At 41.5% G+C, this 144,179-nt stretch overlaps 2 protein-coding genes across 2 annotated transcripts in view; one reads left to right on the top strand and one right to left on the bottom strand.

Annotated features, from left to right (window-relative positions):
- LOC121859369 overlaps positions 1-17,533 on the top strand; it is a 532,182-nt gene extending 514,649 nt beyond the window's left edge. The window contains exons 94-97 of the mRNA XM_042356146.1: positions 6,424-6,575; positions 7,920-8,170; positions 8,760-8,915; positions 16,861-17,533. Of these exons, the coding sequence (XP_042212080.1) occupies positions 6,424-6,575; positions 7,920-8,170; positions 8,760-8,915; positions 16,861-17,093 (792 nt within the window). The 3' untranslated portion in view covers positions 17,094-17,533. The remainder of the gene's footprint in view (positions 1-6,423; positions 6,576-7,919; positions 8,171-8,759; positions 8,916-16,860) is intronic.
- A 25,380-nt stretch (positions 17,534-42,913) lies between these two features.
- On the bottom strand, positions 42,914-134,889 carry LOC121859638 (probable G-protein coupled receptor 158). Its single transcript, XM_042356572.1, has 8 exons — positions 134,828-134,889; positions 129,772-129,903; positions 101,353-101,588; positions 100,623-100,885; positions 76,217-76,375; positions 75,198-75,323; positions 51,221-51,244; positions 42,914-45,510 (listed from the first exon to the last, which is right to left on the bottom strand). The coding sequence occupies exons 1-8, from the start codon at positions 134,887-134,889 to the stop codon at positions 45,328-45,330; spliced, it is 1,185 nt and encodes a 394-aa protein (XP_042212506.1). The 3' UTR covers positions 42,914-45,327.
- Between the last annotated feature and the right edge of the window lie 9,290 nt (positions 134,890-144,179).

The following is a 144,179-nucleotide window of genomic DNA, read 5'->3' as shown; positions in this document are numbered from 1 at the left end:
GAGAGAGATTTAGGAGTAATGATAAGTAGGAACCTTAAGCCAAGTAAACAATGTGTTTTTGCTCGTAACAAGGCTAATAAAGTACTTGGGTTCATACAAAGGAGTGTTAGTTACAAGACTAGCGAGGTCATCCTAAAACTGTATCTTGCTCTTGTGAGACCACACCTGGATTACGCAGTTCAGTTCTGGTCACCGTATTACAGAATGGATATAGAATCCTTGGAAAGAATTCAGAGGAGAATGACAAGACTAATCCCGGGCATTAGGAACCTTGAGTATAGAGACAGGTTAAAGCATCTTAATTTGCACTCCCTTGAGAGACGTAGAGCGAGGGGCGACCTGATAGAGGTGTATAAGTGGAAGGCAGGGCTAAACAAAGGGGACATTACAAAGGTACTCAAACTATCCAACCAGGAGCGAACTCGTAACAATGGTTTTAAATTAGACAAATTTAGATTTAGGCGTGAAATAGGTAAACACTGGTTTGGAAACAGAGTAGTGGATGAATGGAACAAGTTACCAAATATCATCATTAACTCGAATACGCTGAATTGCTTCAAACATAGGTTGGATGCTCATATGAGCAATTGGGGTTGGGTGTAAACGGGACTGCCCAGTATGGGCCAATAGGCCCGCTGCAGTTTCCTCCATTCTTATGTTATGTTATTCAGTGGTCCCTAATAGTAGTGAAAAGGTTCTAGAACAATGTCACCATCTACATTAACATACTGATACAGATGAACTTTCATTAATCAAGGTGTTAACCTCCTGGACAATAGCTCTATAAGATGGGTTAGTTGTCATAAGACAATGCAAAATTAAACGTACAACCCTCATGTGGTAAAGCGTAATGTAAACCCTCAAAAATGAACTATAGAAACTTATTATTTATTAGGTAAACAAGGTAAATATGTAGGTGATAGTTATTGCAGTATTAAAGGTCAACTCCTACACTTAAAGTATCACTGTAACACAAGAATTTTAGGTAGCCACTAAAAATTTTCTTCTTCATGTTGTACTAGAAGTCTAAACTTCTTGCATAATAATACAGACAAGTCCTGTACCTACCTGTGGGGTTTTTTCGTAGATGGTAATAGTTTAACTAATTGTAATCAATAACCAGGGCCGGCCCCAGCTTCAGAGTGGCCCTGTGCAAGATAATGGTTGGGGCCCATTTCTTAGACAAGCTTTCCAGGGCTTCCATCATGTCCAGTACCTCACCCACACATATTCTTAATTATCTATGAGAACATGTGCACACCCGCAATTATATTATACAGGAGTACCCCAATAACCGACATATATAGGGACCGGGAAAAGTTGTTGCTTAGTGAATCAACGGTTATCGAATCAATTAATCCCATAAGAACATAACAAATTCGGAGGAATAGGGACCGGCCACCCTTGATGTATATCTGTACTGAACACTGTCAACTAAGAAAATAAAGCAGACGTATAAAGCAAGCATAATAAACCTTAAATAAGCAATGTAAAGCATAAATCGAGACAGTTATTTACTTGTGTTGCGGATGGTAGAGACGGTCAAGGGTGGTTCATCACCACTGGGGTGTTTAGACATGATTGAGTAACACACTAAATCTGAAATAACGAAAAATACGAAGTCAGAAACACATAGTAAGTGTGAACAAGAACAAAGATGGCGGGAATGAGTCGGAGACAGTGCACAGAGGCCGCTGGTGGCAAAAAATTGCACCACGGTCATGTAGAAAGTCTTCTATCCACGCTCGGACATTTCTCTGAATTCCGTACCCTTCCAGTTTGATTTTCAGCCTTTCGTGGGGTACACTGTCGAAAGCCTTGGCAAAATCTTGGTATATATTGTCGATATTACCACCCCGTTCCAGAATATGGGTCCAAATATCCAATACCTTGAGCAACTGTGTTAAGCAGGAGCGCCCCGGCATAAAACCGTGTTGGCAATCCTTTACATGGTTGTTTCGTAGTAGATGTTCCATCGCGGCTTCTCTGATAATACTTTCAAGTACTTTACATATGCTGTTCAGGCTCACCGGTCTATAGTTGTTCGTGGAATGACGATCGCCCTTCTTGAAGATAGGACTCACATGATTAATTTTCCAATCACTGGGGATCCTTTGTTCATCCAGGCATTTACAGAACAGCATCTTCAGGGGCTCGGCAAGCTCGTTGCACAACTCTCTTAACACTCTGGGATGCACCATGTCAGGGCCAGGACTATTATGGACCTTTAGCTTTGACAGTTTATATCTAACACCCTCTTCTGTGAACACAAAGTGGGTCAGTGCTGTGTCGAACCATCTGTCCTCAAACGCAGGAAGGTTAATCGCATCCTCTCTTGTGATCACCGAGGAAAAGAAGCTGTTTAATGCCCCAGCTTTATCCTGGTCAGAATCTGCGTAACTACCATGTTCAAGCCTCAGGTCTGATACTCCTACTCGCATTTTTATTTTCGACTTTGCCTAGCGGTAAAATGCCTTTGGGTTTGACTTGACCTCACTTGCAGCCAGCCTCTGGAACTCCTTTTCAGCCTTTCTACACTCTGCCTTTGCTTGGTTTCTGGCTCTTGCATACAACCACCGCATGGTTCATGTGTAGGGATCCCCTCGTATTCCCAGAGGCACTGGGTTTGGTCTTGGGTATGTATTTATCGATCAAATGGGTCACTTTACTAGTTATGATATTCAGCGTAGTGTCTGCGTTCTTGTGCCTTAATGAGTCGGGCCATTCCCTCATCCCATTGTAATTTCCCTTGTAATATTTGCACCTTGGTCTGGCCTTATCTTGAATTAGGTAACAGGTAAATCTGAATGACAACACTATATGGCGACTGGTGCCAACTAGGGCAAGGTGTTCCAGTTTGGCCACCATATCCTCCTCGTTTGTTATGATAAGGTCTAGTGGCTTGGGTGTTTGACCCCCTCTGTAATGTGTTGGGTCTCTAACATGTTGCAACAGAAAATTATGTGGGAGTTTCTACAAAAAGAGTAGCAGGGTTATTCAAATAATTTCGGGTGAACTCGTTTCTCCAGTCGATGTCGCCATAGTTAAAGTCCCCCATGAGAAGGAGGTGGCTAGGGTTGATCATCGCCGCATTGTCTATTAAGGATCTTAAGTTCCTTTGATTTAGTGGGCCACAGTTTGGGGACCTGTAGATACACCTGATAATAAGTAAGTCCCCTTCCTCTTGGAATCTTCAAAAACATCCTCTCCCTGTACCCTCGCCTGTCTGGCTCTAAGGTCTTCCCTAGCATAGATAACCATACCCCTCTTGCAATTTTTTTGAGAAAGGTTTGTAAATGAGTCATATCCAGCAATACTGAACTTAAATTCTCCTGTTCTTGTACAACAGTTCTACAACTCCTACTATATCGGGTTGGTGTACCTTCAGTAGTGTTTCAAACTCCTCTCTCTTATCAAGGAACGTGTCAGTATTAGTGTATATGACATTCAAGCCAGAATTTGTTCTCGGTAACGTCTCTGCTCTTAGTAGCAACTCCACTCCCCCTCCATTCTCAGAAGCTGCAGCATTTGCTAAGGGTGTGGTTAGAAATGCCATTTTTTGCACGGTGCTCGCCTTCTCCCGGCTGATAGGCGGAGCTGGTGCCACCTCCCGGGTGGGGGTGTAGAGCGGGTGGAGGGTGCGCTGCTGCCCCCTGGCTCTGTGTTGGCACACTTGCTTCCACTACCCTCCCCCTGATTATAACCCATGTACACCCGTCCTTTTTCCTCCTTGACTCCTCCCTCTTCTGCTTCAAGCCCTCTGCATTACCGTGCGATCTGGGTGAACGAGTACACTCCGAAATGCCTCGCTCCTTGCTTAGTTTTTTGCCTGACGAATAACCTCCCATTTCTCCTCCTTACTCACTAGTGTGATCCTGAGGGGGTCAGGCTTATCCCCTGCTTTTGTCCCAGCCTCCTCATATCCTGAGGGGTTGATGGCATCATCAGAACTTCCTACAAATATTCCTAAACTGCATCTTATCGTGTGCTTTCCTACTCTCATTTCCCTCCGCCTGGCTCTCAGGGACTCCAAAAACTATTACATTGTTTCTGCTCTGGAAACGTTCCCATTGTTCCTTCTCTCTCCTAACAGTAGGTCTGCTAATTTTCATTTCTTCGACATATATCCTCTGAGTCCCTAGCTGCTGTAGAACCTGTTCTGAACTCGCATTACTCTCCGCCACCCCCGTGGCCCTGCTAATGCCTCAGCATAACTCCTCTTAGCAACCACCTCCATTCTATCAGCTACTTCCTCAGTCTTAACAAGGATCTCTTTCCCGACTTGTCCTAGTTTGGTAACCAGCAAGGCTCCAGCTTCATCTATTTTCGTCCTTCGGGCCTCGTTCCCCTATGGCTTGCAGTCGCCTCTTTCACCTTGATTATGCAGTCAGGGCAATACCAGCACCAGCGTTCATTCTTTACGGCAGCTTGCATCGTCCTAAACATTGCATTGGTCAGGCCTGTACCATCTACATCCGTCGCCCCCCTGCAGTGATCACATCTCATACCCCTCATGGTTGTTGCAGTTGTGCGGTGGGGGAGGTGCAGACTGTGTATATATCTACACCTATTTAATAAAAAACAGTACTTAGCTGCCCTCTACTGGTTTTAACCTCCTCTGTTGCCTTTAGAGTTGTCTTCTGTTTTTTTGTTTTGTTTTTCAGTTCACTTCGGCGATTTGTCGGTATCTACAGTATGTGCTATTTCTATATACTCGTACACTGCATTTTGCTATGCATAACGGATTTTATACGCCCACTCAATCCTTTCGAAACATAGAAAAAAACTTTCTTTGGGGCTGTAATAGAATGCCTTTTAGGATAGCCAAGCTTGTTGATTTTTATTACTATATTTTATTTTAACTATTATATCCTTATACTTTCTTTTCCAGTTCTCATCAACGATAATATCTCTTTGTTCTATCACTGTGTACACTGTAATTCCCTGTGAATGGTGTATTATAGGCACAGTTTTAGTCCTTGAGAAAGCAGACAAACAAAATAAAATTAAAAGTCTCTTTTGGCACCTATAACACGACTTGGTCTCTGCTGGCAGTGGTGCCTTACCAGCTTGCTTGCTAGTTTGTATTCACTTTAAGTTATTTACAACCTCTTCTGCAGTCACTGATGGCACTATGAACTGATTTAACTAAAAGCACAGTACTACACTCTCTGGTTAGCCTGTATCACAGCCGTGACCACAACTCCGTAAAAGAAAAAAATGTTTTGTTATATGGCAATGATTTTGTGGTTGTAGGCCTACTGACCTGGGCTGTACCTCCAACTCGGTGGAAATTGAGTTTAAAAACTACAATCGCGTATAGCATTAAAAATCCTTCATCGATTTACACTTTCACATCACTAAGACGATCTTGATGTTCTTATGTAATCACTGTCCAATTTCTGCCGCTCAACAACGAAGGCCTGAATGCCGAACACGCTTTGTTACAGAGACACAACACTACCCGACCCGCAATGCTTATTTAAGGTTTATTATGTGCTAACATTTTTGTCTGCTTTATTTTCTTTCTTGACAGTGTGAACTATATATATATATATATATATATATATATATATATATATATATATATATATATATATATATATATATATATATATATATATGTATATATATATATATATAAAGGTAGATGGGAGTTTTTGGAGGGTGGCCGGTCCCGAACCCTTTGAATTTGTTATGTTCTTATGGGATTAATTGCTTTGATAATCGTTGCTTCACTAAGCAACAACTTTTCCCAGTCCCTGCATCGATTATTGTGGAACTTCTGAATGTGGATTTTTTTGGCAAAAAAATTTGTGAAAATCTTGGCTCATATGTCTTTGTTCTTTGAATATTTCTTTTTATTTATTTTAAGTATGTGATCCACAAGTGTTTCTTCTCCTTAAAGCAAGAATCTTAGACTGTGGACCAAGGCACAGCACCTCTACAGTACAACAATTAATTTGTTTTGTATTGTCACACACCATACACCCATATACATTTATTCTGTTCTTGAGGTTTTCATTATTCCTATTAATCTACTCCATGCATAGTGCGGTAGGAAACAAAAATAATTGACCCTGTTGAAAGTAGATGAAAATTTTTATCTTTTTGTTGACTTTATCTCTGTATCAATCAGAGTACCATCCTCATATCGAAGGGTTGGTGACCATATTCCTTTACCCTAAACGTTCTTGGGCTGTTTTTACCAATCCCCAAGGTTTTGTATCTCTTTGGGAATGCAGTTTTTAATTTATTTCATCCATCCCAGTCTCTGCCTTCCTACCCTAAATTTTGCCCATTAATAATTTTGTTATTAATCTCTCATTCCTAATTATATGACCAAAGTAACTCTGTACAGTATACAGTACTGAAAATTATCAGGGTAAACATATTATTCTTTTCTATGAATATACATTACAGGCTGGAGAAAGTGTTCATGATCCAGATGATAACTGTGCCACCATCAGCTGTGTGGCTGGTGCAGATGGCAATGTCACACGTCGTGAGAGAGAGACCACTTGTGACACAAACTGTGAATTAGGCTCAACCTATGTTCAACCATTACCTTTTAGGTAAGTGTAATTCAACTGAGAATGAATATTTTTGCTGAGGTGTTACTCAAGTGAAGACGACACAAGTTTGGTAAATATTTTATGTTGAATAAACTACCAGTGAAAGATTTTCTCATCTGTAAGTTTCAAGTTGCATATACAGTACAATACAATGTGCACTGATGAAAAAACTCTTTCTTAATTTCTAAAATAATATCTTACAATATATTGTTGATAGATTTTAAAGCCAAACAGCTGTGAGAATATTTGAAAGTTCATGAATTTTTTAACTGCATGTAAATATTAAGAAATAAATTAAATTCTAAAAAATACAGTGTGATGGTTGTGGTATAACACAGTGTGATGGTTGTGGTATAACACAGTGTGATGGTTGTGGTATAACACAGTGTGATGGTTGTGGTATAACACAGTGTGATGGTTGTGGTATAACACAGTGTGATGGTTGTGGTATAACACAGTGTGATGGTTGTGGTATAACACAGTGTGATGGTTGTGGTATAACACAATGTGATGGTTGTGGTATAACACAGTGTGATGGTTGTGGTATAACACAGTGTGATGGTTGTGGTATAACACAGTGTGATGGTTGTGGTATAACACAGTGTGATGGTTGTACTGTAAGTGTTTTATCGTAGACTGAAATTTATTTATTTATTTTTGTTTTTTACTGAGATTAGCCCACCAGGACACTGACCCACATCAGGGATTGGGGGCGAAAATATAATAATAATAATAATAATAATAATAATAATAATAATAAGCTATAAACAAATTAATAAAAATATAATAAAATACTACTACTGCTACTACTACTAATAATAATTTTTTATATTATATTTAAAATTATGAATAATAATAATAATAATAATAATAATAAGACCATAAATAAATACAAAGATAAAGAAAAGATCAAGATTGAAAAACGATATACAGTATGTATGTTGTGTTGTCAGAGTAAGAGAAACAACTGAGACCCTGCAGTTGTGTGTAAATGAGGCAGAATGTCTGATCAGCAACCTGAGACTTGGTCACAAATTTTGTGATGCCATATGGCAGCAGTGTCTACCATTAGACAACACATTATGCTTCCAATACCTCCCTGTTTGATAGTTGCCTACTGTAGACAATTAGTATTTTATTCTTGATAAACAGTATTTTTATTCACATATACTGTATAGTTATATTTGATTAATGCAAAGTAACATAATTAATTAGAAGACAACATTACAGCATATAAAGTGCATTATATTGTTCAGAGATATAAGCTGAAGGCTATGGGCATTGGTGAAGTATATAGGTGGTCACTTATGTGAAAGTTAATAGCCTTTATTGTTTTTATAACAGCACTGATTGTTGTGGTAAGTGCATCAAGACACACTGTGTTGACGATGGCACGTCATACTCCATCGGTGAACGTTGGGAAAGTGAAGGAGATGTGTGTTATGAATACAGCTGTGAGACCCGTAATGATGTCATGACTACTGTTGCTGTCAAGAAAGAGTGTCCATACTTTGACCCTGAGTGTCCCGAGGAGGAAATATATATAGATGAGTTGCGTTGTTGTAAACTATGCAATATCACAAGACAAGAAAAAAGTAAGTGGCCATCCACCTGTCTGTGTGTTACTCAATGTAATAATTTCAATACATCACTGGGTGTGAGAAGCACTTCATCAGGGTAACGTCAGCTAGCAGACACTTAAGCTGGGCATCTCTTGTTAATAAATATAGGCATAAATGTTAATATATTAATTTACAGGTATTATTAGTAGTAAGGTTATGTAACTAGTTGATAATGTTGTCACAGACGACATTTCATCTCCTTCAGGTTTTCGCTTGTCATGTTTGTATTATCTCTTGCTGTACAGTATAATTTAAAACCTTGAAGTGTTAAGCGTTCAGTTTTTTCCATAGATGAATGTGAGTTAAAGCACTATATTAACTAAACATTTTGCTTTTATTTCTTTATTTTATATTTCATATTTTGTATTATAAATACCATATTCATGCTACTACACACTCGTGGTCCCTCAGAAGGCTGAAACACTAAAACTTAGTGATAATGGGTTCATAGAAATGTAGACAATAGTGAACTGCATTTCTAATTAAAAAAAAAGATTTTCCAATAATGTTTTCAAGTGTTTTTTTAACTGATGCCTAAAATACGCTATATTTTACAACCCAGGAGACTGCAAGCCAAAGGCCATGCCTCTTGAAGAAACTATTGGTATCTTCCAAATATCTACACGACATGTGGGAACATGTAAAAATCCCGCTCCTGTACCTGACTTCAAGCAGTGCTCTGGACACTGTGACTCCTACACCCTTTTCCAGGGCCAAGGTAAAGAATTTTGCTTTGTGGTATACAGTCCCTTTCAGCTTCCATTGACATATGCCAATAGCTTGTCATTTAAATGTGTATTTTTTTTACCAAACGCGGGGTTAAGTTCCTGGAAAACCCCGTGAATGGTAAATCCACGGTTGGCAAGACTAAAGGCTTATGGGAAATAGGGGGTTAGGTTCAATGGCCGCCTATGACACTCATCAAAGTTTCTTGTTCCCTCACAAAACAATACCTGCATTGTACATCTCATTAAATTTGAGACAAATATAAGGAAATAAAAACTGAGCGGAATACAGAAACAATTTGGATAGAATTAAGCGATGGTAGGGAAAAATTAATCACAGGAGTAATATATAGACCTCCCAATCTTGATAGAGTCAATGAGCGACTTATCTGGGATGAAATGCACAGGGCTTCCATACACAACAAAGTCTGTATAGTAGGCGACTTTAACCTTGGCCAAATAGATTGGACTGACCCTACGGGTAACTCAGAATCAGAGGATTTTCTCGAGACGATTCAGGACTGTTTCCTAAGTCAACATATAACCGAACCCACACGGGGTAATAATATACTCGATTTAGTTCTGTCGTACAGAGAAAACCTCATTAGCAATGTCGAGGTAGGGAACGAACTTGCAAACAGCGATCACAAAGAAATTCGATTCCAGTTAGATTTTCAGGGCAGACGTAAGGAAAATTCCACTAAAGTACCAGATTTCAGAAGGGCAAACTTTGACAGTTTAAAGAGGCAGCTGAGAGAGGGGGTGTCGCGCTTGGCCGTGAACGTGACAGATGACTCCGACCTGATAACGACATCTGAGACTGCCAAGTTCCACGTCAATTTAAATAATGAGTTACTTAATGCACAGAGGCAGAACATACCATACAAAAAATTCAGATCAGACAACAATGACCCTAAATGGATAAATAATTATTTAAAGAACATCATTGGCCAAAGGAAGGCTATAGGTAGAAGGATAAAGCGTGGCGAAATTTACCTCCAGGATTATTATAAGATATTGGCGAGTAGAGTTAAAACCGAGATAAGGAAAGCCAAGAGGGATAATGAGGTAAGGATAGCAAGGGAGGCGAAGACAAACCCCAAAGGATTCTACCATATGTATCAGACTAAAACACGAGGAAAGATTGGACCAATACGGTCAGATACCGGCGAGCTCACTGATAACGACGGAGAAATGAGCAATAATTTGAATAAATATTTTTCAACAGTTTTCACCACCGAAAATTTAAACATAATACCCGAGGCACCGACTCTATTCAGAGATAGTGAAGAAAACAAATTAAGCGAGATAGTAATGACTAGTAACGATGTTAGTAATCAAATAGACAAACCAAATCCTAATAGGTCACCTGGTCCCGATGAGATATTTGCCAGAGTATTAAAGGAATGTAAGGAAGAGCTTAGTATGCCCTTAGCAAAGTTGTTTCACATGTCCTTAAAAACAGGTGTAGTACCAGAATCCTGGAGGATAGGGAATGTAATACCGATTTTCAAGAAGGGGGATAGATCACTATCCTCTAACTACTGCCCAATCAGTCTAACATCAATAGTAGGCAAATTACTGGAAGCAATCCTTTCAAACTCTATTCGAAATCACCTGGAGAAGCACCGATTGATCAATGATTCCAAGCATGGCTTCACAAGCGGACGTTCTTGTCTAACTAATCTATTAACATTCTTTTCATCAGTTTTCGAATCCGTGGACGAGGGGCACAATTATGATGTGGTATATCTCGACTTTAGCAAAGCCTACGACAGAGTCCCCCACGAAAGACTAATTAGAAAGGTAGAAGCTCATGGCATCAAAGGTAACATCCTTAAATGGATTATGGTGCGGTTACTGGACAGGAAACAGCAAGTGAGCATTAACGGCACTAAGTCCCATTGGAGCAACGTCACGAGTGGAGTTCCCCAAGGCTCAGTACTTGGACCATTATTATTTATTATATACATAAACGACATAGATATCGGCATAGACAGCAACATAAGTAAATTTGCTGATGGCACTAAAATAGGACGTGTTATTAAATCTGACGAGGACTCAGCAAAACTACAGGAAGATCTAAACAAATTTTTCGAATGGTCTGAAAAATGGCAGATGAAATTCAACGTGGGCAAATGTAAAGTACTCAGTATAGGAGATATAAACAGGGAAACCAGATACCAGATGAACAACGATGCCATAGAGAAATCCGACTGCGAGAGAGATTTAGGAGTAATGATAAGTAGGAACCTTAAGCCAAGTAAACAATGTGTTTTTGCTCGTAACATGGCTAATAAAGTACTTGGGTTCATATGTTGAGCAGCATATAAGATCAGCGGAGGTCATCCAAATCAGAGCCTTGTAGACCACACCTGGATTATGCAGTCTGTTCTACTGCTGGGGAATACAGAATGGACATAGAACGCTGGAAGAATTCAGAGGAGAATGACAAGATTAACCTGGGGCATTAGGGAACCTGAGACAGAGACAGGTTAAAGTATCTTAATTTGCACCCCTCGAGAGACGGTAGAGGAGGGGCTATCTGATAGAGGCAAAAATAGTGGAAGTCAGGGGCTAAACAAAGGGACATTACAAAGACACTCAAACTATCCAATCCAGGAGCGAACTTTCGTAACAATGGTTTGAATTAGACAACTAGATTTAGGCGAAACAGGGTAAACACTGGTTTTGGGAAACAGTGATGAGTGGTCAAGTTACCAACATCATCATTAACTCGAATACTCAATAGCTTCTTCAAACATGGGTTGATGCTTATATGATTGATTTTGATTGATTGTTGTTTTTGCAGTGGCTACTTTTATTGTGCACCCCTACACTCATCCTGTGAGCGGTAGCGCAAAAAGGATTGCCAGAGTAGGGCTTAAGGTATGGTCATAATAATTAACCCCCTGTTGTCAGGATATTATAGCACCGAAAAGTTGCATACAGTATTTCATTTACATTTATTTGTTTAGTTTATACATAAAGGGTAAATTTATTCACAAATGCGTGAGAATGAAAGTGGAGGGTATGTTCATTCTTACACTTTGTTATTCAGATTACGGGAGGCATTCGCTACTGCGTATTTGGTTTCACATGAGAACTGATATAGTTACTGAGTGCAAAAAGTGGATGGTATAATCTTACACATAAGTCGGCTATTCACAATAGAGATGAAGTGTTGTTATTTCACACACAGTGTGTTTTGGACCTGTTCCAAAGGTTTTATCTTCAAGCGCCAGTCGAGATTTGAAATAAGGTAAAATAAGTACAAAGGTTGTCAACACTTAACATTAGTTTTGTTTACATCTGCTTGAGGAACATACTGCCAAAGGTACTTATATTCTAACCTTAATCTAGCGGTTACAACATCTTGTAATCTAGTGATCTTGTTACTTGCTCCATATACATGTTTCACTTGATACATCTCATCATGGTAACCTATGGATCGACTAGTGCCTGTTTGCACTTGTCTACTTGCGTCAAACTCATCAATAAGTTCTTTCCTAATTACAGTTTTAAGGGTTCTTTTGACAGACCCAAATTGTATTCAACGGTGTCTTTGTTAGACGCGAGTTTGGCGAGGGCATCAACTCTGTCATGTTTTATGAGGCCTATGTGAGAGGGGATCCACAACAGTTTGACCCTGACACCCCGGTCAACAAGGCACGCATATTTGTGTCTGGCTTCAGAGACAAGATCGTGACAACCTGAGTCGAGGGTACCAAGGGCAAGTAGTGAGGATAGAGAGTCAGTGATGATGAGACTGTCAGTAACAGTGGTTTCAATGAATGAACGTATGAATCAGGTATTCATTTACCTCCACGGCGGGTCCCACTGACACTACACTCTCGCTACGTGCTATCAACTTTCTTTTCTAGAGACATTATATTCCTCACCTTTATCACTAACACCCAGTGTACGCTTGGGCGATAGTTAAAGGCAAAATAAATGTTATTACAATAGAAAATGTAATAAACATCCAGTGTACGGAGCGCTAAAATATGTCTGCCTAGTACGAGATCACAACACTGAGAAAGTGTGGTTCAACCAGTGGCGGAAAGCTGGACACTGCGCGGATGAATATATTAGAACACGGAGGGAACATGATGGCACGCTAAACCGCCGATTCCCAAAATTCATTGCTACAGTTGATAGAATCTCTGGATACCCTAAATCTGCAGATAGAAAATCTGCTGTTTGCAAGGGACTGCTGTATATACTGAACATAATACTAGATATTTACGTATACTTTGCAGTAACATAAGAATTACAGCAACTTTATGAATCTGTCATATGTCCAGGTATGAATTACTATATATGTAATCTCCCGATTTGAGGGATTTTTGAGTATTGAGAAAAATTTTCTTATCCCAGAAAAAATAGCACATAGCCAGATTTTTTCCAGGTACTGGTGAACATTTCCATGTCTAAATTATACATCTTGCATGGAGAGACTTAACTGCAGTCAGACAGACACAGAGATGTATTTATTTATGCAACCACTACTATACATGTACAATATAATGTAAATAAACTGCTGTATACACTATACTGTACTCACCAGCAGATGCTGTGGTCTTGAGCTTATGATACAGGCAGGTGAAATGGTGATATGATGATACTGGATGTCCTGTTCTGTACCATCTACTGTGGCAGCTGGTGCGAACTGTCACCCTCCTCTCCCTCCATGAAGGAGAGAGGTACTTCAGGAGTGACACGGGGGATTTCCATTAAGAAAGAAGTACTGGATTGTAATGATGGACAGGATGATGACATATGTGTTGATGGTGGTGGTAAAGGTGGTAGATGTGCCATCTCTGAAGTTGAGGGCTGTGGGCTGGGGCCAGAAACACTATCACCACTGGTACTAGGCAAACTGCCCAAGGAGACACCACTAGGACACCTGGGGACTGAAGTGGGGGGACCTTGGGGAAGTAGTCCTAAATCTGTTGTTATTTCATCTTGATCCTCTTTTGCAGTTTATCAATAGCAATTGCTATCATCTCCCGAAGGCTCTGGTAAATGGGTGCTCAGGTGCACCCTCCACCTACAACCACTCACCCACTTCCTCCTCGGTCACAGCAGTGTCTCCACTGTCACAGAAAATAGTGTGAACTTCTTCCACTTTGAAGCCCTCAAACTCTGCATCCTCCTGTAACACAGTTTCTACAGCAGCACCACTAACACCATTCAGGAGCCTCTTCCACTCATTCCTCAGTGTCGTCTCCGTAATCTTTTCCTTGGTTGCCTTGAGGTTGAACACTGCATCCCAGATGTTATTCAGGATCGTGGTCCCCTTTGTGTTTTCCTCCCACTCTGGCACTTTTACTTACGTTTACCCTCGTCACCACTGATCGGCTCATTAGCCGCTGGGCGGTCAGTCACATCTCTGTTACACACTGTTGTCAAGTATTGGATCCAGAATGTATTTGTACTTGCATCAGTGTTGGTCAAATCTGGTCTTGAATGAGCTCACACTCGGTGCCATCACAAAACTTTCAGCCTTTCAGGGGATACTCTTTCTGTTAAAACCCTTGGTCAGGTGTACTCTCACTCCTGCAGTCTTCCCTCGAAGACAAAGCTCCATGTTGTCCATCACAGAGTCACAACTATGGCTAATCCTGCGTGCTCCTGTCCACGTGACGTTTCCTGCTGCTTGTTTGATCTTAGCATGCTTTTAAATTGTGACCACAGTAGAAGCAGATTGACCAAGATTTTTCCCAACCTTGGTAGTGCCATCACCATGTCCATGATGCTTAATTACCTACAGCTTTGTTTCAAGAGTCACAGCCTTTCGTGGTTTCTTTGGTGTAGTACGGGTAGCCGAAGATTCAGCAGAATGCTTGAATGCCATAACAAATGTAGTAACGAAAGGATGGCATGGATAAAGAGAGATCCCTTTACACGCGCACACACACAACGAATGGCGAAAGGAAAGACGTGGGCTTGTGGGAGATGCGGGAAGGGGTATGCTCAGTGAGTAAGAAAACATCTTTGTGCAACTCTCCTCAAGAGAACCGCACCAACTGACTACTGGTGCGTGAAATTTGAAGTTTTCTCGTTTCTCGAAATAGTGGTGTCAATTTAGGAAATTCGCATCATACACATTAGTATGTTGACGAACACCTGTAATTAATTCTAGTAAATTGGTTGATTATGGTTTTGTGGAGTTTGTGACACTTGCTCCATTCATTTCACTGCTCCTGGTGCTTCACATCATTAACATACACTCTCAGATAACAGTCCTCAATCCTTCCATATCCATCACATCATGTAAATGTACATATAAAATCAGTAAGATACTATTTACATAGTTTGTAAACATTAGCCAGAATCCCTCTTAACCGTACGTCTCCAATAGCTGGAATTGAAATTTGCACAGAATTTTGCGGAAATCCAGGTTTGCGAACGATTTTCCAAGGGGCGCATTTTCTGGAACATTTTGAGAACATTTTCTGGGTATAGTACCTGGAAATTTCTGGGGATGGGGGATTTTTTCTGGGTCTGAGAGATGAAATAATGTGACATTATGGAAAATTCTCAGAAAATTCCAGTACTACCCAGAAAAATTCCAGGGAAGAGAGATTTTTTGTTCTGGATTTGGGAGATCATGTACTGTAATATGCAATTTCCAGAAATTCCGAGAAAATTTTTCCGGTACACAGGCTACCCGGAAAATTCCGGAGATGAGGGATTTTTTTCTGGGTTTGAGAGAGTTGTCTTGTTACTGGGAAATTTCTCATTCCCGGAAGTGCCAGCTAACAGAGATATCACTGTAATTGTGTATGGTATGTACTGCACTTTAAATGGTCAGCATAATTGTGGCTATTCTTTTTATTTTTTATTCACATCACATCTTATCTTTGTGGTCAGCCATCAGGACAAATGATAAGATTTAGACCAAAATATCTTAAGTGTAATTATCTGTTCAAAAATGTTTCAATTGTAAGTTATATAGGTTTAGAAATGAAAATAATGCACATACTGTACAGGGTATTGAATTCTTATTTTACTCTTCAAGAAAAACAAAAACAAACATTTAAACTCTGTTATTATTCTTCCATTTACATTGAAGTGTTTGACTCTGTGCCATATTGATATGTCTTGGAAGAGAAGCAGGTGATCACTTATCAAGAATACAATATTGTTTACTGTGCGGGACAAGTAGGTGTGTATATATGACAATATTCTGCACTAGTGCACTACAGTTATTGTATACTGAAATTTTATTTAAATATTTTATATATTTTAAAGTGAGATTCTGTTGTATTTAATTAATAAGAAAGCCATGGTCTGGGTTATCCTAGGGGGCTGTCGTACTCAGCATTATCATTTTATAGGGTCTTGTAATATAGCCCTTATTATTGCATAAGTATTGTATGAATACTTTGTTCAATTTATACCTCGTACAAAGTATGTCATGACAGCTATATTATGTTCAGGTACTGTTCAGGAAGTACTGAACAGTAGAGTACTCACAACAATCACTTATACCTGTAACTGGTTCATACAAATAAATAAGTTAATTCACTCTTATAGGAAACTGAGAGTTTTACCAGCAGAAATAATGACGATTGATTGTTAGACAGATAATAAGGACACTAATTGTCATATGCTAACAATTTGTGTTTCAATGCCAAATTGCATCTTATTTGTCGTATTGGGAACTGTACAATGCTAACTTTTGCATCTAGTGTTTTATTGCTGATTGATGATGAATTATAAGTTTCTTCAACGAGCATCACTGTTTCAAAATTATTTTGTAAAATTTATAACAGTCAAATGAATTAAGATTTTCTTGATATATTGTGATTTACTTTTGTACAGCGTTCAGTTTTTCATTTGGGCACAATGTTATTTTTGGCTTAGTCTATATGGACATATTTTTGTTTGGTTAATTGTTTATATAAACATATGTCTCTTTATTTTCAGGTCGCCAGGCATCTCATGTTCCTACATGTTTCTGCTGTAAACCTTCAAGATTTGAAAAGATACGGGTCCAGTTACGGTGTGACTCAGGGGTGACATTCAGTCCTGCGTATAACAATATTGCGGAGTGTGAGTGCCTCAAGTGTAATGATGGTATGCCTGAGTACATGGGTGATGCACCAATCCTTGATGATATTGAATTTTTTGCCATGACAGATGAACCTCTAAAACAGTAACACAGAGTTGATTGTGAAAAGCTAACCAAACATGACTTTAATTTGTTGATGACCCAAGCTGGATGAGGATATGCAGTGGTTCTACACACATTATTGTAAGCTCTTAGCAGCAGCAGCAGCACCAGCAGCTCATTTCATTTAATATTGATTCATTTCAGGTAGAAGCATAGTCATATTTTCTGAACTCATCCACCACTTTATTATTAAATAGCAAGTTCAATAAAGAGTTTATAATAATGTTAAAGGAACTGTACCTGGCTCAATAGACTTCTGAAGACGACTGACCTCCATGGACTATCTCTCACCCTGTAAATAGCCACATTTACTCATATTAAATGCAAGCAACAGAAAATACAAAAAAAGCTTGAGCAATGAAAAAAGTACAAAAATATTTCAACACAAATTTAGTGTTATTGTATCAATAAAAGGAACATGACTGATGCTGAATATTTCTATCCCAATATAACTAACTGTGTACACATTATTGAGCAGTATACTGGTGCCCAAAATTGGAAGTTGTATACTCTATACCCAGTACATCATGCAGTATTTTGATATATAGGGCTAATTTCTCAAAGCAACACATTGATTATTTTACAGTAAATGGTAATTACAGTACTTGCGTTCGGTTCTTCAGTGAGAGCGATGGTGGTAGCTACAACTTTACACGAGTTTTATACCATTTAATATGAACAAATATACAGTATTGCACAGTTGTAAAAACATTTACCGGGTAAATATTTACACTGCAATATCAATCTTATAAATTATCACATATTGTATATCATATACTGTACTGTATCTATAACACTTGCACTGTACTGTATATAGTGTAATTATATGTTTTTGTTTTAATTATGAAGAAGACTAACATCTTGAGGTTAATGTAATGATGTGCTTTCATAACCTGTGTTGTCTTGGAGCCAGGCAGGGTGGTGGGTGTTGTTCACTATGGATGCGGGTGATGACTGCCTGTCATGTTAAAGCTCAGCACCAAGCTGAGTCTTTCATGCTTTTTAGGATATGATCATGTGAAAATGGTTGTCATCATACAGAACGTTTCTTTTGGAAACACTTTAATTCTTAAGTTTTTAGATATCATAAAGGAACTTTGAGGAATGAAGAAAATGTTTTCAAATAAAATGCATGTATAAACAGCTCAAGAAAAATATGTTACTGTACCGGCTACCATAATAATGCTCTCATCAATCTGGCAATTCAAGTACAGTATCATATGTTTTCTATACAACAAAGACTTGCAGAGTAGTTCCTAAAGTTAGATGTGGAAGATAAAAACATATGCTTGTATATTTCAAATTGTCTGTTAGCAAATACAGTTGCAAAAATGGCTAATAACTGCAACTTTAAATCTGGTAGAGGGAAATGGAGGAAAAAAGAGATGTGCAGGAGTTGAGTTGCCCAGGGAGAGACCTGATAAGTCTTGCAGGAGACTAGTGCCAGGCCGCTGGTATCACCCCTTGAGAGCGTCTCGTAGAGCTGCGATTTTTTGTCATCTGGAGGGGTTAGTGATGAATTCTGAAACTTGCGTGGCGACTTCTGTCGGCAAGGAACAGACCAGGGCGACGTACTTCTGTTCGTCAGTGTTTAAATTGAAGACTGGAAGAGAGATCCGTTTCTCGTTCATCCTGTGTGAATGCGTCACTCCTTGGGTTATGAGGGCCTGGGCTGCCACCATTTTATAAGGGCCTGTGTGTCAGTAATAATTCCTTTTACTCTCATACTTAGTACCATTGGTAGCGTGACGAGAGGAGGCTCGTGGGTATATGTAATGATAATATCAAGTAATAGGGAAGAAATAACGGTAAATACTGTAGGTAAATAATAGACACAATATACAAATACAAAATTTATTTAAACATTAATATGGATGTAGGAGAAAGAATATATATGTACCAACAGACGAAATCTGGTACTATGCCCTCAGGCTCAACATACTCACACCACTACTGGGTAGACATACTCAATAACACTCCCAACCCTACTGGGTGGACATACTCAATAACACATAACTCTTATAGTCACTTAGCACCATAAAGACCCGGGGCAACTGCCACTACAACACTCGGTCGTCAGGAGTGATACTCAAGCAGCCGCCATGTGGTCCTGCCACCATGTGGTACTTTCCGACGAACTCTGAAGACCCCAGTGGATTAACCCCACCACACAATTAGCCCTACTGAGGTAGACACTCATCCACCAATGATGGGGGCTGGTAGTTGTGTGTGGCTTGGTGATTCGGGGTCACCTCGCAGGCCGAGCGTTAGTGCCAGACGAGCCAGCTATGGGGGCCATAGGTAGTCTGAAGTGTCTGACGGCCGGGTCTCACGAAGGTAACTGATCCTACGGGACCTCGGATATGTCCCCAGACATAGTGGATACAACATCCCCTCTACAGACACGGCCTACGCTGCGTTAGGGACCTGTATGGGTGAAGGGACGAGCACTTACTAACAGTGACAACGACATCACATTTCAGGGGACGTTAAAGACGTAAATATGACTTCACTCAGAGCATATCAACTACGTTACTGTAACACTTGCACAATCAACTATTAATTGGGTCAAATCACTTAAAGAAGGGCGAATTACAACACAGAGTGGAATGGCCTACCTGTATGGGTGAAGGGACGAGCACTTACTAACGGTTGAAATGCCCGCGGCACCCTCACTCAGAATGGGCCAGGGAGTCCACCTACTTCTATTTCGATGAATTAATTTACTGTACACTCTGACATTGAAACTGAGACTATGAACTCAGTTTCATTCCCTATTATTATCCTCACTAACAATGCTCTGACTGAGCTATCAAAAGCAAAATTAAATTGATTACAAAGGGTTGGATGGCAACAGGTCCCAACATACAGAGTCTGCTACGAAATCCGCGGATTATATTCACAGTTCCCTCTAGACAAAGACTGCCTATCGATGACGTCATCAAGGAAACAGAGAAAACGGGGGACGTTTCCACTGGGGGACTCGGAAGGTTTTGTGGACGTTTGAGCGTAATATGAATCCTTAAGGTTTTCAGGTTAGCCGTCATCACGATCATGACAGGGCCACTAATTGTAGCAGAGTGTATGTGGCCAGTAGTCAAAGTTCTCTTTCTTACTTGTCAATTTTCTCTTTTTTAGGCACACATACTGTACACATGTACAGTCAGAACCCATAATCTCTGACCCACTAGGTTGAGCGGGAGGTGAGGCTAGGGTGGTGTTTCTGGTCGGCGGCTCATTGCAATGGTCCCATGGCCAGACACAGGTTGAACAGGCTAGGCGATAGTTCAACAAAAGTATACAGGCGAGGCGATAGTTCAACAAAAGTATGCAGGAGAGTTCCAGTTGGGCACTGCGGACAGAGCCAGGGTAGCCAGTAAGTCTCCATAAGAATATTCGATGTTAATGATATTGGTATTGAAAATGATACTGATCATGTTAATGATGTAGGTGTAAGAAAATCCTCTTTTTAGTCAGTTGTTCATTACCATTTCAGCATTAACATTAATGTCTTAATAAAATAATAAACCAAAGTTACACAAACTGAAACAACAATAATTTATATTTCAACAAGTAATATTGACAACTCATATGTCCTTTAAAACTGATGTTAGGAGTAGTATCACAATCAGTGTGGTGATGAATGCGGTGGTGTTTGTGATGATGGTGCTTCTCTGTGTGGTGAGTGTGATGATGGTGCTTCTCTGTGTGGCGAGTTTGATGATGGTACTTCACTGTGTAGTGAGTGTGATGATGGTGCTTCTGTATGTGGTGAGTGTGATGATGGTGCTTCTCTTTGATATATCTCATGTCTTATGGAGCCTATGTATCACATAGGCTTTTGTATAGAGACATTATTAACAACTAATTACAAGAATTTATTAACTTTATTAGACAATACTTTTAAAACAGTATAAAAATGTTCATGTGTTTCTGTGTGAGTCACTTCATGAAACTCTCTAATTATTTCCTTGCTGGCCATAGAATAATGATGAACCACTGTTGTGTATCACATCATTACCTTGTCCCCTTGGCAAGTTATATCCATGTGTTGTCAAAAAATTTAAACACGTCATGACAGGATATTTCTACCATACATCACCTTCTCTCCTATTCCCTTCCCCCTGTACTTTTTTCTCAGCCACCCGTGTGTGTGTGTGTGTATGTCTGTGCGTGCGTGTGTGTGTGTGTGTCCGCCAAATAGGGATAATGGGATAATCTTTTTTCATTGTTATGACAATGTAAATTAATTTGCATAAAAAAATGCTGTTTCATAATAAGACGTCGTTTATAATCATAATATATTCAAATTATATATACCTAAAGCAGGTTACTTTATGTTTCGTTACATTTTGTTACATATCATTATGTTACGGACGTTACGTTATGTTACGTTTTGTATGAAGCTATTTATTTATTACAAGTAAAAAATCATTAATATTATAATGGATTGTCGGCCATTAATTTGGTAAAACTTTTGTATTGACCAATACATGATGCCTTAATGAGGCGTAAGACATTAGTGCTGATTATTATAGAACATTCCGTTCTTACTGTAAGGCTGCTTTAGTTCTCTGACGCTGTTGTACACAACCGACTTGGATGTTCCCACGGGTGTAGAGGTGAACCAATAGCCTCCAGGGTGCTGGCACGCCGAACAACATTGATGGTCATTAAAATTTTGATTACATAGGCCGAGAGATAATTACGAAATACTACTATCATGTATTGGCAAGGGCAGCCCAGAACCTTCAGGAACTCTGCCGAGTGGGTCCCATAGGCCACCCTTCTTGGCCAATCTCCTTCGGTACAGAGGCAGCTGAGGGTCTTCAGGACTCCGCCGAGCGGGCCAGAACAGCCGCCCTCACGCCCCCAAGGAGTGATGCTAGCGAAGGTCTCGCTGGACCCCCGTGTAAGGTTTGAGACTTTTCCTCTATTTCTCTCTAAGACTGAGAGAGGCAACACTGGCTAGTAACGCTAAGAGTATCTACTGTCATATCTTGATATATTTATTATTTATTCTAATGTAGCTTCCACAACCCACCAAGACTTTGGTGTTTGTTTTTGCAAGTGAAGGAGATATGGTGAGTCAACCTGAGACGCTAGTCAGCCGGTGCACGAGTTTCGACTTACGACCACAAGTAACCACAACTTATATGAAGTATACAGGTATACAGTCCTCAGTAACTTTTGCCAGATTCTTCACTTTGTGGTATAAACAATACAGTATTAACCTTATTTACCACTGCTTAGAGGTGTGATGTTTGATGTTTCATAGTTTAGTATTTATAGACAGGCAGCCTAATGAGGTGATGGCCTTCACGGCCAGCAGGAGTTGTACTGACAGCCCAACGATGTGTTCAGTGTATCAGAGAACTGTGTATGTTAATTAAAGCATGAGACTTGGCCTGCTGCTGTACTATGACAACATTATGTCGTGTGGGACATCACCAGAGTACTCCTGTGTTGGCCTAAGCAGACATATTCTAAAACTGCTGCTATATCCTTTTAGCACCAGCCAGTGGACATGTTTGTTGTCCATTAGACATAATTTATAACTGATTTACTTCACGTTTGTGGGAGCAGCAAAAGTAACATTATATTTAAAGTAAAGGGGAGGTATGACCTGAACGACTGGTGACGAGTATTCAAGGGTATATGATGCTGTGTGTTCGTGCGTGCATTGACACACTGTGAGCTGCCGACCAGTTAGGACCCCAGGTCTCACCTACCGCTCGACCTGAGTGGGCCAGTAATTATGGTTTCTGACTGTACATAAAGGAGATCTTGCACTCAGGATGGAGGAGAGAAAGGAAACTCACAATAACGTTCTCTTTACGTATATTGTATGTACTGTACAGTGCAGTAAGATGCTGGGGAGTTGTTGTGTTGTAGAGAAGCTTGATGAGAGAAGGTCTTGTTGGTTTGAGAGCGTGGAGTTGTCTGCCCTTCAGTAAGTCAGTCAGAACACGGAGATAAGAGAACCGTGACTCTGAAGAGAACATGAAGATGAAGGGCAAGGTAAGGTTAAGAAGTGGGAAGTACCGTGGAAGAATAATAGCAGGTGGGCTTTCCACCTTGTGGAGGCTGGTTTGTAGCTTAACCAGTGACAGACGTCCCGCAGTCCACCAGGGGCAAGGGAGGGTTAGATAAGCTAAGCTAAGCTAGTGTAAAATGTGATCCCAGGGAATGTGCTGTCTTAGGGTTTATTGGAGGGACCCTTAGGGCCCTTGTGTTACTGAAGGGATGTTCCTCATCCTTAGTGATTGGGGGGTCCTACCAGGTCCTTGTGTGAACTGGCAGGATAGTCCCCATCTTTACGGTCATATAGTGGTGTTATTCTTTCGTGTATAATGGTTCCGGGCTGATTGTGTTAATGTTGATGCTTCATGGCCACCAGCTGTGTGATATATTGTTGTTTGCCTGTAATAGTTCCTATAAAATAGGGTCCTGTGTTCGGTGTAGTTTGTCCCATACCGCTTTTGCTTGTTTGTGTGTTCTTATGTTAATTGTGTCTATGTTATGTTCTATGTGCATGTCCCGTATTTTTTGTCTGTATGGCGGCCTATGTTTTGCTGCTCTTCTTAGTGCTGTATTTTGGACTGCTTGCAGCTTGAGTTTGTTTGTTTAGCTATTGTGTTAAGTGGAATTTGTGGGCATTCAAGGTGCGGTCTGACGAGTGATTCGTATTGATGTAGTTCTTGTGTTTCTCTGCCATACAATTATGTCCCATCTCCTTTGTTTAAGATATTGTTTCTCATTTTTGTTCATTCAGCGAACAAATCCCTTAGCGATTCGTTTTTTCAGGAACACTTCCTGATTACTAAACAACGCATCCCTGCATATCTTAAATATCAATCAAATCAAATTAACAGAACCGAAAGAACAAGAACCCAAATTCTGAACACATTGGAGTAAAATAGTTCAAATCACTCATGAAGAAAACCTGAACTTCAGTATGAACACCGAGTGACAAGTGACCAATCACATGAACTCACACAATCCACACCTTGTAACAGAGTCCCACTACAGACAAACATACTCGACGATCTATCCCCACTGATCAAACCATTTATAGCAGACGACATACACAGAACAATAAACAGTTTCAAGAACAAGGCTCCAGTGTAAGGGCGCGTGTTTTCCAACACCTACACCACCCTTATCTTACTTACTTCTCTTGTCTTTAGTTCCTACTCTTACTCAGGCCTTTCACTTATTCTTTTGGTAGCATGGACATTCCTTTGGTAGCATGGTCATTCTTTTGGTAGCATGGACGAGGGTCTAGGCACATGGGTATGGTAATTCTGGTATCAAGCCACTTGGACGGAAATAAAGGAAAAATACAGTAGATATAGTCATGAAATTCTACCAACCAACTAATCAGAGACTAATAATGTTAAACATAGAACAAGATGATAATTAAATGGTTTAAAAATATCCTCAATACGGTCTGCAATGTTAATTGCAAATTATTCCTGCATTTTTTAATGTTTAATGTAAACTGTAATAATAATAAGGATAAGAATACAATGACAATGGTTGTTATTTCAAGAGTAAAAAAGTATTTTAAAGAAAAGTCATCCACAAATTTCAGAAATATATTAATACTTAATGTCCATTATGTATGCAGAGTGTAAAATAAAACATAAATAAACAATAATTAAGGCATACAGTATTTTATAATTTCTCCAAGGCATATTTTCAGAGAATTCCAGAAAGTGCATTTTTTCTTGTCTACGAGTAATTTGGGTATTTTACGGAAAGTCTCCACATTTTTGTGTTCCGAGTCTGGGAACCAATTCCGAGGCTAGCTTATGTAGCAAATTCTAAAATCTTCCCTAGAACTGGAAAAATTCCGTATCAATCATGATACCAAGATTTGTTTCTTCAGTATTGGTGAAAGGTCAACTGTATCTCCACCTGTAAGTTAAAATAAATTCATTCATATTGTGTTAGTTAAATTTGCGAATTCTGAAACATCTTTATTTGGAGGGTTAATATTTATAAGTTTCCAACATCTAATTTGGGGATTTTACGGAAAGTCTCCACAGTTTTCTGTTCGAGTCTGGGAACCATTCCGAGGATACCTTAGGTAGCTCAGATTTGTTTGGTTTGATATGCAACACACACTCAAAAAAATTATCCCTTTTTTGGGAGAAATTCGTAGAACAAAAATTATAAGCCCTTTAAAATGTTAATGATCTACATCAAAATGTTAACCTAACCTACCTAACTTAACCTAACTGGAAACTGACTTAAATATCATAAAATAAAGTTTACTGTCTTTCATATTTTAAAGGTTGAATTGAGGACAAATTCACTTTAGGTTAATTTCTGGTTGCAGTTAATTAGTCAAGTCTAATATATTTCTGTTTTCATCATTAGAATGTATATCACATTTATTGAAGATTCATAATTTCATTATCTTTGAATATCCAAGAATTGTAATAAAAAAACAATTAATGGTAAAGGGAGTCATACCTGTGATTACTTTCTACAATTATTACATCTAGCTATAATTGAGTGGAGCAGCAAAAAGAGTTAGGTAAGATACAAGGAGCTTAAAGATGAAATTGTATTACAGTCTCTCCTCGGCTTACGACGGTGTTCCGTCCCGACGACCAGGTCGTAATACCTGAAATATTGTTATTAAATATTATCATCAATGACTTCTTTTGGTATTAAACAATACAATTTAGTGCTAATTTTTTCCTCTTACATAAAGTAGCTTTAGTGTATAGGGTGAAACATCTATCATGAAGTGATTGTCATTTGAACTTTACAGAGTCTGAATTTGTAAAAAACAAAACTAATGTTTTTGATCTACTCATAATCAATTTGGTAAAATGAATGTTTAGGTCATCCACCTATTTGGCATTTGAAAAAAACATAATTTCAACGTCACCAAACCTAACCTAACCCAACTAATCTAACGTAACCTAACTTAACTGGTAAAAATCGGTCAACTTAAAATCATTAAATTCGCTGGATGGCCAAAAGATAATAATATCATCAATTCCATTTACTTTAGAAGGACTTATTCATTTTTGTTGAAATAATGGACATACAAAGCCAATATATCTACATTTGATTCTACCACTGTGAATGGCAAAGTTAATTAATATCACCACTTCAACTGTTGGCCCAAACAAGTCGTAAAGTAGTTCTTTCTTTTAGGAATAAAAAAATAAAACATGACTTTAGGTCACTGAATTTATCTTACTAGTAGCAAATTGTGGTTAAACTGATACACAAATGAAACATGCCTGGGAGTACCTGGCACTAGTTACTTGGCATATTTGGACTTATTAAAATATGATATCTAGGCTCATAAGTAATTATACTAAGGAAATAATTATTTTGGTAGTGCTGGACGGTTATTAATTACGCGCATTACGAAAATTGGGTTGATATTAATTCTCATAAAGAACATAAGAACATAAGAACATAAGAAAATAAGGAGTCTGCAATAGGCCAGTTGGCCTGTGCATGGCAGCTCCTGTCGAGAGTTACTACCACTCTCAATCATCCATGAATCTATCTAGCCTCCTTTTGAAACTTTCCAGAGTTCCCGCACTTACTACAAAGTTGCTAAGCTTGTTCCACCCGTCCACCACCCTATTTGTGAACCAGTTTCTTCCTATCTCCCTCCTAAACCTAAACTTATCCAACTTGAATCCGTTGCTCCGAGTCCTATCCTGCTCGGATATTATAAGAACTTTATCTATATCCCCTTTATTGATTCCTTTCACCCACTTAAATACTTCTATCACATCTCCCCGTACTCTTCGTCTTTCTAGGGAATGCAAGTTAAGTTTCTTTAACCTATCCTGATATGGAAGGTTTCTAAGTCCCGGAATCATTTTTGTTATTCTTCGCTGCACCGACTCTAGTGAACTTATATCCATTCTATAATAGGGGCACCAGAACTGAACCGCATAATCGAGGTGCGGCCTGACTAGCGCAAGATATAGTTGCAATACGACCTCTGCACTCTTGTTACTTACACTTCTAGATATAAAACCCAATACTCTGTTTGCCTTATTTCGAACATTAACGCACTGTTTTCTAGGCCGTAGGTCCGGGCTTACAAGTACCCCTAGGTCTCTTTCACAAGTCGACTTCTCTAGGTTGATGTTGTTAAGGCTGTATACATTATAAGTATTTGTTCTTCCAATATTAAGTACGCTGCACTTGCTGGTGTTGAATTTCATTTGCCATTTTTCAGACCACCCTGCAGTTTATTTAGATCCTCCTGTAATGCATTTGCATCCTGCCCTGAATTAATTTGCCGCCCTATTTTGGTGTCATCCGCAAACTTGCTTATGTCACTGCTGATCCCAGTATCTAAATCGTTTATGTAGATTGTGAACAAGAGTGGGCCTAGTACTGACCCCTGGGGAACCCCACTGGTTACACGGCCCCACTCAGATTTAACACCATCTACGCTGACCCTCTGCGTTCTATCGGTGAGCCATGATTTTATCCAATTTAAAACTTTCCCCTCGATACCAGGAGCCTTAATTTTTCTCAGAAGCCTCTGATGCGGTACTCTGTCAAATGCTTTGCTAAAGTCAAAGTAAATAACATCGTAATTTTCGTCATTATCTACTACCTCGAAGACTTTCCTAAAAAACGCTAGCAGATTTGTTAGACAAGATTTTCCCTTTGTAAACCCATGTTGAGAGTCGTAGATTAATTTGCTTTTCTCTAGATGCGATCGGATGCTATCTGCTATAATTGATTCAAGAAATTTCCCCACTACTGACGTCAAACTGATCGGTCGGTAACTTGACGCTGATGCTCTGTCTCCCTTTTTGTATATGGGTACTACATTTGCCTGTTTCCACAACTCTGGCACAACTCCAGTGTCTAATGATTTTGTAAATAAGTTTACGAGGGGTCATTCTGCATCCCAGAGGAAGCTGTTCTCACCACTCTTCAAATAGACCACTTGCGACTTTTTTTTAGTTTAATTTGATTTCAATACATTACTACACATAAATTAGTTGTATTAATTATCTTAAAGGCTTACCTTTTATGATGGTTAGGCGAATTTGGAGGATATAAACGGCGATGAGACAAGTAGAGGCTGCCGGCATTTTTCATACAGAAACATGGACCGCTTTTAAAAAGAACAATACAATTCTGCATGTGCTGTTCTATATGGAGTATATCGTATAATAAATATTATTCCTTTGCAGATTTATACATTTTATGTGCATCCAAATCAATTTTCTTTCTTTTGGTTTCAAAAATAGTTCCATCTTAGTGATCATCGGGCGGGGTGGTGGGTGGGTGGGGGTACGTGTATCACGAAATTCTCCCACGTTCCAATAACGAATCGTACATATTTTTTTTAGCCAAAAACGCTTCTTGCACAACAACCATGGGAGTACTATAGCATGGTATACACTGTAGTGGCTCCTCTCCCATACAACTTCCAACTGAGCTCCGGCCGCGCGCCTACCAGCCAATCAGCGTACAGCCATGAACATGAACATGAAATGCTATTGACAGGGGGGAAGGAGGTTCAGGGGAAGAATAAAGGGAGGATTGAAGTGAATTTTAGGAGGAGAGAATAGGTGCAGTGGCTAAACACCGCTTGCGTGAGGGAGTATAAGTTGGAGGCAGCAGCAACTCGCCCGGACGCGGCTAGGAGGCGGCAGGACAGAGTCAGGCTAGCGTCAGGTCAAGCGTCAGGTGCGTGTTGGGTTGGGCCATGGATTCTCAGTGCTTGGTCGGCTAGATTGTGTATGTTGTTTTCTTGTGTTGAGGAAATGTCTTGGTCTTCTGTCTTGGTATTCTTCTTAGCTTGATGTAGATTTTCTTCTAACTCTCCTCCTCTTCTTGCTCTCTTGAAGTGTCCATTCATTCGTGTTTGGGTCTTGTTGTTCGTCTTCCTCGTGTCTTATGTCCTCATAGGTGTGGAAGAAGTCGGAGACGGTGAGGTTGACCATGTGGGCTTCAGCTCCACGGGCCTCGTGGTGTTCTTGATTCTGTGTGGCGGGTGTCTTTTCTTGAGTTTTCTTTTCTTGGGTTTTCTTTTCTTGTTTTTTCTTTTCTGCTGGTTTTTTCTTGTCTTGGGAGCGTACAGCAAGGAGGGCCTCTTTGTAGCTCAGTTTCTTGTCGAGTCGAGCCTTGGCTATCCTGCATTCCTCCTTCCATTTCGGGCAGGTCTGATCGGCGGAGGATTGTGGGCCGCCACAGGCAGCGCATTTTTTTACTGTGTTGGGGCAGACCGTGTAGCGGTGTCCGGGGCTGCCGCACAGGGAGCAGGTGTCCTCCTGCGCCTCACACTTGTTGACAGTGTGTCCGTAGTGCTGGCATTTGTAACAGCGTTTCGGTCTGCAGTAGGGCTTGACTGGCACAGTTACCCACGCCAGTTGAGCCTCCTTGGGTAAGGTTGTATGGTGTCCGATGACACCATACACAACTTGGAGTTGCCCCTTGAGGAGCTCACTCAGCTCTGCTTGGTCCACGTGGGCAATTTCGGTGTGGGAGATTACACCCAGCTTCAGGTTGTCCCACTTGTAGGCAATCATTTTAAATGGAATGCCGTTGATGTCTGGGATCTCCTCGAGCTGTACGGGCATACCCTTCTCGGCGAAGGTGATCTTGATGTCACCATGGAGCTTCAGTCGTTCCACCTTGGTGACCCCCATGATCTCATTAGTTTCAAAGAACTTCTTGAGAACTAGGAGGTTTAATTTCTTGGGGCAGGTCGGCGTATCCGGACGTATCCGCGCCACGTTATCAAACTAGTAACCGTTCATGGTGAAAGAGGGTTAGAGAGTGATTTGTGTTCAGTTCAAGTTTAGAAGCTCCAAAACGTTGTTGGTAGCGAAAGTCAGAGAGATGACAGAGGAAGGAGCAGGAGGTTAGGAAGGGAATTGTAGTGGGAGAGATAGTGCCGTGGCTTTACACGACTGCGTTTATTTGGTTAGCGCATAGCGTACGTATTTGGTTTTGTCTGTGTTGGGTGTGTGATCCTCCGGTCACCACTCCTCCGGATTGTGTCAGTTCAAGTTTAGAAGCTCCAACAACTTTCCCTAAATACGAATTCGCAACCTTTCGATTTACAACAGGTACCTACTTTACTGCTAGGTGAACAGGGACCAAGGGGGCTAGGAAGAGTGTCCAAACAACTTCCGCTTGCCCGGGAATCGAACCCGTGACATCTTGCTTGCGAGGCAAGAGCGGTACCGCTTCTACCACAAACGCCCCTTGATTGATTTGTGTGGCTACGCCGAGAGACTAGGTCTATGCAGTGGACGTAGGGGTACGATCGCCGACCTAGTCTCGACCTTCAACCTCCAGCTCAGGATCAGAGCGTTTCACACCTTACGCTTAAGCCGCTGTTATTGGCCCTCTCGCTACGCTCACCCCAAATCCTGATCCTCGTAAATTGTATAAATACGGCCATGCCTGGCCAGGGAGACCATGATATAAAAGACCAAGGTGGGCCCCAGGAAATTTAGGGACCTCTCTTCTGACCCTTCACTGCTGAGCAGCCAGCCCTTCTTCTACTGTTGACGACCTGACTACAACTCGACCTCTCTGTCGATCACTGGCCTTCCGAGAAACCTTTTTGGGGGCAACGCCCCTTGGGGGTCTCCACCTTTGGAAACGACCACGACTGTCACCGAACTACCTCACTAGCGTTCAGGACTGTCAACGCTAGTTAGCCCTCCCCACGGGTAGAGTGAGTGACCCACACTCCTGCTGGAGGGCAGCTATTGATTGGCAGTACTGACGTGGTTTGAGGTCTTTCTCTCTTGCTGAAATCCTTCCTTACTTACCCTGGCCGAGGCACCTGCTTATATTTAAGTATTCGTGCTAGAGCCCCTCCAGTGGAGCACACCTCACAGTAGGTGGGATTGTGTGTGTCCGTTGGGGGTCGGGGAACACAGGCCAATCCGGCAGTGGAAAACAGTGATAGTGCAGTTACACCACTGTCCGGGGGTCGCCTATAGGCACACTAGAAGGGTCTTCAATAACCTTCTTTATCACCCACAATTAATACATGCTAGGAAAACACAAACAAATAAACCCATGGCTACCAAGGTTAGACTCAAGATTATAGACAAGAGAACAGCCCCTTCACGTTCTCAGATAACTGAAACAGCGTATGGTACACTCAATGTACCCTTCACAAGGATTTCCTCCTCGAACGATGGATATACTGCAATATGTAGGGACTACAGGGATGCGGATACCATTCTGAGCCCTAAGGGAATGCAAGCCTTTGGAGACATAGGACTCCAGGTCATTATGCCACCAGAGGTTAAAGCAAAAAGATCAGTATTTGTACGTGGACTTGATTACGAATTTGGAAAGCACTCTGCACAAGAAATAAAAAGAAGAACTAGAAATAAAAAACAACTGGTTAAAAATCGAAGAAGTGGTAAAAATAAAGCAATACACTCATTGCCTAAAGCTGAGATTCACTGACACCTCAATGGCAGACAAGGCCCTGGAAACTGGAATCTTGGGGTTCAACATGTCAGTACTCCCTAAACAACTAGAAAGGGAGAAATATGTAAATATTCTCACATGCTTCATCTGCTATGCACATGAATCACATGCAACAAAAGACTGTCCTCAAAAGGAACTTAAAATATGCTCTGAATGTGCAGAAGAAGGCCATACCTTCCGGGACTGCAAGAGTCAAGCCAAAGCTTGTATAAACTGTAAAAATCAGAAGGAACCTGGATATAAGACCCACAGAACCCTAGCAATGGCCTGTCCATACAAGAAGAAAATATTAAATGAAAAAGTAGCAAAGGAAAAACAACAACAAGAACAGAAGGAGAATATAACAGATGCTGCTATTGCAAAGAAAGTAGTTGAAGAAACAACACAACCACAGAATACCACCAAAATTGTACTGAGCGAAATACGAGACTACAAAGTGCTCATCTGCCTATTATACTCTCACATAATGAACATAGGGAACCCAGGCACGTTCGAAATAGAAATGAACAAAATGCTTGGAAGGAACAACCTCCCAATAATGAGTTTCCCAGCGAACCCAGATTCCGGATCTGTGCTACAAGCGTCCAGCTTAACCAACCCAGATGCACCACAGAGACAATTAACGCAGAAGAAAAAGGAGCAACGGAGCAAACACCAGCCGCAACAGTACACGAAACAACCGAAGCTGACAAGGCAAAGTCACAAAGGATTGAAACATCTACTCAAAGTACAGCAGAGAGGCAGGACCTTCAAAATAACATCGAAAGAGAGACAGGAGCCGTGAGGAAAAAAGTCTCAACAGCAACCATGGATACCCAGGGCGAGGAACCGCTACTGACTTTAGAATGTGCAGATGACTGTGACCTACAGCTTCACTGGTGTGACAGAGTATTTGTCCCTAGTGAATGTAAAACGATGCCAGACATTATACTAGCCATAACAAAACAAGAACTAAAATGGACCTACTCTAACGATAAATACTCTGAAGCACTAGTGGAAGCTTACCTGATAAACCAAAGGATTAAAATAAGGAGACACAACTTCAAAAAAGAAGAACAATGGAAATTCCAAAGAATCCGTAACGGACTGGTTCCTGACAAGAGATCGCCATCCGAGCAACAAGCAAGAAACAAAAAATCAAAACTCAATGAATAAAGAAAAACCCAGAACACTTACCATCATACAACACAACGTCCGCAACTGGGAAACAAATAAAAACAACCTTGCAAACACATACCTCAGTATTGACCCAGACATAATTTTAATAAATAGTCACGGCAATTCAAATTCCAAGAAAATAAAAATATTTGGATATACAACCTACCAAAGAAATAAAACAGAAGAATTAAATGATGGCGTGGCCATTGCTGTAAAACACAGACTCAAACATCAAATCATCGACGAATTCCAGGATGAATTCCTGAGAATTAAAATAACTACCACACTAGGAGAAATAGCAATAGCCACAGCATATTTACCGCCAAGACGGAACTACCTGCCGGCCCCAGACTTGATAAAACTATTGAACTACAACTGCCCAACATATATAATAGGAGATCTGAACCCAAGACATCCAATATTTGGCCAGGGAAACAGGGACAGGGTGGGCACTGCACTGCATACCATAATGAACACAGGGAAGCTGATCCACCTAGGACCACACTTCACCACATTTATTGGCAACAACAAAACAACAACCCCAGACAAAGTCTTCACCAATAACAAGGTATTCCTGAATTACCACATAAAACAAGGACCACTAACTACCAGTGACCACATTCCAATGATAATAAAACTATCCACAAGCCCAATCCAAGTACCAACTACCCCACGTTTCCAAATGCAAAAAGCAGACTGGGAAGGCTACAGGAAGCAACTAGAACAAGTTAAGATCCCAGATCTCCAAGGCAAAACATGAGAAGATATTGACAACGAAACAGATACCCTTATACGTAACATTAAAAAGGCAACAGAGAACAACATACCAATCACAACATATCGAACGCTACCACACATCAGGATATCCCATGAATTGCGAATGCTCCAAGTACAATACAATAACATAATGATATACATACAAAATTATCCACCAACAACAGAGCTTTTGAGAAACTTAAGGCAAATACAACAAAAGTTAAGAGATGAAAGCCTGCTAGCACACCAACAGATATGGAACGAATTAATAAACAACCTGGATACCACAAGAAATGACAAGAACTTCTGGCAAAACGTAAACAAAATGCTAGGAAACGACAAGCCTCAACAAAAGTACATAAAGGACCAAAACGGGAAAAAACTCTTTGAAGAAAAAGAGATAGAATCCGCATACAGGAGAGAATGGAAAAAAGTATTTCAAATATCAGAAGAAGAAAATGAGGAATTTGATGAGGAACACGAAAATCATATCTGCAGAGAAATGGCTGAAATGATACATAGGATAACCCCATACCATGTGGTGGACAAAACCAGGCTCAACCCGATAGAACCAATTACAGAAGGAGAACTGCTACACTACATCAGGCACACTAAAGAAAAAGCACCAGGATTTACAAAAATCACAAGAAATATGATCTTATACCTACCCAATAACTGCACACAAGGCATCCTTGAAATATTTAACTCAGCTTTGGCAAGTGGATACTTCATTGATGCATTTAAAAACGCAAAACTCATATTCATACCGAAACCAGCCAAAGACCACACCCAAGTAATAAACTACAGACCGATTTCCCTACTCGAAGTTATAGGAAAACTATTTGAAAAGGCAATAAACAAGAGAATCAGAAAACACAGAAGTGAAAACGGACTACTAAACCCCAGACAACATGGATTCACTGAAAAAAAGGGAACACATACTGCACTAGCCATAATCACGGACACGTTAGCCAACAAGAAAGCAGAAAGAAACCAAGTTAACATTGTACTAAGAGACGTTAAGAAAGCGTTCGATAAAGTATGGCACCTAGGATTAAAATTTAAACTGCTTCAATTAAATCTCCCAGAACCAATAGAAAAAATTGCCTGTGACTTCCTAGACGATCGCACGGCACAAATACAAATTGGCAGCTTTATAGGACCACCCATAAAACTGAAAAGTGGAGTACCCCAAGGCAGTGTTCTTTCACCCACGATGTACAATATCTACACAGCAGACCTACCAGAACCATCTCCCTACAGTGAATACATAAGTTTTGTAGACGATATCACACAAATCATCACATACCCTGGCAAATCAACAGCAATAATGGCACAACATACTGCCAACGCAATAGAGAACATCAACCAGTACGAAAAAAAGTGGAAGATACAAACGAACACCAACAAGTTTAAAATAATCCCAATCGCTAAAAGGAAAAAAGACCCCATTATAGTAGACAACAAAGTGATTCCATATGCCATGGAAGGCACTGTCCTAGGGCTGAAGATAACAACAAAAGGCTACAAAACATTCATCACCGAAAAACTTGTAAAAACCAGAAACATGGTAACTAAATTAAAACGTTTCAGAAGCCTGTCAGCAAAGAACAAATTAAAGTTATATAGAGCCTATGTCCAATCCCGACTAGTATATCCGCCAATTCCCCTACATGCAATAAAACAAACAAACCTAAAGAAACTGCAGATAATTCAAAACTTAGCCCTAAGAGATGTATATAACATCAGATATCCTGACATAGTCACCAACCGTCAACTACACCAACGAGCGCAAATAGAACCCCTAAACATTTACCTACACGAACACTCAAAAAGAATATGGACAAAGTTAGAAGAAATAGAACCAGGACCAATCAAAGAATGGATGGAAGAGACAGAAGACGGAAGAAGAGAACACTCGTGGTTCCCTAAAAGTAAAAGAAGAGCCCTACAACCCACACCAACTCCACTCTATTAAAAGATGCAAGGTTACCCCAGTGACAACCTTGGCAGCCAAACCACACACAACATTAGATCATAAAAAGATAGGATGTTCTTGGCAGAAGCACAAGTACCTGCCCTAGACTCCTCACCATTGGCTAGGACATAACACACGAAAATGAAAGGCAAAAATTGCAATAGTTGCTAAACATACAAACACATGACATAAATATAACACCTAAGACGAAATTTAGCTTAAACACAAACATGAGATAACAGAAGCACTTGGGTTGAGCCCCAAGACCTAGCATTCCACTACTATTTTCCAATTTCCTCGCTTTTCTTCTGCACTATCCACCAACCCCAAGTCCCTCCAAATTCCACCATTATTCTTCAAGTCCAGTTCCCGCACCACCAATCTACGCATCTGCATCAAGATTTCTTCACACTTTACTTCATCCATCCGGGAGACACTCGGCTACCGGACCAGCAACATCTCTCACAGCTCCTCACCACCCAGCTTTCTCAGAAACCTCCTCGCCCTACAGGACCTCTGAGCAAGCTTCTCCACCTAGTCACTCCTAAGCACTGCGCTATACAACAATATATATACAAAAAGCGCATTGTGAGTTTCTATTCTACCTCATTCCTGAGTGTGAGATATCTACATGTATGTACGTTTGTGTGCCCATACTAAGATAATTGAAAACTGGCCACATACAGTACGCCACAACACCACGGCTGATCTTGCAATTGGCCCTCTCACCCTCGCTGATGACCACAACGATGGAACTATATCGATCCAATTTTCGTAAAGAGCACAATTAATAACCATCCAGCACTACCAAAATAATTATTTCTTTAGTATAAATACTTAGTCGCCTAAATTTCATATTTTAATAAGCCCAAATATGCCAGGTAACCAGTGCCAGGTAGTTCCCAGGCATGTTTCATTTGTGTATCAGTTTAATCACAATTTGTTACTTTAATAAGATAAATTCAGTGACATAAATTCATGTTCTTTTTTTTAATTCCCCCTAGTGACTCAATGTATTGCAAGAAAGAACTACCTTACCACTTTTTGTGCAACATTTGCAGTGGTGGTAATAATTCACTTTGACAGTGGTAGCATTAAGTGCAGATATATTGGCTTTGTATGTTCATGATTCCAACAAAAATGAATGATGTCTTCCAAAATAAATGAAATTGATCTTTTTGGTCATCCAGGGAATTTTAGGATTTTAAGTTGACCAATGTTTTCCAGTTAGGTTAAGTTAGGTAGGTTAGGTTAACATTTTAATGTAGAACATTAAAATTTTAAAGGGCTTATAATTTTTTTCCTATGAATTTCTCCAAAAAAAGGGATCAAAATTTTGGAATCACCATAAAAATCTACATTAGAAAAAAAAATCAATTTTTGAGTGTGTTGCATATCAAACCAAACAAATCTGAGTTTCTATTGAAATTTTTTATTTTAATTTTTTTTAAGACACAATTACCCACAATATGTAGATGTTGGAAACTTATAAATATTAACTCTCATAAATAAAGATGTTTCAGAATTCGCAAATTTAACTAACACAATATTAATGACTTTATTTTCACTTACAGATGGAGATTCACCTTTCACTAATACTGAAAAAATAAATCTTGGGTATCAGGATTGATAGGGAATTTTTCCGGTTCCTGGGAAGATTTTGGAATTTGCTACCTAACCTAACCTCGGAATTGGTTCCCAGACTCGGAACAAAAAAATTTGGATACATTCCGTAAAATCCCCAAATTACTCATAGACCAGAAAAAATGCAGTTTCTGTAATTTTCAGAAAATATGCCTTTGGAGAAATCATAACATATGCTTTAATTATTTTTAATTTTTTAATTTTACACTCTGCAAACATATATGAATATTATGTATTGACAAAATTTTGGATGATTTTTCCTTTAAAATAATGTACACTGTACTCTTGATCATCCATATATTATAACATATCCTGCTTTTAATAAAGGCTATATTCTGACATAAGCATTATCATTGTATTCTTATCCTTATTATCATTACAGTTTATATTAAACATTAAGAAATGCAGGAAAAATTTGCAATTAACACTGCAGACTGTATTGAAGATATTTTTAAACCATTTAATTATCATCTTGTTCTATGTTTAACATTATTAGTCTCTGATTAGTTGGTAGAATTTCATGACTATATCTACTGTATATGGGTTCCATGACATTTGATCACAAGATAAACCCAATCTAAGCTAACCTAACATGTCTTCCTTTCCATTATAGTTGTGAGAATATGCCTTGTAAACAAATGTCTGCACTCTAACTATATGAAGACTCTCTGGTGAGGATGCATATACAGTATTTACATGGAATATTTTTCCAAATAAAAGACCATTTAAACAGCAGATACTTTTTTCCAACTGCTGGTTTAGTCCATGTCATTAGCATATTGTATACATTTTTGCTCCTGACATTGGGAAAGTGTTCATGCCATGCATTTTTGAAAGGGTATTTATTACATTACTATAATCAGGTGGAGACAAGTAGGAAACATTATCTCAAGTTTTCATATCTTGTAGATAACTGGCCTTTATACTTGTATAATATGAAGTAAAATTTTTTTGTGCAAAGATAATTTCCTGTTTGATAGAAAACTAACAGTTATGGTGATATTTTTTCAAGACTTTATAACAATTCATCTGTACAGTGGGTTCATCACTGTCATAGCAAAATAATAGTACCTAACACTTTGTTATATTCTACTGACTTCATCCACAGAACAGGCCATATTTCTCTTTATTTACGCTGACCTAACCTCAAGTTCGTGGCAAACTTATTACTTTATTGTTAGACTTAATAAGGATAAAGAAGAAAGGAACAGATATTACACTCTATTCATACGTTTTTATGGTTGTCACAGGCTTTATTTACCTATATTCATTATAAGTGACCGTATTTCATTCTCAGAATTGGCATGTAATCCAAGAAACTAGGAAAATGAGGTGCACCTTAGCTTGGGATTCAAGTTTTTCATGCTCGTAAATCGTGTAGCAAGAGTAAACGTTTCGTGCCACTGACAACGTTTTGAGGGTGCAAGCATACCAACTTCCCCGTCTTCCGCCAGTTGGTACACCTTACTACACTACGATGACGTAGTAACAACAAACGACGGTCGGGTACCGCCATGGCCCATCTTGAAAAATCCCACAATTTTTACTCCATTGTATTACGACCGCCGAGATACCACAGCGTGGTATATACCACGGCTGATCTTGCAATTGGCCCTAAGAACTAGCAAGTCCTGTCCGCGCAAAACAAAGCCTTGGACATTTAACATTACAGAAGGCTTAAGAATGAACAAACACAAAATAAGGATTGGAACGTGGAATGTGAGGACATTATATGAGACTGGTAAATATGCAAATGTGTGGAGGGAAATGAAAAAATGACAGTGAGACATTCTGGGATTAGGTGAAGTAGGATGGACATGTTCAAATAGCATTTGCGGTAAAGCTTCTTGCTTCATATAGTCTCTTGGTGAGAAACACGAGAGAGGTGTTGATATTCTTGTAAACCAGAAGTTGAGTAGTAGTGTAAAGGGATACTGGACAGTGTCAGATAGAGTTTTGTTAGACAAGTTTAATGCTAAACCCATGGACTTGGTCATAATGCAGGTTTTTGCACCAACAAATTAGAGTAAGAATGAAGTCTTCGAAAAAAAATTATTGACTTAAAGAAAGCAAGACAGTGTTCCTGTCATATTATGATGGATGATTTTAACGCAAAAGTTGGGAAAGGGAAAGAAGCACCATATGTAGGACCACATGGGTTGGGTAATAGAAATGAGAGAGAAAAACATTAACTGACTTCCGTAAGGAAAACAAGATGATAATTGCAAATACCTGGTTTGAACAACACCCTGGGCATCTCTATACATGGGTCTCACGCCAGGACAATATAAATAACATAGTCAGTAATTAAATTGATAATATTTTAAATCAGAAAAGATTACAAAAAATTTAATAACCCGAACCAAGACCTATCCAGGGGCCGAGTGTAGGTCAGACCACATCCCAGTAGTAAGGTCAAAACATGGGCAGGGATAGAATATGAAAATTAAATCGAAAATAGATTTTCAGTATTCCTAAAGGTTGACTTAAATGAACAAGAACTTGGACAACAATTTAAAAATTACAAAGAAAGTGAGAGAAACATTTATAAGACAAAGAGGAATGAGACTAAAAGTGAATGACAAATGCAATTTTAAAGATAATGTATAGAAAAAGAAAGATGAAACGAGGAAGTGAATCTTACACAAAATAAAAAGGATTGAGAAAAAGTGAAAGTGGATCCCAGATCCATGACTGCCCATAAGGGACAGTATGCTAAGCCTTTGGTACACAGGGAAGCAGCATGTCCAGTATTGCACTCGACCGCATTCACTTCTCCAAGTTGTAAACTTAGGAAGTTGTAAACCTAGGTACCCATTTACAGCTGGGTGAACTGGGAGTTCCCGGGAATCGAACTAAAGAGCCCCAGAACAGGATTGTAGACAGGCCAAAAGAATCACATCTCACACAACACGTGACGGAACCCATAAGGGGAGATAACATCCTGGATTTAGTCTTGGCCACTAAGGGGGTTATGGTGGACGAGATCCACATTGGGGGAAAATTCACTCCTGCCAGTGACCACAACATAATAAAGTGGATTACAATGTTAGAAAGTCAGGTTAAAGCATTAGAAGAAGATTAATGTAACTTCAACCATGGCGACTGCGAATAAATGGGGAAGGGGGGGGAGGGGAATATCGTTCAGGAGGAATCAGACATAAAAGTGTTGTGGCAAACAATTAAAGAAATTCTTGCGGCAGTTGTAGAAGAATGAATTTCCTAAAAGTCAAAGGAGAGAGGAATGAAATTCAGATGAATGAGCCAAAAAGCCAATGCAGCCATCAAAAGGAAATATCACGTGGAAAAAATACAGCATTTACAAATAATCTGGACTATGTAGTATACAAGAGAGCAACAAATTTCACTGATGAAGAATTAAGAACAGCAAAAGACATTTTAATAAAAACTGGCCCAAAATATTAAGATTCAAAGTCCTTTTATACATATACTACAGGAAAAGCGAAGATATGAGATACTGTTGGCCTTCTTAAGGATGAAAAGATCCTGATTCTGGAGAGAAGACATCCTAAATTTATACCTTGCATCAGTGTTCACACAAGAGACACTGGATAATATGCCAATAACTGGGAGGATGAATATTTGAAGAGTCGAAAATGAAGAGACGTAGCAATTACAAATGTGGATGAAACATGGACGAAAGTAATAAAATACGTAGAGAATGAGATTTACACTTAACTAGAATCACTATCAGTAACAATAGAGGGATCATACACAGGCCACTGGCCTCCTACTTTCAGTATGGCCAACTCCCGTTTGGTGGCCATTAGGTAAATATTGTAACTATGGTAACTATTCATAAAATCCGCGGATCAAGGAAGTGTCTAGAGACTGGATATCAGCCAAAGTCACTCCAATATTCAAGAAGGAGAGAAAGGGTGAGGCAGGAAATTGTACACCAATCACCTTAACATCACATACTGTATATATAAATTCTTTGAGAAATTTAGAAAGACGCCATCATCCAACTCCTGACAGTACAGTACACAGTCTCTTCAATGGTATGGTTTCATAGAGAGGACATCAGGTGTGACAAATTTATTGACATTCCTTGAAATGTTAACAGACTACATAGACCAAGGTTTACCAGTGGATGTGTTGTACATGGATTTTCTGTGATGTTTGACAAAGTTTCACATGCACAGCTAGCCTAAATAATCTAAGCACATCATATCACAGGCAAATTATTGGGGCAAAATATACAGTGGCTGAAAGACAGGCACCAAAAAATGATCATATATATAGTACATTCAGAGTAGAGAAAGAGGTTCTCTGTGGAGTACTTCAAGGACCTATCTTTGGACCTACCCTTTTTGTGATCTACAATAAAAGGATATATGGAAATACATCAAACCACAGAGTCAAATTTGCAGACAATATGAAGATGTTTGAGGAGGTGAATAGTCAGCAATATATCACAATCATACTGAAAAAAAATGCATGGAATTTTTAAAGGGTGTTAGCACTGGAATATATACTCTTGAACAAACTCAAGGAGTCATAAATCATATCTTTGAATATCATAAGAAAAAAAATATAATTCAACTTTATATATATCCTGTGTGTCCCTATCTGGACTATTATATACAGGCACAGATACCACACCTTGAAAAGACATAAAATACTAGAAAATGCGCAATGAAGGGCGACTAAAATAATTATTCCTGAACAAAATCATCTCAATTACAGTAGCCAAGTAGACTGTGTGTGTGTGTGTGTGTATGTGTGTGTGTGTATGTGTGTGTGTGTGTGTGTGTGTGTGTGTGTGTGTATATGTATGTGTGTGTGTGTGTGTGTGTGTGTGTGTGTGTGTGTGTGTGTGTGTGTGTGTGTGTGTGTGTGTGTGTGTGCTAACTAAAAAACTTAAGAATCAAATTCTAAAGCAAGTTCTGAAAATAAAGAGGTATTAGGAAGCAATAGAATATTATGAAAAGAAGATTTGATATTTACATTACACACATGAACAGTTAAAAGGTCTTACATCCCATTTATGACTATTTTACCGTAGGAGATTTTTTTGAAGTTACTGAATGTAAGGACTTGAAGTGGAAACATTAACAAAAGACATCCTTGGGAAAAGGTTTGTAACATAATGATTGGTTGACTGAAATTTATTAAGAAATATGTGCAGTTTATGGCGATGATACCCTCATAGTTGTGAAGCACTTGCTTACTGCACATTAATTACTGCAACTCCCTGTAAAGGAAAGATACAAACTTAATCTTTCATAAATACTTCAGAAACGTTATGAGCATATAAGATTCTTTAATACTGTGTAACAAAATCATTCTTTCATAAACAGGAGAAATATTTTTTCCTTTTTAAAATTTTTTAAGATGCTAGATGTTTTTATTGTACAGTATCTAAAATACCTGAACTTGTGATGATGAGGGATCTTAATTCCAGTGATAAAAGCTTAAGGCATTAAGTGGAACACTTTGGTGTTAATTCAGGTAATGGAGAAAAATGACAATAAATCAAAGGTAAAAATCTTTAGAGAGTGAGGACGGGTTAAAATTTTACATGCAATCTCGTGGTTTGACGTAGGACATGACTAGTAGATATAAAACTTATATTCATGTAATTTGGTTTATTGCCCTTTGTCACACTGCACACTGTGTTACCCTCAACAAAGGTTAACCAAAGAAAACATATTGACTGTTGATCTTATTAAATGACATTCAAAATGATAGATAGACAGATAGAGGAAATTACTTTACAAGAAGTGCTGCTGATGCTGTAATTTCCACAAGTAAGACTTTACTAAAACACATATGCAGTACAGGAGAAGGTTTTAGTACCGAATTAAGTGAAAACAATTTGAACAGGCATGAGAAAACATATTTTGATGTGATTTCTATATTGTACAACACCAACTGCTTGAGCTACAGCTGAGTTTCAGATTTGTTGTTTCTGCACTAATTAGACGCTATCAGACTATAAGTTGTGTCATGACAAAACTTTGTGTAACAGCAGAAATATGTGAGCAATTTTCAGAAGTCTCCAATTTCCTTGAGATCACTAAATCATTATTCAGTTTTACCTAAATAACCCAGAATGTACTGCAGGCTTAAATAACTCAAACATTATGTAAATAACAATACGAAGCTGCTTGCATACCTCAGTGTGCACTCATTCAAAAGTTGTACAATATACGTAATTGTTTCTTGATAATGCAAATTAGATTTTTGTGAATATTTTGAAAACACATTTTATTGCATAAAATTACTTTCTGGTTGGATATGTGAATAAAAGTTAAACACTCTCATGCTGTTTTCTAAGGAGAGGTCACCGAGACACTTCCCCCTAACCTGATGGCTCCAAAGTACTTTGTCTGCCATGATGCTGCTCAATGCATGTTAGTCAAGTCCACTGACTTAGCATAAAGAATTTAACTGTCTTGATGCCTTTGTTTTGACCCCGCATAACCTGATATATCTGGGTTTGTCACACCTAAGTGTATTGAACTTGATTTTTAGGTCATTATTTGACTGTTGCTACTTTCAATTCGTTTGTTTATAAATGTGCCATGTTAAACGTTCCCTATAGATAGAGCTGAAATACGTGATTTTACAGTATTATCAAATCACCAACGAATATATTATCTTTAAGGTGGTGAACCAGCAATTACAGTACAAAAAATAACCAAATCCAATTTTTTCCGGACATAGAACACATGAACGATTTTCAGAAGTTCTTAGATTCAGATCCAATTCTGGCTTGTGTACGAAAGTCTAGAATGTAAACATGCAACTCATGTAGCCCAGTCAGCTGAACAGACGATTGATGTCACGTGACAGCTACCGAGTATGTTGGCTCTCAGTAGACCTGCATGGATATTTTTTTTAAGTATCTTTCTGTGTTACACAGTACTGGATTGCCTATAGTGTGTTAACACATTCATTGAACAGCTGAAAGTGAAGGCATGCCGTACTGTACCAATATTAGAGATCCTAGAGTGTGGTGATTCTGGTAAAGAAGTATGGGTTAAGTAAGTCCACCACATATGATAAGAACACTAAGGAATGCATGCGTCATGTAATCAATAATACAGATGGTCTTTCACTACTCTCAAAACCATCAGCTAACAATTTGTTTTATGAGTACCTGAGTTTAAAAAAAAAATGTATATCTAATTATATCAATGATTCAAGGCAAAATAGCTTGATTTAAAGGAAATTTGCTACAGTGTAGACCCTATACTATACATAATTAAACCATCCCCAGGAAGAACTGGTCCAGATTGGATAGGCTTTAAATGTGCCTGTGTTAACATAAGATATGATGCTCTCTTGTATAGTCTAATATTTCTTTCTCTGAACCAAAAACTATTTTGCAAATAACCAATTTTTGTATTATCAACTTTTCAGTATCAGACTTTCATGAATTTTTTGTCACCATAAGTTTGCTGCAATAAATAACATTATTTTTTGCATAAATATATGAACAACTAAAGGGTGTGTCCATATGTTACACAATTACACTTTTATGATGTTTTATGCCTGGCAGGTTTTGCTGATGGAAATTCACATTTTGTAAGTATGATTCTCAGGTTCTCTTTCTCTTTTAAGCTTGAATATGTCAATTGTATGAATGGAGGTGGTACTGTCGTGTGTATCTCGTCTAGTCCATCAGTGTGAAAAGAACTTGGTGGAGCTTTTATGAGAAGGTAATTTGAGTTATGTAAAACACAATAACGGGGAGCAATTAACAGTAGCCTAGTAAAAGTGTTTAACATATGTGACAAGACTAGGATGTAGTGCAAATGCACCCTTGATTGGGCCAAAAAGTTATAATACCACAACACAAAGCATATTCCACTTTTATATGTGGTACCAGTGTTACTAAATTTACATAATATTTTTCACTTATCTAAGTTAACGTTCAGTCTAAAACAGATTTTAATTATCTATATAAATCGTAAGACTATAAATCTAAGATACATATTCTACCCATATTTAGTTGACTAACTGTCATCTGATTTGTACATACTATGTTGTACACACTTGGACGATGATTTAAATCTCTCTTAAAACTATATGAAGTAGTCCAGTCTCCTGTGCTTTATTGGGAGGTTCATCAAAATAAGGAAGTGATGATAAAAGAATAACCATTTTTTTAGGGTAGTCTGGCCTCATCTACAGTGCTGGACGATGTATCATGCATCCTTGGATGATGTTTTCATAATTTATACGATCTGTGCAGGATTGATGGTGTTCCTATGTCTGAGGGACCATCAGCATACACAGACAGTACTGAAGGGCCTTCAATAGAACATACAGATTCTTCAGGGGTTTTGCTAATATCACCTTCGCAGCCCTCCAGCGGGTGTGGCAGAGGACGCTGATGGTAACGTTGGAAGGACTGGGGTGGAAAACAAAACAAAACTATTAGATACAGCAAAAGATGAGCAAATAAAAATTTTCAATGGTAAAGACAATTGTGATATAGTAAAATACATGCACGATGTACTGGTGTTCTGTGTCAGCTTAAATACAAGTACTGTACAGAATATAGATTTCATCAAATGATACAGTCAGTGTTCGCTTAACATACCTTCCACAACACCCTTACATTGACTAAACGTACAGTATGTTAAGCGGACATTAATTTCCAATTGAAACTTAAAGTTATAGATTGAGATACAGCCCGGATCACTACCCCTGTTACCCCGAACTGCCTCTAATACTAAAAGGGAACAAATAAAATGAGACAATCGAACAGTACAGTACAGTACAGTACAGTACAGTACAGTACAGTACAATACAGTACCATTTAAGTGAGAAAAATGTCATCAAATATAACACGGACCCCAACCAATATCATTAAACTTATAATAATTTTGGTGCATCAGCAGCTGCACACAGACTAAATTTGTCTCCTGAATGATTCCTGTCAGCTGTACACCCCTTTCTCTCAATATTTGTTTCAGTTACCCATTGTATTTAGTTTCGGCTGTTTCCCGTTTTCCTTAGAATTGAATTTCCAAACCTATGGTAAAGACTTTGAAAATTGTCTTGATTATTTTTAAATAAGTATGTATACTAGTATTCGTTTCATTATGTAAACTATGTAGAATGTATCCTTATTTTTTATACAATTATGAAAGACTGTAAGAGGCAGGTGTGAAGCATAAAAAAAATTAGAAATTATATGTTGATGAAACAAGAAAGTATTGGAGCGTTGTTTTGATTTTGATGCACTCTCGGTAGCTAGGTAGTGGGGGATAGGAGGGCCAAGCTTGTGTGGTGCATATTTACCTATTATTATGTGGACAATCTTGGATAATTATGATGTTAACTAAAGTGTGATGTGTTCATTATAGTCTAAAGAGTATTGTAGTAGTGAGAGAACATTGTATTTGGTGGAGATAACATTATTCTGAGTGAATTGATTTGTGGCCTTTTGTATGCACCTGGACGGAGAGCACACATTTATTATATTTTGTTGTAATTTTAAAGCTGTGTTTTGATTAAACCAGTTTTAATGGGAACAATGGTATTGAAATAAACACCTGTCAGCTGTCAGGAGGTTGTTAGCCAGAAATAAGGTTAAGGTCTGTGTTTAATATTTAACTTCTCTGTTAACAGAAGCTGTTATTTCAGAGTCTCCTCCGATATAATGGGCCTATGGGCTGACTATACATCCTCTAGTGGGTCCTGGTAGAGGGTGTGAAGGTTGTAACAACAGTAAGAATAATGCGATAATACTCTTACAGTATCACAATTTCTTACCTTAAATTAACATATCCACTTGTATACTGAATTTGAGGAGTAGTTACAGAGAAGAAGAGAAGTTATTACTTGGAGGTAGAAGGGCGACTCTCGGGGGATTTTGATGGGGAAATTTCATAATTTTCTCACCCAAAACTAATACCATGCCTCTTCTTAATGCTAAATGATGCAGCAGCACCTATTGTAGTTTCTTTCTCTTTTCATCCATAGGACTGTAGGGTGCAGTATAATATTTGATCACAGCACAAAATATCCTGTACAGTAGACTGTAAACACAGCTAGCAGTGACCACGACCCAAGCAAAATTAACACTAATTCTCTCCAATATTACAAGATTAATTTATATTCATTCAGAAGTTTACCCTAGTAGTACAGTACTGTGGTGCGGTGCTGCCACATGGTCACAAACATCACCGTAGGGACCCGTGTCTTATTGTATCACGCCGTAAGGGTGCCGAATAACATTTTAGTGGGTATACATGATACTTGTACACGCACACACATGTATAGATGCACGATACATACATGTACACCCATTAAAAAAATTATTCGGCTCTCTTACGGCGTGATACAATATGACACGGGTGCCGAATAATTTTTTAGTGGGTGTACATGTCTTTCAAGATGCTACTACAGCGTGCAGTCTGCAAGATAGTTAGGTTAGGTTAAGTTAGGTTAGGGTAGACTAAAGATATCTTTGTAGACCGCATGCTATAATAGCACCTCTTTCAATAAACGTGAAAGTGGGTCTCCTAGGCATGACTGCCTGTTAAGGACAATGTGGTTACAGCGCATTGTAAAATAAGCCTTCGGTACACAAGGAGGCAGCATGGCCGGTACTGCACTCAGCAGCATTAATTTCCCCAAGTTGTAAATTTAGGTACCCATTTGAAGCTGGGTGAACTGGGATTGCCCGGGTTCGAACCACTGTACACTGTGGTCCGTACAAAATGAGTAAGTCCTCAAAAAAAGTCTCTTTTTGATTTTCCGTTGCTACAATTTGAATTGCTAAACGAATCTTTTTGAAATGATCCCCTGTACATCACCATAAGCTGGTATGCCGGCTCGCCATATAGGCAACAGTTAGAGTTGAGGGAGGGCTTTGTCCTTGTATGGCACACTAGATACTTCAACGTAACAAGAAATCCATTAAGTTATATTAATGTATGTATCGTGCTGGATAGAAGCAAAGCATATGTAAACAAGCCACTGACCCATGATTACAGTAACACTTCAGGGAGAATCCACAGCGTGGCACTAGGGAACCTCATGGGAAATATCTGAACAGGAGGAAGACAAAGAAAACTCACAACCTCCCTTAACATTATGCCAAAAGGTCATGGGAGACCTGGATGGCGAGTGTAGTGTGGGGACATAGTCTCGTCAACTACACAAGTGTTGGTTACAGACTGTGGAAGGTGGTGGAGGCGAAACCAACACTGGACCTGGAGATACTGACGTCGAAGATCAAGGGTGTCTCATCAGCATCAACTAGCAGACTTGGGATTGGCAAAGACCTGAAGGCAACGGTCGCCAGGCGCTCCCCAGCATGATGAATAGAGTTCAGTGTATTGAGTCTAGTCTCAGTGGCTGAGGAGTACACCTCACACCCATAATCCAGTTTGGGTCTAACTAGCATGTGGTAAAGGGGTAGCAGAGTTCCTTGGTGAGAACCCCATGACGTGTGCCCCAAGACTCTCGATAACTTGAGAGCACACTGGCAAGACTCTTTGAGATAATAATTATGTGGCTACCACATTAGCCAGTTGTCAAAGATAATACCCAGGAAACGGGTCTCTGTGACACATCGCACACGACGATTATAGAGCTGTAGCTCAGGATCTGGGTGGACACCTTGGAGGTGGCTGACATGTATGGCAACGGTCGTCAAGGGAGAATATCTGAAACCATGCTCAGTGGTCCAACATGAAACCTTGTCTAGTGCAAGTTGCCTGCGACGTCCTGCCACTGACTTACGGGAAGCTGCTTACCAAATGGCCAAGTTGTCTACATACAATGAGATTGATACACCACCTGGAACTGATGCTGCTATCGCATTTATTGCGATGGGAAATAGGATCACACTCAAGACACTGTCCTGAGGAACCCCGTCCTACTGAATATGTGGTGCTGACATTTTTGTGGATACGCGGACCATAAAAGTGCGATGTCCCCAAAAATGACAGATTATTGATGGTAACTTTACCCGCAAGCCAAAATTGTGGCGCTCTTTTAGGATGCCACATCTTCAAGCAGTGTCATAATGTATTAATCTACACCACGAAGATGCCGGAAAACCAGCTTTTTAAAGTGAGACAGATTGTATAAGTATGGAAACACAGAAGAAGGCAGATCATTCCACAGTTTGGCTGTGTGAGGAAAGAAGGAGGCACTATAACGGGTTATTCTCGTGTGACCGACAGCCACAGAGAAACGGTGTTACGAGCTCACGGCCTTGCCGGCGGTACATAGGATGCCAAATCCACCGAACATTGTCCTTTAAAGTACCTGTAAAAGAGAGAGAGTGAAGCAACATGGCGGCAAAGAGAAATGGAAGAGAGATTGTCGACTAAAAGGAGGAGAGTTAATAAGACGAAATGCCTTTGATTCCACCCTATTTAGTAGTTGGACAGAAGAAGAGCCACCCGAGATATGAGAGCAGTACTCCAAGTTAGGACGAATGAATCCCTTATATACATGGAGCAACTGCTCAGGAGTGAAGTAGCTACGGCATCTATACATCATTCCCAACTTTCGGGAGGACATGCTTCCAAGAAGAAAGAAAAGTTTGGGTTTTGAGGCAAAGGCGAAAGAGGCGAGCAAACACAGGAGCCAGAGCTTTAGCACACTCCCTCAGAACACGAGGGGGTATTCCGTCCGGTCCATGTGCCTTACTCACATCCAACCTGGATAACACACCAGCGGGAGGCGGTTATAGGAAATTGGGAGAGTATTCCAGCTACGGTGGTCTGGGCTGGGGTCGATGCTGCCGGTCTTTTCTCAAAACCAGCAGCAGGATAGGAGCCAATTTTTCTGGACCCTCCACGGTGACCGACCCAGTATGCGAAACCATTGCCCCCTTCTGGCACTGCTTACCGGATCATCAGGACTATCAAGCTCACCCACAGCATCAAGGCGGCTTCCTTTGGGGGCTGATGGCTGGCATGGCGTTGGTATCCATTTACGACATCCACTCAAATTCATGTAATATATGATCTGAAGCCTCGGAGGATTCACATCATTCGAAAACGTAAATACTCATTCATGCTCAAAGGTCGCGGATGTAACACTACCAACCATTCAGAAACAGGTCGAGCAACATTGCTCGGAAAGCCTCGACTCACACCGACCCCATGGCTAACGATACTTCTTTTGGGGGCTGTACATTGCACAGAAAAAAACTACCATTATAAAATGTACTGTAAATATCACCAAATGTATACTAAGAGGGCACTAACTGTACTTATAACCTTCACAATCACATTCATATGTGCATGTAACATTGTGTGTACTATAATTACATTTCTCAATTAGCTACAGCACTGAAAATAACCACATTAAATTAAAGTTCAACACCAAAAGTTTTAATAAACTACAGAAGTAAAATATATATTATATCTGTATAATGATTAGCGAATACAGATTCTTACATTTAAAGCTTGGTGAAACATGCAGAACATCTACCCATTACTTCACACTCAATGGTTAATCAACACTTGAAACCTGTGATGAAGGATTCATCTACCAGTTAGTAAGGAACGTGCTATTTTTATTTATTTTTTGCAGACTAAATAAAGGTGCCCTATGAACACACACAATAGGGTATGTATAAGTATTACAGTTAACTGATAAACACACAATTTAAAGTGAAAAAATGCTTAGTGGTAAAAATAATATAATATACCAAAAAAAAAAAGATGTTGAAAATTTATGGCAAAAACATGAGAATATCAATGTTGCTGGTAAACTAAGAGTATCAACAGTGAGACAAATGATTTATAGGTCTTCTCCTACTGTAGTGTTATCATGAGAGATAGAACGGTCATGGGTCTTCTTCTGTAATGTTATCATAAGAGATAGAACAGTCATGGGTTTATGCTTCAGTAGTGTTATCATGAGATAGAACAGTCATGGGTCTTCTCCCTCTGTGGTGTTATCATGAGAGATAGACCAGTCATGGGTCTTCGCCCTCTGTAGGTCTCCCATGTCTGAGTAAAGTCAAGTAAATATCTAGTAGAGGAAACTTACGAATATAAAACGTGGTTTGTTTAAGGCAAGACACTTGGATGTGTTTACATGCAAAACAGACAGATATATTTTATAAATACCAGAGAAAGTACCTTTTCTCGACTTCCTTTGCGGCTCTGTAAAACAAAGTGCTCCATTAATATGAGATCATACAAAATGCTGCTTGTATGGCAAACCTCATTAGGGTAATGCATTACCAATATAAACACATACAGTATTGATCTTCTAGTGTTCAAAACAACCAATTTCTTAGTTAATATTTAGATTTTTCTAACAACACAACAAAATATTTCCATTATATTTTTTTTTGTAAACTTACTACACAGTATATCGAATATATTTAGCTTTACTTCAACTGAGGTGCACTAAGATTGGATATAATCTGCCATAACACCAGTACACTATTACATTATTCATTAGAGTAACAACTCCCACTCACACACTTAATAATAATGCAGTTTTTGTCTCCAACTTAACAGTGACAAGGACTAGATACAAATTCTCTGTTATGTCCAACAACTTACAATATGTAGATCAAAGAAAACAGATGTAAATTAAAGATGCCAGCATTTTCAGTCACAGGAATCTATAACGGACCAAAAACCCTTAATTGTACATTCCTGCAGAATTTTGATCCCTGTAAAATTGAACCACTATTTAGGGCTAATATCAAGATAAAATTGTGCCAAACTTCATCTCCTTTGGTCTGTACTTCAAAATATAAAATTTTTGGTCTTTTGAACTATGACCCCATACAATCCTTAAACAATGCAAATACAGTAGTGAACAGTATTGTAAAGTAACTAAAGAAATTTACTTGAGTACTGTACCCAAGTAATATTTTTGGGTATTTACTTATTAAAAGTACTCAAACTTTTTAGTACTTTAACTTTTACTTAAGTATGGTTTTCTAATTCTTTTAGTCCAATACAACTGAATAACAAAAATCGTAAAAGAATTGTGTGGGTGGAGGGTATGGTGTGGGTGAAGCTGTGAGGGGTACGGTGTGGGTGTGGGGTTGACACCTCGCGGTCACATACCTAGAGGTCTCATGAGGTGAGGTGACGTCAGGTCTGGGGTCAGGTGGCAGTGGCCATGACAGCGGACTTTCCTTTTGATTTTGTTATGTACATTAGCTTCTTGACCACCCACCTTACTTAGCCTACCCTCTTATCCCCTCCTCCCCCATCGAATCCCCTCTCTTCTCCCCCACCTTTCCTTCAGGGGTTTGGCCTTCCCGTTAGACGTTAGTTGCTCTTTGTGTATACTTGTACCTAAAATGTATTTCGAGGCTGTGATTCTAAAATGCTTTACATAATTCCGTCTTAGATATAAAGCCTATATCTATACACATGTGTGAGACTGAGTGTATTTAAAATTCTGCTTAAATAACTAAGTACAACTCCCACGACCTCCCCCCCCCCCCAGTACCCGCCAGACGTTATGTGGTGCAAAAAATTCAGCCACTCATCAATTAGAATCGAAACGTGATGTCACCACAGCCACACCCCAATTAGAGGAACATTTCACAGTGACTCATAATCAGACTCAGTCACTATGGAGGCAACAATCATCCACAAACTCCTCAACTGAAGGAGCTTGATAGCTACTTGGCGTGCCCAGGGGAAGGAATGGAGCTACTGAGGTCTTTCCGACTTTATGTGACTTATCTCTCAAGCTTAACACCCCATTACCTGCAGCTGCTGCTTGTGAGCATCTGTTTAGTCATAATGGACTTATTATTTATTATTTAATTAATTTATTACACCCCATGAGGCGACAAGCCTAGTCACAAGACCATAAGAACATAAGAAAGGAGGAAACTGCAGCGGGCCTATTGGCCCATACTGGGCAGTCCCGTTTACACCCAACCCCTATTGCTCATATAAGCATCCAACCTATGTTTGAAGCTATTCAGCGTATTCGAATTAATGATGATATTTGGTAACTTGTTCCATTCATCCACTACTCTGTTTCCAAACCAGTGTTTACCTATTTCACGCCTAAATCTAAATTTGTCTAATTTAAAACCATTGTTACGAGTTCGCTCCTGGTTGGATAGTTTGAGTACCTTTGTAATGTCCCCTTTGTTTAGCCCTGACTTCCTTAAACACCTCTATCAGGTCGCCCCTCGCTCTACGTCTCTCGAGGGAGTGCAAATTAAGATGCTTTAACCTGTCTCTATACTCAAGGTTCCTAATGCCCGGGATTAGTCTTGTCATTCTCCTCTGAATTCTTTCCAATGATTCTATATCCATTCTGTAATACGGTGACCAGAACTGAACTGCGTAATCCAGGTGTGGTCTCACAAGCAAGATACAGTTTTAGGATGACCTCGCTAGTCTTGTAACTAACACTCCTTTGTATGAACCCAAGTACTTTATTAGCCTTGTTACGAGCAAAAACACATTGTTTACTTGGCTTAAGGTTCCTACTTATCATTACTCCTAAATCTCTCTCGCAGTCGGATTTCTCTATGGCATCGTTGTTCATCTGGTATCTGGTTTCCCTGTTTACATCTCCTATACTGAGTACTTTACATTTGTCCATGTTGAATTTCATCTGCCATTTTTCAGACCATTCGAAAAATTTGTTTAGATCTTCCTGTAGTTTTGCTGAGTCCTCGTCAGATTTAATAACACGTCCTATTTTAGTGTCATCAGCAAATTTACTTATGTTGCTGTCTATGCCGATATCTATGTCGTTTATGTATATAATAAATAATAATGGTCCAAGTACTGAGCCTTGGGGAACTCCACTTGTGACGTTGCTCCAATGGGACTTAGTACCGTTAATGCTCACTCGCTGTTTCCTGTCCTGTAACCACGCCGTAATCCATTTAAGGATGTTACCTTTGATGCCATGTGCTTCTACCTTTCTAATTAGTCTTTCGTGGGGGACTCTGTCGAAGGCTTTGCTAAAGTCGAGATATACCACATCATAATTGTGCCCCTCGTCCACCGATTCGAAAACTGATGAACAGAATGTTAATAGATTAGTTAGACAAGAACGTCTACTTGTGAAGCCATGCTGGGAATCATTGATCAAGGCAATAGTGTTGATGGGTGTTAGCATTGGGACAGTTACAGAGTTTACAGGAAGAGAAGTGCGGGTCACCTCCCCCACCCTCAGATACTTGCCAGATAGTCTGTATCTTAACCTAATGTTAGCAGAGACAACATTATGTCTGCAGACCATAAGTCCACGTAGACGATACTTGTGTGGATAAGGAAGAAAGTGATCATAGTGTTGGGTGGATATAGTTTCAGCCAGTTCACTATCCCTGCGATTGATTCTAAGGAGAAGAGCGGCTGAACGTATTCTCTTTCGGTAGGTCATGCTGGGCTTATATTTAGGCCTAAAAGAACCTGATTGGACAGTCATAATTTCGAGAAACAGTTACTGATTAATCTTAATAGAGAAAATTATAAATAAATATGTGTAATGCTGTGTGTCTTTTATTTTTATCTTCAGTTAACTATTTTTTTTACCTTTATATGGATTTATTTAAATTTTTGAGACAATTAATAATTTTGTTGTTACTTTTTTGCTTTCAGTACTTGAGTACTTTATGTATGAGATACTTTTTACTTCTACTTGACTACATTGAAATTTGGATACTTTTACTTCTTTTGCAGATGTAACAATATTTTTAGTCAAGTAACAAAGTCCGGTTCTTTTTACAAAGAAATGAAAGAATGACATTTGCTTGTTTATTGTTTGTATGAAGATAGAAAGGAGAAAACATGACAATCAGTAAGAATCTCCATAAGAAAAATACAGTGATGGAACAGCCAAGCGGCGTGCCGTCCCGAAGACTAAAATCTTATCAACGAAACATAACCCACTCCTAATGAACACTGTAATAAGTCTAAATTGCATGGTGACCAAGAAGAATGAGCTACTGATGCACTTGAGGCAGAGGACAAGAGAGATGAGAGGGAGATATGAAGGGAAAATATAGAGGGTGTTGGTATAGTCAATGAGTGCATAATATATGTATAGTTGTGGACAAATACTTACATGGCAGATCCTGTCAAGTGTTGGGGAAATTTTGCCTGCAACAGTAAAGACATGCTCCAAAAAGTATGTCGTATTGTCCAACACAAAATCGTGAAGATATTCTTTGGAGCGTGTGTGCATGAGATAAGAGTAAAATATTCTCTACTAGCACAGCCCTCCACTCACTGTGTGTATATTTGTGATTGATTACCTAAACATTGACTTTCATGATAATAATTCAGAATTATTAAAGGTCTAAGGCCTATACGTCATACTGATACCAATTAATTGGCACATTTTTAATTACTGCATACAAAACTTGGCCTAAAAGTTACAGGAAGGAGACACCTGAGTGTAAAACTAATTATTTATCATCAGTCAACACAAGCGTGGGAAATAGTCTTAAAACAGAGATGATGATGTTGATGATGAGCTCAGTATAAGAGGTGTTATAGAACTGCTATATGAAAATAGGAAGAATGACCCAGATAATATACAGTGTCATTATTAATGCTAATAAGGAAGCATAATGTATTGTCTAATGGTAGACCCTGCTGCCATATGGCAATATGGCATCACGAAAATTGTGACCAAGTCCCAGGTTGCTGATCTGACTTTCTGCTTCATTTACACACCATTGCAGGGTCTCAATTGTTTATCTTACTATTGACAACACTATATATATATATATATATATATATATATATATATATATATATATATATATATATATATATATATATATATATATATATAAATCACTGTAGGTGCGCGTGATCTAGGTATATGCTGATAACCACAAGGAAAAGAAGAAAACACGAAGTTCCCAAGCGCTTTCGTGTAATTCACATCTTCAGGGTTATCAGCATATATATATATATATATATATATATATATATATATATATATATATATATATATATATATATATATATATATATATATATATATATATATATATATATATATATATATATATATATATATATATATATATATATATATATATATATATATATATATATATATTGTTTCTCACTTTTGAATTTAATTTTTTTTTTCTTTGTGATTCTTTATTATTATTATTATAGTGCTATTATTATTATTATTATTATTATTATTATTATTATTATTATTATTATTACATTTTCGCCCCCCAGGCCCCGATGTGAGTTTGTGACCTGTGCCCGGGTGGGCTAATCCCCTTAAAAAAAAAAAAAAAAAGCCAGTCAAGTCAGTGTACTAGGAGGATATTTTTCCTGGAGAGTTAAAGCGTTGTAAAATCGGACAAAACAATCACATTAAAATCTAATCATTTCATAATAACACAAACAAATCTATTAAAATGTTTTCTCATTATAATGTTCATTTTTAAGGAGGGAGGTTTTGCTATGAGAAGAAAGAGAGAAGGGCGGGGGGCTGAAAGTTATATTACTAGCACTACTGTGGCTGAGCAGTCATGAAAAACCCTCAGTTTAGATATAAAAATACAGGTCCCAAGGCAGTGGGTGAGTGTCTGTTATTGGTTATAGCTTGAATTTGGCGATATAATCCATTTTGAGCCTTAGGCCATTCATGCAGACAAGATAAGGAGCATTTTACTGTAGAAGATGGAGAGCCAGTTGAGCTCTATATGTCGGAGGAGTAGGATCATGTTAAGTGTGATGGCAGACAAAGGGTCAATCTTACATGTGCTCTGACTGAATGCTCTCATGAGTACGAAGTATTTGTATTTTTTCCTGTCCACTATTATTATAAAAAATATATAAAATATATTAATACTGTACCTGTAAATTTATCATTTGTACAGTATCACTGATATTACTACGTATTACCCAGTGAAAAACTTCACATATTGTTTAGAGGTAAAAATCACACCCAGGAATGGCTCTCTCTTGGATCCCCAACATAATGACTTCTTTTAAAGGTGTTTCTTGTAACATTCTGTTTTCCAGGAACATATCTAGAATGCTTAAAGAAGTATGTCTGCAAGTGATTTTAATTTTGTTTATATCAACTGGAGAAATGACAATATACCAGATGAGCTTATTAATCAAGTAACTATTTTTAGACACATTTAAGACACGATTTTCGAACTCAACAAAATAAAGGACCATCGCAATTCAAAGATGAAGAAAAGTGCATGATGACAACTTGGAACATACAGCTCCTATTAGAACTGGTCATCACATGCTATTACCCTTCAGATTTAACTGTTATTAGAAACATAACAAGAACAGACCAAAGCTTACATATCATAGAAAGGAACACAGAGGGTTCTAAACAGAAAAAAAATCACTGAGTATCCTATATGCCTTTGTCATTACTGTAAGGATGAAGGAACAAGAAGACATATAAGAAAAGGATAAAACAAGTCAAGAATTGTTCCTGGAAATCCAAGTTATAGCTGAGTTGGGCCAAGAAGACTCAATAACTTATTCATCGACAATACAAGATGTGATCTAGACTATTACATGATACTGACAGCTGACACTAACTCAGTTAGAACATCTCTCCAGCTGCAACCAAGAAGATGGAGATTTATCTCTTAAATCTTAAGGGTTAATCAAGTCATGGTGCTAGAGCAACCTGCTTTAACACCTTCCTTGTCTGTCATTAACTATGTTGGATTTCTAGCACCAGGTTTCGGTTCAGCTGCATTAACTGACAGAACCAAAGGGAAGCAAAAGGGTTCTGAGTCTCCTTGACAACTTTGCTATAAAATGGGATTTATACAAGACCACTATTTATCTTTCGTATTTTATTTTTTGCAAATCGAGCACATTTTCTCATAGACTCATTATACAAGTGAGATACGCAAAAAAAGTTTTAATGACACTTTTGTGCACACAATGACTAACATAATGAAAAAAACCCTGGATAACAGAACAGTGATTTAAGGGAAACAGGTCAAGATTATAAATAAAATAAACAGTACGGAATATTAAACCAATATCTAGTACATGTATTATAAATATATTATTGTAGTACACTGACCTTCATTATATAGTTGCAGACATGTTCTCTATGAAAAAAACCACTTGACCCCTAACGAGTTATTGCATCATCCTAAATTCCCATTCTTTTATTTACATAGCAAGAAAACTGCCATAGCTCTCCTTCGTTGCATTCTCGGTAATATCCACACTTTCAAACATTTCTTCATTTCAAAATTCCAATTTTGTTTTTGTTTTTGCAACTTTATACCTGTATTGTACTGTGTACAGTACGGTATATAATTAGCCAAGGGAAGGAGGCTAGTGGCCTGCATAGGATCCCTCCATTGTTTTTTATAGTTTTCACAAAGGCTATTTTGAAGCCCAAAGCTTGAGCTGATAGACTGTTCTGTAGGTCTACTGTCCTCTGTGTGTAGAAGTATTTCGTAATGTTTGTTCTACATGATTACTTCGCGAGCTTGAAGTTATGTCCCACCATGTTGGTGGTGCATGACATCACAGGAAATGGTCCAGGTTCACGTTTTCCACCCCTTTCAGGATTTTGAATGTTTCAATGAGATCTACCCTATTGCGTCTTGTCAGAAGGATTGTTAGTCCTAAGGCTGCCGGTCTGCTTGGATAATCGAGGTATCATAGCTCCGGAATCATCTTAATTGTATTGTTAGGTATGTTAGGGTTTCCATATCTGCACAGTTACAGTAATCCAGACTGGGACATACGTTAAATTTATACAGTTGAAGGAGCATCTTCCAATCTTTGTATTTAAAGGCACGCTCTATAATTTCAAAATCTCAGTTTGTTTTTCTCACTACTTCCCCGAGTAGGCAGCTATCAAACAGGGAGGTCCAGTACTACAGCCTGGGAAGATCTGGGAAGCATAATGTGTTGTCTAATGGTAGACCCTGCTGCCATGTGGCATCACAAAACTTGTGACAGTCGGCCGCATACAAGGTCATTTTACGTGGGCTCTCCTCACGAGGAATCCTCATAGTAAGGTTTGCCCAATCCATGGTCGTAGTTTGCTTTCTAGGTGGTACAAACCGTGGTGTTTGCGTGGGACTTGCTCCAGGTCTGCCAACATAGGAAAAAGAGAATGTTCGTATACCGTAGGCGAACAGCTGACCATCACTAACAAACATTTCACGGAGATGATGGGGGCCAAAGGAACGAAGATGCAATGCACAGATCCACTCTCTGAGCGCCAGAGACAGATACGTGTCACCTTGATTGTCGAGAAACAAACAATCATTCAAGATAAACGACATACAGTATATGGCCGAAAGTCTCAGGTTGCTGATCTAACGTTCTGCATCATTTACACACAATTGCAGGGTCTTAATTGTTTCCCTTGCAGGGAAACAGGGAAGAAAAGTGAAAAAAAACACACAAAATTCTTGGGTAATTTTGCCTTCTGGCTAAGATATTGTAGGTTTTACAATGGAATGTAAAATAACCATAGTATTTTGTATTTGTTCACCTTTCTTCCCTATTTCCCTGCAAGAGAAACAATTAAGACCCTGCAATTGTGTGTAAATGAGGCAGAACGTTAGATCAGCAACCTGAAACTTGCGGCAGTATGCAAGACCATTTAGTCTTGAATTCTCCCTATGGGGATGACCAACGTTTTCCTTTCAAGAAGCCTAGTAAAACCTCAAGGCGTGACCAATGCTCATGGATATTATTGGGATTATACTGAGAAGGGGTTGTGCGCCCTAAGCAAGCATTAATGAATAAACCAATGACTATTAACATAGTTGCAATTACAAATATGTTGCAATGCTTCTTGTATAGTGGAAAAAAATTATCATCATACATAAATGATTAATTTCGCTGATGGACAAGGACGGATATTGGCGTTTAGATATTCATATTCTACCCCCCAAAATTTGATATTTCACGTTTGTTCACCAAAAATCAGTCCGCTAAATTTAAAACCCATCTGCAGACGACACTAGAGCAAATTTTATTCAATCCTCAAGGTATGTTTATCTCAGTTGTATTTCCTATAGATAAATGAGTATTTGATGAGATTAGTTCAAACCAAAATAGTACAGAAAATCGCTTGCTATTAGAATATTTTGTATATTCTTCATCCCGTTGGGACAAGTGATACGCCTCCTTACCATTGGTAGGTCCCAGGTGCAGCCTCTTACACTTCGTGACATTGAATCTTAGCAGCCATTTCTTCCACCATATTTGAAGCTCACAGAGGTTCCTTCTGCAGCTCTACAGTCTGCTTGGTTCTTAATTTCCCGAAACAACTTGGCGTCATAAGCAAACATTTGTATGGAGGAACGTACAGTTCTGGCATGTCATTTATGAAGCAAACAAGTAACAGCGGGCCCATTACTCTGCCCTGTGGTACCCCGCTTGTGACGGGTACACGTGACGATTTCGTGCCATTCATCACCACACATAGGCACAGCTAGGGAAAATAGAATCGGTAACCATAATCTCTTAGATCCCAAGGTAATGGACAAACCAAAGACCCCGGAGGGACCCTTTGATTATAAGTCCAGTGACGATACATTGGCTCTGAAGTAGAAGGTTAAAGGTTGTTACAGTCCTAACTAATGCCATGGGGATAAAGCCAATGTCTGTGGTGCAGAGGTATTGTAAAGAATCCAAGGTCAAGAAGGATGTGCAGTGCCCTAAAATCATCAAGGCATATAATGCCCATATGGGTGGGATTGATAAAAGTGGTATGCTAACACACCTTTACAAGACCCCTACCAAAGCTAAGAGGTGGTACCTACGTCTGTTTGGCTACATCCTTGATCACTGTGTTGTAATTGCTTGGCTTGTGTATAAAGAGACTGTGCCTCTCATGAGACAAACATCATGCCACTGATGAAATTCTGGCTTGAGGATTCAATCTATTTCAGGTCAGTGAGGCCTACACTTACTTGGACAATGAAAATGTCTAACTCTCCTAGATCAAGACCTAAACGTGCCTCAGAAATAGAAATTACAGTGCCAATCTGTGGACACAGAGCAGTTATCCCTGAAGACAATCTCAGGTATAACTTTTCCCTCTTTCAGTTCTATGAGTACCAAATAATGGGTTAACTAGACTTCTGGCATTTGTGTAATATCACTTGATTGGCTCAGTTTCTAGTATTGTCCTCTTTGAAGACCGAGAGTCTAGAGGGTTAGTAGAATCACTCATGTGTCGCCTGGGATTTTGTTTTCTCTGGGTCACTAGTGTAACTTAAAGCTAGAGCGTGCACTATGTTAACATTACTTACAGTTAGTTCGCCTCTTGTCCCTGTTAGTGGGATGGCTGGTGAAATTTTTAACATATATATTCTCATTTTATTTTACTTAAATTTCCATATATTACATAAAAGCAAATGAGGAGAAATTGGACATTAAGGCAACTGGATGAGTGACGAATCTACTTGTCTTCATGTGGGTTTGAGGAATATAATGGTGATTGTAGGAGAACGATGCCACATTGAGATTTTATTTGTAGACTTAATTAATAACTCTGTAAGTACAAGAGTTAGAGATTAACGAAATAAGTAACAAAACTGGTAGTAAAAATAAATTTTTTATTTGGGCAATTATCATATCAATAGTGGAACAAATTTGTATTTTTTTTTCGTAACTGCAAATGTTCGTGATTCAAATCCTTGTAAATCGGAGTCTACCTGCACTTTTAAGTAACCCCCAAAGAGACTTGTGACTCAAGGGTCAGCTAGAACAAGGAGGAAACAACAAACAACAATGCTACTAATGCCACTGAGCAAATACACCTCACAGGAGTGGCAACTATAAGTCACGATAGGAATTATTACACTAATCTTACAAACTCTCAACACAAAATAACAATTCCATTTTATCTCCAACGAAGGTTATTATCCAAGACCAGAAACTGCTCTTTGGAAGCATTTACAGTAATATTTCTCAGAAGACCCCATAATAATGTGTAGCCACTGTGAGCACAACCTCTTGGATAGCAGCCTGGCCATATAATTTCAATCACCTTAATTACTATTTTGAAAATGTAGACGTCATTGCTCCACATTTAGATATAAGACACTTGCTAACTACCTTGTGATATTGATATCGTCACATATCCCCTGAAAATGGACACCTCAAATGATGAGTCGTCCTCATTTTTCCATGAATAAACTTAAAACATTGTTTGGCCTAAAACCATGGGTCTTATTCTTCCACTAGGTGGGGATCCGGCACAGCCTAGGTTTGTTTCTGAGGGGCAGCTTTCGTACACAGTACATACACTACACTAAAGTATCACTTTTGATGTTTTTTTTTTTTTTTAAGAGAGTAGAAAGTTGTCAAGAGAAATTGCTCATATTAAAGGTGTCTCTGTCAGGATTGTCACCAAATGGATTCAACGGTGGTAGCAGGATGGTTCTCTTAAAACTAAGTCTCGTAGTAGGAGACCATGAGTTATCATGCGTGAGGTTGTCACTCATATACTGGACACAATATACAGGAGCAAGAGCAATCAAAGTTGTCTGCACTTCAGGTCACTTGGATCTGGAGTTTTCTTGTCACCCGAAAACCACGAGACAGCGCATCCATATTATGTGACGGCAAAGAAAGAACAACCTCAAGCACAAAAGGAATCTAGACTTTGTTTTTGTCTCAAGTATCTTGCTATAATGCTCAACACATCCAGGAGAAAGCCAGGAGTAGTAAAGTGACCACAACTTTGTGGGACCGGATGTGGGCATTTTGACCTGAGGAGCTGGTGGGATTAAATGGAGAGTTCACAGGAGCTATTTTTGCCATCAGTGCCAGCCATGGCATTACTTCACCGACACCCTATCACACTTGTGCCAGACTGGAGTCTCATCCACGTGAGCAATGTGGTGAAAGACTGGTTCACTCAGCACCCGGAAGTGATAGTCCTCGACTGGCCTGTCTAAGGGTTGTTATATGAATCCCATCAAGAATTTATGGGCCATCACGCATCTCAAGTGGGATGTGGATGATGAAGTTAATTGAGATGCCATTGATGAAAAGGCCCGGGAGATGTGGGAATCAGTCCTAACATCTACCCAAACATAGTGGAATTGCTACCCATGAGAACTGGTGAAGTGGTTGACGCTCAGGGAGGCTGGACCGAATATTGAAAGCAAAGTCACATAATCACTTTATTAAAATAAAAGGTTTCAAGTGATAATATAACCTTAGCAACAATAAAAACTTAACTTATACAGTAATATCTCCGCTAGCCAGAATCCCTCTTAACCGGAACTCTCCAATAGCTGGAATTAAAATTTTCTCGGAAAATTGCTCCCAAAGTCTGAATTTTCCAGAAAATTCTATCTTTGGGAACGATTTTCCAGGAGGCACATTTTCATGAAAATTTCAAGAAAATTTTCCTGGTACCCAGAAAATTCCAGAAAATTCCAGGGACGGGGGATTTTTTCTGGGTTTGAGAGATGAAAATTAAGTACATTTTTGCAGAATTTCTAAGAACAAATTTTCAGCACATGGAAAATTCTGGTGAAGGGGGAAATTTTCCCGCTTTGAGAGATGAAATAATGCATTCTGGAAAATGATGAAAAAATTCCGGTACCTGGAAAAATTCTGGGGATGGGAGATTTCTTTCCAGGTTCGAGAGATGATGTAATGTGCAATTCCTGGAACTTCCAAGAAAATTTCCTGGTATCCAGAAAATTCCAGGGACGGGAGATTTTTCCAGCTTTGAGAGAGTCATTTTGTCACCCGGAAATCTCTCGTTCCCAGAAGTACTTTGCACCAATTGTCCAGGTTAATGGAGATATCACTGTAAATTAAGTTACCCAGAGAGCCAGAAAGCGCCTGCAACTACCAAGCTTATTCCACAGATTGGCGAAGGCCGACCTAATCTAAGTGTATTAACATCTCAGGGGGCACTACTCGGTCGAATGTACATACCTGGAGCTGGCGGACGTCCACTCCACAAGGGGTCACAGCTCAAGGTTGAAGAAGCCACAAGTCCAGAAAACTGCGAGGGCAAACTTTTTCAGAGTAAGAATTGTGAACTCTTGGAACAATCTGCCAGAGAGTGTTGTGACGGCACCGAGTGTAAGCTCTTTCAAGACCAGACGACCAACACTGGAGCAGGTTCAGATACATTCAGGAGCTAGTGCATGCGCAGTACTTGCCAACAGTGTGTAACAGAGACGTGATAGAGTGAGCAAGCGGCTAACGAGCCGATCAGTGGTAAAGAGGATAAAAGTAAAATTGAAAATAAAAAGTAAATCAACTCATAATCAACTATCTGAACATATGTAGTGTTTTGTTTCAGAAACATTTATAGAATGTTTGAAATAATATCCATTACATATCTAGAAGGTAAATACATCCATATGTAATCCAATATGGATGTTAGTTTTGTATTATATATATAGTATTACAATGGTAATGCTTAAATATAAGAATGTAGAAACATTTGTGAATATGTGACTCCGTTTTCCAGCTCTTCCTGAGTTTTGCATACTGCAAACAATGGGAACTCTCATCCTTTTGCAGCTGTCAACTCTTAATAGCTTTAATGTCAATACATTTAGTGTGCGAAATAAACACTGAACATTACTGTAGAAAAACAATAAAAAATAATTGTTCATTGTGAAATATCACAAGTATACATGTTACAATTAGTAATCTTTTAACTCCACTCTAAAACCTAACGCATGTGGATTTAGTATTAGGTCTGCTAATAATCATTGAAGTACACTATTAACTAGTCCACTGTCGCTGCCGCAACCTCCTTGTATATTTTCAAGTTATCTTTAACACTTCATATATGAGTACAGTATTGTTATTGAACTCGAATTATCCGTATTATTGTTACCTATCGCCATCACATTCTTAACGACACCAGTACGGTATTCGGACATTTTGTTAAGTCATTCCCCACCCCAAACCCTTCTTCCCATTTTGCCCCTCTCCCCTGGTCCCCCTGATAAACACTCTGGTGCTACTTCTGAGACCGAGACTCTTAGAAGTCAAGACAATGATTAGAATCAATTGAAATTTAAAACATTTATTTATATAGCTGTGCATAAAAGGAGTTTCTAGGAAATTTTTGAATAAAGATTAGAGTCTCAACTAATATAAACGGAAAGTTACGAACCACTCTCGCCGCTTTCTAGCCTCCACCGCTGGCTACCTGTGGACAGGTCGCATATATAGAAGCAGTAGATACATCACAAGTGCCGTCGAATAACCACTAGCCAATCTCCAGCAATTTCCCGACAATCGGCATCAGTGTACAAACAAAACAACAGGGTATGTATTTAACACTGGACGTCACACTTCGAATATACAGTCAGTACACTACCAGTGTACAATTCCTTAGTCTTTTCACTTTATATCACTCACAACAATTCCACAATCTTGCACAACAATTATCTTTAGCTGCCACTAGGCTTGACTTCACACTCTGGGCAGAAACAGGACTCCTTTGATGATGATGAAGAGATAGAGAGAAGAGACCCGTTTGCCCTGAAGATAGAAGGTGGCGTAGGAGGAAGGTAAAGTTAGGAAGTGGGAAATAAAGTGGGAGATTTGATGGCAGATGGGCTATCCACCTCGTGGGGACGGGGTTGTCTTCCACGAAAAGCATTCCCACAGGTCCACTCTGGCAAGGGAAGACAAGCTAAACTAAGATAAGCTTAGGTAGTTTGTGGTGTTGGGGTGGGGGACGGAGGGGGCTCCAGGTACTTGTGTGTGTCTGTTAGGTTATCCCCATCTTTTCATTTACTACTTTTGTGTATCTTATTTCATTGGGTATATATTGCCTCTGGTTCTGTGCCGTCGTCTATTATGATCTTTGGCCACCAGCTGTGTGTTGTGGTAATGTCTTCTTGCATTAGTTGTTGTAATATGGGGTCTTCCAGTCCTTGTAGCTTTTCCCATATTGCTGATGCTTGATTGTACGTTCTGCTGTTGATTGTGGTTAGGTTATGTTCTGTGTGTAGTTCGCTGGCAGTTTTTGTTTATGGTGGTATGAGTTTTGCTGCTCTTCTGAGGGCTACGTTTTATACTGCCTGTATTTTGAGTTTATTTGTTTTTGTTGTAGTGTTGAGTGGAATTGGGGGATATTTTCAGGTATGGTCTGACTAGTTCTTTATAAAGGTGTAGTTGTATATTTGTGTTTAAGTTTACGGAATCTTCTGAGTTTAGTTAGTTGGGTCTTGGCTATTGCGATTCTTTCTTTGATATATGGGAGTATGCCGCTTCTTATAATTTTGAGGCCAAGGAGTTTCCCATTTTCAGCATATGGTATATTTTGGTTGTTGACAAAGATGGGGTAGGGTCTGGGTTTTGCTACAAGATTTATCTTCAGTTTTTGCATGTTTGTTTTGATTTCCTCTTTCCTTTCGTAATTATTAATGATTTCGATTTCTCTGCCTGTTCTGGTTGCCATCATTTGTTTTGATTTCCCTGGGTATTGTATGATTTGAGTTACGTCGTCTGTGTATGCTTTGTACTCTGAGTTTCTTGGTTTGGGCATGTCCGGTGTATATATGGTGCATAGTGTTGGTGATATGTTGCTGCCTTGGGGTTCTCCACTATGTCGGGTGATATTTTGTCCTATGTACAGTAGTTGTTGATGATGAGTTTGGCTTGTCTGTTGTCGTGAAAGTTGCAGAGGAGAGCCGTGATGTTGGGTGGCATGTTAAGTTGGATGATCTTATATTTAAGCCCTTCATGCCATACTTTATCGAAGGCTTTGCTGACATCTCTAAGTACTATGTTGCACTGTTATCTGTTGCTGGCTGCATTTGCGATAGATTCGTATATTAAGGCTATTGCAGTGTTGGTGCCTCGGTTTTTCCTGAAGCTGTGTTGTCTCTGGTTGTATTTATCTTCATACTCTAGGTGGTTTCTTAGTCTCTGGTTTATTATTTTTTCCAGGATTTTGCCAGGTGTTTCGAGGAGTGAGATGGGTCTGTAGTTTTCTGCCTGTGTTGGACTCTTCCCTTGTTTTGGAATGAGTCTTATTTTGGCCATTTTCAATTTTAATGGGAAAAATCTGACTGCTATTGATGCACTGTAGATATCTGCAAGCTGTTTGATCATTGGTGGCGGTATATTTTGCAATGCGGTTTTGTTTATTTGACGAATTGCAGGTGATATATTCTTGAAGCTGGCAATTGTCTTTGATGTCATGTGTGGATATTTGAGTTATTAATGGGTTGTTGTTGTCTAGCTTATTGAGTTTGATTGTCCTGTAGTGTTTCCATTTGTCTGTGTTTTGGTTCAGGTGTGTTCTCACCACCTGTTCTGTTTCTTTGCAGAAGTTTTTGTTGGCCTCATCCGTGAATTGTTAAATGCCGTTTCAAAATATTCTAAATATTGGTTCTTTAAGTTTTGGTTCTGAGATCTTTTTGCCGTTCTTGTCTCTAGGGTAACTGTTTTCTGCTAAGTTGGTTCTCATGAGATGTTTAACTTTGGTCCAGAAGGCTTTTGGGTCTTTGTAGTCTACTTGTGTGTTGGTAATCAGTTGATTCCATTTTTCATTGTGTAAGCATTGTGTAGGCTCCAACCGTGTGTTTTTCTGATTCGTATAGGTTGGTGAATCTGGTTTGGATCACCTTTTCCTCATGCTTTAGTTGTGTATATGGTAGTGTGGGATATATTGTTATTCATGGCGTTGTGATTTTTGTGTACTACGTTTCTAAGGCTATATCGATTTCGTTTGTGTTTTTGTTGTGGTGTAGTATTGTGTCGTCGGAGTTGAGGCTGTTTTAAAAATTTCTCAGTTTGAATGAGTATCTTAGTATCAAGAGAACTTGCATTGGCTATGTGGAGAAAGTTGCTATTATGGGTAAGTGGTCACTGGTGCTGGTGGATCCAGGTTTTATGTGTGTGTGTGTGTGTGTGTGTGTGTGTGTGTGTGTGTGTGTGTAAATGGTGGTGTCTGTTGGTCAGAATTAAGTCGGGTTTCCCCGAGTTACCCGTTGTTATAAATGTTTGCAAGTCTGGGCCGAGGTGTGTAGTACTGCCTTGTTCGATTAGGATACGCAGAATTTCTTCAGCTGGATTTCTGTTGTGGTGCTCAAGGGTTGTGTGTCGAGCATTCAAATCGCCAAGGAAGTATGCCGGGCTATCTCGTCTGGTTAGTTTTAGAAGGTCTCCTGTCGGAAATATTGGTCTTCTGAATGGTAGGTATGATGTTCATATTGTTATTGGTCCTTTGGTGGTGTTTGTTTCTAATGCCAGGAAGTTTCTTTGGAAGTTATCAATTATTTCGTTCAATTCTGCCTTTCGCTACCAGCAACTATTTTGGAGCTTCTATTACTTATAACTTGTAATTGCTATTGCTATCCCGTCAAGGAGTCCTTCGTTGATGTTTCTTCGGTAGACGTGGTAATTAAATATTTAGATTTTTTCATTGTTTATTCGTCCGCGTGCGTAGATAAGAATGATGTCTGGGTCTATTGTGTTGTATATGTTAATGAGTTCTGTTTTTCTCGCCTGAGTCCAGGCATTGTCTATAATGATCTGTTTTGTATAGTCGTGGATCCCGGGAACTTGGTGCAGGTTGTTTGCTGGCTCGTGTTTCTCCTGTCGAGTGTCTGTGTCTTTCTTCCTTTAGTCCCGCTCTGATTTTCTTGTATTTAGTTACCTCTACCCTTTCAATTCTGTTGTATTTGGTACCTATTCTTCCTCCCCTAATTAATGTTTCTATGTGGGCTTCTTTTACCCAGGCATCTTCATAAGTAAATTTGACTGTGCCTTCCTTGATCTCGTGCACATGTCTATCATTTGAAATTGTAACTTGTGTGTTGACTGAGTAGAAATGGATGCCGATCTCCTCGCCTAGGTCTGCTGCCTGCATTCTGGTTGTTGAGGATGGGGGGGGGGGGCACGATGGCCAGTGGGGATGTCTCTTCTTGCTTTCCCTTTGGTAGGATCAGCTTTGGCGGTTTGTGGTTTCTCTGTCTGCTGAGTTGTGTTTTCTGATAATTTGTGGTGTGGTGTGATTGGTTGGCTGATGGGATCTATTTCCGTCAGGTTTTCTTCTCCGACAGCTTTGGTTGTTTGCTCCTGAATCTTAGTTATTCCCAGGTTGCTCTCGGTAATAATTTTGAAAATTTCTGTTGAAGGGGCATCGTCTGGGAACTTCACCTCCGGGATATTATTAACAGTGAACTGGGAAACACCCCAACGCAAAATTTCACGCCTGCTGAATTAACATTTTAAACTTCCTGAAGTAAAGTTTGACCGTGTTCAACGCGTCGGGAAACCCAACTCCTCCCGTCCCCGCGACATCATAACAAAATTCTCACCCCCCCTCTGACCGTGACAAAGTGTTTTATCAACGAAGATCTCTGCCCAGGTACGACTAAAGCCCATCTACAGCAAATGGACCAGTTTAAAGAAGCCAGGAAACAAGGGTAGCACGTGACGTTGTCATAAAACCCTTGTTGTGAGGGATCGGGCAAGTGGGCACCCGCCCACTCACCCACCTGCTGTACCAACCCCCCCAAGCCCCTCGAGAATCCCCTCCCCACTGAGGGGGAACCAGCCACTGTCGCTATCACCTGAGGAGTTCCCCCCCTGCGGGCCAACTCAAGTACTACACGTCTACCCTTTGTGGTGGAAACCAGCAGCCCTCAAAACCGAGTGACAGAAGCACCTCCCACTCCATCTGGGAATCACCCTCAACAGTACCGGTCATACTAATGCTGTTGGTTGTAGCACTTGTGAGTACGTTACCCCTCCACTATTATAGTTTTCACAGATCTTACTTTTTCACAACTCAGTGACCCTGAGTTTTTACTGTTCCTTAATCAGTATCAATGATCCCATAATGAATATGCTAGTGTCATTCCCTTAGATGTGCTAGATCGTATGTGTTACACCTCCTTTACCCATGGTGTCGACACAATACTCCCTCATATCGATCCTGATGCCTTTCTACAAAACTCACTGAGTTACACCAACCCCAACTATAACTATTACTTCCCTGACTCTCCCGAGTTTAGTTCTAGTCTCCTACTACCTCATTCCTTCTCCTTGATTGGCCATAACATCAGCAGTATTCCCCTTCATCTAGATACCTTATTAGATCAGTGTTTATCTTCTATTACCCACAAATTTGATGTACTTGGGTTATGTGAGACCAAACTCACTAACGATATTGACCATTTGTATAACATTCCTAATTATAATAGACACTGCGTCAACACGTCACGACCCAGTGGTGGTGTCGCCCTATATGCTGATATCAAGTATAACACTTCTGTAAGAGATGATTTAAAGGGTCAGGAGGAGTACATGAAGAGTGTTTTCATTGAATTACGTAACGACACAGGAAATATCCGAGTAGGAGTAATCTACAGAAGACCCCACACTAATGTAAGGAATTTTCTTGATAAATTTTTGGAGCTTATCACTATCATAAGTTCAGAGAGGAAACATTCCTACATTACATGGGATTTTAACCCTGACCTATTAAAATCAGAAACCGACACTCAGTATTAGACCTTCTTGCTACCTGTCATTCTAAACTCTTCTTCAACACTATAACCAAACCCGCTAGAGTAACTGCCACCTCTGCCACTGTGATAGATCATATCTGGACTAACAACACTCCTAACAATCTTGCAAGTGGAATTATTTATAACAATATCTCAGATCACTTCCCAGTTTTTGCCAAGTATAAAACAGTCACAAGGCCTGAAAGGTCTAGTAGAGTCTCGATACAATACAGAGACTACTGCACCGACAACATGCTCCTTTTTGAAAACAACCTAATGAATACTAACTGGGATCTTGTCTGTGCCTCCGACTACCCTAACGTGAACAGCTCTCTTGTATCTTCAATGCCTGCTTTGATAAATGCTTCCCGCTCAAGACTAAGTCAGTGAAAACTGTATCCATTTCCTATATCACAAGCGAAATTAAGATAATGATAAAAGAAAAACACAAACTCTAAAGGAAATTTCCAAAAAGACCCACAACTTTCGGTGATGCTTACCGAAGTATCAGAAATAGAGTAACTCAAGCAGTTAGAAATGTCAGACGTAGCTATCATACAAATAAGCTCCATTCAGCATCAGGCGACAGTAAGAAAACCTGGAATGTCATACATTCTATTCAGAACAGGAACACTCAGCCTTCGGCCCCCCACTCAGCTTTTATGATAAGTGATTCAGCTGTCACGGAACCCTCCCCCGTTGCCAACCACTTCAATGAATATTTTATTAATGTAGGCAAAAATCTTGCAGAGAGCATACCTGATCACCATGATGAATTTAGAGCCTACCTGCAAAACAGACAGCAAAATGAGTTGTTCTTATCACCTATCACAGCAGATGAAATACTGGCCATCATAAAAATGTCCAAAAATGCAGCGGCGGACGAAGGCAATATACCAATGAGCATCATTAAGAAAGTAGCCCACTTTTTACTACCTGTTCTCCTACTCATTTGTAACTCCTACTTGAGTAGTGGTGTCTTTCTGGATAAAATGAAGATTGCTAAAGCTCACCCAGCATATAAAAAATCTGGGGACAAAGGTCTCTTCAAGAATTACCGCCCCAATATCAGTCCTCCCAGCCTTGAATAAGATACTGGAAAAGCTAGCATGTAGTAGACTAAATTCCTTCTGTAATACCAATAACATTTTTACAGACTCCCACTTTGGATTTAGAGCTAGAAGGTTCGACTGAGAGTGCTCTGCTATCCTTTACTAATGACATCTTAAATTCCTTTGATGACAGTCAGTTCACAGTCGGTATATTCTTGGACCTCTCTAAAGCCTTCGATGCTGTCGCCCATACCATCCTCCTTTGAAACCTTGAACATTACAGCGTTAGGGGCCTGTCCCACAGTTGGTTTACCTCATATCTGTCCAACAGGATGCAGTATGTCTACTATAATAATCACCAATCTGATTCCTCGCCAATCTTGCATGGCGTACCCCAAGGTTCCATTCCCGGTCCAGTACTGTTTTTGTTGTACGTAAACGACATAGTCCACGCCAGCACATTCATAAAATACAACTTACTGCAGACGATAGTAATCTATGCCAGCAACACAGACCTCCATTCCTTGATGGGAACTATAAACACTGAATTGACTAAAGTCAGGACCTAGGTAATACGTAATAAACTGACCATAAACCTTGAGAAAGCCCACTACACGATCTTTCACAGACGGAAAAACTTACCCCCAGACTTGGACCCCGTGTACCTTGGTAATAAGGTCCTCAAACGCGAACAAATACTAAATTCCTCGGAGTTATTATTGATGAGAAACTTAACTGGAGAAACCACATACAACCCATTCACAATAAAGTCAATAAACAGTGCGGTATCATGTATTACACGCGACAGTCACTCACTCTCACAGCAAAGAAAGAAATCTATCTTGATCTTGTTTACGAACACCCGATACACTGTCACGCACTATGGGGGGGGGGCCTCTGGCTCTTCAAGAACACAATCTCTGGTTACTGCACAAAAGATAGTTGTATGGACAATGACCTACTTGAAAAAACAGATCACACAAACGAAAAATTTGCTATATTGAAAATGTTAAAATTCGAAGATATTAACGCCTACTGCTGTGCCCTCTTTGTTTACAAATCTATCAATCACTTGCGTGACAATAATTATTTCCAGTTCCGGAATAATCAGAGATACGACTTAAGGCACCCAGAGCTACTAAGACCACCCCCCATGCACTCCTCTCATTCCTAGACCTCCATAAAGTATCACGGTGTGAAGGTGTGGAACAACTTACCCCCATCCATCCTAGCAAAGACTACTCCTTTAAATCATCTCTTAAAAAATATGTATTGTCTAAGTATTAATATTTCTTGTAACACCTACTATATTTACAGTACTTGCTTTTATTGTACCATCAAAACCGTTTTATCGGAAAATATCATGTACTGTATATAGACAAGTAATTACCATTGCAATAAACATAATTGCCAACTAGACATAATCCTGACAGCTCTGTCCTCTTGGTCAACTTTATTACTGTACAACCCAGGTTGTACTGCTCCCCCATTATACTTATGTTTTTCAATTCCACTGTAATTTATGTATATATATATATATATATATATATATATATATATATATATATATATATATATATATATATATATATATATATATATATATATATAATAAATAAATAAAATAAATAAATATTAAAGTGATAACCGTGGTAACATTATGAGATGTTCTTATTACTCTTATTACCACCATGCTATTGTACTATTCCAGATGATACTAAATGTTGCATAATAGTTCCTTGAGATAAATGTACAGTATATATGAGGTGCCTAAAAGAGAGCTCAGGTTCTCAACTGGCTCAGCCATGTTAATATTGTTATTATTATCCACTCTGTATCTGTGTTTTTCTAGCTTAATAAACTGTTTCAATTCAATTCAATTCAAAACATTTCCCTGATCGTTTTTCTGAAGGATCCTGGCTTTGCGACGTTGTTGATGTGTGTGTGGATAATAGTCGCTGGTATTGTGAATGGTAGTCCTTCACTCAGTTTCAGGTATGTAGGTTGTATGGAGTTTTTTCTTTAGTTTTCTCTAAGACTTTGGTAGTTGTGTCTTGCAGTTTTGTTGGGGTCCGTTTCTATTTACTTATTTACTCTTTCCTTTTTTTTTCAATTTCTTAATGATCTCTCTTCTTATGGGGCAACTTGCTGCCAGTGTTCTGTGGTCCTCATTACAATTCAGGCACTTGGGGTTGTCTTTGTTGCAGCATTTTCTGCTGCCTTCGCCGTGATAGGACTTCTCTCCAGACCCTTCACCGCCAAAGCCAGCCAGCTTTTGTCTCAAACTGTTGACGACCGGAACGTAAACGACCACCTCACTGATCATCACTCGCCGCCACTCAGCACTACTTAAACGCTTGGGAAGCTTGTTCCAAACAACTCCCTTTCTGTGTCGCCAGCAATGCTCAGGTGTTATCTGTAATGGCTTCCTGCAGCGGATTTGGGCCCCGATCCCACTGGTGTTACTTGCCCCATTTCTTTCTTTGTTCTTCCTTATTTTTCGCTCTGGCTTGGGGACCTGCACCATCGAGGTGTATTCGTCCTTGGGTCCCCCCTGTAACTGTTCACCTCCTTCCCATTAGTTTGTGAACACGAAAAGGGGTAGGAGCTGAGCCTTTCTGGGTAGCCGTGATCATGCGGGTTCACCTAGGAAAGGGGTCGCATTCCCGAATCCCCCCACCCCCTTGAATAGGTACACTAGCTCACGTCTATAAGTGAGCAGTCATTAACACTAGGGAAGTAGGAACCACTCTACGACTACGTGACCAGCAAGTGGCGGTGGGCAGTGTTGTAATTCCTTTGTTAGGTTGCTCTCCTAGAATAGGTAGGGTGTCTGTTACTTTTATTAATCTGCAACAGGACTGATGACGTGGATAACGACCAGGACTGAATGACGAGGACAACTGGAAACAGGATCCGGGTACGCTCCCTCCTGGGGGGGGGGGGGGTGTATCCGAAAAACACAAGGAGGAACTTGGCACATTAAACACCGCCTTGATAGAAGCAAAGGACTCGTTCGTAGTCCTATGCCTTCAAGAAAAGGATGTAGATAACATGCTCGCCGCCGATGCAGTCAAGAAACTAAAGGGAGAAAACTTCGAAATCGTAATACCACTACAACACCGTGCCAAGAAATTCATAGTCATAAAAAGGGTAGACAGGAATATATTAAAGGAAACTCCAAATTACATAGCCACGAATATTGAAGAAAAGAACCCCTGGGCAAGAGTCGAGGAGGGGGTGCTGATGCCCAGGACTCCTACCATGATGAAAGTCAGGTTTGCAGAGATCTCCATGGTTCAAAATGCTTTAGATAATAGACTATGCATCTCCCACTACCACCTAACAAAACAATAAATTGAACAAGAAGAGTTCCACCCAATAACACCGTGTTGGAACTGCTGCTAATACACCCATTTATCAGCAAACTGTGCCTAAAAAGTGACAGTTAGATTTTTACCTCCATGACACTGTTTACTCAGCAGGTTTAGCTCTGCATTATCACCATTGGTTTCATCCCTTATTAAATACATTACAGGTATATATGCTTGAAATACCAGAAAGAATACATTAGATAATTCTGAAACTATGTTGACTCACTTGTAGGGAGAACCTCCTGTGAGTTGCCTTGCGTCCTCCACGTCTCTTGGAGATGTGAGGATTGTCTTTCCGCATGGTCTTAGTTCGTAGAACCTCAAGTTGTGTGTAAACTCTCCTCAGCTCAGTCTAAAATCATGGGAACCAAAAGTAAACAAAAAAGAGAAAAACAATTAATCCCAATTCATGAATACAATATGAAAATTATCCAGCTACACTTGTTATGCTGGAGAAACTAAGTATAAGTATGATGACTGTAGGTAATGCTGGAGAAACTAAGTATAAGTATGATGACTGTAGGTAATGCTGGAGAAACTAAGTATAAGTATGATGACTGTAGGTAATGCTGGAGAAACTAAGTATAAGTATGATGACTGTAGGTTATCTGTGATAAATGTATAAACAGAAAACTGGAGTCATTCTTTGATTTCCAGTATCAACCTACTGTTCCCACACTATCTTCTCCCTGTTAACCTCTTCCCGACGTACCCATCACATTCACCACTGTTCCGACACTATCTCCTCCCTGCTAGTCTCTTCCCTATTACATTCACTACTGTTCCTACACTATCTCCTCCCTGCTAGTCTCTTCCCTATTACATTCACTACTGTTCCTACACTATCTCCTCCCTGCTAGTCTCTTCCCTATTACATTCACTACTGTTCCTACACTATCTCCTTCCTGCTAGCCTCTTCCCTCACTTCTGTTCCTGACACTATTCCTCCCTGCAGTCTCTTCCCTATTTAGCATTCACTACTGTTCCGACACTATCTCCTCCCTGCTAGTCTCTTCCCTATTACATTCACTACTGTTCCTACACTATCTCCTCCCTGCTAGTCTCTTCCCTATTACATTCACTACTGTTCCTACACTATCTCCTCCCTGCTAGTCTCTTCCCTATTACATTCACTACTGTTCCTACACTATCTCCTTCCTGCTAGCCTCGTCTCCATCACATTCACTACTGTTCCTACACTATCGCTTTCCCGCTAGCCTTGTCCCCATCACATTCACGACTCACCCTGATCTCTTCGGGGTCCATTTGACTAAGGTTGATATCGGAGGCCTCAAGATCACCATTAGTAAGAGCATCACAGTAGCGTGACTCCTGGGCACCTTCTGTGGTAGAGTAGGTCCTCCTGGGCAGGTCACGCCCCCCTCCACTACTAGCACACCACAGCTGTAACCAAAAATAAATATTTAGGTTCTTATAGGAATGAATTATATATATATATATATATATATATATATATATATATATATATATATATATATATATATATATATATATATATATATATATATATATATATATATATATATATATATATATATATATAAATATATATATACAGGTATACCAGCGGAATCGCCAGAGCTTCAGCACACTTACTCACATCAAGATTGGATAACACACCAGTGTTACGAGTGTCCGCCCTACGTTTCTGATCTGGGTATGAAATACGTTGGTTCGGTTGGTGTGTGGTTGGCTTGAGCAGTTACGCTCATTACTCGCCCACACTGACTGAGTCATCATTTAAGTATTAAATTTGTTTATTACATTGTGTATTTATTGTATTATGTTTGATTGTATGAGGTTTGTAAATAGGTTAGATAAGTGGAACTAATGTCAATAGGGTAATTTAGATAAAGTTTACGTTTTGGCCAATCGGGATATAATGCGTCAGTATTTGACGGTAGAGAGGTGACGTCGGTGACCTACTGTTACACTCTAGTAAGTCTAGGCACAGCTACTTTTAAGTAAAGAAGTATACTCTCTCTCTGGTGTTTTGGGAGTAAGCATTTGACTATTGAGATTTGTTTTGCTTGAAATTGATTTTGCGTGATCTTATTGGACCTTCAGTCCTTACTCCGCCACTTCCAAACATCGTGTCGTATAATAATGTCATTCATTTTATGCTATGTGCATATGTGGTTGTGAGAATAAGTTAATAATGTTCATATTTTTATTGACTTGTTTAGGCTTTGACCTGTTAACTTGACCTTTGTTGGGAAAACTTGGTGTCATGGTCACGTTGACTGCTAGTTTGTTTTAACTCTGTTGATTCTTTTTATACTACACGCCCGCAAAACATGAGTGGGTAGCTGGTTAGCTATCCCAAAGAAGAGACACGTTTTTCCCATTCGATTTATAGTCAGGATCCCTCCCAGTAAGTCCCGCCTTCGAACACAGTTGTCAATACGTTTTATTCCACTTTCTCCTGGCAAGCTCAATTTTGAATTAGTTTATGTAAATCAACTTAGTAATTCGCCAGACCTTTGTCAACTGAGGGTCACTTTTGAATAAGCAACAGTTGGTTTGTATGTAATTTCTGTCAGTGCGTGAGATAGCCACGTCCTGCAACTCGGGGGTATATAAACCACGGGACGGAAGATCAAGCCCCCCCTCCAGTGACGCTCCAACTTTGTTCCCAGGTATGTTAGACAAGTGTTCCCCGCCGATATAGCCATTCAGTTTGATTTAGTTAATTGTGTGAATATCAGTGTTCATGTTGTAACAGTAGAATTGTCATTCACCCAGGGTGAGAAATAATATAAAGTAAATGTCTGACGTTGACAGACGAGAGATTGTTTGTGATTGTCATCTCCTTTCCTGTGACGCTCCAACTTTGTTCCCAGATTCCAGGGTTTGCTTTTGAATATCCACCGGTTGTCCAGAGCCGGTGGATACCTAGCAGTGAGAAATATATGAATGATGGCGTTGATTCGACATGATTAACTTACCCCAAGTCCGCCTCGTGGGGCTGGACCCCAGACTGTCAACACATGTCGGAGTATAACCGACCACAACAGAGGTCATCAGTTGTTGAGTGTTCTACCCTGGAGCATTCCTGGCAGTTATGGTCCACTGTGTGTGTTGTATATGTTTGGGGATAATTAACTGGAAATAATTATCCCATGTTGGGTAGTGACTAGTGAACCCATGTGTAAGTTGTTGGTTTCAGTAGTAACGTGTTGTGTGTTGTGAGTGCATCTCATATGTACTAACAACAGTGTGAAGGTAACATGAAAGTTTGTCTGGTAATGTACTGTAATGCCATGTACCACCAGTTAGGTGTGAGAAGTAAAAGTATCCACGTGGGATTGCAGGTGAGTCCCTGTAATTTGTTGGTATCAGAATTAACGTGTTGTGTGTTGTGAGTGCATCTCATATGCACTACCAACAGTTACTGAAGTATCATATGTAAGCTGTCATTTGTCTATATGTAATGTGAGTAAAGTCAAGGAATTGATCCTTGTAACTGTAATGTAATGTAACACCAGTAAGGTTGTGTGTAGTAAGAGTACAGTATCTGAGTAAATTGCAGTTGAGTAAAGCCGAGGAGTTGCACCTTGGAGCTGTGTGTTAATGATATATTTTTCCCTACTTTGATTTCATATTAATAAACCGTTTCTTAGAGTATATCAGGGGTATTCATTTCCCCTCAGTATTTCACCTTTATTTCCGTCCAAGTGACTTGATATCAGAATTACAATATCCATGTGTCCTAGACCCTCGCCATGCTACCAAAAAGAACTGAGGTTATGTAGTAACCATTGAACTGAAGTAAGTAGAAAGAACAATTGAAGGAACTAAGACAAGAGAAGTATAAGTAAGACAGACGGGGAGCTTGTGTTAGGTTGAGTGAGAGAAGCCCCCCCCCCCCTTACATTGGGATTAAGAATCTAATAATAAATACTGATATATTTGAAAGACTTAAGTGATTTGTATTTATGTAACGATCTACCCTAGGTTCGTAACACCAGCAACCCTACGATTGGAGATCATAGGAAAGTTCATAGGTTCAGTAGGAGGAGTAGGAGGGTAGAGTTGGAATCGTCTAAGGTTGAGTTAGAGGAGAATAAGGTGCGAAAGAGATTGGCTTTATCTGAAGGAGATGTTGGTAATAGAGTTATCTGGTCGGAAAAGAGGAGGAAAAGAGAGAGTGCAGAAATTATTACAGATGTTTTTGGTTAAGGATCAGAAGGATTTACTAGAAGGATTTACTTAGCCCCACGAAGAATAGCCTTACAACGATTCCTAGAAGTAATGAAAGAGGAGTGGGTAACAGGAGAAGGAGATAGTTTCATAACTTGATACATCCTATCTCTCTCCCTACATGCAGGAGCGATTAAACCATGATTTTAACCCCAGCAAAGCTGTCAGCCAATAACGAGGCATCCCGAGTGGAAAAGCAACATTCATCCCAGGGAAAATCGGAGAAGAATTATCTAAAGAATTGCCAGTGTGCCCTCCGATTGTGCCTGCCATACTTGCCGTTTAGAGGGAGTGGGGGAAGAGTTCGCGCGCAATTTGATTTTATATAAGTAAGATTGTGATCAGAAGACCCAAAGGGGGCGGAAATTGAGTATGAATAGTGTGAGGGGTTAGAGGTAAAACAAAGATCAAGAATGTTAGTAAGTTGATCGTGTCGATCTGGAACACGTGTAGGGTGTTTAATTATTTGTTCCAGCTCATAAAGACGGAAAAAGAGAGTGCCTCGACTCTACCTGGGTCATCTCTTGAAGAGCCAAGCCACTCTCTGTGATGTACAGTACATTGAAATCCTCTAGGTAGAGGATAGCAACTACCCATGACAAGAAGTGAGAGTGTCAAAGAGTCCCATATAGTTGGTTGAGTTGGGAGAACAGTATAGGAAACAAAGAAAAATAGTTATAATTGGTAGAGATATTTGAGCCAGATGACATCATAACTAGGAGATTCAAGATCCGTGAGTCGAGCTATGGATGTACGTATGTTGCAGTAGGCACATACACCACACTTAGAAAAATTGGATGTGAGAATCTTGTGGCAGCTGTGGTTGTAGAAGAGTTGCCAATTCTTTAGCAACTTCTCATAATCTAAAATAATGATGAATAGTTTATTATAAAAATACAACCTTTCGTTTGTTTAATATGTATTCTGAGAGTGATACAGCTGAAAATAGATCAACCAATCACAATCACCATTACAAACAGCCTTGCTTTACCAAGCATTGCCAGCAACAGACCCAGGGTGGGGTCAGTGCAACTTTGGTTGGCTGTACATCATCCCTATAAATAGGTGTTGTAGAGCTGTTGTACAAGAACAGGAGAATCGAACCGGAGGAATGTGAGTTCAATATAGTCAGATATGACTCATTTACAAACCTTTCTCAAGCAATTTGTAGGGGTGTGGCTATGTATGCTAGGCAAGACCTTAGAGCCAGCCACGTGACGGTGTAGGGGGAGGATGTTTTTGAAGAATCAAAGTGGTGTAAAATGAAAGAAAATGGGAGAGACTTATTCATTGTCGGGTGTATCTACAGATCCCCAAATTGTAGCTTATTAAACCAAAGGAACTTAAAAGCCTTGATTAACAATGCAACGGCGCTCAACCCTTGCCACCTCCTTGTCTTGGGTGACTTTAACTATGGCGACATCGACTGGAACACCTAGCCCCGTTGGCACCAGTCACCACCTAATTTTCATAATTTTCTAGAAGAGAAAAATGAGCTACCTGAGGAAAGAGCCCTTTTATGTGATAAAAACTGGCTATTTGATTTGGCATTTTTAGTTGATGTTACCAGACATCTCAATGATCTAAATTTGAAACTGCAGGGCAAAAACAAATTGTTTCCTAGCTTAGTAAATGACATCAATGCATTCAAGATGAAATTAAAACTGTTCATCTCTCAGTTAGAAAATGAGGATTTGAGCCAGTTTCCGCACTTAAAAGAGCAGAGTGAATGTGCTGCTGATAATGGCAATTTGACAAAATATACTGAAAAAATCAAGTTATTGCAAGTCATTTGAAAGTCGTTTTCGTGATTTTGCTAAAGAAGAAGACTGCTTACTCGCATTTATAAACCCATTTTCACTTAGTGAACAAAAAATAATGAAGATGCCTAGTGACATACAAATGGAACTTATTGACTTGAAACAAATTCATTATTGAAAATGAAATTTGGTGAGCTTACCTCAGTCCCAAATGCTTCTGACATGATAAATTTCTGGCGATCATTACCCTGTGAAAATTTCCCAGAACTAAGAAAATTTGCCCAGAGTTATATATGTCGTTTCGGAACGACATATAGATGTGAACAAGCATTTCCATCCGTGAAATTGATTAAAAGCACAACGAGGTCGTGACTGACTGATTCAAATTTGAAGAATTCTCTGCTGCTCTCAGTCACAAATTTAACTCCAAACATTGAAAGACTGGCGAAATCAAAACAGACTCAAAAGTCTCATTAAAGGTAAGTAATGTTTATCTAGTTTATCAGATATTGTTTTTATATTTAATAATTTTATCATGTAAAAATGCTAATTATGTCTATAAACATATTTTTACAAGAAGTAGACGGGGGTACAAGAGTTGTATGGCGCATCTGAACTCGTGTGTGAACAAATTGACGCATGGTATGTAAAAGGTTGGCCACCCCTGCCACATAGGATGTTTGTGGAGTACATACTGCAGCCGCTTCAAGTATAGGACGTCCTACACCATTATAATTCATAATTTTCAATGCTAAAAAAATGCAAGAATACTTTTATTTTGTTTTGTGTTTTTCCAATAAAGGAGTTATGATGTTTTTATTTATAAAGTTTGATTTACCCTTCTGAAATAAATTTTGTCATATCCATGTATATGTTGAACAAGCAGAGGGACATTATGCATTTTTCAAATGTTTCACTTTCTTTCCCATTTACTCTTACTGTTGCCCTGCTGCTCGTATAGGATGCTTTTACTGTATGTAACAGCCTTCCTCCTACCTCATACACGTGCAATACCTCCCACAGTTCTTTTCTGTTCACCCTATCATACGTCACTCTATTAATCTACTATAACTAAATCAGTAAAATCATTTGCAAATAATAAAACCCAACAATCGCTTACGAAAACCAAGAAAAAAGGTGTAGATTAAAAAATGGTTATTTGTTGGTTTAAACCATGGATTAAACCACTGGGTTTAAACCATTGGTTTAAATCGACGAACCATACTTTGATCATGTAATTAGGGATAAGGGGATAACAGGGGCGGATCCAGGAATATCAAAAGGGGTCCAAGAAGTTGAGGGTGGGGGGAACATGGCGAGCATAGCGAGCTCACCCAGCTTGGGGGATGAGGGGTCGCATGACCCCCCCACCCCCTCCCTCCTCAACGATTCGCCCCTGGGTAATAATAGAACTATTAATGGGAAAAGTTGGGGGCTGTAGGGCCAGGGGAAGGCAGAGACTGGGGAGGACGAATGACATTAATAACTGGATCCCCAGAAAGATAAGAAATCTTGGAATATTAGTAAAAAACAGCTTGAAAATGTTCAGAGTGGAAGACGTGGTCGTCATCCCTCAGATATGAGGATGGTACTCTCATTAATGTTATATTTTATTTATTTCTAAGTTACACCAGAGAACTGAAATGATTTATTACGACTTTTATAGTTTCATTACATGAAACAAAAGCCATCTCACAGCTGACTGGCGACGTGTGTGATGTGGATTTCCACAGTATTATCTCTCACACACATACACACCTCCTCTATGTTCCATTGGTTTAATTGTGGCATTAACTGGTGTGTTATGCTCAGGCTAGTGTTATGAAAGTTTGTTGTTGTGTTATTATGAACATTTGTTACATTTTACAGTCAATATTTTGTTGTGTAAGAACCTGTCTCCACTTATATAATGGAATTATGGGAAAATTAGGCTACATATACGGAATTTTTATTTACGGCTATATTTTATGGAACCCAACCCTTCCCTACCTTGGGGATGACAATATAAACTGATAGATATTGGGTTAGGATCTTATATTGTTCCAAGTGATTATTGTTGCTTGAAGTATATGACATTTACTTCTCATATTCATTTTATTATATTTTCCCTCAACTCCAAAATGATGGGCAAGTGAAGTGTTGGTACAAGTGATGGTGAAGTGAAACCCTAAGAAAGCTATAAAGGCAATTAATTTAAAAACTAATTTTGAAATCCTACATAAATTTGATGAGGGAGCATGACTCGGTGATATCGACAAACATTATATCTTGCTGCCTCAACTGTGGCGAATATTCAGAATGATTAAGAAAAAACAAAGTGCAAAGTCAGTTACCCTTGTGACTGTCAAATTAATGTCACAGAATTGATCAACTGTTATGGAGGACACAGAACGATTCTTAGCATAATAGGTGTACGACGTGCACATGTGTGATGACTCTCTTATGATCATCTTAGATATTCATGAAAAGGCACATTAATTCCTTGAGGATTTTAATATGAGAAATGGGGTAAGGATAGGACCAAGTGGTGCTAGTGTTTCAACAGTGGCATTCATTACAAGCAGATGCTGGTTGAATAAGTTCAGCAGGAGGTAAAATATACACATCATCTAGATAGCTGGGGACGCTGCAGGTGGTGATAGAGAAGCTGCCTATGTGTACCTAACCACCCTTAAGCAAAGTATCACCAAAGGTGAATAATACAACCCAGAAATTCTTCAGTATCGTCAAGACTACCCTGTATTTGAAGATGCCATACAGGACCATTCTCTCCAATGTCGGCCCCAGGACACAAAGCCTCCAAAGGCTGAATTATCCCTTCTTCTAGGGGGCAATGCAACGGATAACTTCCAGCTGAAATCCCTGTTGATTCATCACTCAGAAAACCGGAGGGCACTTAGCAGGTTTGTGAAGGCTAATCTCCCAGTCAACTGACAGTCAAACAATAAATTTTGGACAACGGGAACTGTTTTCCAAGAATAATTTTCCAATTTCTTTTCCCCAATAGTAAAGACATATTACTTTCAGAAAAATTTCTCCCATAAAGCATTGCTTCTGGTTGACACCATCAATCTTTCAGATTTTTTTTACTCCCTTAGGGTGGAATTTTTATTAAAAAACACCACTTCTTTGATTCAACTAATGAATCAAGGGAATAATATCCACCTTCAAAGTTTACCTTAGATATACATTCCGGCAGTGGACAGTGATCAGAACATGTCAGTCCGTGATTTCTGGAAGACGCTTTAATATAATGGATGCCGTAGACAATACTGCCGAGTCGTGGAAAGGATTACCGGAATTAAATAAGAATGGAGAGGGAAGATATACGGTGGCCAGAGTGCATAAATAATATCACAGGCTTCTCCAGAAACGCTCCCGTTATGGCTGAAATTGTGGCCCTTACTTATCAAGCTGGTTTTGCCTATATAGAAGACACTAATATCAACGACTTGTTAGATTCACCTAAAGAAGAATTGAGTAATGAAACTTAATGTTAATACAATAAGAGCGAGCTGCTGAGAAGAATGAGAAAAAGAAGAAATGGTGTCTCAACTTTATTTAAAAACTAAAATTCTTTCTGAAAATTTCTCTTGAATTGGCAAGAGTTTGCAAAACTTTGTTGAAAAGAGACCATAATGATGAGAGAAGCATGGACGCACCTTTAAAAATGACCTCGTCTCGTCTCCTGCAAGGAACTGTACAAAGAAAAATAAATGCATACTAAAATGACCTTGACCTTTTTCTTCTTGTTTAAACATCTCAAGGGGGTACTACTCGATCGAATGCACATACTGTTATACCATTTCCAATAGAATAATAGGGTTGGTATTAACAACGTATAAGGGTGGACTTAACTATTTAATAATTAAAACACACAACACGGCAGCACTCCCACGACGCACGGCAGTACTCCCACAGCACACGGTAGGACTCCCACAGCACACGGCTCACGGCAGTTCTCCCACAGCACACACACACACAGCTCACGGCATGACTCCCACAGCACACACACAGCTCACGGCAGGACTCCCACACCACACGGCTCATTGCAGTACTCCTACAGCAAGCGGTTCACGGCAGGACACCCACAGCACACGGCAGTACTCCTACAGCACACGGCTCACGGCAGTACTCCTACAGCACACGGCTCACGGCAGTACAGCAGCTCACTCACGGCAGGACTCCCACACCACACGGCTCATTGCAGTACTCCTACAGCACGCGGTTCACGGCAGGACACCCACAGCACACGGCTCACGGCAGTACTCCTACAGCACACGGCTCACGGCAGTACTCCTACAGCACACGGCTCACGGCAGAACTCCTACAGCACACGGCTCACGGCAGTACTCTCACAGCACACACACAGCTCACGGTAGGACTCCAAAGCACTCACAGCTCACGGCAGGAGTCCCATAGCACACACAGGTCATGGCAGCAAGTGTTGACCGAGCCAGCCAGGAGTCAGACTGCCACGGGTGATGGTTTGCGGCTACTAGCTCACCTCCGTCGCACCACCTCATAGTCCCGTCTCGTTGGCCAGTCCAGTTATGACGCATGGTGACGTTAATTGACGTCAGTAATTGCTGCTTGAACCAGCCAACGAGTCCTAGCCAGCTGGTCCATAGTCATGGCATTGAATCTGCTAGATTGTCCAATTAACCAGGCCATTCACATATATTTATTATTTGGGTTTAAGTAACGAAACCCAACTGTAGTTCCTTGTTTTATTATAAAAGGATTGTATCTATAATTCCTGAGTGTAGATCGACAGTAAGTTCCATTATATATGAGTGAATGAGAAAGGGACGGCGTTTATGTAATATAAACGTTGTTCACGTCCTTACGATATAAGTTGCTGTGAGTGACTCATGAGTAGTGACCCATCGAGGGAGAACGGTATGGGTACGTCGTTCCCTCTCGAGGGGAGACGGGGCCATCCACTGCCGCTCTCAAATAACGTCTTCTCTAGTCAAGGATGTCAAACTACTGCTCGCTTCAGGTGGCCCAGAGAGCCGGCTACTTTTGCCTTTACTCAGCATAGTATGACGCAGCTTCCCGTGGGCACACCTTATCATGTGCATTGAACATGTCACCTCATAGTCAGTGGAAAGTTACAGGGTGGTGAATCTGAATATAATATCAGATGTATTGACCCATTTATAAAATATGTTCTGTTGATGAGACAGGGGCCCATTACATTGCTCGGTCACTTACCATCCGAGCTCCGTGAGGCCTAAATAATCTCACTGATTGCAGTACATCCTATACAACCCTAACCATGTTATAAACAGAGGTGTAGACACTAAGCTGGGGATTCTACTACTGTAGGGGTATTAGGTACTACAGGGGACCTATACTTTAATGCCTTTTGGGTTAAAATGTTATGAACAATTTTCATCTTGGATGACACTGACTGAAAACAGAAAAGAAACGTGATGTAAAACACAAACATTACTGCCAATATCAAAAGCAACATGACAGAAATAATCTTCGCCTATTACGTGTTTAAGAACGCACCTTCTGAGCAATGTACAACTTTTGCTACTGTCATCTTGCTAGATGAATGAGTGTGTGGTGCTTAAGACTCTTTCAACGAAACATTCATGTTTGCGGAGAGCAATGGTACTGAGTTGTGAAGGGTACTACACGGCATGGCTGAAAATTTAAGTCTGTGATACTTTTGTAGAACTATCATATCTTTATTTTAAGATGTGTCATCATCACTAGGGTGGGTGCTGGGGTGCTGGTAACTGGGAGTTGTTCACGAAATACGAAAGAATTTTGTTGACAGGATGTTGATAGATGAACAGTCACAACAACTGCAGTCACGTCCTGTCACACCCTGGGCAGTGAACGAATCATTTGCAGAAAATAATGTTAACTTCAGCTCACAGGATTGTTGCATTGGTGAATTCCTCATTCTGGTAATGGAGAGTACTCTTCAAAATTGCAGGTACTATCTTCCAACTATTGCTGCTGTAATCACGCTGTGAAAGTGTGGGGTTGAGGTCATGAGGTAGCTCTGACGCATGATCCGCCTTCCTCTTAATAGGATTGGTGGACAACACTTTCGATCTAGCGGTGAGCATAGGTTCAGAATGGCTCATAGCATTGTAGGAAACACCTTTAAATGTAATAGTATTATTACGTGGATGAACATCTATCATGTTCGTTTCAAGGGTTGGGAGACCAAGTAACCCGTCAGCCGGCAAATACTACTGAACTACATAAAAGTCCGCGTAGAAGGGAGAACCACGTCTTGAAAATCTGAGTGGTAACGTCACCATGCCATGAATGCTCAGCTGAGTACCTGATACTCCTTCGAGCTCAGCGTTACTAGGTCGCCATATGAAGTCTCGGTGAGGGAATTTACGTTGTAACTCTTGATAGGATGTCAAGGCCAATACATTAGCGCAAGCACCTGTGTCTATATCAAGAGCCAATCTGGTATTATCCACTCTCACTGGCACTGACAACACTTCAACTTTGCTTAGCGCCGCTACTAACGACGCCGCTATAGAAGTGCTGTGAGGAGGGGCAGGAAATACTGTGCCTATCCCTCTCCTCGCTGTAGTAAATGTAACACATATAACAATATCTTTGATTGCTACTGCATATTTACGTTTTATATATGTATATACAGTATATATATATATATATATATATATATATTATTCTTCTAAACCAGTATGCCACAGTAATTGGGAGAACATAATTCCTCTACCTTTACCAACTGTGTATATGGTGTTATGACTGTTAGTTGTAACAATCACTTGAGAAGCTATACAGTAGAGTTTCACTGTGTATAAAGTATTTTACTCTTTAAATACCTCTTACAGGGTAGAGCCCTCTGTAAAACGCGATCCTTCCAGGTGATATCTGAGGTGGGGTGGGTAGAGTAGGCGGTGGTTCGTCCTGGGATGGGTGCGCACGCCTCCTGCTCATTCCCTTGGTAACGAAAGATGAGGCTCAGCTAACCTTGACGACGGGCGAGTCCACTACAGGATAGGGGATGACCTCCACTGCTGAACAGATATGGATGATGGATGGATTTTTCGCTGTCTCCTCGCTGCTATGCCATTGCCGATGTAACTGCCGTGTGCCAAACCTTTTTAGTGTCGTATATATGGAGAACTGACTGATGATACCGGAACTGATGTAATCGACGCTCGCGACACCACAAAACTGTTCAGCTACTTGTGAAATACCAATTGTTAGTCCAAGTTATGAAACCTTTCTTCAACACTGCAACACTGTATGAGGAAAATGCTGAGTGGGGTCTCCTTCAACCGGCACAAACTGGATATTCACCAACAGGCTGTAATATATATATATTACAAATTCTGCACGTTTTGTATGTGACAGAGATAAGGAACACTCACTAAATATCGTCTCAATACGGGATATTGTTTCAAACACTCGGATTATGTAACGCGTCACTGTTGTGTGTTTTCTGGTTTTCACAAAAACACGGACGGTCTGATATGGCTACCAGTTTAACAATCCGTACACACTGCTTGCCACCTATATGAATCGGCTGGATTGTCCAATTAACCAGGCCGTTCACATATATTTATTATTTTGGTTTAAGTAACGAAACCCAACTGTAGTTCCTTGTTTTATTATAAAAGGATTGTATCTATAATTCCTGAGTGTAGATCGACCATAAGTTCCACTATATATGAGTGAATGAGAAAGGGATGGCGTTTTGTAAGGGCGGAAACGATCCTCCGGCTAGTTACCGCTGCTAACTCGCTCGTTTGCTGGTGCAGACGACCCTTGGGGTGGTTGGACGGAGGTGATAACGGCAGCGACTATCTCCGCCACGAGCAGATTCAACCCAGCCGCCATACCGTCAGTATCTAGCTACCCTGCTGTCCGTCAAATTCTGGCTGTGATCTCATCATAGGTCCTGGACTCGTGGGCTGTGTTCCCAGACCTTCACCTATCAACTGCCAACTCTCTGGTCATCTACCACTACCGCATACCACGACCATCAGTTCATCACATTCCGTCGGTGCCCCGGTGTTCTCCTGCCTTTTCAAGACGTTGCTGAGTGTGGAGCGAAGTGGACGCTTCCCTGCCCTGAGTGTGCATCACCGCGTTCCAGAACCTTCCCCCAGGGCCACTGCCGTAGGAAATATTTGTTCATTGTTTGATTCCATTAATTGCTGACTCCCCTTTATTGTTCGATTCTATCAATTGTTGACTCCATTTAATTGTTTGATTCAATTAATTGCTGACTCCCATTATTTGTTTGATTCCTTTAATTGTTTGCTTCCATTAATTGTTTGACTCCCGTAATTATTTGATGTTTGTTGAGTGGTGTCAGAGTTTTGTGTTATATTTTTATAGTAAAGAGATGCCAATCTCTAACGGTTGTTTGTTATTCCTCGGAAAACCATGGTCCTTGACTTTCCTTTATTAAGATCCTGATTAGCCTGGTAAGGGATTTCTATCCCTAAGTCCTAGGCCTTTACAAGTGGCGACCTTGCCAGGATTGTCTCTGACCTTTGGTTTCTGAGGTTTAACATTCGTTCCGGTGTTGTTGTAAGTCGCCGTGAGCGCGCCACCTTGCTGTCTGTGGCCCGGAAGCAAGTGTTGTTCAGTGGTTATCCCTTCCTTCTGTGTGCTAATTTTGTTGCTCTCCCTTGTACTTGGGAAGTTAATTAGTGTTGGTTGGGGTGCACTGTGGATGCTGTCATAGCATTTTTGTTGTTGTTTCACCTGGTGCGGTTTCGTTACCCTGAGGTGATTCAGCTGGGCTGGGTGCGGAACGAGGTTCCCTCCAGTCGGATCAAATCATTTACTGGTCTGATTGAGCCACTAGGTGAGTTACCTTTGGCTATTTGCGGGGTAAGTTGTTTGTTTTTCTCCTTTGTTCTTGGCCTTTTGGATCATTATGTCTACTTTTGAGGTGTGGAAAGATCAAGCGGTGGCCCTGGGTCTGACAGGTAATGACATTGGTCAGTATGTGGTCACCCAACAGAATGCCGAGAGAGAGGAACGTCAGAGAGAGAGAGAGGCACGTCAGAAAGAGAGAGAGGAACGTCAGAAAGAGAAAGAGAGAGAGGAAAGAGAGAGAGAGAGAGGAACGTCAGGAAAGAGAGAAAGAGAGTTCGAATTAGCTAAGTTGCAGGCAGAAAAGGACCTAGAACTGGCTAGGATTAATGCTTCAAGTAGACCAGCCTCCTCTGGCCATATACAGGACAATGTGGTAAAACCCAGCTTGCCTGTGTACCGTGAAGGAGAAGACATCGCCTCCTACCTTGTTAGGTTTGAGCGGGTAGCTGAGCTGCTTGGTGTAGCCCCAGATAGCTATGCTGTAAGGTTGGGTAGCCTACTGAGTGGTAAGCCGGTAGAAATTTACACGTCCCTGTCTGCCGACATCACCCGAGATTACCTCTTGTTGAAGCAAGCTCTCTTGCGAGGATTTTGCAAGACTTCTGACGGTTATCGTGCTGATTTCCGCAGAACGAAGATTAGAGCGGGAGAAACGTACCAGCAGTTTTCGATTCACCTGGGTCGTTTATTTCAACAATGGCTGGAGACATCAGGGGTTGAAGAAACCTTTGAGTCTCTCTCTAACTTCATGATATTAGATCAGTTTTTGTCTTCTCTACCTCCAGACTTGAGAATTTTCATCAAAGAACACCAGCCAGCGACGCTTGGAGAAGCTGTGCATCTTGCCGACAACTGGGCGTCTGCTCGCAACGCCTACCCCAAGTCTTCCCCTCCTGTGGTGAAGATTGCGAAGCCTCCGACTTCCAAGGAACCTTCCCCAGGAGTAGAGGGGAAAAGCTCACCAGCCGTGCGGTGCCACAACTGCGGAGAAATGGGGCACATTCGTTCTCGGTGTCCCAAGAATCCACGCGCCTTCAAGTCTACGGGCATTCGTCCGCCCAGCTTCGAGGTCGGGTTCTGTTTCGAAGACCGAAGCTGTCCCAGCTACTGTGTCAGCGGAACTATAAATGGGTCATGGGCATCTACGATCATCAGGGACACCGGTTGCTCATGTATTGTTGTCTCTGAGGAAGCCCTGCCTGATGCTGATCTCTCCAGCTGCTCGAAGGTTAGTGTCACCGATTATTTGGGTCGCGTTGACCAGTTCCCTGTTGTTAGGTGCTACCTGCGTTGCCCCTATTTTACTGGTTGGTCTAATGTGGTAAGAGCTCCCATTAAATTTGCCAGTGTTCTCATTGGTAATGTTCCCGGTGTTCGTGACCCTAACGACCCGGAACCTTTAAAACTCTCCTCACCACCAGTCTCCTCAGCGCTAGTCTCTTCGCCACCTGCTGACGTCGCCTCGCCACCCTCGCATGCCACCTCCCCTCCAGCAAAGATCCTAGCTGTGGAGACACGGTCGGCGAAGGTGAAGCGCCTGCATCCCCTGGTTCTGCCGAAATTGCAGCCGCTGACTGTGACTCCCAAGGAATTTGCCAAGCTTCAAGACTCGTGTACCACTCTGAAGCGGGTAAGGGAGAAGGTAACTTCCGGGGAGGAGGATCAGGCTAGAGATGGGTCTGTATTCAAGTTCGCTCGTGTTAACGGTCTGTTACTTCGATCGTGTGTGTCATCCAAGCAACCAGCCAAAGTAGGTCAGTTTTTCCTTGTTGTTCCGGCTGATTGTCGTAACATCATTCTCACTGTAGCTCACGAGAGCCCCCTAGCAGGGCACTTCTCTCATAGAAAGACATTTATGAAGATTTCTGATCAATTTTACTGGCCAGGAATGGGAGCGGATATTAGGGCCTTTTGTAGGAGTTGTGATCGGTGTCAGCGTATGTCCGCCAAAGGTAGAGTCCGTCCTGTTCCTCTTAAACCCTTACCCATTATTACTGAACCATTTTCTCGGGTTGCTATAGATTTGGTTGGACCACTTTCACCCCCTTCCTCTGCGGGGCACAGGTATGTACTCACGTTAATTGATTTCGCCACCGGGTTTCCAGAAGCCTTGCCCTTGAAGGAAATTGATTCTATTTCTGTGGCCGAAGCATTGCTTGTGATCTTCTCTCGCGTAGGCATACCACGGGAAATTCTGTCAGATAGGGGGACTCAGTTTACCTCTCAGTTGATGGCGGAGCTTCACAAGTTGCTGGGAGTTAAGCCGTTATTTACCACCCCTTTTCACCCTAGTGGTAATGGACGAATTGAGAGAATGCATGGACCCCTGAAAGCGTCGCTGCGGAAATTGTGTGCCGACAAACCCAGAGAGTGGCACCGGTATCTTGTCCCCACGTTATTTGCGCTGAGAGAAATTCCTAGCGACCGGACCGGGTTCTCGGCGTTCGAGTTATTATACGGCCGAGCCGTGAGAGGCCCGCTCTCGGTGTTAAGAGATCTGTGGGAGGACACCAGTATAGAAGACGACGAGCGGACTCACTACCAGTATGTCCTTGAATTACGGGACAAACTTTCACAGTGTGCCAAGATCGCCGCGCAGAATGCTGACATTAGTAACACCAAATATAAGGCCTATTTCGACGTCAAATCACAAGATCGTCAATTTATTCCGGGGGATGAAGTGTTAGTGCTCTTGCCTGATAAGAAGAGCAAGTTGCTTGTTTCCTGGAATGGGCCTTACAAAGTCCTAGAGAAGCGGAGTAGGGTAAATTACGTCATTGACGAACCAAAGGGGCCCAAGTTATATCATGCTAATTTATTAAAGAAATACCATCGCAGGGCCCACCTTAACTTTGCTCATGTCCTAGATAACGATTCTAAGCTAGAGTCAGTCGAGGCACTACCCTGCGAGGAGTCGGGAATAATTCCGGCACCAGACTCGGATGATCTCGGTTGCCAGCTACCGATAACTCCAGATGGCATAGTAGAATCCCCTTCGACTGACGATGGGCCCGCACTTAAACCTGGATTGGAGAGGAACCAACGTGCTGACATTGAGGACTTGATTGCTAACTTTGAGGATGTATTCTCAAACGTCCCGGGATGCACATCCACTGTACACCATGACATCCTCCTCACAACCACTCAGCGTGTGCAGGCCAAAGTTTATCCTGTCCCTATTCATCTCCAGAGTTATTTTGAAGAAGAGGTCGACCGTCTACTTGAGCAGGGAATCATCCAATTGTCATCGTCCCCTCACTGCTCTCCGGTGGTTATGGTGCGTAAGCAGGATGGTACTTTTAGGATGGCCATTGACTACAGGGCGTTAAATGCGGTAACTGTCTTTCATGCCGAGCCCGCCTGTTCTATGGAGGAAGACTTGCACAAGTTCTCAGGGGCGAAGTACTTCTCGGAGTTGGATCTATGTAAAGCTTACTACCAGGTACCCTTAACTGAACGCGCAAAACCACTAACTGCATTTCCTACTCGTAGAGGATTGATGGAATTCTGCCGACTTCCATTCGGGCTGGTGACTGCCTGTGCCACGTACATCAGGCTGATGCGCCTCGTCCTTGCCGGTTTGCCTAGAGTTTCTTTTTATTTTGACAACATTTTCATATATTCCTCAGATTGGCAAGAACATCTTGGCGACGTTAAAGCTGTCTTGGAGAGGTTAAGGGGACATACTTTGACGATAAAGCCATCTAAGTGCCGCTTTGGATTTGAGTCTATTCATTATCTTGGATTCGTGCTAGATGGTCGGCATCTTCGTCCCCAACCTGAGAAAATACAAGCCCTTTGTGAGGTGTGTCCTCCTACAACTAAGAAACTCCTCCGTAGTTTTCTCGGTATGATCTCTTTTTATAAAGCTTTCATTCCCCAGGCATCTGAGTATACCGGACCCTTATCTGACCTGCTAAGGAAAGGCCACCGGGAGCCTCTTGTCTGGAACGACGACCTGCTGGCCAGATTTAATCGTCTCAAGAATTCGCTATCCACGCAGCCCATCCTCAAACTGCCTGATCAACACTTAACCTTCGTTCTTAGGACGGACGCCTCCAGTCATGGCCTAGGAGCCGTCCTCCTCCAATATGTTCAGGCATGTCCTCACCCAGTGGCCTATGCCAGTAGGAAGTTACTAGATAGGGAGAGGAGGTACTCCACCATTGAACGTGAGTGTCTAGCCATTCTGTTTGGGGTTTTGAAATTTGATTATTACCTGAGAGGAAAAGAATTTATCCTTGAGGTAGACCACAAACCCTTGTTGTATTTAAATACATTCAAGGGGGCAAATGACAGATTGTTACGGTGGGCTTTAAGTCTGCAGGGGTATAGGTTTCGTGTGGTCCACGTCGCCGGAAAGGACAACCTTGGGGCAGACCTTTTGAGCAGATCCACTGTATAGCATTTGTTGTAAGATGATTATGCTTTGTGTACTAATCTTAAGTTTTAATCTACCTTACAGTAGATTTTTGTTGGGGGAGCAGTGTAAGGGCGGAAACGATCCTCCGGCTAGTTACCGCTGCTAACTCGCTCGTTTGCTGGTGCAGACGACCCTTGGGGTGGTTGGACGGAGGTGATAACGGCAGCGACTATCTCCGCCACGAGCAGATTCAACCCAGCCGCCATACCGTCAGTATCTAGCTACCCTGCTGTCCGTCAAATTCTGGCTGTGATCTCATCATAGGTCCTGGACTCGTGGGCTGTGTTCCCAGACCTTCACCTATCAACTGCCAACTCTCTGGTCATCTACCACTACCGCATACCACGACCATCAGTTCATCACATTCCGTCGGTGCCCCGGTGTTCTCCTGCCTTTTCAAGACGTTGCTGAGTGTGGAGCGAAGTGGACGCTTCCCTGCCCTGAGTGTGCATCACCGCGTTCCAGAACCTTCCCCCAGGGCCACTGCCGTAGGAAATATTTGTTCATTGTTTGATTCCATTAATTGCTGACTCCCCTTTATTGTTCGATTCTATCAATTGTTGACTCCATTTAATTGTTTGATTCAATTAATTGCTGACTCCCATTATTTGTTTGATTCCTTTAATTGTTTGCTTCCATTAATTGTTTGACTCCCGTAATTATTTGATGTTTGTTGAGTGGTGTCAGAGTTTTGTGTTATATTTTTATAGTAAAGAGATGCCAATCTCTAACGGTTGTTTGTTATTCCTCGGAAAACCATGGTCCTTGACTTTCCTTTATTAAGATCCTGATTAGCCTGGTAAGGGATTTCTATCCCTAAGTCCTAGGCCTTTACAGCGTTTATGTAATATAAACGTTAGCTCACGTCCTTACGATATAAGTTGCTGTGAGTGACTCATGAGTAGTGACCCATCGAGGGAGAACGGTATGGGTACGTCGTTCCCCCTCGAGGGAAGACGGAGCCATCCACTGCGGCTCTCAAATAACGTCTTCCTCTAGTCAAGGATATCAAACTACTGCTCGCTTCAGGTGGCCAGAGAGCCGGCTACTTATGCCTTTACTCAGCATAGTATGACGCAGCTTCCCGTGGGCACACCTTATCACGTGCATTGAACATGTCACCTCATAGCCAGTGGAAAGTTACAGGGTGGTGAATCTGAATATAATATCAGATGTATTGACTCATTTATATAATATGTTCTGTTGATGAGACAGGGGCCCATTACAGCATGACATTCGCCCCTGCTAAAATAATTTTTTCTTTAAGAAAGGAAAATTTCACAATTCTATGGCCCGATTTCCGACGTTGGTTCATCTACTGAATATCTGTATCCTCTACCATTAGTCTAGAAAGAAGATCAGCTCTGACACTTGCACTTCCTCTGATATATCAAACCATGAAATTGAATTGCTGAAGGTATAACGCCCACGGTGTTAATCTTGCATTTGAGTTTCTAGAGGTGCGGAGGCTTGTTAAGGGCATGTGATCTGTTTCTAAGAAAAATTTTTCCACTGGCCTGGCCTTTGGAATATAAATCCTTTGCCAGCCTAATCAGGATCTTATAAAAAGGAAAGTCAAGAAGTATGGGTTTCCAAGGGGTAACAAACAACCGTTAAAGATTGACATCTCTTTAGTACGAAAATAATCACAATAATTTAACTCTGACACCACTCACTTGGTGTCAGCGTTGGTGGGCGATGTCTTGCCACACAGGAGAGACGCCAGGGCACGAACGGTGGATAGGGTGAGGAGGAAGTGGCGATCACGTGGCAGCCGCGGTAGCAGCTGGAGTAGGTGTCCAGAGTTGACAGTCGAATAGTAAAGGACTGGGGGAATCAGCCCACGAGCCCCAGGAACCTCAGATGAGTACACAACCAGAGTTGGAATCGAACAGCGGGGTGAAGTAGCAGCTGTGGTGAAGGCTGGATCGTGTCTGACGTGCGACGAGGCAGCAGCAACCTTCTCACCTCTGTCTCTCCGCCCTATTGGGGCCACTAACAAGCAAACGAGTGGCGGACAACCATCCCGCTCGTTACAGCTCTTACAGCCACCATATAATTAAAAATAATATTTCTTCATACCTACGACTAGTAATTCCTTTTCAACCGTGCTGTAATTTTTCTCTGCAGGCTTTAGTTTTCTGCTATGGTATGCCACCGGATATACCTCGCCCTTGTTTTCTTGTAGAAGTACAGCTCCGATCCCGCCCAGAGAAGCGTCTGTTCTGAGAATGAAAGGTTTATCATAATTAGGCAACTGAAGAATTGGTTGCTTACATAGCAGATTTTTTAAGGTGTTGAATGAATCTTCGTGGTGAGAAGTCCATTGAAATTTGTTTGGTGTATGTTTTTTCAAAAGTTCGTAGAGTTATAGTGTCAGTGGTACGGTTTCGGCTCACCTCGTGCTGAAGTCAATGAGTGTGAGAATATACTTTGACCCGTCACTTGCCCTAGGGTTGATGGGCTCCCCCAAGGTCAACGGCAACCCTCTCAAAATGCTCAGAAATTACTGGCAGAGGCTGTAACGGACTAGAGGTTTCACTCGTCCACGATCACTGGTTTTCTGGCAGATATCGCTCTAACGCACCAGTCTCTCTTTCTCCTTCCCCATTCCAGGCCAGAATAATACAGCCTGTATGCGATCAAGAGTTTTTTGTACCCCATGTGACCACCGAGAGCAGCACAGTGACCCATCTTGAACAATTCCCTACGGTATTTAGCGGGAACCACAACTGCAGACGTTCCTCCTGGTATGGTGTCACAAACTCATGATACAAACGGTTCCTTTTCTTGACAAATCTTGTTCGGTTGCCATAAGAATTTCTAACGGTCCCTGCCAGTAAGTTCTTTCGTACCGTATTGAGCGTGGGGTCGTTTCTTGTTCTCTCAGTACGTCTTGACTGTCCATGAGGTCGAAAGGTGCCGTAACGACCAGTGGAATGGCACGTGGTTTTGTTCGAGCCACCTGTCGGGTCACGGTGGCAGCAGAAGTATGGGTGGTCGCCTCCATGAAGCAGCTACTCCTAACCCCTTCAATGTTCCCAAATATCACTTCAGAAATTGGCTCGGATTTAACTGTTGCATTAATCCAACCAGTGAAGAACGAGGATTCCACGTGCACTCTTGCTTCAGGCACAATTGTGATAGACCCATCAATCATCTTGACGTGAATCTACCCACCGGTGAACTGATGGCTTAGTACCAAGGTCTTCTTCACCACGCAGCCCGAGGATCCGTTGTCCCTCATAACACTGACTGCTTGGTTTCCTACATACCCAGGCTGGATAAGGAAGTTGGTGTGCCAGTGACAAGAGTGTGTGGAGACGGCTGCTAGTTAAAACTTGTGATGCCTCTGTTCCGAGTCATCCTGAGGTGGAGGTTGTAATTTCTGAAGGGGTTCAGAATCCTCGTTGTGGTAGAACGCAACGGCGGCGGATTTCTGTTGTCAGATATCACTGTGATTAAACCCTGAACGCCATTTAGTCTGGTCCCTCTTGTAAGTCTGATATGGCGGATGTTGTTGGCGATAAAGATCCTGGTTTCCTTGCTGTGACTGATCTTTGTACTGGAGAGGTGCTTATGGTTTCTTACCTTGTCACTCTTTCCTTGGTTGGTAGCCATCTGCAGAAAAGTGAGCATCTGCTATTTCAGCCATCTGACTAAGGGTCCCCACCTTGTGAATCTTGAACTGGGAGATGAGCTCGGGTGGGTAAGAATTTTCAAATTGTCCTGCATCGTAGTAAGCAAGAAACTGGGATCTTGCTTGCTCTAAATTTAATCCATAAGCCTTAAGAAGAGCTGACTTCTCACTACTGTTGATACGATGCAGGATTTCCAGTGGCTTTCCCTCAACCAGGCTCATGAAGTGGAGACATTTCACAGACTCACTGAAACTGTAGAGCTCTGCCAGATCCTCAAACCGTTGTACAGTATGTATGGTTCTATGATTTTTTTGCTCGTTGAACATTGGTAGTTTTACGTGAGGAAACGAGGATACGGCAGGCATCTGGGCGGAGGAATCCTGCTTAACTGTTGCGATCTCCAGTTCGTGTTTCCTGACTTTCTCAGCTTCCTCACTTCTAATTCTCCAAACTTAAAGCTCGTGAAGGCGTAGCTTTTCCTGCTCTTCCCGTTCTTTGGCTCGCTCTTCCCGCTCCTTGGCTCTTTCCTCACGTTCTTCGGCTTGCCTAGTCAACACATAATTCCTAATTTCAGTAGGTTCACTGAGCCCCATCAGCTTTGCTTCTTCAAATAATTCTGAGGTAGACATCTTTCCTGTCTTACCACAGCCGTAACCGTACCTAAACTGTTTCGTGAGAACTTGTCTACGGCCACCAATCAGTCCACCCAAACGTTATCCCTGTTCGGGCTCCAGTCGTTATACTATTTCCAATAGAATGATAGGGTTGGCATTTCCAACGTATAAGGGTGGACTTAACTATTAAAACACACAGCACTGGTATGACACACAGCAGCACTCCCACGACGCACGGCAATACTGCCACAGCACACGGTTCACGGCAGGACTCCCACAGCACACGGCTCACGGCAGTACTCCTACAGCACACGGCTCACGGCAGGATTCCCACAGCACACGGCTCACTGCAGTACTCCCACAGCACACGGCAGGACTCCTACAGCACACGGCTCACGGCAGGATTCCACAGCACACGGCTCACGGAAGTACTCCCAGCACACACACACACACACACAGCTCGACAGGACCCGCACAACACACACAGCTCACTGCAAGACTCCCAGCACTTTTGACAGGCTCCCACAGCACACGCTCACTGCAGTACTCCCAGAGCACACGGCTCACGGCAGGTACTCCTAGCACGGCTCACGGCAACGGCTCACGGCAGTACTCACACGGCTCACGGCAGGATTCACACAGCTCACTGCAGGACTCCCACAGCACACGGCTCACGGCAGGACTCCCACAGCACACGGCTCACTGCAGGACTCCCACAGCACACGGCTCACGGCAGTACTCCCACGGCACACACGCACAGCTCACGGCAGGACTACCATAACACGCACAGCTCACAGCAGTACTCCACAGCACACACAGCTTACGGCAGGACTCCAACAGCACACACAGCTCATGGCAGGACTCCCAGAGTACACACAGCTCACGGCAGGACTCTCATAGCACACACAGGTCACGGCAGCCAGTGTTGACCGGGCCAGCCAGCCAGCCAGGAGTCCGACTGCCAGGTTGATGATTTGGGGCTAATAGCTCACCTCCGTCGCACCACCTCATAGTTCCGTCTCATTGGCCAGTCCCGTTATGGTGCACTGTGATGTTGATTGACGTCAGTAATTGCTGCTTGAAACAGCCAACGAGTCCTTAGCCAGCTGCTCCGTAGTCATGGCATGACACATACCTGGAGCTGGCGGACGCCTGCCCCACAAGTGGTCACAATTCAAGGTTGAAGAAGCCACAGATCCAGAAAATTTTGATGACATAATTTTTCGGAGTGAGAGTTCAGAACTCTTGAAACAACTTGCCGGAGAATGTTGTGACGGCACCGAGTGTGAGCTCTTTCAAGACCAGACTTGACCAACACTGGAGCAGGTTCAGATAAATTCAGGAGCCAGTACATGCCCAGTACTTCCCAACAGTGCGTAACAGAGATGTGACCGACCACCCAAGCGGCTAATGAGCCGATCATTGGCGAAGAGGAAAAAAGTAAAAGTAAAGCCTCTAACTCAACCCAGCTGCGGAAACGATCCTTCTCCTGCATTGTCAAATGACGAGGGGAATTCCGACTCCCCTACCTATACCCAAGATGAAGATGTTGGTGAGGCAGGCGTTACTATTGCCCCATCTTCTACTTGTCAGTAACCCCATACACCACCCTCCATCCCCACCGTCACCTCAACTTTCAACCACTACAATTTCTCCTACTTATGAAATCATATCGTACTGCATATTATTCAATAAATGGTGTTTATTATTGACTTATAATCATTGTGTACGTTTCACTAAAATATGTTTTGTCGCATTTTAAGACAGTCTGGGAAGGTTTTTTTTTAGGAACATATCTCAGTTTTATAATAGGTAAATAAGATTTGATTTAGGAAAGGTTTATCAAGAACAGAACCCTTTTTTAAACAGGGAGTGTGTGTACTAGTTCTTCGTGCCAGAACTTAAGAAAAAATGGCAAAGTTTCACCACCAGGACAGAGGAACATATATACATTTGTGTATATACGTTGTGGGTTTTTATTGAACCTTTAACACAAATAAAATACAGGCTTGGCTGGAAATAAAGAGGTTAGAGAATGATTTCACATAATCCATCCTTCTTTAGTGCTGCTCCTACTGTGAAGGAAAAGATTAATTAATAATTAGAGTGAACAATAAAGGCAAAAGGAAAGAGACTAACCTTTGGGGTGAGGATCATCAAAAGGGAGAGAGTGACAGTCAAGTGTGTTCGTGCAAAATATGCCAGGAACACATGGTCAGGGTGTGCCCGTAGCCAGACAAGGTGACGGCCGACGTACAGAATGGCTGATGCGACAAACTCCAACACGAGGGCACTTGCTAAGGCTCGCCGTTCTGAAAATTCACTGGGATCGCCGGAATTTCCTGCAGCCTTGTTGAGGTGCCATGCGAGATATAAACCAAAGAGAATGAAGAGAAGTTCGCCTGCAGGTTAAAAACACAATTCAACCACTGATCTTGCATTTACAGTTAGAAAGAAAGTCTGTTATAACATAATACGTTTTTATCTTAGGGCATTAAATGTACAAGATACTCGAACTACAGTTGCAGATTTATCTACTTCATAATTAATGATTATGTACAAATAAAACAGATTACCAATGTCTGTTGAATGCAATACCTAAGTTCACTACTCAACCTTAAATCGAATGGGATGTATGGAAGTGAAACTTGAGCCGTTATATATGCATTAGGGAAGAAAATAATAATCATGTTCACATGAAAAAAATATTTCTGTAATCAAATTCCCTTTATGGCATAATCCGAACCTTTACCCTAAAAATTACAAAACAAGGTTAGTTTCTGAGATAAAGTACATTTACATTCTATTACATTTCAACAGGACCTTCCAATGAATGAGGTATCCTTAACTAAACACTGCCAGAACTCACCAGTCTCTGTAACATATTCCCACCAGACACTTTTACAGACACTGAAGGCCAGGCCCTCACTAGTGCGTCCTAGAGCAAGCGGTGAGTGTCCCTCAGTGGCTAGGTGGGCTGTGAGGGCAGACCAGGCGGCCAGGTAACCTGTGATGAACACCACCAGGCCGGCCAGGTACTTGAGCAAGTCACGGTCACGGATTACATAACGGTGAGCCTTCCTCGTGCGATAGTCCACAAGGCTCCTGTCAGTAGATACAGTAGGTTAAGTTAAAAAAAGGATAAATCTTAAGATAACACAACACAGATACGTATAGTATATTGTTGCAGTCAAAAATAATCATCCACCCGTCCAACTACTAATCCTGCGAGCTCCAGGCCCTTCTACACGGTGGGTCACAAAAGCAAGGGGAGGTATTAATGGGGAGGAGAGCTAGGGGGGAGGGAGGTATTCATAGGGGGAGAGCTAAGGGAGAGGTACTGATGGGGGGATAATTAGGGGGAGGTATTGATGTGGGAGAGCTAGGGGGGAGGGAGGTATTCATAGGGGGAGAGCTAAGGGAGAGGTACTGATGGGGGGATAATTAGGGGGAGGTATTGATGTGGGAGAGCTAGGGGGGGAGGTATTGTTGAGGGAAGAGCTCGGGTTGGAGGACCCGGGTAAGGTAAGAGGGCACAAGTCAAGGACCACATATGCAGCGAGAGTGTATGTGGTATTAGAATTAGCCTTAACACCTGAAGAAGGTGATAAGGTTGGTGGATGTAGCCTGACGTTGACGTCCCTAATAACCTTGACAGTTGATAGGCCTAAAGCCCAACCAACCAACCAAATCAACCAACTAACCAACCAGGTGGTCGAGTGTCCGAGGAAGTGAAGGAGAGGTGTCAAAATGGAGTTAACTTTCCCTCTACTTGAGATTCTGGGGAAGAATGTGAGTGAGCCCTTGGCAGGTAATGTGTCATTAGGGTTGATAAGGTGTCTGGGTCTTGTGAGGGAGAGACCCTGATAATTATGAACACATAAACGAGGAGGGGCGTGGCTTTGCATTCAGCACTTTTTACCTCCAGTAACTCTACTGTACAATAGACTGATTCTTGATCACTTCCACCTCTCGCTACTACCATTCTTGAAAAAACAGAAAATGTTCGTACAAAAATTAAGAATTAATTGTTGGATAGAATGTGACTTGTTCATTCTATAATATGTTTATCAGAGTTGTGAAAATCAATGAGAGGTGACGAGGTGGTAATGGCAATGGAGTTTAGCAACTGATCCACACCCAGCCCAGGATGGACGTTAAAGAACGTTGATGGCGAGTCGCGGTCAAATTATCAGTTTGCGTATGGCGGTCAATAATGTTTCAGAATCTGCAAGGGAGGTTGGGGTCACAAGGCAGACTGTGAAACGTTGGTTAACCCTCTGTGAGGAAGTCTGGGAACTTGGGAAACTAGACGCGGTGAGAATCTTTGATGGTTTGGTGACATTTGATATGTTAAAATAAATAATTTTGAGTGTGTAATGTAAACCAAACATATTTGGACTCTAAATTCATATAAATTATATAATTTTAGATCGGGGAACCACAATTGACAGGCGAGAAGGATGTAACAATGTCATGAGCTTCCCGCCACTTGAGAGTTCCCGCCAATTTTAAGACAATAGTATGAAGGCCTTAGGCCTGTCTTCGACCAATGAGAAGGCCTATGAGGCGTGATGTCATGAAAGTTTTGGCGTCCCTTGTGGGTTCACTCGGTTTGAATAGCGGAGTCAGTGTTTGGTCAGAGTTAAGTGTGGTTGTGTCCTGGGTGTCACCTCCTCATATGGCAGCTATAATGTGAGTACCTATTGGGTTTGTTCCGTTTCCCGAAATGTATTGTGAGTCATGGTCCCCGTTTAACTAGCTAGGAGCATAGGTTTATTGTTTTGAAGTGTAACTGTTCAATTTGAGTAATGTCGTTAATAAATGAAGAGCCATTATGATTAGTCCTCAAATATCTTGTGTTGACTAAAACGTTGTCATGCATGTCTTTGGAGTTATGCAATAATACGGTGAGTCCTGTATACAATAACTATCCTATATTTCCATAGGTGAAGTGTTGTATCTTGGTTCCCCTAACCAGCCTTCCAGCTGAGTCTACCCTGGCTGGTGTGTGTGTGTGTGTGTGTGTGTGTGGGAGGGCCAACTGTATGCCTATATCACCAGCCGACCGCAACCATAAACAATTAGCTCCCTCACCCTCTCCACCTCTCACGGGTGTAACGAAAGAGAAAGAAGAATAAGTATATGAATAGATAAGTAAATAAACATAAATAATTAAAAAGACAATGAAAGAGTAAGTTGGTACATTAAAAATTTTACATTCAATATAGGGACATATAATCACATTTTTGTTACAAGGACATTGGATCTGCCATTGACGTGTGTTGGTAAATATTAAAAATAAAAGTGATTTTTACCCTAGTATTCAATATTTCTCCTCATATAAACGTTATTATAAATATATAATTACCTTTGTTTAAAACCTGAACCACAAACTGAAAAAAAATATATAAATAAGGACATGTATGGCACATTATAATAATCATAAAATAAGGGTCCTCTCGTGAATTTCCCTGCTTTCATCAACTCCCTCTCTCCTTGCTGAGCAATTTGCATCGCATACCACCCCCCCCCTCCCACACCAACAAAACGACCCTCCCCAAGTCGATCATTCCCTTTCTCCACCCCATCTGACTTACCATGCAGAAAGGACCCGGCCAAGCGCAGGAGTTAGGTGGTTGAGTGGGTGATTACTATTGACCACGACTGAACAGTCAGCCAAAGTTCCATCGACCAAAACCTGGCTCTCGTACTCGTAATTTTACCTGGCAATACTTGGTAAAGTAAGGCTGTATGTAATGGGGATAATTATCGGCTGTATCACTGTTAGGATAAATATTAACAATCCAAAGGTAAAATTTTTATATTAATTAACTATTCATTATTATTCACGATCATGATACGTACCATAAGTCCGTATATTTGCTTAAATAATGAAGAAATTAGATTAATGAATTGACAACGAAACTACAACCAGGGCTGCCACAATATTCTCTGTTACATTATGTCTGCTAATTGTGTAATGTTTGGGTGCAATTCTTTGTTCAAATGAGAGGGGAATATGCACTGCCATACATTTCCTAAAGATGAAGAACTAAGACACAAGTGGATTAACCTCTGCAAGAAAAAAGACAACATCAATACTGCTAATGCTCGGATATGCAGTCGTCATTTTGAACCAACTGCTTATGAGAGAAAACTTAAATATAAATTACTAAGGTTACCAATCTTTGCCCAAATTTTATCAAATGATAAAAGAGAAGTATAACATATAAGTTAAATCATTATGAGTTAGATTAGAACATTGTTTTGGTTGTCTCGGGCAAATGGGAGGCTGTTACGAACACTCGTCCTTCGGTTCAAGTAAAATATCACGTGAAAACATATTTTCTTGGCAAAGATAATTTGTTGAGAGACAGAGAGAGAGAGAGGCAGTGATGATGTAAATATATCAGTGTGTTCTTATTCCAACTTTAATCAAACCCAGTCTATTGCAAATGACAAAAACAAAACAAAACATAAGAAGCCCTTCATTGTGGACTATGTTTGTCTGCGATACTATTTTCCATGATAGATGTAAAGGATTCAGTGAATGGCAGTGAGGACATGGAAAATTACGATCCAATTACCCTTGTGGGAACAGGCATTGTTTTTGAAGAAGCGGTATTTTGGTGGATATATTGGCCACAAGTTTCACCATTACCAATTTGTTGGCTAAAATGTGGAAAGAGGAGACAATAACTGGGATGAAACAGCATGTAGGAAACAATGAAAGTGAATGAAACCAAGCGGTAAATTTTTAGTACAGCTAAAATTCATAGAAAATCTGTTGTAATTGTTACTACGAGGACGAAAATTTAAAGGCTGGAGAAGAAGTATAAAATTACTATATATATATATATATATATATATATATATATATATATATATATATATATATATATATATATCATATTTAGTCAATATAACACACGGACTTGAAGATATAATCAACGACCTCACCAGCCAGGATTCGAACCCGAGACCTAATGGGCGTGACCAGTGAACACTACCAACATGCCACAAGGACACTAAAAGCAACCCTAGACTATGTTTTATTTCACAGAAAGCCTGTTCATCGAGCTGATGGCGCCGTGAACCTCCCATTGAGGATTGCCCGTGCCACTTATGTGGTGGGAGTAGCATTTTACAGAATCCAGCTGGTATGAAACACGAGGTACCATATATACTTCATTTTTAGTCCATATAACAAAAGGCTGGTGAGGTCGTTGATTGTATGTTCAAGTCCACGTGTTATATGGACTAAAAATGAAGCATATATGGTACCTCGTGTTTCATACCAGCTGCATTCGGTAAAATATATATATATATATATATATATATATATATATATATATATATATATATATATATATATATATATATATATATATATATATATATATATATATATATATATATATATATATATATATATATATATATATATATATATATATATATATATATATATATATATATATATATATATATATATATATATAATATATATATATCATGTAGATCCACACTGAAAACGTGGATAAGATAAACCTTGATAAAATCACACGGAAAAAGGGAAACAACGGAGCACCTTAGCTTTCGTCTTTATTCAAGACATCTTCAGAGGCAACTGGATTACATGGACAGAGAGAGGCTTATATATACAGGGTGACCTTATTAAACATGAGGTCAGGTCATAATGATGTCATCCACTAATCCCCACACCAACATCTTGAGCTTGGTCCCATCCCACCAGAGGTTGTGAACACCAGATTAGTGAAGTTGCCTTAATCAACGTTCTGAATTCTCTCCCCGTATTCCATTATCGTGTCGTTCTTGTTCCACCTGTGTGCAGCATCGAGAGCTAAGTTACATTGATATGCGGCTATGGGATAAAAAATCCTGATGTCGAAGAAGGCTCGCTGTCCCGGCGTTCAGAATCCTCGAGCACTGACGTCAACACGAGCTTCGTTGGATGTGTTTGAAGTACTATGTTGGAAATTCTCACCGTCCAATGGAAGGAGGGTCGGTTTTACTCTGACATCACGACAGATTTCCTTCAACATATTTGTGTGAGATCCTTTACTTCGTCATGCCACAAGCATATGAAGCCCCCTTTCTTGCACACCAGTTTTTGTTCGATGTCGTCTGTTTTTTAGGATGTTCATCATAGATATTGAAATCTGAAGAACTCAGATAATGGTTTGAGAATATGAAATATGGATATGTAAATTTTTTAATTGCCCTGACAAATTTATGGAGGAAATTTGCTTGCCTACGACTTTTTATGGAAAAAAGTTAAATATAAGTGTTAAAACAGAAAATATTATTGTGTGTATCAACTCACAGACCACAGAAGGGTCAAGACGTACCTGGCGCTCCTCTCGGAGCAGCCAGGTCAACTGTTAAGTTGGCCCCTACCAACTCTCTCCCCTGAACCCTCCTCCCCACAGGAATATCAACAAGTTCTCGCCAGAAGTTACAATTTCATTTAGGAAAGGAATGGAACCAGTGTTAAACAGTGGTAAACAGTGCTTAAGTCAGTGAGAACAACTCAACAGTAACAGTCGTACCCAAGTTAACCTTCACACAGTGAGGTCCCAGGTACCCAGTGATAACGGCCCGTGAGACCCAACAACAACCAGCGATGTGTTAATCCGTCTACGATAGGAAGGCCTGGGACCACACCTCACTCATATAACACCATCTGTGAGGAAATTACTACACCACTTCAGGTCCCTCATAACACCATCTGTGAGGGAGTTACTACACCACGTTAGGCCCCTCATATCACCATCTGTGAGGGAATTACTACACCACGTGAGGCCCCTCATAACACCATCTGTGAGGGAATTACTACACCACGTGAGGCCCCTCATAACACCATCTGTGAGGGAACTACTACACCACGTGAGGTCCTTCCTAACACCATCTGGGAGGGAGTTACTACACTACGTGTTTGCTGTTCAACACCTACAATAATCTGTATGTTCACTGTATGTTCACCTTTCTCTAATGAAGACTTTTGTTAAACCACCAATGTATGTAATAAGTCATTTATGTCCAATGTATATTTTCAGCCTTCGGGCTGCAGAACTTTTTCAATAAACCGTCAATTATTATTATTATTAAATGGTGTCAGTGGCGGTAACACTTGTTATGTTTTATCACAACTACTGTCACCTTACCTCACACCTGCATGCAGCACCTGTGACCACCTGCCCTTACTACCATTCCCTCCTATAATCTGGCGTCAGTGATGGCGACACTTGTCATGTGAGGTCATAACTTCTGTCACCTCACGTCTAAATTATAAACTTAATGAGCTAAATAGGGAGGAAAGATTTCCTGTAGGCGACTGTACATTTAGTTATAATTAACCTATCTTAAACTGCACTTAAATATATAAATAAGACAAAAATGCATTGTTTTTGTTTTAACCTTTCCTTGCCTGGTACTACAGATTTATTCTGTATCACCCACTGCACTGATTGGTGTATTTAGCTAGAGTTATATGCAAGGTTAGACACTCTGCTTGTATTATTTTCTATGTGAAATTCGGAGATAATAAAGTACAGTATGTGGAACCATAAATGTTCTGTTCATAAGGAGTGTGAAGGAGCGAGGGAGTAACCATGAGATGCCAGCAAAGTTCCAGCCATCTGCGTGTGGGATGACCTCCTCTTAATAGACCTTGGATTTAACCTTCTTTGAATCATGGACGATCTCCAGTGTATGTTTTCAACCATTTTAGTGTGTTGAACGAGCGCTCTGCTGTAGATGAGCTTGCAGGTGAGATCAGTATTAGCTTTAAAATATTGCCACAGGAGGAAACATCTGATTGATCTCAGGCCTCGTAGCTTTACATAACTTCTGACAATTTTGGGTTGAAACTGAGTCATGAAAATTGAAAGTTGCAATTTTATGGAGTAAGAGTCAGACAATTCAGGGCAGTTGCTTAGTGCTGCAATGTCAATTTGTCCATCAGAAGTCTTCCCCAGTTCAAAAGTTTGGGGGATATATCCCCTCCTTTCCCCCATTAGTTACGCTCCTGGCATATAGCACTATGCTACATAATTTATGAAACTAACTCCGCCCTGTTTTAGCAATATTGCGCTTCACAACTATGCACCATAGTAGCAAACCAAAATTAAGCATAAAACTAAAATCCGAAAACTAGGCCGATCTCTATGTTAATCCTTCCTATATTGATTACTGGAGTTCTGTTTCTTGTTGATTGAGTTGGTCTTGTTCCTTATATAACATATTAACCCTAACCTAACCTAACCTAACTCGAGTGCCTAAAGTTCAGTTGATCCCACCCAACCCCTCACACCATCCCATCTCTCACAACACTCCGCCTTCACCTCATCACTACTCCTCTCACACCACCTCTGCCCCTCTCATCACTCCACCCCTTTCATCACCCCACCTCTCATCACCTCTCCCCTTTCATCACTCCGCCCCTCATACCACCCCGCTCCCAACACCACCCCGCCCCTCACATCACCCTTCCTTCTCTCATCATCCCTCCCCTCACACTGCCCCAGCCCTCTCATAAGGACATCGACATTGTGTGTCTGCAGGAGTGTCTCACACCTAATGGTATGCCCCCACCCAGTCTGCCCAATTATGTGTATTATGATCCTAGTTCTACTCACACATGTTTAGTGTATGTAAATAAATCGTTCGTGTATCCAAAAAGACTACCAACTTCCAATATAATGGAATAACAATCCACCTGGGCAACTCCACACTCAACGTGCTAAACGCCTACGCTGCCCAAGATCAGCTTCGATACACAGATCTCCCAGACTTCGTATATATTGAACCCTTGTCCTAATTGGTGATCTGAACACTAGACACAAAAAATTACGTGACCGCAACACTAACACCAATGGTAGGAGACTTATCTCATTACTAAGTGCATATGGAGATGCTCAGGTCATTGGTGATAGTGAGCCAACACACATCTATGGCGGGGCTCTAGACAAGTGTATTGGCTTTAATCTTTCATACGCAACTCATAGCTCTGATGTACTTGTCGTGAAAAATAATGCAATAAATGTCAACATAAATTTAAATAAAATAAAATAAAAGAGACTTGTAGATGCTTTTCATACAAAGTAATAGAGTATTAAGTTGATAAAATGCTTAAGTACCCAGTAATTCAGACGAGTAGATAAAGCAAGTGATTTTGAATGCACTGCCCGAATGACTAGTAATGTTGGAAAATCTCCTAAACTAAAATTTGTTTAGTTACCCCACATGAAAAGAGTAAAATTACCAAATATAAATAACTATAGAATTTTATTTAGGAGAAAACCATATAACGCCTAAGATATTTTCTCGCGTACACGGTCACGTGACGACTCAGACACTGGGGTACACCTAGACACCTTGTGGTCAGACGGTTCCTAGCATTCATAAAAGTACAACACCAGATATATCGACTCCATTCATGTGGTTTAGATGGTACAAAACCTCTACAGTAGTTTATTTATTCTGTGCTTAACCCATAGCAAAACAATGATCACCAAACAGTCATCTGAAGCTGTAATGGAGTAAAATATCGTCGGCCGACAATCCAGGAAAAGCACACCCGCCTCAAGTTATATTGTCTGCGTAGAGTTTTAGACTATTTAATCCTGACTGAATATTGTCACCTGTGCTAATCTTCTGGGGTGATTGAGTTGGGCTATTTCTTTTGGCTATAACATTTAAGGTAGCATAAAAGCCTCCTTGAGTTATAACAGAAAATTTGGGCTACATTCAACATCAGCTGCCGCCCAGTAACTGTTAGTAAACACTTAACTTCTATTAGAGACGTTTTGTTATTTATTTATTCTAGGGTATTCCACTGAATCAGTGCATAGACTACACTCTTTAATAATTATATAGAAAGTGTAATTAATTTTAAGAGCATCTGATAATATGACAGTGGTGCTATTATTTAGAACTGCGGTAGAGTAGGGACTCGTCTTTATACCTTGTATATTTGTATAGGGTCGCAGTCGTTTCTTTAACAAATTATTCAGTCGTAAATCACTATTTCAAAACGAAAATTGTTTTAAGCTTCCCTCGCTGTGACTTTTGTGAGTCGTGTTTAGAAAATCGCCTTGATGAGGAAGGATTGAAACGTATACTCGAGGAGAAGGAATATAAATTGCATTTTCTATCGATATATGCCATGCTTCAAAAAATGCTAACGTGAGCAATGCAGTGATTCGAGGTTCGGCGAGTCTTACGTTCGCCAAAGTGTCTCGGTACAAGCAAAACCAGTGCAAAAGTTAAGGCCGGTTTATGCTTTAGGTGTGGCAAGGACTGTCGTAGGGACACGCAAGTGTGCAAGGCTATGGACAAAGACTGTTTGAACTGTGGCAAGCGAGGCCATTTAACGGTTGTGTGTCGGAAACCCGCTCGAGACTAACGTGACAAGATTTTGAAGTATCCTCCGAGGTAGTTCTCGAAATGATGCCTGGGGGCCATTCACCTGCTTCTGGCGGGCGTTTACACCAACAGAGTGTCAGTGAGTCAGGCGACACAGGTGGTAGTCAACGCCACCCATTCTTCAGGCCGCGACACCGTTGTTTGGACCCTCGAACCGGGGCCGAGGCAACGGTCATGGGGCTAAACATGGTTCAGTCCCTGGGTATTTCTCAGTCCGCTTTGCACCCCCTAGATAGTGCAGGTGTCTTCGCCACGGGGCACCACCCGATCACCTGCTTGGGAACCTTCTCGTCACACCTGGAGCTGGGAAACAAATGCACCAAAACTGTAGTGTCAGTCGTCGAGGAGGTGTCGGTTCACCTTGGCGCCTACGTCGATGTGCAGGACCATGTGAGCAGTCAGTGGGACCACATAGGTGTTGTCATGGGTGTGGGATCTAGCCGGGACTACCTTGTCAGAGTGGGTAGTGGCCGCATCCTGTGGAGGAATAGGAAGTTCCTCCATCCCCATCGTCCGAAGGTGCCAGAGAGCGTCTTGAAGTCTACATCCGAGGCGAAAACTCCAGTAGAATCAGACAGCATCCAGGGTCCTGCACAACGCCCACCGCCATGCGTAGGTTGGGAGGAGCATTCAGGCCCGCAGCTCCCGCCATGCCGTAGTGGCCGCCAATGGCGAACGCCATAGCGACTGGAGGTGCGATGGAATTCACAGACTTACGGCGATGAGATGAAGACGAGTCCAGACATCGTGGATCCTCAAATCGACCCTAATGTCTTATGGGAGGTGCAAGGTGCTTATGTAATGCGAACGAGTGCGAGTGAGTGAACCACTGTGTGGCGTGAATGAGCGTGTGCACAAGTGCTGTCCTCTAGTGACGTGATTGACTTGTGCACGAGTGCTGTTACCTAGTGGTGTGAATGAAAGTTTGTTGTGGGTTGAATGTTTAAATAGTTAGATGACAGGGCACGAGATTTCGTAAGTCTAGCATGTTACCTTGTAAAGGAGATTTTATTCTCCTGCACCACTGTGCGGTGGACCTCTCCCAGAAAATTGCATCTGTGAAGCCTGTGTTTCTCTGAGCTTTCGGCACCGAATAGCATTTGAACAACTACTAAGGCATGTACTGGGCAAGCCACTACTGGTGTTATCACCGCTCGCTTCAGCTACATAGTGCTGGCATTTGCTGCCTGCCTCCCAGCGGCTCAACCGATGTGCCGTCTAAAAGTGTCACCTTCCCCAAACAAACATAAATCTCTCAGCCTACCTCTCAGCCTGCCTCTCAGCCTACCTCGTGACCTGATAGAGGATAGGGGAGAGGGGAGAGCTGAAGGGATGTTTACAGCCAAGAGGTCCTGGTTCTGCTGAATAGACAGTTCAGCAGGTGGCGTGACTGTCTGGCTTCCCTGACGCCAGATCACCCTCTACAGTGATACCGTGAGCACCACCCTCTGCTGGCAGTATACCGACCAGCAGTGAAGCGCCACTTGTAACACCGTAAGCAACCGGCAGTGACCTGCCACTTGTAACACCGTAAGCAACCGGCAGTGACTTGCCACTTGTAACACCGTAAGCAACAAGCAGTGGTCTACTATCGTCAAACATAAATACAAGCGGCGAGCTGCACCATTGAACGCACATACAGACGATGAGCAGTGGTTCATCGAATAAACTATGAGACCTAACCGGACCTGCAAATAAATCTCAATAAAAGGACAAGACATAGTAAAAATGGATCCAGAGAGACAAAAGGGAAATGTGAACATGGATGAAGGTGACCGAGAACCAAAGGTAGAAGTTGTCCCTCCAGAGCTGAACGACCACGACTTAACGGCAACAAAAGCGGAAGGGAGCCACCCTCTGCCTGAGCCTGAATGCTCAGTGACTGAAATATTGTGGACTAATTATGCCTACTCGTTTATGCCTTATCTGGAGCAATGAGGCAATGCAGAATGAAGCGTAACCAAGATTAATAGAGTGATGAACTTTGCATTATGTTACTATGTTTAATGATCTTATGTAGTTAAGATAAAATTGTGTGAGACTAACTAATTATGTATCAGATGGATCACCATGTAATACTAATGAACACGCCTTGTTCTCCGAGGACTATTATAATGTTATACACACTCTTTTTTATCTCCACTCAGTAATCCCTTTTAGCTAAACTAGCCACTATAAGTGGCAAAATTAAATCTAATTACCAATTTATCTTGAATCCGAAGCGTTCAAAAGTACGGGAGAGAGGGAGGACTGAAGCCTGCTCCAGTGGTTTCAATAAATTTAATGGCTGTAAATATGGCAACTAATTCATTTTATAGAGTGGATGCCCAGTTGTTAATTCTACCTTCTTTCTCAATTGTATTGCCGTTACGTTGAGTCACAACGACAGCACTTCCAGCCCTCCCACAGGCGGTGTTAAGAGATCCATCGGTGTAGATGATCTGTGTGATGTTATCATCAGTCTGTAGGGTGTTCAAGAGCTATCACTTTGGCAGTGCGTAATTAATCGTTAAGTAGGGTATGTCGGTATTGTGATATCGAAGGGAACTGTCCGCCAGGGTGGAAGGAAGCGCTGTTGTGTCTCAATTTTATACAGATGTTCTAGTCCAAACATCTCCATATATGTAGCTGTAGTTCGGATCCATTTAGATTCACCAGTCCCATGACTTATATATTCTAGTAATTTTAAGGAAACAATGTTGTCAGGATCACCCCGCAAAAGCCTCAGGGCTATCATGAGGTTGACTTCAATTATTCTATCTCTGACACTGTGTATACCTAGTTCTTTCCTCATATTAAGTACTTTAGTGCTTATGGGACAGGCTAGGATAATTCTGAAGGAATTGTTTAGCAGTTTTTACGACCTTTTCAATGCCTTTCTCTTCACGAAGGACCAGGCCTGGTGCGTGGTAATCTATCAGAGATCTTATATAGTCTAAGTATACATTGTTTTGACAATTATAATATTAGCACCATAATGGGATTCTAGAGTTGATACTTTGGGGTTCACACCACACGGAGACGGAAGGATTGACAGCACTGGTCGTAATAGTTGGAAGTGGAAGAGGTTGTACATTCAGCCTGCGAGAACCTTGGTTTCATCACCTTCGCTGAAAAAATAATAAAAATGTTCAACAAACAAGCTGGCAACAAACGCGGACCATCAAAGCTTAAGATGGGTAACAACACCATTGACTGTGTCTCCTGTTTTAAATATCTCGGTTTCTCTATCCCCTGTACCTCACCTGCCATACAACAGCTAACCCAGGGTACAACCCACACTATGGCGCTAATATTAAAATTGTCATCACAATGTACAGAACCTAGGCTAGTATATTCTGTAAGATCTGATACATTATCACGCACCAGCCTTGGTACTTTGTAGCAGGAAAAGCATTGACAAGTTCGAAATAAAAGCAAAATAATGACCTCAGAATTATCCTAGGCTGTCCCATGAGCACGAAAGTACTTAATATGAGGAAAGAACTAGGTATACCCAGTGTTAACGATAGAATAATTGAAGTAAACCTCACAATGGCCCTGAGGCTTTTGTGTGGTGTTCCTGACAACATTGCTTCTAGAAAACTGATAGATTATATTATCATGAATCTGGTGAATCTAAATGAATCCAAACTACAGCTACACATTTGAGGATAATTTGACTAGACAATCTCTACAAAGCTGAGACACCCACTTACCTACCTAATAAACGACTGACCACACACAATCCCTATTTCCAACACACTGCCAAAGTGAGAGCTTTTGAGTACAAACATAACCTACCGACTGAAAATTACATCACAGACCATCTATACTGATGGCTTTCATAACACTGCCCGTGGGAGGGCTGGAAGTGCTGGGCATCTACTCTACAAACTGAACCATTTGCCATACTCAAGGCCTTGAAAGTTGTTGAAGACACTGCCACTGACATTCTCATCATCATTGAGTCCTTTTCCTCATTAATTGCTCTTGATACCCTAAGATTACATTGTCACATGCTTGTCTCTGAAGCCATACACAAGTATATGTGTCTTGTAGACGGGGATACAAGGAACATGCTGCAGTGAATCCTCTCTCAAATACTGTAGGCATCAGTCGACATGAAAGAGTTGACATCTTAGCCAAACTCGCGTCCAAGAGTGACACTCGAAAATACAATCTGGGACTATCAAAATAGAACCTTAAAAACTGTAATCAAGAAAGAACTTGTTGATGAATTTAAATCAAGTAGGCAATTGCAAACAGGCACCAGTCGACCAATTGGTTACCATGATGAGATGTATCTAGTAAAACATGAAGAGTATAAGGAACAAATAACAAGATTACTAGATTACAAGATGTTATAACCGCTAGACTAAGGTTATGCAGATGTGGCTACACACTCCAACACTATGTCTGACTGTGAAAAATAAAACCTTTTAGGGACAGAACTAAACAGAACCAAATACACAGTGTATGCAATGGCAAGATAGATGGCAAGCTGGCTGATATACTAGATCCGTATCCACACTTCGCATCTTGTATTTTGCATATCCAAGAGATTTTTTTTTAGTATTTTTTGAATGGTAGGGGAGTTAGGTAAGGAGAACATTTTCCACCCATTCTATTTTCACTGTATGTTAATGATCTTGAAGAGTTCTTGCTAGACAGAAATTGTGAATATTTAAATTTTAATGAAGAATGATTAGGTATGATGTTGAAATTTCTGGTACTAATGTATGCAGATAACACTGTTATCCTGACCATTAGTAAGAAAGGTAATGTGACTGCTGTTAAGGACATGAAGGAATATTGTAATGGTGTTAGGAAAAAAAATGTGCAGCTGAAAGATATGATTTTAGGTTTAAAGGAGAACAAATTTAAATCGTTCATGAATATAAATATCTAGGTGTCTTGTTGAACTATAATGGTGTATTTAAAAAAACTCAACATGATTTGTGTACACAAGCAAACAGTTTAATAGGGAAATGTAGGAAATTTGATCTGCCCATTGACTTGAAAATCCAATTTTTTATACAATGGAATTACCAATTATGACAAATGGGTGTGAGGTCTGGGGATATAATATTTATAAGGAATTAGAAAAGCTTTATTTAAAATTATTAAAACATGTCCTTAATGTTAATAAAAATATAATTTTATGTAATGCTATATAGTAAAGGGTGAATTAAGTACTAAATAATTGCGGGATGTCAGATACAGTATATGAATGATGAAAGACCAACATAATTCAATATGGTTAAAAATGCTGGTGGAAGAAAATTAAAAGATGACTGGATTACTAATAGTACAGCATTATAGTCGTTATGCAACTTATGAAACTATTTTCAAGTTAGAAGAATATTTAATAGGATTACCAAAAAATCTCAGATATATCTTGAGTAAATTTAGAGCTAACAATAAAAGGATAACCAATTTAACTGGTAGATATCAAAATATTCCAAGATAAGAGATAATCTGCGGTAAATGTGGTTATTACGTTATTGGAGATAAATATCATGTTATCCTAAGCCTAGAGTGTAATAATCAAGATATCAGATAAAAGAAATGCAAGTACTGTATATACCAAGATTTTATAGAAGTTATCCAAGTCGTTTGAAATTTACTAAATTAATGCAACAGACAAATGTAAGAACAATCTGTAACCTGGCTGTGTTTGTGAAGTGTGTAATAAATATGTTTAGAGAGATAAAGAGATAATTGAAACCAGCATATTATGAGGAATTACTTCTTATAGTTATAATAATTTTTGATAATGTAAATGTATCGGTTGTAAATTGTTATTTTCATATGTGCTTGTAGTGATAAGGAGCTCTGCTCCATACTTTGTAAAAGTCAGAGTCAAATAAATTTGTCTGCCTGTCTGTCTGAAGTTTACTATGTACGACCTAAACAAATGATGTACTGGAAATATTCTCTTAAACTTAATGCCATAACATCTTGATCACTGGAGTCCGATAAACGCCCTTTGTGGCCTCTACTCTGTCATCCCCGTTTGCGTTATCGCTCATAGGATGAGTATGGGGTGCACAATAGACTAGCAGCTGCGTGCAGCAAAATTAAGAATCAACCCGGCCTCTCATACCACCCCGCCCCTCATATCACCCTGCCCCTCACTCCACCCAGCTCCTCACACCACCCGCCCCTCCCACCACCCTGCCCCTCACTCCACCCTGCCCCTCACACCACCCCGCACCTCACACCCTACCCTGCCCTAACTCCCCCGCCCTCCCACCACCCTGCCCCTCCTCCCACCCTGCCCTCCCACCACCCCACCTCCACCCTACCCTGCCCCTACCTCCCCACCCCTGCCCCCCCTCCCCCCCCCCCTCACCACCCCACCCTCACACCCTGCCCCACCCTCCCACCCACCCCTCCCCTCCACCCCTGCCCCTCACACCACCCAGCCCCTCCCACACCACCCCGTCCCTCCCACCCTGCCCCTCTCCACACCCCCACACCACCACCCCACACCCTCCGCCCCTCTAACCCCCCCACCCCCAGCCCCTCACACACCAACCCTGCCCCACCCCCTGCCCCGCACCGTCCTCGCTCCTCCACCACCCCGCCCATCAAACCACCCGCCCTCCACACACCACCCCGCCCCTCACATCACCCGCCCCTCTCATCACACGCCCTCCACCACCACCGCCCCCGCCCTCACACCCCTCCACCCACCCCGCCCTCACACCATCCCTCCACTACCCCGCCCTCCACCACCCGCCCTCACATCACCCCGCCCTCCACACACCACCCCACCCCACACCACCCCCCCTCACATCACCCCGCCCCCACATCTACACCACCCTCCACACCCACCCCCCGCCCCTCCACCACCCCGCCCCTCACCCCCACCCCTCACATCACCCCGCCCTCACCACCACCGCCCCCACCACCCCCCTCACATCACCCCGCCCTCACATTAACCAGACCATCACACCACCCCGCCCTCACACCACCCGCCCCACCCACCCCCCCCTTTCATCTCTGCCCCTCCTCACTACCAGCTCTGCCTGCTATCTGGCGGGGTCCACGCGGCCACGCCTCCTTACATCACACTACACAACATTGGACCAACCTTATTGACCACCTCCACCACCTCCCCTCCTCCACCACACACCTCCTCCACACACACCTTCTCCCACCTTCCACCTCCTCCCCCACACCTCCTCCACCACACCACTCCACACCACCTTCTCCCACCACTCCTCCCACCACCACCACCTCCTCCCCACCACCACCCACCCTCCCCTCCCACCACACTCCCACCACTCCCACCTCCTCCCACCTCCACCCCACCTCCTCCCACCACACACCTCCTCCACCACACACCTCCCCTCACACCACTCCCCCTCCACACACCCCTCCTCCACCCACACTCCCACCTCCTCCCACACACTCCCACCTCCTCCCCCCCTCCCACATCCCTCCACCTCCCCCTCCACACACCACCTCCTCCACCTCCTCCACCTCCTCCACCTCCTCCACCTCCCTCCCACCACCTCCCACCACACTCCCTCCACCCTCCTCCACCTCCTCCCACCTCCACCCTCCTCCACCACCTCCCTCCACCACACTCCACCTCCTCCACCACACACTCCCTCCCTACCCCCTCCTCCACCACACTCCACCTCCTCCACCACACTCCACCACACTCCACCTCCTCCACCACTCTCCACCTCCTCCACTACACTCCACCTACACCACCAACATTCTCTACTACCACTCTCCACCTCTACCACCCACCACTACCTCTACCATCTTCCTCCACCACTGCCACCACCCTCTAACTGCACCATCACCATCTTCTACCATCTTCCTCCACCAATACTACTAGTCCACCACCACTCTCGACCACTACCACCCTCCACTAGCACCATCACCATCCGCCACCATCTTCTTCCACCACTACCACCACCATCCACCACTACCACCACCATCCACCAGTACCACCACCATCCACCACTACCACCACCATCCACCAGTACCACCACCATCCACCACTACCATCACCAAATCCACCAGTACCACCATCCACCACTACCACCACCATCCGCCACATACCACCTACCACCACCAACCACCACTACACCTGCCATCCACCACCACCACCACCATCCACCGAGTACCCACCCACCATCCACCACTACCACCACCATCCACCAGTACCATCACCATCACCACTACCACCACCATCCACCAATTACCACCACCATCCACCCTCTACCACCATCCACCAGTACCACCACCATCCACCAGCACCACCATCCACCACTACCACCATCCACCAGTACCACCACCATCCACCAGCACCACCATCCACCACTACCACCATCCACCACTACCACCATCCACCAGTACCACCACCATCCACCAGTACCACCACCATCCACCACTACCACCATCCACCAGTACCACCACCATACACCAGTACCACCATCAATTTCTAGCTATGTGTTGTGATGTTGTTTACGGGTCACAGAACAAACTAAATAAAAGTCTAAATTAATTTTTTATCGTATTTATCGTAGACGTAAAAATACCTGAAATAAAGACCAAACTCGGGTATTTTAATTGTATACAATTTACAATAACTGTGTTTATTTCATTGATTCAGTAAGTTCATGTTAACGGGCTTGAGAAGGCCGAGTGAGGGTTACTGTTCCCTGCAGTAGAGATCGGTAAATAGGAAAATGGAAAGATATTTAAATACATATTTAATTTAATCGTCAGACATAATACCGCACTTCACTGCGCATTGCCGCACACCATCGCTACTAATGAACAAGTGAAAACACCTCGACCTCACAGTAGGGCCAGGCTGACCATTTAGTTTCATGTCGAGTAGTTGTAGCTGTTAATACTTTACTGTTTTGCTGTATTACCAAGCTCTGTGGCCCGTAGCCAGGGTTATCACGGGGAGGGCAATTTAGGGGCACATGGTTTTCTATAGCTTGTGGTCCTCGACCAGCCCAATAAATTAACCTGCCATCGGTGATGATTATGGTACCGCCGTGCCAGCTGTCTGAGGTATGTGTTTATGCAGCTTTCATGATCATGAACATGATCATGTTCCTTTTTTTTATACATAGATGATATATCCCTTACTACATAATTCACACACATAGTATCATAGTTTTTATGTTAGGAGTTATAATGAAGCAAATTTAGAAAACCATTTGATTATCACTTAAATCAAAATTAATTACCAAAATTATAGTATTTGCTCAAAATCGTTAATGATAAGCCAAGAATAATATTACCATATAGTGTATGGTGTATGGTGTATATGATCCCTCAATTGAAAGAATAATTTGCTAAAGAGTAAGAAGTGAAAAGGATACTTAAAAAATATTTATTAAAGCTAAAATTTTCACTATCACTTTTCTACTGCATACAGTAGTAGTAAATAATCAGTTAAATGCTCATTATCATACTGTACAAATGTTAACAGTTAAGGGTACAGTACCCATAAATAGCTATAATCAGTTAGTATGTACAGGGCCTGAATTGAATTGAATTGAATTGAAACAGTTTATTTAGCCAGAAAAACACAGATACAGAGTGGATAATAATAACAGTATTAACATGGCTGAACCAGTTGAGAACCTGAGCTCTCCTGAAGGCACCTGATATATACTATACATTTATCTCAATGAAGTCGTATGTAACATTTAGTATCATCTGGAATAGTACAATAGCATGGTGGTTATAAGAACATCTCATAATGTTACCACTTTTTTTTTTTTTTACGGGGATTAACCCACCCGGGCACAGGTAATGACCCACATCAGGGTCTGGGGGGGCGAAAATATAATAAAATATAGTAATTATAATAATAATATTAATATCTATTATTATTATTATTAGAACAATTAATAAAATTAATTGCAAATTAATAAAATTAAAATAAAATAATAAAAATACTAACCATAAATAAATACAAAAATGAAAAAATAGATCAAGAGTGAGAAACAATATATGTATGTTGTGTTGTCAAAGTAAGTGAAACAATTAGAGACCCTGCAGTTGTGTGTAAATGAGGCAGAAAGTCAGATCAGCAACCTGGGACTTAGTCACAATTTTCGTGATGTCATATGGCAGCAGGTTCTACTATTAGACAATACATTATGCTTCCAATATCTTCCCAGGAGGTAGTACCTCCCTGTTTGGTAGCTGCCTACTATTTACTACCTACATGCACACACACCATCCCAGATTCAAATTGTGAAAAAGAGTAAGATATATAATTGTCCTAAGGGCGAACCTTAATCAAATGTACTAAGTTAATTACTAAAAATTTTATGTCATAATTTTCGTGATGCCATATGGCAGCAGGGTCTACCATCAGACAACACAATATGCTTCCAATATCTTCCCAGGCGGTAGTACCTCCCTGTTTGGTAGCTGCTTACTACATACTACCTGCCAATCACTTCAATAGTAATTTATTTTATTTATTTATTATTATTATATATTTTTTTATATTATAAGTATATACATAAACTACAATGGAATTGAAAAACATAAATATAAAGGGGAAGCAGTACAACATGGGTTGTACAGTATTTATGTTGAGCAAGAGGAGAGAGCTGTCAGGATTATGTCTAGTTAGCAAATATATTTATTGCAATGGTAATTTCTTATCTATTTACATGATAATTTCCGATAAAATGGTTTTGATGGTAGAATAAAAGCAGGTACTGTAAATATAGTAGATATTACAAGAAATATTAATACTTAGACAATAGATGTTTTTTAAGAGATGATTTAAAGAAAGGGAGCGTAGTCTTTGCTCGGATGGGTGGGGGTAAGTTGTTCCACACCTTCACACGGTGATATTTTATGGAGATCTGGGACTGAGAGGAGCGCAAGGGGATTGGTCTTATTAGCTCTGGGTGCCTTAAGTTGTATCTCTGATTATTCCGGGACTGGCAATAATTATTGTCAAACAAGCGATTGATAGATTTTAAAAAAAAGAGGGCATAGCAGTAGATGTTATTATCTTCGAATTTTAACATTTTCAATTTAATAAATTTTTCGTTTGTGTGATCTGTTTTTTCAAGTAGGTCATTATCTGTACAACTCTCTTTTGTGCAGTAACCAGGAATTGTGTTTTTGAAGAGCCAGAGGCCCCCCATAGTGTGTGACAGTGTATCAGGTGTTGGTAAACAAGATCATGATAGATTTCTTTCATTGCTGTAAGAGTGAGTGACTGTCGAGTGTGATACATGATACTGCACTGTTTATTGACTTTACTGTGAATGGCTTGTATGTGGTTTCTCCAGTTAAGTTTCTCATCAACAATAACTCTGAGGAATTTAGTATTTTGTTCTCGTTTGAGGACTGTATTACCAAGGTACAGGGGGTCCAAGTCTGGGGGTAATAGTGGAACATGATGGATCCTTTTATCCCAGAGTCCCAGGATGCTCCAGAATAATTCAGTGGGACGTTTAGAAACTTTATCCCTGGGGTAGAGGGACGTCACACCACACGTCACCATAATGTTGTCCCTCCCCTCATAGCCCCCCCCCCCCAGCAGATAGCGGTATTGCTGCTTCTGTTGGGTTAGCGCCAGTGTCCTCCTCCACCACCACTACCCACACCACTCTCCTCCCTGTAGTGTGTCCTCCACCACTCTCCTTTCTGTAGTGTGTCCTCCACCACTCTCCTCCCTGAAGTGTGTCCTCCACCACTCTCCTACCTGTAGTGTGTCCTCCACCACTCTCCTACCTGTAGTGTGTCCTCCACCACTCTCCTCCCTGTAGTGTGTCCTCCATCACTCTCTTACCTGTAGTGTGTCCTCCACCACTCTCCTACCTGTAGTGTGTCCTCCACCACTCTCCTACCTGTAGTGTGTCCTCCACCACTCTCCTCCCTGTAGTGTGTCCTCCACCACTCTCCTCCCTGTAGTGTGTCCTGCCACTTTATGTAACTTGCTGATAAAACCCATGGCCCCTACAGCATTTACGCCCTTAATGCATGAATCACGAAGAGAAGCATGAACTACACTTGCTTCCCAGATGGATGCTGTAAACGCTTCTGCGCTTCGCCTTGCACAGGTTGTAAGGGGGTGCTCAATAAATTAGCCCCTCGCAGCGAAAATTGTAAAAAAAAATGTATTCTTCGACTCCCCTCGCTTCATCTCTTCTAAACATCCTCTCTCTTCACCTTCTTTACTTTCCCTCTCTTCTCCTCCCGCACCCTGGCCTCCTCACATAACTCACTCTGCCCTCTCACCTTTTTCACCCTGCAGGCTGCACTCCTCATCTCCCCCTCCACTCTCTTCCTCACCTCCCTCGCCCCCACTCTCCTCGTCATCTCCGTCACTTTGCCTCCCTCACTGCCTTCATTCTGCCCTCCTCACCTACCTTACCCTTTCCTCCTTATCTCCTCCTAGCCCCCTCTTTCACCTCCCTTCCCTGAATCTTCCCTCTCCTCATCCCCTCCTCCCCTCTTTACCTATTTTTGTTATTTTCTTTGTAGAGAAAGGAGGGGTGAAAGAAAATTAGAGGTGGGGGAAGGAAGTTATAGTTCGGAAATTGAAGAAATTTAGGAGGAGGTAAGAGAGGGCGGGCTGACCCCCTAGCTAAGCTAATGGTGTGTTAGGGATTGTGTCATGGGCCAGTTATTGTCTGTCAGGCACTAGACATCCTACCCTATCCCATATATGGGTGTTTTGAGGGCCTTATTTTACATTCCGCCGACCCTACTGGCGGATGCTGGTCTAGGGAGGTTGTCTATTGCCTGGCCGTATAGGTCGGGGGTGGTAATGGACCTTTTGAGATTTAGTAACTTTTTGGGAACCATGTATGGTTGTTGTCGTTATCTGGTGGGAGTCTTTGAAGGAGATCTTGCTCTGATCGTTCTATCTTTTGCCAGATTCTGCTGGCCAGGGTGTGCAGCTGCTGGTTGATGGGTTTTATTCTCAGGTCTCTATGTATCTCGGCTGTGGTTCTGGTGAATGGGTATCTTTCACCTGTGACAGATCTTAGAGTTTCATTTGGACCACCTGTAATTTTAATATTTGAGTGGTGCTCATAGTATGAAGAGGTACTGCTGGGTAAGTTAATATCGGTATGATAAATGATGTCACCAGGCGGAGTTTTTTTTCTCAGGAAGCGCTTGAAAGCAGTATAGTTTTCTCAGCTCTCTTCTTGCCTTTTCCTTCCTGGTGTGGACATGATGGGAGTAACCTGTCGTGGATATATGCAGGCCCAAGACGGTGCCTCTGCTTTGTATTCTATCTGGGCATTATTGGTTACTAATGGATGGGTTTTCCTTCTGCATAAGGGTATAACTGTGAATTTCGGGAGACTGGTTTGGATTTTCCATTGTTTTTCGTAATTATTTACCCTTTCTAATTCCCGCCTGGTGTTGTCGACCTTTAACGCTCGCGATTTTCCTTGATGTGATGTTATTTGAGTGATGTCATCTGCATACATAATATCTTCGTTACCTATTTTAGAGGGAGGCGGGGTGTCACTTATGTAGATAATATTTAGGGTGGGAGAGAGGACGCTCGCCTGAGAGACTCCTCTCATGGGTGGGAAGGTCTCTCCTGTGTGTTGTCCTACCCTCAGTCTGGCATTTCTGTCGTCAAAAAAGTTGCAAAGCAGCTTTTCAATGTTGGTGGGAAGTCCGAGTTGGAGGATCTTATATTTTAGACCGTCATGCCAGATTTTGTCAAATGCCTTCGCTACATCCCGGAGAGTTAGCCACCACTCGCCGCGGCTCTGGCTATGTTTTCACAGCCAGGGCTATCGCTGTTGTGGTGGATTTCCCTTTCCTGAACCCGAATTGTCTGCAGTTGACTCTGTTGGTTGTTTTCAGGTGATTTCTCAGACGGTTATTGATGATTTATTGGGGGATTTTTCCAGGTACTTCGAGGAGGGAGATCGGTCTGTAGTTTAGTGGGACGGCGGGGTTCTTTCCTTGTTTTGGTTTGAGGATAATAATGGTCTCTTTGAATTTAGTTGGGAAGTAACCCGAGGCCAGTTCATTGTGGTTCTCAGTTTCTCCATGGCCGGGATGTTTATGTGGTTGAGGATCTCCTTGGTGATGCCTGAATAGCCAGGGGCTTTATTTTTGGTATTGGAGATGGCTGTGTTGGGTTCTTCCGAGGTGATTGGTTTGGACAGTGGGCTGTCCACTCTCACATCCTCCCATATGATTTCAGGGGAAGGTTGAGTGCGGTGTGTCTAGCACCGGAGTTCATCAAGGACGAGCTCCTCGTGGGTACCATCGAATCCCCTGTTCTCTTCATTTGTGATTCGGAAGATGTTCCTCCATATGTCCCTGAATATGGGTTCTTTGTCTTGGTCGTCATATATTTTACTTCCTGCATGGTCAGTTATATATGATGACTCGTTACGGCTGCAACCTTTCGGTCTCTTAACTTGACTCCAAAACTCTCCTGGATCGTTGTATGTATGTGAGAGTTGTTCAACTATTTCGGCCCATTTAAGGTTGCTTTGTTTTAGAGATCTTGTTTTTATTTCCTCCCGCATTCTTCTGTATGTATTGTAGCTTACGATGTCCCAACCATGGGTCTCGACTCTCTGTTGTAGCAGTTGGAATTGGTTTCTGAGGGCTATGAGTTCTGGAGTCTGTTGTGGGTGTGGGAGAGTTCTGTTGCGTTTGAGAGGCGTGGCCTCCTGGTAGGCTGTTCCTATGGCTTCACACCATGTGTTGATTTCTTCGTCTACTTTGTTCACCGGCTGATTGTCTATGGTCTGCAGGATTGTCATGTCCTTGGCCTTAGGTTTGGCTGTGGCTTTTTCATTGAATAGTTCCCAGTCGGTCTGCTTGGCGATCCTCCGTGGTGGAGCTGGTATAGTTATTGGTGTTTCTGAGATGGTCATGATTATAGGTAGGTGGTCGCTTGAGGTTACAGGGCATTGTTCAAAGAGATAGTTGTGGAAGCATCTGCCGTTTGTTATTGCTATATCTGGAGTAGTGGCTGAGTTCCTACTGTAGAGCATGGGGAAGTCCGGGTCTATTAGCTGGGCTTTTTTGTCTGTTATGAAGCCAGCGAGGCCTCTTCCAACATTGTTAGTTGTCCTCTTACCATCTAATAGAGGAAGTCTGGCGTTCATGTCCCCAATGATGTATGTTGGGTGGTGGTATGATAGGAGTCTGTGGAAGTCCCCGTAAGGCAGGTAGTCCCTACGTGGTGGGAGGTAGGTTGTGGCTATTATGATTGGTCCTGTGGTCAAGTTGATTTGAAGAGCGAAAGTTTCAGAGGTGAAGTCGTCTATGATTCTGTGGTGGACATCTCTTTTTATGGCGATGGCCACCCCGTCATTTGGCTTCTCTGATAGATTGGATTTATGGATCCTGTAACCAAATATTTTCAATTCCTCAGACGCCTTTTGGCTGTGTGAGTTTATGAGTATAATATCTGCGTCAACTTGGTTGTATTGGCTGGACAAACTGAATTTATTTGATGAAGTCTGTTAAATCGACCTGTTTTTGTTTAATGGCCTCGTGGGTGTCCGCATCGGAAGTGGAGTGGTAGTACTTCCATTTCATCTTGTGATCAATTACTCCTTTAGCGACTTCATCACGTTACAGTCCTCGTTGATGTTGTCTGGTATGTAGATGCATAGTTTCAGGTCCTTACCTGATAGATCGCTTGGAGTCTGAGAGACAGGTATCATCCCCGATGCGGGTACTTGTGCACCCACACCAAAGACTACTGTTCTTTCCTATGGGATTGTTGGAGTCTGAGAGACATGTATAATCTCTGGTGTGGTTACTTGTGCACCCACACCAGAGACTACTGTTGTCTCCTCCGAGGTTGAGGATGTTGCCCTGAACAGTTTTGGGATGGGCAGATTGTGGTGGCGTAAGCATTTTTCGATTAGTGTTTGAAAGCAGCCTGGGTGCAGAATATCCTCCTCATGGGCGTGTTTGACAATCATGTTGGCTAGAGTGTCACGGTCATGGAGGTATTTGTCTCTGGCATTCAACAAGACTGTAGAGTCTGTAGTGGCTGCAGGGACCATAGTAACTGCAGAAGTCGGGGTCCCTACCATCGCTACATCTCTGTATGTCAGTGCAGTGACTGCAGGATCGGGGTCCCTATCGGCAGCACAGCCTTGTGTGGTGATACTGATGTTTTTGTGGCTTTTTGTTGTGCTTCCTTGATGTTTTCCTTTCTTTTGGGACAGTTCATGGACATAGTGCTGTAAGACCCATCACAGTTAAGGCATTTTAGTGGTGCATTACATTGGGTCCAGGTATGTTCCCTAGAGGAACATTTGGAACAGATCTTGTAGTCCCTGAGTTTGGGGCAGTTCACACTATCATGAGCGTCAATGGCATAACACCTGAGGCAGGTAAGTGTATGGTGATACTGTTCTTGTTGTATTTGGTGGTACGGTATGCTATAGGTGATTGCGAGGAGACCTGATTTGATTGCCTTTTCAGCGACCTCGGTGTTTTTGAACTGAATTTTGATTATGCATTTGCCTTTTTTACTGGTGAGTTTTTTGACATAGTCCACCTTGTTCTTCGCCCAAGCGTTTTCTCTTTTCAATTGCTGCTTTTATTTCCACTTCAGACTCTTCGTGCACGGATTCATCCGTTTGGAAGCGGAGAACAGTTCTTTTAGCCTTCAAGGCAGCAGGCAGGATTGGGTCATAGTGCTCTTCCCTTTGATTGTCTATGCATCTCTGGTTATCCAGGTCTTGGTCTTCAAGCATGAGCATGATGAAGCCATTTTTTTATTCTATTACGTTCTGGTAGCTGACATTGTGTTTGCGAACAATTTCTATCAACTTCCGCTTGGTGGACCTGTCTGGTGACCTCTGGTCTGTGATTAGTATTTTCGCTTTGACAGTCATTATTGCTTCTTTGAGTGAAGCAGGATAGATCGGCGCGAGTTTTGTGCGTAGCCTAGAACATATGTATAGCGCTGTCAGTCCCACGTTCCCTATGCCGGCAAGAAAGAGGGCCGGGATATCAGTTGCCCCACTGTCTTGGTTGAAGGTTTTAAAGACCAAAAGGACAGTTCACTCCCAAGAACAGCAGTTTTATATGGCGTAAAGAAGAGGTTTAGATTCAGATTTGAAATGGTGTTCAAGTGTGTGATTGTGGTAGTGTCGCAGCGTTTGGCAGCATGGCACTGGCTGTGCGGGGTGGTTTTACCTATCCCCCCTCGACCCACTGACCCTCCCTGCCTCCCCTCCTCACTCCTTTACTCTCCATAACCGTTCCTTAATCATGAACTCTGATCTAGAAGAAGTGAGAAATGCAGAGAGACCTGACAGTTGTAGCATTAGTAAATATGACAAATTTTGTAACAAGAGGTACCGGTATGGCCAGCATAAGGACAGAACCAGACAATGTGATGTAGTCGTGGCCAGAATTAGGCTAGGATACAGACACATCTGGCAAGTTAGTAACGCTGTACCCATACCGGAACACTCAGCATGTAAACTTTGTGATAAACCTTTAAAGCATACACTTGAACACTATATTATTGAATGTGACACTGTCAAAGACTTCAGGCCACCTGACTTACTGTATCTTGAACTATGTAATTACTTCATTGAATCAGGTGTGCTTGAGGACATTCTTGCTGTTTATCCCAAATTTGCTAGCCCACACTGATTAGTCTTCAATTAGAATATGACTCCAATGTATGTGATCCACTGACCCATATATGCTGCTGGTGAATGTGATGTATTTCCTTCTTTGTGTACGAACCTCTGTCCTGCGTGGCAGTGAACAGTGGCATTACCCACATGAATCTGACCTATATATAGTGTCAATGAATATGATGCATTCTTTGTGTACGAACCTCTGTCCTGTATGGCAGTGAAAAGTGACATTACCCACATGAATCTGACCGACGTATATGTATGTATGTGTGCGTGTGTGCATGTATATGTACGTGTACATGTATATGTGTATGTATATACGTATATGTATGTATATGTGTGTGTGTGTGTGTTTACATATATGTATATGTACTGTCAATGAATATGATGCAACTCTTTGTGTACGAACCTCTGTCCTGCATGGCAGTGAACAGTGACATTATCCATATGAATCTGACCTCTATACATTTATAGTTGTTAATGAATATGATGTATTTCTTTGTGTGTGAACCTCTGTCCTGCGTGACAGTGAGAAGTGATACCACCCTCAGTGTCAAGACCTGACTGAATTACTCAGAATAGGCAAACTGTACTATAAGCTCTGCCAATAAATTTGTTAAACAAAAACCTTCCCACCTCCCCTCGCCTCACCCCCTGCCTATCCGCTTCTTACCTCCCATCCTCCCCCCCCCCCAACCCTTTTTTTTTTTTATTGGGCATCCCCCCTACATCCTTGTGTAAGGTGAAGCGCAGAAACGTTTACAGCGCCCAACAGGGTAGCATGCTAAGTTCATGCTTGCCTTTATGTCTCATGAGTTAAGGGCGTAGAAGCCTGAAGAGTCAATCGTTTATGTCATCAAGTTATTGGAAGCTCCAACAACTCCCTGAATACTAATTCGCAACTTTCGACTTACAACAGGTACCTGGTACCTACTTTACTACTAGGTGAACAGGGACTAATGGGGGCTAGGAAGTATGTCCAAACAACTTCCACCGGCCCGGGAATCAAACCCGTGACATCTTGCTTGCGAGGCAAGAACGATACCGCTTCTACCACCCTTACCTAATCACCCTCCCATCGTTACCCCTCCCCTCCTCACCTTTCTTACCCTCCCCTTCCTCTCCCCCATGACCCTTTCTCTCCCACCTGAACCTCCCAGTCTCATCCCTTGAACCTCCCCACCTCATCCCTCTCCTCACCCACCTAACCCCCCCTGCCTCACCTGTAGAGCTTGAGTACGATGGCGCCGTAGAAGAGGGTGAAGCCGAGCTCCCTGAACCAAGGCTCCACCATGCACAGCAACACCGTCGGCTCCACGTACCGCAGGAAGATCTGTGGAGAAGCGCCAGGAGTACTATTAGTTGAGGAAGTGAGGAGGAAGAAGATACATACAAGTTTCAGACGAGTATCGCGACGTCAACTGAGAACCGCTGGTGTACTTACCCTGATTGTATGTACTAATGATTTTTGTCTACATTATTGTGGATGGGTTATCGAAAATAAAATAGTCCCAGGTTGAGTATTGAGACCAGAAATATTACTACCAGCACTAGAATTTGCTACGTACTCACAGCTGATATGTGCTGGTGGAAAATTTCCTGTTCGTTAATGAAGTAATAGCATGGTGCTTTAATACCATCATTCTGTGTAATTGACAAGTGTTTAAAGTGACCATCACTATTGTCACTGTTGTGTAATAATACCCATAAGGAGGTATAATCATTGAATGTTGTAAATGGTAACTGAAGGTCTATTTTTGCTACTTATATAGTATGACCTACTGTATTGGTCAGTTCTATTTCGTCTACGTGTTACAGTAAAGTAATCAGTAGTTAAACTTAAGGTGTTGTTGTGAGTGAAGGTTCTAAGTGTCATCATATTCAGACTTGCATTTAATAAATAATGATTCAGTATAATGTGTGTATCACCGCTCATTCCTTCTAATAATGGCTCAGCCATGTTAATATTGTTATTATTATCCACTCTGTATCTGTGTTTTTATGGCTAAATAAACTGTTTCAATTCAATTCAATTAAATTCAATTCAATTCAAATACCTAACCTCTCGTGCATACCACGCTACCAATTTAATTGAGAGATTCATTGTCGTTGTTATTCTCAAGAAAAAGCCTGGGTGGTGGCAGCTCTAGGAGGTAAATACAGTACAGTAATTACACGAATGTGTAAGAATAGACAAGGAGGTGGTTTTCCCAGGTTAACCCACAAAACAGAATATAACGAAGTAAATCTGAGAATATAAGTATATAAGAGGAAATAAACAAGTAAGAGATACTGAAAGAAATGCAGTAAATACTTAGAGAAAACTAGGAGTTAAAGAAAAGAAAAACTTAGAAGCGAGAGTAAAAAAATATAACCAATAAGGCTATAGAAAACAAATGCCGCTCCGCTACACTCCGGGGCCTTCAGTGGGGCTTGATGCTCGAGAGCGTTTAACACAGGAAGATGATGTTGAGGGGACGCGCTAAGGAATATGGGGGGACGGACGAGGGGAGGCTATTGGTAGTGGTTAGGCTACAGTAAGCCCTCACACCAAGGGGAGAGGGGAAGAGACGAGAAGAGAGGGGAAGTAGAGAGGATAACTGAGATGATAGATTATATTATTTCTAATGGCTCGCTGTATTACTGACTATACAGTCGTGTAGGGTCAAATATACAGTCGTGTGGGGTCAACTATACACTCATCTAAGGTAAACCACACAGTCATCTAGGGCCAACCACGCAGTCATCTAAGGTCAACCATACAGTCATTCAGGGTCAACAACAGTCATCCAGGGTCAAGAAAAGTCATCGAATGTCAACCACAATGTCATCCAGGGTCAATCACACAGTCATCAAGGGTCAACCACACAGTCATCCAAGGTCAACCACACAGTCATCCAGGGTTAACCACACAGTCATCCAAGGTCAACCACACAGTCATCCAGGGTCAACCACTCAGTCATCCAAGGTCAGCCACACAGTCATCCAAGGTCAACCACACAGTCATCCAGGGTCAACCACACAGTCATCCAAGGTAAACCACACAGTCATCCAGGGTCAACCACACAGTCATCCAAGGTCAACCACAAAGTCATCCAGGGTCAATCACACAGTCATCAAGGGTCAACCACACAGTCATCCAAGGTCAACCACACAGTCATCCAGGGTCAACCACACAGTCATCCAAGGTCAACCACAAAGTCATCCAGGGTCAATCACACAGTCATCAAGGGTCAACCACACAGTCATCCAAGGTCAACCACACAGTCATCCAGGGTCAACCACTCAGTCATCCAAGGTCAATCACACAGTCATTCAGGGTCAACCATGCAGTCATCCAAGGTCAACCATACAGTCATCCAGGGTCAACCACACAGTCATCCAGGGTCAACCACACAGTCATCTAAGATCAACCACACAGTCATCCAAAATCAATCACACAGACACCCAAGGTTAACCACTCAGTCATCCAAGGTCAACCACACAGTCATTCAGGGTCAACCACACAGTCATCTAAGGTCAACCACACAGTCATCTAGAGTCAACTATACAGTCATGTAGGGTCAACTATACAGTTATATAGAGTCAACCACTCCATCATCTAGGGTCAACTATACAGTTATGTAGGGTCAACCACACAGTCATCTTGGGTCAACCACACAATCAACTAGGGTCAACTATATAGTCATGTAGGATCAACCATACAGTCATCTAGGGTCAACTATGCACCCATCTAGGGTTAACCACACAGTTATATTAGGTCAACAACACATTCATCTAGGGTCAACTATAGTCATGTAGGGTCAACCATACAGTCATCTAGGGTCAACTATACACTCATCTAACGTCAACCACACAGTCATCAAGGGTCAACTATACAGTTATGTAGTGTCAACCACAGTCATCCAGGGTTAACCACACAGTCGTCACCCCTGGGACACAGGGTCAAGACCTATTCAGGAGCTACTCCTGCTGAGCAGCGGCCACCCTTGGCCATGTCGCCCATCCCTAACCCATCTACACCACCGGGATATCAATATAATCAAAAGTGACAATTTTGTTTCAGAAAGAAGTAGGATCAGTGTTTAACAGTGTTGAACAGTGTTTAAGCCAGTAAATTCACCACTAGACAGTAACCTTGAGAGCCATGAGTGAGATACGCACCCCTGGGAACCATCCTCTGACCAGACGGTGTTAATCCGTCCACCCTGGGAACAATAGCAGCCCGGCTTTACACCTGACTACGAGATAACACAACATGACCGAGCAGAAAGTGAGGTATTGTGAAATCACCCCACACCACACCACACGGTGTACCAATGACAACGAGAGCCCCTTCACATCAAGACCTTTTTTTTTTTTTTTTTTTTAGGTTAAGGTGGGGAATGAAAGGAAGGTATGCTGGGGCTCAAGGCACAGCCAGACATGAGGGATAGAGATGTCACAACATATAGTAGTGGGGGGAAAGGTTGGAAAAGAAGTTTAATCAGTTAAACAGAGGGGGACGACACCCCTTGTTTTACATATTACAGAGTTTGTTGGCTAACTAAGCTAACCTAGGATTTAGGATGAGGTCGCACAATGGTTATTTTAGTAGACAATGACTAGATTGATTTTACAATTGCAAGTTTATTAAAATCTTATACTGTATTACGTTATGGACTCACTAGATTGTGACTTGTTACATGTGAATTTATATCATCTAGGTTTTGATCTAAGGTGGATCACTTTGGCGGACACAGATGGGTCGCGGGTTGGGTTGTTGTAGTGCGGGCAGACTCCGGGGCCACCAGGAGTGGGGTCGCCCTCGGTTGATGTCTTCCCCGCGTAGGTGGTCTGGGCTGTGAGGGTCGTCCAGGCGCTTGTCCCAAACCTTCTTCCCTAGGCGATGGAACCTGAAGTTGAGGGCCTCTGTTTTATTTCTTAGGTGGATGGTTTCCACTGTCTCCTGGTAGGGTGGCGCTTGGCCACTGGCTGATCTCAAACAATTGTTTTGGAAGTTCTGTAGTTGTTGTAGTCTAGTCTTCCCGAGTGTGACGAGTAGTATAGACGGGCACTCCAACACAGGCCTCACCAGCGCCTTGTACAGGTGAACTTGTATCCTCTCAGGCATCAGTTTAAAACGTTTTAATTTGGCTGCGGCGACTTTGGCTTTATTTAGTCTGTCCTTCACATGGGGAATTATGCCCGTCCGAGAGATGACGAGGCCGAGCAACCTGCCTTGTTTAGAGTACTCAATCTCTTCGTCGTCGATCATCAATGGCGCCGGCTTGAATTTGGCTATGGGTATGACCTCGAATTTCGTTTTGTTTGTTTTTACTTTCCATTATTTTCATACTCCGAGATACCCTCTATTGCCCGAGCAGTGAGTCGCGCCATCCTTGTTGTGGACCTTCCTGGGCAGGTGACGATCTGTGTTACATCGTCGGCATACAAGACGTACTCGCTGCCGACGATTGGGGGTGGCAGGTCAGCCGTGTAGAGTGTGTAAAGGGTTGGTGAGAGACAAGAACCCTGAGGCACGTCGCTCGATAGTGAGAATTCTTCTCCAAAATGTTCTTGCATCTTGATTTTGGCTCTGCGGTCCATAATGAAGTTGCACAGCAGGCGAGTCAGATTTTCGGGTAGCCCCAGTTGTATGATCTTATACTGCAGCCCTGCATGCCAAACTTTGTCAAACGCCTTGCTGACGTCCCTCAGTACTATGTTGCACTGCAGGTGGCCAGTCATGGCATTGGCTCGTAGGCCTAAGCTATGGCGGTGGATGTGCCTCGGTACTGGCACTATTTTTTCGAAGATTTTGGCAGGTACATCAAGACCTGAGGACGAGTCACTATACCACGTAAACACCACACCACCCGGTGTCCCCATGACCACGTGAGGTTCTTCATATCACCACCCAAGGATGAGTCACTGCAACACGTAAACACCACACCACCTGATGTCTCCCTGATCACGTTAGGTCCTTCTTATCAACACCCGAGGACGAGTTACTGCACCACGTGAACAACACACCACCTGGTGTCTCAATGACCAACCCAGGTCCGAGTCATCAACTGTAAACTATAATAATTTGTATGCTCAATTCATGTTCCTTATTCTTTCATTAATGAAAGCTATTTTTAAACGACCCACCCACCCCATGTCTTTGTAAGTAATAAGTAATTTTTGTCCAATGTATATTTTCAGCCTCTGGGCTGCAGAACTTTTTCAATAAAGCGTTAATTATTATTTATCATTATTATTATTATTACAGTGAGGCAGGCACAGTAGACTTACGTGTGGGGGGAGAGCTCCTGGAAATTCGGAGATTTCTCGGCCCCATCGGGTCGTATGGCCATGATCCTTGTCATTCCCTACGGGGGATCAACTGGGGCTCAAGAAGAATACATTAAACCTGATCTAAGCATCACAATAGAGAACTAACAGTATTTTATCCTGTTTATGCCCGGCCGGGCACCCCAGCTCAGTGTGTGTGAGAGGAAAAGCCTTAGGCCTGGCGGTCAGAAGCTGACACCCCTCCCCAGCCGTGAGGCCACTCTCCTCCCACCACCTCCTCCCACAGTCAGTGCCACCCTGTGAAACGTTGCGACACTAAAACAATGACAAACTTGTACTCCATTTCAAATCTGAATATTAACGTCTTCTTTTTTCCATACCAAACCGCTGTTCTTGGGAGTTAACTGCCCTTGTGGTCTTTAAGACCTTCAACCAAGACAGTGGGGCAACTGATAACCTGGCCCACTTTCTTGCCGGCATAGAGAACGTAGGACCACATAACTAGCGCCGAACTATCGTGCTTTACTCAAAGAAGATATTTTTTAGATTGCCCCCGAGGGGGTTAGTTTATTGGGCACCCCCTTACATTCTGACCAAGGTGAAGCGCAGAAGCGTTTACAACGCCCATCTGGGAAGCATGCATAGTTCATGCTTACCTATATGACTCATGCATAAAGGGCGTAAAAGCCTTAAGGGTCATGGGTTTTGTCAGCAAGTTACAAAAAGTGACAGAATGATGAGAGTGTGGGTGAAAATTCCCGGTCCAATTTATCTGCTTATGACAAAGCATGGCAGGTCCAAAATAATGTCAAGTGCCAGGCCTGTCACTAGGAGGAGGGATATCTGGTCAGGGAAGGAAGAGGTGTTGGTAACGGCTGGGGACCTGTGGTAGAGGTCATAGGGCAAGTGAAGATGTAGTGAGAGAGGGTGGGAGAGTCTGGTTGACCACAAAGTTTACAAACAGTGCGGCCAGGCTCAGGGTTGCCAATGTGCTAGCCGTGGCGAAGTACAGTGGGGGTGGAGATGATATGGTGTGGTGGGACAGGTACAGTAGTGGTGGAGGGAGGCACATAAGCATTGACAATATTACGGGACATACCTTTTAGTGTGATTGTGATGGCATGTGCGTCGGCATGCCGGTGGGGTATGGGTAGCCGGGGGTGGTGTCCTCAGGTCTAATAGGTAGCCCTAGTGGAGACAGCACAGACACAGGAGCGGGAGCGGCTTGCGGTGGGTGGACAGGTTGAGGCACCACTTGTTGTGAAGATGAGGCAGGACTTTGGTCGGGGGCAGCAGGACACACCAGGGCAGGCCCGGTAGGCGCTACACCAGTAGTGAAGGCCGCTGGCGGTGGAGTAGGCCGTGAGCAGGGGAGGCTCACAGGGAGACTACCAGCTTGTGTCAAACCAGAAGAGAGGAGTGACTGGGTGGCAACAGAGGGCAAGAGTAGGTCTGAGATGGTGGTACAGAGTGTAACGAAGAGTTTTTCAATATGGTTGGTAAATTCTTGGAAGAAGGATATGAGCTGTGTCATGTCACTGGAGGGGGGTTGTGAGGGGGCACCGGTGGGAGCACAAGACCTGACAGTGTCAGTGTAGAGACGGGGAGGAGGCCCAGTAGAAGTTGAGTTAGGAGAAGGCCGGGATTGCTGTGTTGCAGCCAGGTGAGGCCAGGCAGGGGCAGGTGTTGTTGAAGAAGGAGGCGTTGCTGGAGACTAGTGGGGTGGGGGGTTGTGGTAGTCGCGGTTTTCGGGAAGGCTTTTCCCCTGGGACAGACGGGCGATTGTGGCATTGCTGCGAGTCAGCATTGTGCCAGCCGCCACAGTTACAACACCTGGGATCAACCACATAGCCCACACCACCCCCATTACGGTGGTCTTTGATTTTCTGGGCACAGGCGGCGTAGTTATGGTTACATGAACAGAAGCGACATCTGGGACGATCACGTCGGCAGCAGGCAGTGAAGGTGTGACCCCAATGAGAACAGATAGCACAAAATGCAGGCCCAGGATGATAGGGTTCTGCATAAAGTGGAGGGAGGATTGGGTGGGCCTCCACAGTGGTTAGGCATTCCCTTCCCTTCCACTTGACAATGACAGCAGCTTGTGGGGTGTTCCCCCGGTAAAGTCGACGCATACTGAGTATACTCGAATTAAAGTCATTCGCATCTTCGGCTTCAGCGTATAAGGGTAATCATTTCACTAGGATGTGGCAACATTCATCAGCGTCTACTGGGGGTGGGGGGGCACCAGAAGAACCCCATCAAAGCCAACAGTACTAAGTGTTTCATAGACCTCAGGAGTCTGACACTTGATAAAGTTCCGGTTCTTACCTTGTCGAAATAGAATGTTTGAGACCGTATTGTCTGCAGTACTTCCTCATCCAATTAAACCGCTCCTCTATGGTTTTCAATGAGTCCTTGGGGAAGATTCAGCTTACTTGGCTGGTTGGCAGAGGGCAGGGTGATAGGGTCCATGTCATTGGTGTTTCCACTCCGGCTAGTGTTTCCCATAGAAAAATTAACGTCACTGTCATAATCACTGGGGTCTGACTCTTGAAGGGTGTTGGATTCAGTATGACCAGGCGAGTTGGCGATGGCATCCATATCAGAGATGTCTGCGTCTATGACAGAGCCTCTTTTGGGACGTTTATGTCGACCCTCCATGCTGGCAAAAACTTGTCGGCTGAGGAGACCTTTGTGGGACGATCGGGAAGTCAAGAGTACCTATGAGCACATCTGTCCCCTTATCTGGTCATGCCACGACTGACTCAAAGAAGCAATAATGACTGTCAAAGCGAAAATACTAATCACAGACCAGAGGTCACCAGACAGGTCCAACAAGAGGAAGCTGACAGAAATTGTGCGCAAACAAAATGTCAGATACCAGAACATAATAGAAACTAAAGATGGCTTCATCATGCTCATGCTAAGACCAAGACCTGGATCACCTCTTGTCCAGAAATGTGTAAACAATCTAAGGGAAGAACATTATGACCCAATCCTGCCTGCTGCCTTGAAGGCTAAAAGAACTGTTCTCCGCTTCCAAACGGATGAATCCGTACAGGAAGAGTCTGAAGTGGAAATAAAGGCAACGATCGAAAAAGAAAACGCTTGGGCAATGTACAAGGTGGACTCTGTCAAAATATTCATCAGTAAAAGAGGCAAATGCATCATCAAAATCCACTTAAAAAACACCGAAAGGATGAAAAAGCAACCAAAGCGGGTCTCCTCACATTAGCCTATTGCATACCGTACCACCAAATACAACAGGAGCAGTATCACCACACACGTACCTGCCCCAGGTGTTATGCCATTGACGCTCATGATAGTGTGAACTGCCCCAAACCCAGGGACTACAAGATCTGTTGCAAATGTTCTTCTAGGGATCATACCTGGACCCGATGAAATGCACTATTAAAATGCCTTAAATGCGGTGGGTTCCACAGCACCATGTCCATGCACTGCCCCAAAAGAAAGGAAAAAATCAAGGAAGCACAACAAAAAGCCACAAAACATCAGTATCACCACACAAGGCTGTGCTGCCGATAGGGACCCCGATCCTGCAGTCACTGCACCGACGTACAGAGATGTAGTGATGGTAGGGACCCCGACTTCTGCAGTTACTATGGTCCCTGCTGCCACTACAGACTCTACAGTCTTGTTGAATGCCAGAGACAAATACCTCCATGACCGTGACACTCTAGCCAACAAGACTGTCAAACACGCCCCTGACGAGGATGTTCTGCACCCAGGCTGCTTTCAAACAAATCTAGAAAAATGCTTACGCCACCACAATCTACCCATTTCATAACTGTTCAGGGCAACATCCTCATTCAACGTACAAAAACTCATTAAGAGGAGACATCAACTCGCCCACTATCAGGAACCTGAGAATCAGGCAGATACACTGACCAGTTTCCTCTGTCAGCAGAGTCAGGAACATCAGTCAACTGCACTGAGTAATCTAGAATTTACTAACCTAGACTCACAAACCCTGACTACAGTAATCTCAGAGGAGACAACAGTAGTCTCAGGTGTGGATGCACAAGTACCCACACCAGAGATAATGCCCAGACTCCAACAATCCCAGAGGAGACAACGGTAGTCTCGGGTGTGGATGCAAAAGTACCCACTCCAGAGACAATACCTGTCTCCCAGGCTCCAACAATCTCAAAGGATACAACAGCAGTCTCGGGTGTGGATACACAAGTACTTACACCAGAGACAATACCTGTCTCCCTGACTCCAAGCGATCTATCAGGTAAAGTCCTGAAGCTATGCATCTACATACCAGACCACATCAACGAAGACTGTACACGTGATGAAGTAGCAAAAGGACTAAGTGATGCCAAGATGAAATGGAAGTACGACCACTCCACTCCGAGATGGTCATCTACGAGGCCAATAAATAAAAACAGATCGATTTCACAAACTGCATCAAAAAATCATCCGAAACGTAAATCAACATAATGAAGAATGGACGCACAGAGAACAAACCACAAAACCCAGACACACGAAGAGCAAGAAACAATGGACACGCTACATAAAGCAGTGAAAATAATTTAACATAACGTCCTCCACTGGATAACTAATAAATTCAGTTTGTCCAACCAGTACAACCAAGTGGACGCAGATATTATACTCATAAACTCAGACGGCTAACTCGGGTACTACATGTCCACCCTCTCTGGTGGAAACCAGCAACCCTCAAAACCAAGTGACAGGAGCACCTCCCGCTCACTGGGAAAACCACCCTCAACAGTACCGGTCATCTTAATTCTGTTGGTTGTAGCACTTGTGAGTACGTTACCCCCACCCCCACACTATTATAACTTTCTTTGATCTTTCTTTATCACATCCCAGTGACCCTGAGTTTTTGCTGTTCCTTAATCAGTACCAATATTCCTACACTGATGATGGTAGGGTCGTTCCTTTAGATGTACTAAATCGTATGTGTTACACTCCCTTCACCCATGATGTCGACACAATACTCCCTTATATTGATCCTGATGCCTTTCTACGAAACTCACTGGGTTACACCAACGCCACACTGTGCCTATTACTTTCCTGACTCTCCTGAGTTTAGTTCTAGTCTTCTTCTACCTCATTCCTTCTCCTTAATTAGCCATAACATTAGCAGTATTCACCTTCATCTAGATATTTTTTAGATCAGTGTTTATCTTCCATTGCCCACAAATTTGATGTACTTGGGTACTGTGAGACCAAACTCACTAACAATATTGACCATTTGTATAACATTCCAAATTATAATATACACTGCATCAACACGTCATGCCACAATGGTGGTGTCGCCCTAAATGTTGATATCAAGTATAACACTTCTGTAAGAGATGATTTAAAGGTTCAGGAGGAGTACATGGAGAGTGTTTTCACTGAATTACTTACCGACACACGAAATATCCTTGTTGGAGTAATCTACAGAAGACCCCACACTAATGTAAGGAATTTTCTTGATAAATTTTCGGAGCTTATCTCTATCATAAGTTCAGAGAGAAAACTTTAGTACATTACAGGCAATTTCAACCTTAATCTATTAAAATTAGAAACCGACACATCAGTATTAGCTCTTCTTCAACACTACAGTACAACCAAACCCACAAGAGTAACTGCCACCTCTGCCACTGTGATAGATCATATCTGGACGAACAACACTCCTAACAACCTATCAAGTGGAATTATTTATAACAATATCTCAGATCACTTCCCAGTTTTTGTCATGCATAAACAGCCACAAGACCTGAAAGGTCTAGTAGAGTCTCAATACAATACAGACACTACTGCACTGACAACATGCTTCTTTTTTAAAAACAACTTAATGAATGCTAAGTGGGATCTTGTCTATGCCTTCGACAACCCTAACGTAAACAGCTGCAATTTCTCTTCCACCTTCAATGCCTGCTTTGATAAATGCTTCCCCCTCGAGACTATGTCAGTGAAAACTGTATCCATTTCTAAACCCTATGTCACAAGTGAAACCAAGATAATGATAAAAGAAAAACCCAAACAACAAAAGAAAATTTGCCTAAAGACCCATAACTCGTTGATGCTTACCGAAGTATCAGAAATAGAGTAACTCAAGCAGTTAGAAATGCCAGACGTAGTTAATATACGTTAGACAACAGTAAGAAGACCTGGAATGTCATAAATTCTATTCAGAACAGAAACACTCAGCCTTCGGACTCCCACTCAGCTTTTATGATAAATGATTCAGTTGTAACAGAACCCTCCCTCATTGCCAACCACTTTAATGAATACTTTATTAATTTTGGTAAAAATCTTGCAGAGAGCATCCGTGATCACCATGAGGAATTTAGAGCCTACCTGCAAAACAGACAGCGAAATGAGCTGTTCTTATCCCGTCATAGCAGATGAATTATAATTCAATAATTATTGACCCTCATAAAAATGTCCAAAGATGCAACAGCAGGCAAAGACAATACCAATGACCATAATTAAGAAAGTAGCCCACTTATTACTACCTGTTCTCCTAAACATTTGTAACTCCTCCTTCACTAGTGGTGTCTTTCCGGATAAACTGAAAATTGCTAAAGTTCACCCAGCATATAAAAAAATCTGGGGATAAAGGTCTCTTCAAGAATTACCGCCCCATATCAGTCCTCCCAGCCCTGAGTATGATGCTGGAGAGGCTAGCATGTAGTAAACTAAATTCCTTCTGCAATGCCAATAACATCTTTGCAGACTCCCAGTTTAGATTTAGAGCTAGAAGGTCGACCGAGTTCTCTGCTATCCTTTAATAATGGCATCTTAAACTCCTTTGATGACAGTCATTTTACAGTCGGTATATTCTTGGACTTCTCTAAAGCCTTTAATACTGTTGACCATACCATCCTCCTATCAAAGCTTGAACAATACAGCGTTAGGGGCCTGTCCCACAATTGGTTTACCTCATATCTGTCCAACAGGAAGCATTATGTCTGCTATAATAATCACCAATCTGACTCTTCGCCATTCTTGCATGGCGTCCCCGAAGGTTCCATTCTTGGTCCAGTACTGTTTTTGTTGTACATAAACAATATAGTCCACGCCAGCACACTCATAAAATACAATTTATTTGCAGACGATAGTATTCTCTATGCCAGCAACTCAGACCTCCATTCCTTGATGAGAACTATGAACACTGAATTGACTGAAGTCAGGACCTGGGTAATATGTAATAAATTGATCTTAAACCTTGAAAAAAACCCAATACACGATCTTTCACAGACGGAAAACTTACCCCCTGACTTGGACCCCCTGTACCTTGGTAATACAGTCCTCAAACGCGAACAAAATACTAAATTCCTCGGGGTTATTGTTGAAGAGAAACTTAACAGGAGAAACCACATACAAGCCATTCACAGTAAAGTCAATAAACAGTGCGGTATCATTTTTCACACTCGATAATCACTCACTCTTACAGCAATGAAAGAAATCTATTATGATCTTTTTTACCAACACCTGATACACTGTCACACTAACGAAAAATTTGCTAAGTTTTAAGTGTAAATTCGAGGAAATTTACACCTACTGCTGTGCCCTATGTGTTTACAAATCTGTCAATCACTTGCTTGACAACAGATATTTCCATTTCCGGAATAATCAGATACAACTTAAGGCACCTAGAGCTACTAAGACCACCCCCCATGCGCTCCTCTCAGTTCCAGACCTCCATAAAATATCATGGTGTGGAACAACTTCCCCCATCCATCGAAACAGACTACGCTCCCTTCCTTTAAATCAATCCTTAAACAATATCTATTGTGTAAGTATAAATATTTTTGTGTAATACCTACTTTATATACCTGCTTTTATTGTACCACCAAAACCATTTTATCAGAAATTATCATGTAAATAGATAAGAGGTTAACATTAGCAAACATGTATGAGCCAACTATCCAATCCTGACAGCTCTGTCCTCTTGTTCAACCATAATACAACCCATGATGTACTGCTTCCCCCCTTATCATATTTATGTTTTCAATTTCCACTGTAACTTATGTACATTGTTGTGCTAGCACTCCTCTTTATCAGGATTCTGCCACTAGTCAAAACAAGAGGTGAGGCCCCCGATCTATACGGCCAGGCAATAGACAACCTCCCGAAACCAGCATGCGCCAGTAGGGTCGGCGGAATATGAAATAAGGCCCTCAAAACACCCATATATGGGATAGGGTAGGCTGTCTAGTGCCTGTGTCGACAGACAATAACTAACCCATGACACAACCCTAACACACTATTAGCTCAGCTAACCCACAGCAAGGCGGTCAGCCCGCCCTCTCCTACCTCCTCCTAAATTTCTTCAATTTCTGAACTATAACTTCCTTCCCCACCTCTAATCTTCTTTCACCCCTCATTTCTCTACACACACAAAAAAAGGTGCACCGGGTGTAAAGATCAGACCTTTATCTATGGCCAAGAGGTGGTAGTTAATGTTCCAGGTGTTAATGCTGACGTTGTACCTTGAAGGACTATAAATCAAGTTTGAAACAAGTGATATTAGGGAACAATGATAACCTTACCATTTTTAGTTTCTTAGTCCAAATGACCCACTGATGAACGAGCCAAGAGTCAGACATCTCTCTACTGGATTGCGATGATGGACACGACCCCGGAAACCAATAGGATATATAAAGCCCCTGAGATGATTTCCGACAGCGTCTTCTGGCTAAGCTAATGATGTGGCTTTGATTTCCTAGGAAGTTGAGCATCCTGGCCGATAATACGAAGCATCTTCCAGCTTCTGGGATGTGACACACATTGTCCCAAACTCTACACGTAAACTGCTGTTATATTATTTATTTCTTTGATTCAACAACTATAGGTTTTCAATACTATCTAGTAATTCATTTCATACATATGACATAAATATTACAACGTGAGAGAGTGGCACCTCTCTGCACCATGTCTACAGGCGACTACACTAGAAAAGACACCGTCTCGTTTTAAAGTATGTAGCTCTGACGTTCGTACTCTTAAGGTAAATGTGAGTGAAGACTACCTTAATGGCTGCCAACTAACTAGGCCATTAATTCATAGACTTCAACCAGACCAAATAACCTCTAAAGATATCAAAAATCTGCCGAAGTCAAGGATCAACATAGGTCCTTAAACATCACAGCAGAGTGTCTCTCTCAACACTCTACAGATTACTTAATATGATGGGAACAAGTCAACAGATATATTAGGTTTTAGATGCAAGAAAGTGGTTTTCTTACCGTAGAGCTCAGATACCTTCACACTGATTACTCACCCAGGAGATTATGGTGTATCACTACGTAGAATTTCACTCTGCTTCCGGCATTCAATGCGTTGTGTACTTGATAAATGATTA

Source organism: Homarus americanus, unplaced genomic scaffold (genome assembly GCF_018991925.1).
Source record: "Homarus americanus isolate GMGI-L3 unplaced genomic scaffold, GMGI_Hamer_2.0 scaffold7626, whole genome shotgun sequence".
Lineage (NCBI taxonomy): Eukaryota > Metazoa > Arthropoda > Malacostraca > Decapoda > Nephropidae > Homarus > Homarus americanus.
Note: the sequence above shows the minus strand (reverse complement) of the source record. Positions and strands in the feature narration are given on the sequence as shown.

Coding starts and splice junctions, on each gene's coding strand:
- LOC121859638 (XM_042356572.1), bottom strand. CDS start 134,889: ATGGCCATACGACCCGATGGGGCCGAGAAATCTCCGAATTTCCAGGAG. Junction 129,904..134,827: donor CAGGAGCTCTCCCCCCACAC/GTAAGTCTACTG, acceptor CTCAACTAATAG/TACTCCTGGCGCTTCTCCAC. Junction 45,511..51,220: donor GCAAAGGAAGTCGAGAAAAG/GTACTTTCTCTG, acceptor TTTCCACCCCAG/TCCTTCCAACGTTACCATCA.